Source organism: Phycodurus eques, chromosome 5, assembly GCF_024500275.1.
Source record: "Phycodurus eques isolate BA_2022a chromosome 5, UOR_Pequ_1.1, whole genome shotgun sequence".
Taxonomy (NCBI): Eukaryota; Metazoa; Chordata; class Actinopteri; order Syngnathiformes; family Syngnathidae; genus Phycodurus; species Phycodurus eques.
The window spans coordinates 8,811,212-8,955,390 of record NC_084529.1 but is presented as its reverse complement, the minus strand read 5'-3'; the positions used below and the strand labels follow the sequence as shown (position 1 = coordinate 8,955,390).

The following is a 144,179-nucleotide window of genomic DNA, read 5'->3' as shown; positions in this document are numbered from 1 at the left end:
CAGGGAGCAGAGATAGCGAGGGTGGTCAATGGAATGGAATACTTGTGGTCAATAATCCAGAGCAATGGTGAGTGTGATAAAGAAGTGAAAAAAATGGGTCCAACCAGATTGGAACGGGTGGAGGAAGGTGTCAGGTGTGTTATGTGACAGTCTCTGCTAGGATGAAGGGCAAAGTTTATAAGATAGTGGTGTGATGTACGAATTTGAGACAGTGGCACTGAAGAGACAACAGGAAGCAGAGCTAGAGGTGGCAGAAATGAAGATGTTGAAGTTCTCTCTGGGAGTGACCAGGTTGGATAGGATTAGAAATGAGCTCATCATAGGGACAGCCAATGTTCGATTTTTTGGAAACAAAGTTAGAGCAGACTTTGATGGTTTGGACAGGTCCAGAGGAGAGATAGTGAGTATATTGGTAGAAGGATGATGAGGATGGAGCTGCCAGGCAAGAGAGCTAGAGCAAGACCAAAGAAAAGGTTGATCGATGTATTAAGGTACGACATGAGGACAGTTGGTGTTGGAGAGGAGGATGCAGAAGGTAGGCTTACATGGAAAAGGATGACACGCTGTGGCGACCCCTAACGGGAAAAGCCGAAAGAAAAATATGTAGTTATAGTACCAAATAAGTGAACAGTTAAGAATAATAATAATAACAATAATAATAATAATAACAACAACTTTTATTTGCAATCCACTTTACATTTAAAAGGAATCGCAAAGTGCTATAGAGATTTTAAAAACAGTATAACAAGCATTCGGAGTTATAGAAACAGCACATTAGGGGTGAAAAGAATTCAAGCAGATTTAAAGCCTTCTTTATACGGCAACCGTGCTGACGTCACTGTGGCTATCCCGCGCACAGTTTGCCTTTATACTCGAGCGAGCGCAATCCACGTGCGCTGTTTTAAAAATGTGCCCCAGTTCTCCTGTTGCTGCGGCTGATATTGGCTAGGACACCACAGGGTGGAGTTTCCTCTGCCTTTTATGGCCAATTCTGGTAGCCGTTTTTACTTTCTGGAACAAGGAACAAAGCAACAACAATGGCAACCGTGGAACAGTGCCTGCTAGAACAAATGGACCTAGATGACTAGATGATGTGTTTAATTATATTGCAAAATTGATCAAGAAGGCGGCGGCGTAGGTGGTATGTGCGTCTGAGTACGTCATCACAGCATGTGCCTAAAACGGACTAAACATGAGAGATGATCTCCGTGGCATTCTGCATGTGGCGACAATTTGTGCTGCGTGTACGTCGAGTGTCGGATAGGGGCCCCACAGCGCAATGCGTCGGTCACGTGATGCAATGTGGGTGCTGCCACCCGCACAAGCGCGGGAGTTAAATACTCCTTAAAAGAGCTACAGAGACTTTAAAAACAACATTAAAAGCATTCATAATAACAGCAATTAGCTGGTAAGGGTAAAATCACACTTAGGAGCTTGGGGTTAAGAGTGCTGTTTTAAGTTAGTAAGCGTTTTCAAATAAAAAAGGACTCAAGGACTCAGGAAGGGAATTCCAAAGAAGTGTGAGTTATGACTGGAACCACTTGAGGATGGTGCCAGAGATTCCAACAAATGACTGGAGTCGTTGCAGGAGGATACGGACTCATGGCTGCTGACCAAGGTGAGCCTTCACTCCTTCAAGCTCTTAGACCTCGCCGCTGCTTTCGATGCAGTGGACCATCGTATCCTCCCTAACTTAAAACAGCACTCTTAACCCCAAGCTCCAATCCTTACGAGGTAACCCTCGTAACCCTCGAGATGGGTCGATAATTTGCTTGATATCCGGGTTATCCGACCCCGTTTTTTTCAGGTTGGGGCGAATATGGGCATTTTCTAGCAGCGAGGTAGCATGACCACTATGAAGAGAACTGTTTATTATGGCAGTGATGATTGGGCTAATGGCTGTGACATTTTCCTGAAGCAAGGCTCTAGGGAATCAGAATCAGAACCAGAATCAGCTTTATTGCCCAAGTATATTACAAGACATACAATGACTTTGTCTCCAGTAGTTGGAGCCACTTTAGTATGACAAAAAACAGCCACTATGACAAAATGGCATTGTGCAAATGATGCAGTCCTCAAGCAATTTAGAGCAATATAAAGTGATTAATAGTGCAATGATCTGGTGCAGTTATGATTGTCCAAATGTTGCAGAGTTCTGGCCAGTCGTAATCAACAACAGAATACAAATAGTGCAGTATGATGAAACAGTGAGTGCACGAATAATGTAGAAGTGTCCTAACAGAGATGTGCAAAATTGGCAGCATGTTACAATGAAATTGTCCACTGTCACCTGTTTAAGAGGTTGATGGAAAAAGCTGTTGGAATGTCTGCTGGTTTTAGTTTGCATTATTCGATAGTGCCAACCTGAGGGAAGGAGCTGGAATAGGTGGTGACCATGATGTGGAGGGTCCAAGAGGATTTTCAATGCCCTTGTCTTAGTATTGGCAGCGTCCAAGTCCTCAAGAGGGGGTAAGTCGCGATCGATAATTTTTTTCACATCTTTTGAAGGCACCATTAATGCTGAAAGGTACATACAGGGTTTGGAGAAACATATGCTGCCATCCAAGCTTTTTCATGGACACCCCTGCTTATTTCAGCAGGACAATGCCAAACCACATTCTGCATGTGTTACAACAGTGTGGCTTCGTAGTAAAAGAGTGCGGGTACTAGACTGGCCTGCCTCCAGTCCAGCCCTGTCTCCCATTAAAAATGTGTAATGCATTATGAAGCGTAAAATATGACAATGGAGACCCCGAACTGTTGAACAGCTGAAGCTGTCCATCAAGCAAGAATCGGAAAGAATTCCACCTACAAAGCTTCAACAATTAGTGTCCTTAGTTCCCAAACATTTATTGAATGTTGTTGTAAGAAAAGGTGATGTAACACAATAATAAACATGACCCCGTCCCAGCTTTTTTAGAACGTGCTGCAGCCATAAAATTCCAAGTTAATGATTTGCTAAAAACAATGAAGTTTATCAGTTTGAACATTAATTATCTTGTCTTGGCGGCACGGTGGACGACTGGTTAGAGCGTCTTCCTCACAGTTCTGAGGACCGGGGTTCAATCCCCGGCCCCGCCTGTGTGGAGTTTGCATATTCTCCCCGTGCCTGCTTGGGTTTTCTCCGGGCACTCCAGTTTCCTCCCACATTCCCAAAACATGCATGGTAGGTAAATTGACCACTCTAAATTGCCCGTAGGTGTGAATGTGAGTACGAATGGTGGTTTGTTTGTATGTGCCCTGCGATTGGCTGGCAACCAGTTCAGGGTGTACCCCGCCTCATGCCCGATGATAGCTGGGATAGGCTCCAGCACGCCGCGACCTTAGTGTGGAGAAGCAGCTCAGAAAATGGATGGATGGATATCTTGTCTTTGTAGTGTATTCAATTAAATATAGGTTGAACATGATTTGCAAATCATTGTATTCTGTTTTTATTTATGTTTAACACAACGTCCCAACTTCATTGGAATTGGGGTTGTAAAAGCTAGCCACGCGAGGATGTCAGGACAAGCGGTTATCATCAGTCATGAATACGTTCACTGCGTAGTACGTTGTTCTTTGCGCGGACAAATCACTCATTGTACGAGTTCGCAGTGCACTTCCCCATGAATCACTCATGGCAGAACAGTTCACTCCATATGTACTAGTAGGTTGCTCCTTAGCGGCGCGCAAACAAAGAAGTTCAAAAAACTAATCACTCTTGGCTAACAGTACATTCAGTTCCCTTCAGCACATTCAGTTCAATAGTACATTCAGCTTGTCCCTCCGCCGGCTGCGAAGTGCTGGCTGATGCTGGCTCCTCATTGGTCATTTGCCGAAGTGAGTGACAACGGCGTATCCCAGATCACATGGCAGTATGTTTAGTGAAGTCCTGCCCCCACCTGCATGCTGGCTGCTCTTTGGTCATTCGCTGAAGATTCAGAAGTGAGTGAAGGCTTCTTGATACTCGCGCAGGCGGCGACAGCGCTAATGTCACTGCGGCTATCCCGCGCACAGTTTGCCTTTATACTTGAGCGCAACTCATGCACGTTGTTTTGAAAATGTGCTGCACTTCTCCAAGTCGGGGGGTGTCGCTACAGCTGGTATTTGCTAGGACACCACATGGTGGAGTTTCCTCTGCATTTTATGGCCAATTCCGGAAGCCGTTTTTTACTTTTTGGAATGAAGGGAATATAGAATACTTTATATTCTAATATGTAATTCTAACTAGTTTGGAAGAGGATGTGTATTGCAGTATAATCAGAAAAGGGGGTAGGAGTTTTATTGCAGGAAAAAAAAAAACATCGGGGGGTATTTGAAGACAATAAGAAACAGATGTCAAGGAAGAAAGGAACTGCGGGAAGCAACTATAAACATTGAATGCAGGAATGTGGGCCGGAGTCTGCAGGCAACATCTGCAGGCGACACCTGGAGGCGACGTCTGGAGCCAGATCAGATGGTCATCATTCTGCCGAACAACGATGACGTCAGATTACGGACCAATCAGACGACAGCGATTCCATACTGGCCCGTTTGAAACATTGTATAAGTCTGGGGTAGAATCAGATAGTTTTTCATTGTTGTGAACGAAGTTCTTTCACGAAAACGAGCACGCTTGGAACCACGGGAGTAATAGGAGATTTTAAAACACAGGTTCCTTCAGATGGTGACCCTGATGTGATCCTGGAAGAACATTAGATAAAAAGACAGAGGAGCGGACAGGAATTCAGTTGGACTGCAAATCTCCCCGGTGCACCGAAATAAAAAAGGTGAGCAGAAGCCTGTTTGATTATATCACGAATTCTGCGCATTGGAAATTACGAAATTTGGGAGACTTGTGGTACAGTTGTTTTGTTGTCAATAGTTAATAAGACGTTGTGTTGTTAAAATTGCATAATTAAAAGTCAGGGTAACAAGGTACCTGACAGACCAGGATCAGAGAAAATCCTGGAAGTAGGGTAACAAGGTACCTACTAGACTGACTTGAAATCGGACGCGGTTTCAAATTGTAACTTTTCGCTAGACGGGGATTTTGGGACCCCCAAAAACCGATTTAGAAAAAGTTGAGTGTGCCACCAAAACTCGGGGTTGTGAATTGGACAGTCGAGTGTAGAGGTAATGAATGTAAGTTGTTTCATGTAACAGAGAGGTTATTCTGAAAGGGGGGGAAAAGAGGAAGGAAAAGTTGGATGCTGCAGGATGGAGAGAGAAAAGAGATTTGAATAAGAAAATAGAAGAGAATGAAAAAATGGAGGAGAAAAATGTATGAGATTTGTCTGGTGTGCCCTGCCATGGCAGCTGTTCAGCGGAAAAAAAGAGCGACAAATTCCCCCGCTAAATACAATTTACGGACCTTCCCGAAAACGGCCCCAGTGACGTCACATTGCTGCTCAAATGGCAGACCAATTGTAGAGTGGAAATAAAACTCCTATCAATTCCGCACAAGCCCGCATCCAAAAAGGTGGGTAAATATACAAAAATTGTCTTTAAAAGATTTTGAGTTTTTACAGAAACGACTGCCCGGACTGGCAACTGGCGGTGAAATGTGGATTCAAGCGCTGAAGAGGTTGATGGAAGGCATGAGCCTGGCGTGTGGTGACATAGTGAGATTGATACGCGCCTGTTGCATTTCGGTTCACCAATCGGATGATATTTTGACATGATTCCCGTCCTCTTCCCCAACAGTGCCGAAGCTTCCGGACTTCAAACCTCTCATGGATCCCAGTTCTCACTTCGAAAATTGTATAAGTATTTGGACAGATAAGACCGGGTCTCATCCCTCCCGTTTAAGGGAGGCAAATGTTATTTATAGAATAGTTTTACTTGACACCTTGCCAGTTGAAGTTAGGACTGAACTTTTAAAGACCCTGACCTCATGAAAGGGGGAGATAGCTTCTTTAATTGTCATGTGTCACACCATTTGAAACTTTTTTGTCGACAGACAACACAAATCATCAGATGAGGTAAAGGACATGCAGGAACAACTTTTGAAGCTACAATTGGCCCAGGCCCGTATAGTGGCCATTAAAAAATAAATAAATACAAAATAAAAATGGAAGCAGAAAAACAGATGTGGATGGCGCAGGGGTCAACGAGGAGACGAGGCGGGAGTCGTGACAGAGTACACCAACGGAGGCAGGGGAAGCCTTGCCGACCTCCAACGGACCAAGCCTGCTTCAATGGTGGTCAGTATGGACACTGACGATCGCCAATGTACTGTTTACCCAATGATTCAACAGCGACCTCCAGTGGAACCCGAAGAGGCCACACCTCAAAGAGGAGGCTACAAAGCTTCACGAGGGAGAGGTGGGCGCGGCCCGGCAACAGCATCCGCAGCAGGCTGCACAGTAACAAGAGCCATCTCGCCAGTACTACTGCGATGAAGACTGGTCCGAATGCCCAATGAGCCCGGCGCCAGGGGACGGAGGAAAGGCAGAGCCTCTTAACCCCGCTAAGGGAAGACGACCACCTGAATGAGCTTTGCAGGAGTGCCCATGAGTCTGCCGATTACGACACCATTAAAGACTGAAATTGCTGGACAGACACATGAACATCAGTTTGTCCTGATGAAAGGGAGGGACTCCAGTGAATCTGATGGGCAGAGATCTGCTTATCTAAACCAGGGCTACCATCCTTTGTAGCCCGGACGGACTGACGATACGGTTGCCCGATGGGACTGATGAACTGAGAGTGGAAAATTGTCCACTGCATGGAACATGGTACAACATGAACTTCCGGAAGCGACCGCTGCAGAAACCAAGGAGGGAGGAGGCGTCAACTCGGCCTTCCTGCGGTGGAAGCCCTGAATCGACTCTCTTGCCTCCTAAAGCCCTCCGATCGATCCCCTCCATCTCACACTGTACTATGATAAAAATGACGATTTGGTTTACAGAGAAGCTTTTGAGCCAATACAGGAGGAAAACTGGATGCTCAATAGTAAAGGTATTTACATAGGGAAGCAAGGTGTGGCAGCTGCCTCCACCTTGACGCCAGAGCAGAGTGAGTGGTTTATGATGAGTTTGACATCTTTTCCACACTTTTTCACTTGCACTTGCACTTGGTCATGAAGCCTGAGAACTGGGACCCATAGTAGGAAAATGCCATTTGGCAAATGATTGGCAACAAGATCAAATACCCAATGTGTTGTACTCTCCTAGTACTGAATGGTTTTGTATTCAAGGTACCATGGTGGACGGAGGGGTGTTGGAGCATGTGACTTTAGCGCGATTCCATGGTAGAGAGCTCTCGTACCACGAGGACGCCGCGCAGCTGTTGAGCTCGCTGCCGGACTCACTGTGGTCCGAGGGGTCTGTGTACATCCGTGACTCCGGTAACATTCGAGGTAGACCCGACTGCTTTTGTTAACGTGCCGTAGTATCCTTGTAAACAAGAGGCCGTAGAAGATATCGCGGAAACCCAAATTCTGAGATCCCAACGCTTTGGTCCATAAATTATGTTATGAAACCCTCCGCTCAAGCTGCAGAACTGCTGGCCATTTGCAGGGCACTGGAGGTATCTGAAAGTCAGAGTGTTACTATTTATTAATGGTGCTGAAAAAAGTAGCAGACTAATAAATGGATGCTGAAGGAAAATATGTTGTTAAACATGATCAGTTAATTGACTTTCTCCCTGCATTAACAGTTGATGTGGTGCGCGACCTCCAGGAGGCGGCGCCAGTCGAAGACAAGCGTAAGTGGCAAGAGAGAGGTGCTGAGTATGATGACAAGAAGAAGCTGTGCTTTGGCCCGAAAAGAGGACCTAGGAGACTGGTGTTACCTGCAGGAAAGTTCATGCGGTTAATGGTTGAGGAAGCACAGCTCTGACACATGAAAGTTATGTGTCAATGCTGAACAAGCTGCGCTTTTGGTGGCACCCTGATCTTCTGCGTAAGGTAAAAGATTTTTGTGTTTTTGTGATATATGTCAAGATGATGTTTTCCCTACAATGAAGAGGGAATTGCAACACACTGAGATGCCCGCATTTGTGATGTAGTAATGGACCGAACCGACAATGGTGGTCCCATTCCAAAGCATTAATGATTGTCGACACTTTTCTGGATGGCCCAAAGGCTATCCTTATGCAAAAGAAAACGTGCCGTCTGTCGACAAAGCACTGGTTAACCATTATATTCCGACGTATGAGTTTCCACGAGTAATCAGATCGGACAAGTGATTCTACTTGTCCCAAACATGTCCTGCGCAGGCCTCTTTTGAAAAAAAACGTGGACTAAGTGTGAATGGTATAAATATTCTATGCGATACGTTTTATAAATTGTGTACACAATATAAAGTAAACCTTAGAACTTCGATGAATAAAATTATATGACTATATATTTAAAAAGTTATAAAGCGCTTCAAAGGGTACCCATTATATTTATTAACTAAATAAATAAGGCATACATATTGTATGTATAAATAGGTATGCATATGATATTCTGGAAAATAAATTAAATAATAGATAAATTAAGACGTGTGCCTGGCGGATGTGCTCAAGCAAGAGTGGCATCGTGATTTTCTATTTCCGGGTCAGCAGAGCGGACCAGAGCGGCTCTGCGTGCCTGGGATAAAAGCCTGAAAACAGTACGGGAGGTTTTTTGGGGTAAGAAAACGCTTCGGAGTTTGAATAAATTACGTGCAAGTTGCTATCTGAGCTGGTTAATGGGATTTGATATATTGCTTAGAGTGTGGCGGCGCGGTGTAGGGCTGGTTGGAGCGTCTGCCTCGCAGTTCTGGGGACTGGGGTTCGGTCCCTGGCCCCGCCTGTGTGGAGTTTGCATGTTCTTAATGTGCCTGCGTGGGTTTTCTCTGGGCACTCCGGTTTTCTCCCACATCCCAAAAACATGCATGGTAGATAAATTGGAGACTCTAAATTCCCTGTAGGTGTGACTGTGAGTGTGAGTGGCTGTTTGTTTGTTGTTGTTTATTTTTTTACACAGGTCAACTAAAGACATCCTTACAATATTTAGTTGATACAGTTTAGTGACTATTAATACAGCATAGCGAATGCAACTCTTTTCATTCACAGAAGTGAAGGAAACGCCATATGCCAGAGGCGTCAAGTTGGGTTGCTACTTATGGTACATACGTCATGAGACTGTGCCTAATTTGCATCATGTACAAGGAGAATGTGTGGAGTACATGTTTTTGAGAATGGCTAATATGGTATGAGGATTAATCTGTTTGATTGTCTCCCCAGATTCAACACTAGAGTAGAGAGGACAAAGAGGATTTTTCCATCAGTCTGGCAAGTCAATTTTGAGGAGGTTTATTTATTTGCATTCTGTCTCCTAAGTCAGGATGATTACAACAATTTGTGGACAAGCGGAGAACTACTTTTTGAGCAAAAGGGTAATTGTGAAGCACCAAATACAAATTAAGTCTTATTGAGGAAATAGCAAACAGAATAATCTGGGATGTCCTTCTGAGACCCAGAGCTCTGAAATTCGCAGGGAAGGGGCACCAAATGGTTTATGACAGGACACAGGCGTCCTCAGCTGGGGGGGGGGAAGGGGGGGGGGGGACGGTTACCTTTACGACGAGCGTGTGTGAGTTTTACGAGTTTATGGTATTGCAAGGGCCAGGGAGATTTACAATAGGATCGTTTAATTTATGCAATGGATAGAAGCCTGGTCTGTAGTGGTTTAGGTGTTATGGTTCAACCAATAAGTGTGCTGTGTTCAGTTTTGTCTGTGTGGTGTATGTGAGAGGACATTCACTCCTGGGTCCAGATTAATGTTATTGTCTGTGAAGTCTCGCTTGTCATGTCATGTTAATTGTTTATGTTTTGTGTTTAATGTTTGTGTCGTCTTGGAGCAATACTGAGCTGGCTGACAGGAGTAATGAAGGATGTGATCACATGAATCAGAATCAGAATCAGAATCATCTTTATTTGCTAAGTATGTCCAAAACACACAAGGAATTTGTCTCCGGTAGTTGGAGCTGCTCTAGTACAATTTACAGTCAATTTACAGAACACTTTGGAGACATAAAGACATTGACAAAAAACAATTGTGCAAAAAGATGCAGAGTCCTCTAGCACTTAGAGCAGTTCGAATGACTAATATTGCAATAGTCCGGTGCAATGACCATTGTGCAAAGGGCGCTGAGACTTCAAGGAGTGTATGCGGTTTAAAGTGACGAGTAGTGGGAATTCCAATTGGCATCCAGGTCGGTGGGGTCTTCATCTTCTTCCCAAGCATTTCCGCCCACATTGAAGCCGCTGACCATACGGCGGAAACGGTTCAAGCTGCCCCACTAGTCACGCTCCCATGTGAAATCCGCCATTTGAGTGAGTTCCTGCTCAGAGAGGGGCTTAATCACTGTGGGAGCTATCATAGAGACCAATGCACAAGTGCCTGTCCATTCCCGGGCAGGAAGTCCCACAACAAACCATCTCCACACATCCACCACAAATCAGACCTCATTTTACTTAATCGGGCCGCATCATAATATTCAATGAAAAGCGTGAAATTACAAAAGTGTGGATCTAGGTGGCCCATTGATCGGGAAAGTTTGTTATTTGGGCCCAAAGTTACCTTCCTCTTATTTTGTGTGATACAGGGAAGAGAAGGGACCATATTGACATCATAGAGGGGAGCACCTTTCACCTTAGTCAGAGGATAAACCTGATCCCAGTGCTGGCACTCACCCTCCAGGTTGTCATTACTCATCAGCTGGTAGGCACAGGTCAATTTGAACTTAGTTGCAGCAGTATAATTCTCCTGGACCACAGGGTTTACAATCCAATTTAGGTTATTCATCGTAGCACAAACAAGACAGTCTTTTTGATAGATTTTGACTGCGTCCCTACCTTCCATAGTAATTTCCTTAAACCAATAATTACCTAGATTAATTCCTGCCGCCCGTCCCTTCGCCTTTTGTACCACATGACTGTTTACCGCTCCTTTGACCAAGTCATTATTCAGGTCATATCCTGTCACTTTAGAGGTTTGAAAAACCACTGGATCCTCATTTTTTGAAGCTGGTACTTTAGCAAATCTTCTCATTATCGGACTAGATGAACTTTCTTTAGGTCGTATCCAATTAATAATAATCTGTCCTAGTGGATCAGCCCCCGAGACATCTATACCCAAGGTCAAGACTGTAAAGGTAGCTACTGGTTTGCCCTACTCTCTCCACGGGGTGCTAGTTATATCACACAAGGTCAACAACACGCGATGTCGGTCCCTCGGGGTTAATGAGTGCATACTACCTCTTTCCAATTTGATCTTGTCCTTCCACCGCCAATTTCTGATCTTCGTCGGCTCCCAGTATCCCGGTTTCGAGTGGATAATCACTTGCCTCCAACTGTAACACAAATCCACCTGCTGGTTCGCTTTGACCCTATGGTTCACCGGATACCGGCCAGCTCCCCTATGTACTGTACTCAAAGCGCACAAGTAAATATCGTATCCCACCGGGTCGCCCCAGCGTGCACAATTTACCACCTTACACAATTCAAATTGGTATACCGTCCTTTCTCCCAATGTGTAGTTCAATTCCAAGGCCCCTGTTGGCTTCACGGCCCTCTTTGTTACTCTTTCTCCTTGTATTGAAGGCAATCCAAAATAGATTCCTGTAACTATAATCAGGGAGATCACCAGAGTCATGATTATAACCTTCTTTGACCAGACATCCAGGATGTACATATTTCCCCCTTCGTTAAAGGACTAATTTAATCCCAAAACACAACATACAGACACACTTACCCAAAAACGAAAGATATAGAACGAACAATACAACTACCACAACAACATCAACCCCCCCCAAAAAAAACAAAAAAACAGGTCGACCAGGTTAAAATAAAAAAAAAACGAATACCAGCGCCCAAAAAATCCAGCATACACAATACAGCAGACAGTCGCAAGAGGCACAATGTCTGTTTATTCCGCTACTGAGGTCTGTGCCGGGCGTGTTTGTGACACGTGGTACCACTTGTCCCCCTTTCCAAAGAGACGCACAGCGTGAGATGTCCGAGCCGACACCTCAAACGGACCAGTCCAGCGGGGTTCAGAACACTTCCTTTGGAGTACTTTCAAATACACGTGAGACGGAAGGGAGGGGTCACTGACGTTGGACGTCTGCAACAGAGGGATCTGAAACACAAAGTGAGGACACAAGAGATGACAGTTGCTCCCAGTAGGGCTTATAGCCCTTTGGTGGATCCATGTCCGTCTGGAGCAAAGCCGATTCTGGACCAGGCATCAAGCGGCCGGTCAGGAGTTCAAAAGGGGTGAACCCTGTCCGGCGGTTAATAGCTTGCCTGATGGTAAACAAAACAAGGGGAAGGGCTTGGAGCCAATTAAGCCCTGTGTGTGCACACATTTTAGCCAGCCTTTGTTTGACTGTTCGGTTCATCCTTTCCACATGGGCCTGGGACTGAGGATGGTAGACTGAGCCAAACTTGTGTTTAAGCCCGAGCATACCTTCCACCTTGGCCAACGAAGTGGCCGTAAAATGGGTACCATTGTCAGATCTGATTACTCGTGGAAACCCATGTGTCGGGATAAAATGGTTAACCAGCGCTTTGATAATGGAGGACGCGTCCTCTCTCGCACAAGGATAGGCTTCGGGCCATCCTGAAAAAGTGTCGACAATCATTAACAGGTACCTTTTTCCTTGGACTTTGAATAACATATCAGTAAAGTCCATAACCACTACATCATTTGGGCATTGGCCCATCTCAGTGTGTTGTAATTCCCTCTTTTTTGTAGGGGCAACACTGAAATTCTGGTATATATCACAAGAAACACAAAACTCTTTTACCTTACGTAGAAGATCAGGGTGCCACCAAAAGCGCAGCTTGTTCAGCATTGACACATAACTTTCATGTGTCGGGGCGTGTGCTTCCTCAATCATTAACCGCATGAACTTCCCTGCAGGTAATACCAGTCTCCTAGGTCCTCTTTTCGGGCCTAACCACAGCTTCTCCTTGTCATCATACTCAACACCTGCCTCTTGCCACTTACGCTTGTCTTCCTGCGGCGCCGCCTCTTGGAGGTCACGCACCACATCAACTGTCACTGCAGGGAGAATGTCAATCAACTGATCCTGTTTAACAACATAGTTACATTCAGCATCCTTTCGATAGCCTGCTACTTCTTTCGCCGCCGCATCCGCTGCGCCATTCCCCCGGGCTACCAGAGCGTCCGCTTTCGCATGTCCTGGACACTTGACCACAGCTACCTCCACTGGCCTATCAATAGCCTCACTCAGTCGTTGAATCAGCTCGGCGTGGGCCACTGGGTCACCAGTGGACGTAACAAAACCATGTCGCCTCCATGCAGCCAGATCAACAAACAAACACCCTACCACATACGCCGAATCAGAATAAATCGTAACACACTGATAACTCTAGTGCCCTGTAAATGGCCAGCAGTTCCGCAGCTTGAGCGGAGGGTTTCACAAATTCATTTGTGGACCACAACATTTTGAAGTCAGAATTTTGGTCTCCCGGGGTCAGGGCCTCCACGACGGCTGCCCCAGCATGTAACGGTCCCGAAGTCATTAGCTTAGCTTGTTGCCTTTTTTGGTCGTCTGCTGTCAAGTCTTTGTCTCTCGGAGGGGCAAGCTCCCCCTCCACATCCTCATCAAATTCAGAGTCAGACTCGTCACTATGTCTCGGTTCCCTCAAGCGGGAACCTCTCTTATTAATACTAGAAGTCAACTCTTCCTGCAACGTGGTTTGCCAAACCTGTCTGTCGGTCATTCGGGCGGAACCCCCCGTCGTGGCGATGTTGCCCGCTCCTTTGTCTGCAGGCTCGTCTCCTCTCGGGAAAGGTTCTTGCTGTCTCAAAGTTTGGCAGTTAGAATTTTGGTATTCTACTGTACCTTGTCGGTTAGCAGTCACTATTTCTTCCATGGTAGTACCCTGCTGTTGGGTCAATTCAGGTATTGCTGATGTTCCCAACAGATTCACTTCGCCTACTATTTGGTACACGGGTGCTTGTAGTGAGTGCTCAGGTTGCCATTTGTCAGATTGGTTAAGAGTAGTATAGGCCTGGGGGTGTCAATGGGAGCTTTACTTCCCCATTGTCTTGGTGTGTTATCTTAGCGGCTCGCTCTACCGGCAACACCGGATAGAGGGAAGTTACAGGGGGGCCGCTTCCCAAATGGTCCCTAATCGAATTTAGGGGGGCAATTTGATGCGCTTTCTCGCCCCGAACTGCTGCCGTTGCTGTGGACACCACACAAATCTCATGAATTTTTCTCCTCCATTCTTCATTCTCTTATTTTTTTATTCAAATTCATTTTCTCCATCCACCCTGCAGTGTCCAACTTCTCTTTCATTTCTTTTCCCTTCTGAATAACTACTTTTTCTTCCTTCCGAAACTCATCCGCTACATGAAACAAAGTACATTTCTGCCTTTCTACCTTATTTTCCTTTTTCCACATTATCCACACCTTTCTAAATTCTACTTGTTTCTTTTTATGCTTCTTCCTTTCAATGCCCGCTAACAACTGACTTTCTATTTCCTTTCGCAAATTCTCCAATGACTTTTGGTAATCACTCCGATACATATCACATTCATTACCTCGACACTCGTCTGTCCAATTCACAACCCTGAGTTTTGGTGGCACACTCATCTTATTCTAAATCGGTTTTTGGGGGTCCCAAAATCCCCAACGTCTACCGAAACGTTAGAATTTGAAACCGCGTCCGATTTCAAGTCAGTCTACGACGGGACAAGTAGGTACCTTGTTACCCTACTTCCAGAATTTTCTCTGATCCTGGTCTGTCAGGTCCTCTGTTACCCTGACGTCAGGTCCTCCGTTACCCTGACTTTTAATTATGCAATTTTAACAACACAACGTCTTATTAACTATTGACAACAAAACAACTGTACCACAAGTCTCCCAAATTTCGTAATTTCCAATGCGCAGAATTCGTGATATAATCAAACAGGCTTCTGCTCACCTTTTTTATTTCGGTGCACCGGGGAGATTTGCAGTCCAACTGAATTCCTGTCCGCTCCTCTGTCTTTTTATCCGATGTTCGTCCAGGATCACGTCGCGGTCACCATTTGAAGGAACCTGTGTTTTAATATCCCCTAATTTCCGTGGTTCTAAGCGTGTTCGTTTTCGTGAAAGAACGTCGTTCACAACAATGTATAAAAAACAACCAATTTATTCCTGACAGAGGAGTCTATACATTTTGCAGAGCTCTGGGTTCGTAACTACCCTATCTTATCCTTAGCAGATACAGTAGTAGAACAAAACTATCTGACTCTACCCCAGACTTATACAATGTTTCAAACAGGCCGGTGTGGAATCGCTGTCGTCTGATTGGTCCGTAATCTGACGTCATCGTTGTTTGGCCAAATGATGACTATATGATCTGGGTCCAGACGTCGCCTGTCGATGTCTCCTGCATACAATGTTTATAGTGGCTCCCCGCCGTTCCTTTCTTCTTTTGCCATCTGTCTCCAAATACCCCCTGATGGGGGCCACATACCCCCCGATGGGGGCCTTCCTGCAATATACTCCTATACTCCAATACACATTCTCTTCCAAACTAGTTAGAATTACATATTAGAATATAAAGCATTCTATATTCCCTTCAATCTTCTGTTGTTTGATGATGCGTCTCACATCCTGTTCATGGATGGTTAACGCAGAAGTCAGAGGTGTGGTTGTGGTCGCGGGTGCGGCCGAGTGGGTGTGTGGAGTGAAACTGTCCTTTTCAAATCTGCAATAGAAGGTATTCAAGTCGTTGGCTAGTGTGCTATTGTTCTCAGCTTGGGGGGGATCGTCGCTTGTAATTAGTCAGCGATTGGAATGCATGCCAGACTGATTTTGAGTCGTTCGCGCTAAACTGTTTTTCCAACTTTGCTGCATAGATCCTCTTTGCAATGTTAATTTCTTTAGTAAGCTGGTTTCTAGCTCGATTATACAGGGCCCTGTCCCCGCTCTGATATGCATCTTCCTTAGCTTGGCGAAGCTGCTTAAGTTTAGCAGTAAACCACGCCTTGTTGTTGTTGAATGTCCGAAATGATTTTGTTGGTACACAAACCTCTTCACAGAAACTGATATAGGATGTGACAGTGTCCGTATATTCATCCAGGCTGCCAGCTGAATTTTCAAAGACACTCCAGTCTGTGCAGTCTAAACAGCTTTGAAGTTCCATCTTGGCTTCATTGGTCCACTTTTTGACTGTTTTCACTGTAGGCTTCGCACATTTAAGTTCTTGCTTGTACGTCGGTATTAAGTGAATTAAGCAGTGATCAGACGAGCCCAGGGCTGCACGAGGTATAGCACGGTATGCGTTTTTTACCGTAGTGTAGCAGTGGTCTAAAGTATTATTTTCCCTGGTAGGACAGTCGATGTGCTGCTTGTATTTAGGGAGTTTGTGGTTGAGTTTAGCTTTGTTAAAGTCCCTGAGAATAATGAGGGGTGAGTCCGGGTGTTTTTTTTCAATTTCGTTGACTTGTTCGGCGAGCGTTAGAAATGCGGCGTTCGTGTTAGCTTGCGGTGTAATATAGACTCCAGCCAGTATAAACGATGCAAACTCACGTGGGGAGTAGAATGGTTTACATTTCAAAAACAGCGACTCCAAATGCGGGCTGCAGTGTGTGCTGAGCACCGTGACGTCCGTACACTTGAAAGAGACTTTAGACCTTTAGTTACCAAGGACAGTGTGACTGACGAGAATACAGTCTACAGACTGTTGAATGACTGATTTGTTGAAATAACATTATTTTACAGGATGCCCAGGAGGATGGAGCTTGATAGTGTTATTGTTGTATTGCAGGATGTTGGTGTGTTGACTTAATGCTGATTTTATGTGATTCTTGGTTTATTGACATTAACACTTTTGTGAGACAAATTAACAATTGGTTGGGGAATAATATCAAGGTTGGGTGACAATTGCCGACTTGTTCCTTCTCTGGAGTATGTATACAGGAATTCTGTAGTCCACCCCTTTGGCACGTGTATCTTTTGCAGAGTTGTGATTAATTTATATAAGGGTTTGTTTGCAGGTCTTGTCAGGGCCCTCTCCGACGGGGGAGACGACCTGCTTGTTTGTGTATGGTGTTGTGTGTGGAAACTGTGTTTTAGTGTTAAATTGGTCATTTAACATGGGGGGAAGTGTATACATCCTGTATGTCTGGCCGAAGAAGGTCATAAGCATGACTCTGGTGATCTCCCTGATTATAGTTCCAGGAATCTATTTTGGAATGCCTTCAAAACAAGAAGAAAGAGTAGTCAAGAGGGCCGTGAAACCAACAGGGGTCCTAGAATTAAACTACACATTGGGGGAAAGGATGCTGGAAGCAGGTAAATTTTACTGCTGCTACTAAATTCGAGTCGACTTAGGCCTACCAGCTAATGACGAATGACAACCTGGAGGGTGAGTGCCAGCACTGGGATCAGATTTATCCTCTGACTAAGGTGAAAGGTGCTCCCCTCTATGATGTCAATACGGTCCCTTCCCTACCCTGCATCACACAAAATAAGAGTAAGGTAACGTTGGGCCCAAATAAAAAACTTTCCTGATCAATTGGCCACCTGGATCCACAGTTTTGTAAATTCACACTTTTTATGGATTATTAGGATGCGGCCCGATTAAGTAAGATGAGGTCTGAGTTGTGGTGGATGTGTGGTGTTGTTCTGTTGTGGAACTTCCTGCCCGGGGAATGGACAGGCACTTGTGCATTGGTTTCTATGATAACCCCACTGTGATCAAGTCTCTCCCTCAGCAGGAGATCAACCATATGGCGGATTTCACCTGGGAGAGTGACTGATGTGGGGGGTGTTTTATTCATTTTCTCAGGAGTCTGGTCCTCAGGTTTGCTCTCAAGGCCTTTGAAGAGAACACGGCCTTTGAAGAGGCACTGCCAAGATCTGCAGCTGCCGCTAAAAGAGGACGGGGAGACAATAAGCGCGCTCGCTGCCTTGATCGACGCCTTTGTATCCCCTTCACAATTTTTTTTTCAATTTGCTGTGTTTAAATTAGGTTTTGTTGAGTATTGTCGTGAAATAGGCTGCACGTATAGGGGTTGTTGATCTTCTGATTATCAGCTCTGCAAATGTATAGACTCCTCTGTCAGGAATAAATTCCCTTCAGTCCCCCAAGTTGATCTTCTGATTATCAGAAGATCAACTTGGGGGATTGAAGGCGACATCTAGCATGCGACACCTGGAGGCGACGTCTGGAGCCAGATCAGATGGTCATCATTCTGCCGAACAATTATTACGTCAGATTACGGACCAATCAGACAACAGCGATTCCATACTGGCCCGTTTGAAACATTGTATAAGTTTGGGATAGAATCAGATAGTTTTAGTTCGACTACCTTATCTGCTAAGGATAAGATAGGGTAGTTACGAACCCAGAGCTCTGCAAATGTATAGACTCCTCTGTCAGGAATAAATTGGTTGGTTTTTATACATTGTTGTGAACGAAGTTCTTTCACGAAAACGAGCACACTTGGAACCACGGGAGTAATAGGAGATTTTAAAACACAGGTTCCTTCGGGAACAAGGAACAGAGAAACAATAATGGCAACCGTGGAACAGTACCTGTCAGAACAAATGGACCTTGATGACCAGATGATGATTCTATTGTAAATTCGATCAAGAAGGCGCCGGCGTAGGTGGTATGTGGGGCTGAGTAGCTGTGTACGTCATCACAGCATGTGACTAAAACAGACCAATCATGAGACATGATCTCCACGGCATTTTGCGCACGGCGACAATTTGTCGCAAGTGTCGCATAGGGCCACACTGCCCAATGTGTCGGTCACGTGATGCAATGCGAGCTCTGTCACCCGCCCAAACGCGGGAGTATAAAGAGGCCTTGACAGAGTGCTACAGCAGTTCCGTTACACTCCCAGCCGACTCGCTCATGGCAGCGGTCAAGCTTGAAGAACGAATCATTTCATAAACGGATTCAGCTCAGTACGTTTACTAAACACATTCATTATTTTGAACGAAACATTCGTGAATGAAAAAACACTAGTGTGTTTTGAGCTCCGTGACATTAGTACACCATTTGTCGTGGGTACATAAGCATACTCTGCCACTTTTCGTTTTCCTCTGTAGCTCCGTGTCGCGGTCCGCTCTGTGTAGTTGGAAGCCGGGCAGCAGTAGCAAAGCCAAGTCTCTGTGAAGCAGAGGGAGGCAGAACGAGCGAAGTCTTTCCTGGTCTTTGTGAGAGAAGCTCATCCTTTTTGTTAGGTAGAGAGCATAGATTTGCAAGGTGACGGAAGTGGCGTTCAAAATCCTTGCTGTGGCAGCCTGACCAGGACACCAGCTCGCTTTCCCCTATGTCATCTACACCTCCTCCTTGCACCATAGTACACTGAATATGGTGCTTAGTTTTAGAATAAGGACCTTTGGTAGGAAGCTCTATGAAAATAGGCTTATGGTCAGACACCCCTTGATCGTAGGCTTGTAGGTTTTTTATGGGGGTAGGTGCACCTAGGTGCATGTTGCCAGTTTTTACTTAATTGCTTTTCAACCTTCAACCGTACAATTATCCACCGAACAATCCAAGGTCACATTTGTCACTAACCTCCTCCGCGGTAAAGCAGCTAAATGGTCCACCTCGTTATGACACAACTCCTCCCCGGTACTTCAGTCATTTGATCCCTTTTCTGCCGAACTGAAAAAAGTCTTTGATCATTCCGTTCAGGGCTGAGAAGCCACTCGCCACCTTCTTACACACACTCAGGGTGTTAGTTCCGTAGCAGCTTATTCTGTCGAATTCAGGATACTTGCGGCTGAATGCGTGTGGGAAGATGGTGCTCTTATGGAGATTTTTCATAATGCTCGCTGCCCGGGATTAGCCCTCCTCGCTCGAGGATCTTATTGAAGTCGCCATTCACCTTCACAACCGACTGCGGGACAGAGCTTGAGAGAGGGGGGTTAGAGCACCGCGCTATCAGCACCTCACCCGCCTTCTGCTCCTACTACTGCCCGTTCATCACCACCCACTGCACCAGTTGAGCCCATGCAAACGTCAGCGTTGCCTCACCCAGCAGCTGTGCATTTATTGCAGTCAATCAGGTCACTTCCTTTCCACGTGCCCCTGCGACCAAAAGACTGGGCTCACCACTATCCGAGAGCACCGTGGTGAACCAAACCACCATTTCCTTTCGCTCTTCCTCCCGTATGACCGTCCCTGCTTGCATTCTAGGTTCCGATCACACCCAGAGTAGCCCTGATAGACTCAGGTGCAAACAATAACTTTATTCACGAAGGTATAGCACGTCATCTCCAAATCTCTCTCCAACAGTGCCGTTCACCTTGTTGATTTCCGTAAATCACCGGGATTTCCGTAAATCACCGGGAGTCATGACAAAAAGAGAGCTGTCTCTGTCTCTCTTTTTGTCATCTTTGTGGAGAAAAAAAGACACAACACCCGCCCCTACATAGACTCCCGTGGACTCAATGGCATCACCATTAAAAGCAAATCACCACTACCCCTCATCGATCCGTCATTTAAACCCCTCTGCGATGCGCAAATATTCATCAAATTGGACCAACAAAATACCTACCACCTCATCAGTATCCGAGAGGGGGATGAATGGAAGACCACTTTCAATACCCCTCTCGGACACTTTGAATATTTAGTCATCCCATTCGGATTAACCAACACCCCGCAGTCTTCCAAACCTTCATGAGTGACGGTCTCCGTGACGTTTTTGTTTACCTGGACGACATCCTCATTTCCTCCAGCGCCTCCTCGAAAACCGTCTGTACATCAAAACTGAAAAATGTTAATTCCACCTCTCTTCTGAACATTTTGTCGGCTACATCATAGCCAAAGATCAATTGCAAACCGACCCAGCCAAAATCCAAGCTATCATTGACTGGCCCATTCCCACCACCCGGAAAGAACTACAACACTTCCTCGGATTCACCAAATTCTACGCCGTTTCATCCGCAATTACATCAAGGTTGCAATTCCTCTCACTAGCCTCACATCCACCAGCGCTCCATTTCAGTGCACCCCGGCAGCATCCCAAGCTTTCGGCCAACTCAAAGCCCTGTTCACCAGTGTTCCCATCCTACCCCACTCCGACCCCTCCCTCCAGTTCATGGTGGAGGTTGACGCCTCGGACTCTGGGGCAGGGGCCGTCCTCTCGCAGCGGGACCCCACCTCGCAGAAACTTCATTCCTGTGCCTTTTTCCCCCGTCGTCTGTCCCCTGCCGAGAGGAATTATAACGTTGGCAAGAGAGCTGCTGGCCATTATTTGGGCATTGGAGGAATGGAGGCACTGGCTGGATGGGACTCCGGGGTGCCAAACACCTTAACCCCCGACAAGCTTGCTGGGCCCTCTTTCTGAGCCGATTTAATTTTAGCCTCTCCTTCCTACCTGGATCCCACAACAGCAAACCCAACGCCCTATCCCGCAAATACTCACCCACCTCCAGCCCTGCCAAACACGAACCTATCCTCCCTTCCTCCTGCTTCGTTGGTGCTGCCACATGGAAGATTGAACGGATAGTCAAACGCGCTCAAAAGTCTCACCCTCACCCCAAGACCGGACCTCAGAACCGTCTATTTGTACCTGATTCCGCACTCTGACATCCTTTAGTGGGCCCATAACTCCAAGCTCATGTGTCATCCCGGCATCACCCGCACTATTCACTTCATCCAGCAACATTTCTGGTGACCCAGCTTGGTCAAGGACACCCTGGAATCCGTTCAAGCCTGCTCCGTCTGCGAGCAGGGAAGGCTTCACAGCTGCCTCCAGCTGGTCCAGCTGCGCCCTTTACCCATCCTGAGCTGCCCTTGGTCCCACGATCGCTCATTACGGGCCTGCCCCCTTCTGAAGGTAACACAATTATTTTCACTATTGTCGATCGGTTTTCCAAATACGTCCATTACAGATCTCTCCCCAAGTTACCCTCTGCTTTTGAAACTGCTAACCTCCTTGTTCTTCGTGTCTTCAAACTCCATGGTATCCCCATTGACATCGTCTTGGTCTGAGGTCCCCAGTTCTCCTCCCTGGTTTGGAAGGAATTCTGTAAGGCGGTGGGCGCAGCAGCCAGCCTGTCTTCCGGGTACCACCCACAGATCAACGGTCAGACAGAGCGGGCAAATCAATCCCTGGAATCAGCCCTTTGCTGCGTTGCTGCACGCAATCCCCCACCTCCTGGAGCTCCTTCCTTCCTTGGATTGAGTTTGCCCACAACTCCCTCACCAGCTCAGCCACTGGTGTGTCTCCATTCATGGCCTGCTATGGTTTCCAACCTCCGTTATTTAAGGAACAAGAGCATGCGGTGGTGGTTCCCGCGGTGAGAGATCACTTAAAGGGACCAGTCCGTATGGAAGGACGCCAGGGCTGCCTTGGTCCGATTTGGCGAAAAAAACCAATGGCTCGCGGACCTTCATTGTTCCCCTGCGCCTGAGTAAAAGGTGGATCAAACGGTTCGGCTTTCCTCCTGTGACCTCTCCCTCCACATGGAATCCCGGAAACTCACTCCACGCTTGATCGGTTAGTTTTCCATCACTAAGATAATCAATCCCACGTCTGTCCAACTCCAGCTCCCGCAGTCTCTAAAAATTCATCCGACATTCCATGTGTCATTGCTCAAGCTTGTCTCTGTCTCTGATGCCAGGAGGCGTCCGTTGAGAGGGGGGTACTGTCATGAGCCACCCTGCAGTACCATGGTTGGAGCCTGGGTGGCGCCTTGCACCATCTTGCCCTCCCTCTCGTCCCCCTTCGCTCTCTCTCCTTCCAGCACCTTCCTCGGCCGCCCACCTGTCACCAATCAGCCCTCGTTACCACCTGCATGAAAGCCTGCCAGATGCCGGAAACTCTTGCCAGAGTATTACAGCTTCTCCAGCGGTACAACGGCTCCCCAGTCTCCACGTCAGCTGCACAATTCCTCGTCTCCTTTCTGACCTCCGTGTCTCTCCTTGTCCTCAGTTTTTCCTCCGTGTTCATCGCCAAGTGAATTACTACCGCCACTCCTTCAAGCCAGCTGCCTGCCCTCGTCACCGCAGTACATTTTCAAAACTGCGCGCATGGGTTGCGCTCGAGTATAAAGGCAAACTGCGCGTGGGGATAGCCGCAGTGACGTCAGGGCAGTCGCCGCCCGCGCGAGTATAAAGAAGCCTTAATTGACAAAACTAATAATAAGTCATTAATTTTCTAGGTTTATTCACAGAGAACCACAGCAGGCTATTCATACTCACTGTGAAATGCTCATTGGCCAACCCCATGAATTTATATCAGTGTCAGAGTGTGAGAACGTCCCTAGCCTGAATTCATGCATTCAACAAAAGTGAAAGTTCACCAAAGCAATTAGACTGTGTTGCAGACAAATATGAGAAGTAGCATGCCTCTGTCCCCATAATTGCAGTACTTGTGACACATAGCATGCTCATTATTTGCAGATTGGTCATGGGAGCTAAGAGCATCACATCACTGTTCCATCTTTGCCATTATAAGAGGACCCATTCTTCAATTCAAAAGGCATTCTGCTCTAATCTCATTGGAGTCTCATAATGTTCTATGGCCTTTTAGTGATGGGTTTGAAGCACCTGGCAGGTTGTTTAGAAGAGAGCTTGTAAATGTCTGTGGTTAAAATGGGCCATGGGGTTCAAACACAAGCCAACTGCTGCACAGGCAGAAGGGGCACCCATTTGGTTGTCAAGTTCAGTTTGCATTTTGGTTTCTCAATGGAGTGGGGATAGTGACACACTTCTTGCAACAACTATTTGCTATAGGTCTCCCACTCATGTTCTCTTCTGACGTTTAGGGAAAACTGCAGTGCATGTTTTGCAAGACAACACATTTACTGAAATCTCTGCAAGCCCTTTTTCAGAAACCACTTGTCAATATGAAGCACTATAGCGAATTGTTACTGTTTTATTCCGAGTTTTACATTCTGATTGTGTCCCACTAATTCTGCCAAGCAACAAGTTTACTTGTATACTGTATAAAGAATATAATCTGTCCAGGGACGCTTTTTTGCTTAAAAAAATAGTGGGAATAGAAAAAATATTAAGTCAGTGTCAAAAAGAGACATAATTCAGGCTTAATATTGACGTCCTGTGTAAAATCATTAGTTTGTTAAAAGGGAAAAATCACAGGTTTAACATAGAATCATCATTCACATATTTTCAAATAAATGTACTTTATATCAGGAAGCAGAGTGGTTCTGCTATACATACTATGTATATACTGTACTTGCAATTTGCATCGTAATAAATAAGAATATTGTATAACGTTAATTTATTTCTATAGTTGGATTAAATTTATACAGATTCAATAAACATGTAGGGACATACATTTTAGAAGGACAATTCCTACCTAATTTCTTGATCAAAATCGTTTTTTGATTGTTTCTTATTTAACATTCGATATTCTTGAGATGTTCGTTATCCCTTAGCTATAATCGTTAAAATTATAACAAAAAACAACAACAACAAAATCCTTTGAAGTATCTCACTGTGTGTTTTAAGTGTAATTTTCAAACCGTTTCGGTAATGTTTCCCACAAATTTTGAAAGAAGCTTCTTGCCAGTGACAGAGCCCACATTTATGGGCCGACATACTGTATTTTGGCCACGTTGACTGACGCATACCGTCACTGTTTTCAGCAAGACATCATCCGTACAGAAAGGCTGAGAGCGCTCAGGGCCACACAACAGAAATCAGAGAACTGATTTTGTTCTCAGAGCTTAACATTGAATTTCTAGACATAGACGTTTCCTTTCTCCTTTCTTTTATCTACTTTTTCTCCTCCGTGTGTATTATTATGCCAATAGCTATTCATTTTGAGGGCAGCGTCGTGCTTTTGATTACTTTAGAGGGGACTTTCTTTCCCTTTTGGAGTTTGAGTGAGCCAGGGGAAGCGAAATGTGGTGTCCCAAAAGGCCTTTATAAGCGTGAGTTGAGCTGTGAGTTGAGGGCAGAGACTGAGGGCTAGCTGAGGTGAAGAGACAGAAAGGTTAGCAAGAGGCTTGACGCTGAATGAAAAACGCAGTCGAATTTCTTAGGCTGAATACAAGGACGCCAGCGCAACTCTGCATGACTACCAGGTATTGAAGCAGACCACGCCACATAATTGGATTGAACACTGGCTACGGTATTTATGTCACTTCGTGTCTTGTCAATCCCATAACAGGCATAGCAACAGCGTGGGGATCTCCCATGGTGACGGAGCTTTGCCTTATTCAGATAGAATGGAGAGAAAAGAGCCAAGCCTCATTTAATTCACGTTTAATTCTCACTCAAAACATTTTAAGGGCTGACGTTATTTGCATAACAGGGAGAAGGGACTCTGCCTTTTCAGCGTCCCTGCGTGTGTGTGTGTGTGTGTGTGTGTGTGTGTGTGTGGGAGAGAACAGGAATAGTGTTGTAACTGAAAGTGTATAGCAGGCTTATATATGCATATGCTGAGGAACACGCTTTCTCACACAGCTCAGCAAACAGAGAGATTCTGTTGCAATACACTCATGCATGCTGCTGTTTATTTACTGATTCACATCACTGTTGTGATGGCATTTCAAGGAAGTGTTTCCCAGTCACAAAAGGTGTTGTTGAAAGGTATTATACCAAATTAAATATCTATATATATAGATATATATGGCCTGGCGGACGTCCGACTTCAGTATTTCTCTCTTGCAGTTCTTTTGGGATTTGTGTGTGTTTTGTTGTATTTGCCGCATGTTTCTTTTACTCTTGCTTTCTGTGATTGCAGCATTTTTTTTTCTTTTATGTGCTCATGTGTTTTTTGTCTTGTGTCATTCCTGCTATGCAATATGGCCGTTTGCAGCGCATTCGCCCCTGTCGGCCACTGTATAAATGCAACAGTCTGAGAACAGCATTCATCTTTCGTTTGAGACCTGCCATATATTCGTTTATTCAATAATTTCAGTCTATTGTCTTCGTTCCTGGTCCTAATTCTCTATTTAAAAAAAGAAATCAACCAGTAGATGATGATCAGCTGTATCCTCCCCAAACTGTCTCATCTGTCGCTGCATTTTCTTACATAGACATAGTGAGACAAACTTGATCAATGATGCCTAAGAATAGTATGCTGTATACAAGTTATATGTCATTTTACAGAAAAATGGCTAAAAATGTCATTCTTGGAGCGACCTAAAAGAATCACCAACGAGTGACACATACAAGCTTGACGGGTGGAGGATCAGTCAGATTAGGTCAGACAGAGGTTCGAAGTTCCACTCCCCAACAGAGCTGTATCAAAGCCTCAAAGCAAAAGTTTAGCCTTAAAAACTCTTCTTGTCTCATCAACTCACAACATTGTTCTCTTTTATGGTGAGTGCAATCTTGCGGCTGTATTTTGAGTATGTGAATGATACTTAATAATAACCCAACACATTTTTTGAATGGCTGGGATATCCCAGAACACCCAACAAGAAGGAAAATAAAACAAATTAATTAATTAATTTGAAAACGATTATTACCAAGAGGGCGGCACGGTGGCCGACTGGTTAGAGCGTCAGCCTCACAGTTCTGAGGACCCGGGTTTAATCCCCGGCCCCGCCTGTGTGGAGTTTGCATGTTCTCCCCGTGCCTGCGTGGGTTTTCTCCGGGCACTCCGGTTTCCTCCCACATTCCAAAAACATGCATGAATTGGAGACTCTAAATTGCCCGTAGGCATGACTGTGAGTGTGAATGGTTGTTTGTTCCTATGTGCCCTGCGATTGGCTGGCAACCAGTTCAGGGTGTACCCCGCCTCCTGCCCGATGACAGCTGGGATTGGCTCCAGCACGCCCGCGACCCTAGTGAGGAGAAGCGCCTCAGAAAATGAATGAATGAATGAATATTACCAAGAGGAAAACATGGAAACAGAAGTAATGCTAGTGCTTTGGACATCTGCCTCACAGTTCTGAGATTTTGGTTTCGAATCTCACCTCTGGCCTTCCTGTATGAAGTATATTTGTTCTCCCCGTTTTCACGCAGGTTTTCTCTGGGTGCGGCATCTTCCTCCCACATTCCTAAAACATGGATGTTAGATTAATTGAAGGGTCTAAATTGTCCTTAGTGTTTGTTTGCCTATGTTCGTCTGTTTGTCCTGTGATTGGTTGGGGACCAGTTTAGGGTGTACCCCGCCAAAGTCAGCTGGCATAGGCTCCATCACACCCGTGACCCTAATGAGGAAGAGAAAATGAATGGATGGTTGTTTACAATAATCAGTTTACTTCCTTTATGCTCTTAAAAGAGCATAATGGAAGACCATTCCATCAAATCCATTTTTTTTCTGTTTTATGCATAACATACAGTGGGTACGGAAAGTATTCAGACCCCCTTAAATTCTTCACTCTTTGTTATATTGCAGCCATTTTCTAAAGTCATTTAAGTTCATTTCCCCCCCTCATTAAAGTACACCCAGCACCCCATATTGACAGGGAAAAAACTGAATTGTTGACATTTTTGCAGATTTATTAAAAAGGAAAAACTGAAATATCATACAGCCATACGTATTCAGACCCTTTACTCAGTATTTAGTAGAAGCATCCTTATGAGCTAATACAGCCATGAGTCTTTTTGGGAATGATTTAACAAGTTTTTCACACTTGGATTTGGGGATCCTCTGCCATTCCTTGCAGATCCTCTCCAGTTCTGTCAGGTTGGATGGTGAACGTTGGTGGGCAGCCATTTTCAGGTCTTTCCAGAGATGCTCAATTGGGTTTAAGTCAGGGCTCTGGCTGGGCCATTCAAGAACAGTCACGGAGTTGTTCTGAAGCCACTCCTTCTCTCAACTTCTAGGCGAAAAAGACCAACTAAAATAGCTTCTAAAAGGCCATCCTGGGCATTTTCAGCCCAAGTTATCTTGCAAACCTGATAAAAGGACATCAAAGATTATAAATTAATAAAACATTTTTGATTGCATGGGACTTTTTAAGTGATAATCTCAATCAGTCAGTTGTAAAAATAGGATAGTCTAGTGATATATTACTTAAAAACCCAACTCAGTAAGATTTTAAAGCAACAAGGTTTGAAAAATATTGGATTATTTTATTTGTTGTATCACACCAGGGGAAGCTGTAACTTTTTTGTCTTTTCTTATCGATTTAATGTCATTCAAAACACACACTTAACCATTTAACTTGAGCTGATATTTTTATTTTATTCATAAACAGACAAAATCATGAAAATAAAAGCAATTATCCAGTGTTAGTTTTGACAGCAAATTTTGATTTAGTTTTGTGACTAAAATGTCATTTAATTCTTGTCATAGTTTTGTCATCAAAATTGATTTAGTTTTCGTCTAGTTTTAATTGACGAAAAACCATAAGATAGTGTATAAAAAAGGGTATATACAGTATGTAAACTTTCCTTTCAAATTCTGAAAACAATTACATTCACCTAGATTAGCCGTTCTCAAAGTGTGATACAAGTACCACTAGTGATATGCGGCTTCCCTCTAGTGGTACATGAAGAAATCACTGAATTAAATGAACACAATCTTGAAGTGCTTTAAACTTATTCTACCTCTTTTTTTTAAATCCAGCAGAGTACATTTGTAAATATATTAATATAGTTGTAATTAACTTAAATTCAATCCATCCATCCATCCATTTTCTGTACCGCTTCTCCTCACTAGGGTCGCGGGCATGTTGGAGCCTCTCCCAGCTATCTTTGGGCGAGAGGCAGGGTACACCCTGAACCGGTCGCCAGCCAATTGCAGGGGACATTTAAACAAACGAAAAAAAACCAAACCAGAGTACTCGGAGAAAACCCACGCAGGCACGGGGAGAAAAAGCAAACTCCACACAGACGGGGCCGGGAAATGAACCCCGGTCCTCAGATCTGTGAGGCAGATGTCCTAACCAGTCGGCCACAATGCCGCCAAATTAATTCATCCATCCATCCATTTTCTGAGCCGCTTCTCCTCACTAGGGTTACGGGCGTGCTGGAGCCTATCCCAGCTGTCATCGGGCAGGAGGCAAGGTACACCCTGAACTGGTTGCCAGCCAATCGCAGGGCACATATAAACAAACAACCATTCGCACTCACAGTCACACCTACGGGCAATTTAGAGTCTTCAATTCACACATGTTTTTGGGATGTGGGAAGAAACCGGAGTGCCCGGAGAAAACCCACGCAGGCACGGGGAGAACATGCAAACTCCACGCAGGCGGGGCCGGGGATTGAACCCCGGTCCTCAGAACTGTGAGGCTGACGCTCTAACCAGTCGGCCACCATGCCGCCCCGCCAAATTCAATACATTTAGAATGAATATTTTTGAATTTTTAAAGTATTTATTAATGTACAATTTTTATTTAAGTATGTGTGCAATATTTTTTTTACTGAATCATTTATGTACAGTTACAGTTTATTTTTTTCTGAATTTAAGCGGGGTTAAAGTTTATACCATCTATGCGTGTTACAGTGATTTACAATATTAAATACAGCTTGCAGGAATTGGGGCTGCCAAAGTTAAAGCATTAACTCAGGATTAATCACAAAATCATAGATAGATAAAGTATAGCTAATTATATGTTTATATATCTCTATGCCTGTCACTGATGGTGTAGTGGTACACTCGCCTAAATTCGGTGCGGCTAACCCATTTAACACACTTATACAAAGACAGGTAACTCCCATGTATACATGTTCCGGCCACAAAGAACTGTAGAATTCAATCAGCACCTGGTTTTATAAATTAGGCGTGGTTTGCGGCTACGTGACACTGTGTTGTTTCGCTTGAAACACTGAAACATGAGTGAGTTTCTTCCCTGGTCAGACCTGACTAGCCTGACATCCCACTCAGTGGCGGTGTGAATGTAAGTGCTAATGGTTGTCCGTGTCTATATGTGCCCTGCGACAGGCTGGCAACCAGTTCAGGGTGTAGTCCGCCTTTCGCCCGAAATCGGCTGGGATAGGCTCCACCGCTCCGTGACCCTAAAACAGGATAAGCGGTGCTGAGAATGGATGGATGGATGCATATCTCTATGGTCATGGCCTCTCGCGGCTGCTGGATTCAATCTCACAGTGGTTTACGTTACTTCCTTATCGCTTTGTTCTGATTGGTTCTCTTGTCAACTTCTCCCACCTCTTCAAACAAAATCAGGATCTCGTCTTTGGAGGCCATTAATGTCTCTTTTTTTTTTCTCACAGACAAAAATGCCAATACATTTCGACATCATCCTAGTCTCCGGAAATACATTTTTATTCAGTCATCGTCTTGTCTTCGTCAGAACAAAAAAGTTGTTGAGTATGATAGAAATTTTTCGGCAATAAAGTTAACATTGTTGGTGACAATGGCATGGTATTTCCAAACTGTTCTTAACTAGTTAGAACGTCAATGCTCCTTACAACACCTCAATCCCTAGGGGGCATATTTGCATGGTATCTGGGGGATTGCTTTTAAATGTTTGTATGTATTAACCATTTGTTCATTTATTTGAGCTCTGTGACTAATCTTGGGGCATTTAAGGTGCGGTGATGGAGATGCAATTTCTAGTTATGCACAGTGATACAGTTTGTGGTTCCTTCAGTCCAAATTCAAGGTTAACAAATGTAGAATCAGACAGACAGACAATCTAATCTCATTTTCACTGAAAGTCATCTTCTCTTTGTGCCTCTACGACTCTCTTTAAACCCAAACTTCCCTTCAGATACACCCACCCCCTCTCCACCCAAGGCTAATCCCTGGTTTAGCCTTTGATTTTAGACTTCAACTTTCTCCCTTCATCCCACCGTCTGCTTTAGCATGGAGAGAGGGCTGGGATAGAGTGACTAGTCAGTTTCCTGCTGCTTCTCTTTTCTTGATCTTTGTCGCCTTTCGGCCCTTTTAGCCTGCCTCTTTGCTCCTGGCAAGCGCACACACAAATCCATGCAGGCACACGTTATATATGCAGAGTCTTAACATGTATATGAGTGTGTGTGGTTTGATCTGGTTTCCTAGTGGACCCTTTTGTGTCTGGGCAGGAAACAGCTAATCCAGTCGGATCTAACCCAGTCAGGGGCCCGATGCTCTTATTATTATCATCATCTTGGTTTTGGCACCGCTTTTTTACCAAAGGAATAAATACAAATCCCATTTCTACAGGGTTTCTGTATCTGTTGAGAATAAAATACTACTAGTCACCCAATTTGATTAAGTTTGAAAGACTGTGGGATTTTGAACTTGAATTGAATGCTGTCAGCCGTCGGACTAAAGTACAGTAAGTAATAGAGTTAAGATAGAGCTATGGATTCTGTTTATTTAAAAATTGCAATGGTGCTTCAAATCACATGATAAAATGGACATAGATAGTTACAAGCAGAGGTGGGACCAAGTTTTTGCTTTCCAAGTCACAAGTAGGAGGCCAGTAGGGAGCACTATGTAAAAATACTGTATTAAATCAAAAAGAGGCGAAGAAGAAAAGGACACGAAGCTTCATGTTGAATAGATGCTAGCTGTATCCTGATCGGTAAATAAATTGAATACAAAAAGAAATACAAGACTGATTCTTGAGAACACTACACTGACTAAACCAGACTGTAATGAACAGCAAATCCAGACACAGCGCATGGCCAGCCCACTGTGAAACCTATTGTCCGTTCAGAAATTCACTCCAAGCGCGCACTTTACGCTCTGGAACATTCAGAAACTTAGATTGTTGTTGGAGTGTGCCGTTCGGTTATTCAGAGCGCTACAATCCGGGAGTGCTGGAGCGCTCTCTTGCCGCGCTGACTGGGGAGACAGAGCGGCAGGAGCGGCAGGCAGGACCAGATGTTTATAGGTAGAACTGACACGTTCAATATGGCGGCCGCACTGACATATCTCTGTCAATGGCCAACACGCTTCTTCGTAAATTCAAAGAACATGGAGCGCGCTCTACCTATCTGAACACTGCAATCTCAGAGCGCAGTGAGAATGTCAGATTGAATTTCAGAACGTACCCTTACTATTTGAGTGATCACTAACAAGTTAGCTGCTAATACTAACAAAAACAATTATACCTGACGTCAAACTGCTCAATTCCCACAGTGCAATGTGGATTTTTTTGTTTGTTTGCAATAATTAACGTCCATATTGTTACATTAGTTGTTGTCTTTTCTGTGTTCCACAAAGTGGAATGTGTACCTTAATTAACTGTCACATTTATTATTGATTTATGTTGCGCTGTGATTTTTAATGAAACCGTTACTTTAGGTAGTGTGGGATTGGTCAATTCCTCCACATGAACGTGCCCATCAGGACATTAACTGTTAAAAGAAAAATAAGCCTGAAGAAAGCTGTAGTGTTAACATTGTGGGACATTTCCACTTGAATGATATTCGTTAAGAACAGCAACTTTATGGTTACATCGCTCATAAATTCCTATAGACCAACAGTAAGTGGCAAGGAAAGCTATAGAGATAGATGCAGAGGATTTGATTATTAGTGCTTTGGTAAAAGTAGCAAGTCTTTTCAAGTCAATGGGCTCAAGTCCAAGTGAAGTGACGAGTCATTGCTGTTCAAGTCCAAGTCGAGTTGCAAGTCTTGTATCATTTTGTCAAGTTGAGTCTAAAGTCATCAGATTCATGACTCGAGTCCACACCTCTGGTTACAGGTATACAGGGTTTTGTGCTAGAGTATCACCAAACTATAGACAGCATTATTTATTAAGGTACAGTATTTCTGATTTGGCATGAAAATACTTTATGCTTCTAAAGAAAAGCTTCTGTTAATAGTCACATATTTGGACATGAACATATTTGGTATTTCAGAATTAAATAAGGTATACCTGGGCACTGCGACAAGGGCTCAAACCCCAAATGTTTTATGAAAAGCCTTAATTTTATTTTTGAAGAAAAACAAGAACGTCTCATGAGTGCAGAACCGTTGTCTAACAGAGTGGCTGCAACTGACAGCATAAAGTTACAATGTCTGCGTACTGTATAGGCTGCATGGGGCATGCCCTGAAGAAGAAGCATTTCCTTGTTAAGAGTGAAGGAAACGAAACATGAAGGATATCATGAAGTTTTTTCATTGAAGCAGGCACCACAACAATTGGGCTTGCAAATCTTATTTCAATGGTGATTGGCATTTCTCTGTGTCTTCTCTAGGTCAGAGGTCACCAACATGGTGCCTGCAGGCACCAGGCCGCCCCCAAAGACCATATGAGTAGCCCACGAACCAGTTGGAAAAATAGGTCACCAGTGATGGGACATTTTGATTTCTTAGAATGTTTTAAAAGTAATCATTTGAAAATGTAAACACTTGCAGAGAATTATAGTGAATAATTTTGTGCGACCTCCTCTGAGTTGCCGGTTGTTGGGGCGCTTTGGTGGGGCCGGCGTGTCCCATCCGGCGGGCTGCTCTCGGGTGGACTCCTGTGCTTGATCCCGCCTCTCGATTGATTGAGTGGGGTCCTCAGCCTCTGCGGTGCAGGCACAGCAATTTCAGGACACTTCTGTCAGTCATTGTGGATGCGAAACGGTGCCAATTCATTTGCATGTGTCCGCAGGCACACATCCCGGGACTTTTTCGCTGGGTGTGGGGCCACTCACTTATTGCGACAAATAACTCATGAATATGCGAATTGCTTGGGTATCCTCTCACTCACACTCTCATCCTATAGACTTTTATAATTTACATAGTCACTCCCACCACACTTCAGTTGTACAACCGGGTTCACGACCCTTGTCCTGAATGCTTCTTCTCCTGTTCTTGTCCTGCTCTATCTTGTCCTGTCCTTCCCTCATGGGGTGTAGCACTACTGCCCCATACAACACTCATATCTAATGTTTCGTTGATTTAGATATTTAATGATTTACTTTTCTCATCTTGTTTACAATTGGTGCTTTGTCTTTTGTCTTCGTTTCTCACTCCCTTCTAGAAACTTTGTTCTGTTTGACTGATCAACTCTGATTCTCAATAATTATCAATTATAATACTAAGAAACCAAAGTGGCAGCTTAAAAACTCCACTGTGACACAGTAAAACTGTTCCGGCATATAAGGGATATAGATCCTCCATTCTGCTTGAACTAACAGTGAAACAGGACAGAAAAAAACAAAAAAACAAAACAGAAAGCATATACAATAGGGGTGGAATGGTTTATGAAAACCATCCAAACCGTTCAGCTCGACTGTTTCGGTTTTGCATGTTTTCTGTTTGGCTAATAACACGCAGAACTCTTTTCTTTTCTTCTTCTTATTTACTAATGGGGCAAAGCAGTGTACACTCCACAGCAGAATGTAGAAAGCTAGCAAAGATGCTGGTGCGCATGGTTGCGGCGGCGCGTTATTGTGAATTCCACTGGAGTTCGAGGCAGGACACGTTATTACGTCATGCCCTTCTGGTGATCCAAAAGCCAATCATATTGCAGTGGAGTGGTTCCTGCCTAGAACTCCAGTGGGAATCATAGTGAAGCTATTGAGACCATCGTAAGCCACCAGGACAGTCTGTTTCTCTCCAATGCAAGATTTCCGCTGCATAAAACGAACAACAGGGAATTAGAACTCGCTGGAAATCACTATGTGCATGACTGCTGTGTTTTGATTACCACAGAAAGTTTGCTTCACCTGAGGATGCACGATGCTAGCATGCAGCTAGTTAGCCTTTAAAAAGTGGGAGGCATCTACCCGAACTGTTCATATTCCTGCACCCTTTACCTGATTTGCGTGTAAATACCCTCAAATGAAATGCAGTTAAAGCTTGTTTGTTTCATTTCACTGCGATTGGCTGGCAACCAGTTCAGGGTGTACCCCGCCTCCTGCCCGATGACAGCTGGGATAGGCTCCAGCACGCCCGCGACCCTAGTGAGGAGAAGCGGCTCAGAAAATGGATGGATGGATGTTTCATTTCAAATCCATTGTGGTGGGCGTGAGAGCCAAAACGATGAGAATTGTGACCATATCCTAATATTTATGACCTTGAGACTAATAATTGGCGGCACGGTGGGTGACTGGTTAGCACATCTGCCTCACAGTTCTGAGGACCCCGGGTTCAAATTCGGCCTCACCTGTGTGGAATTTGCCCTGCTTCTCGCCTGAAGATAGCTGGGATAGGCTCCAGCACGCCCGTGATCCTCGTGAGGATAATCGATACAGAAAATGAATGAATGAATGAAAATTTTTATAAAAAATCAGAATCATCTTTATTTGCCAAGTCTGTCAAAAACACACAAGGAATTTGTCTCTGGTAGTATGACAACATAAAAAACACAGTCACTGATTATCTGAGACAATATCGATTGTGCAAATGTTGCAGATGTTACTCAGGCACATGAGTGGCCAGTATTGGTCAACAACAGATATGCAAATAGTGCAGAGTGGTGAGACTACTACAGTGAGTGCACGAGTAATGTATAATTGGCCCCACAGAGATGTGAGAAGAATCTCAAGAAGAAATTGCCAGCATGTTGCAATCAAATTGTACGTTTGGGAGGGAAGAGGGAAGAAGCTGTTGGAATGTCTGCTTGTTTTAGTTTGCATTGTTCGGTAGCGCCTATCTGAGGGAAGGAGCGGGAAGAGCCGGTGACCGGGATGTGGCGGGTCCGAGAGGATTTTGAACGCTCTTGTCTTAGTTCTGGCAGCGTCCTCAAGGGTCGGTAGGGGGGTACCGAGGATTTTTCCAGCAGTCCTGATTGTCTGTTGCAGTCGGAGTTTGTCCTTTTTTTAATAATAATAATAATAGAGTTAATAATAATGCTATGAAGATACTTTCACTCTTCACTTTTTACCCAAGTATACAAGACATCATTGATTTTCCTAAGAGTCAACATGCACTGAACCGAAAAATGTGACCACAAAACCGAGATACGAACCAAACTATGGATTTTATGAACCGTTCCACCCCTAATACAGGTGTCCTTTACACAAGGAATACATTTTTCATTTTTCTGCTAATATTTGTTTTCCTCTCTGGGATAAATTGTCATCATGTGCAGGACACCAGTTGAGAAGCGATACGTTAACAGCTCAAGCGACTAATATGAATATCAGTTCCGGAAAAATAAAGTGTTTTCAATTCACAAGCAGAAAAGAACATCACTGGACAAATAATACCCATTATATTTCAATGCAGGTGCGAAATGAAGGTGTTATTCAAGGATGCACACAAAGAAATAAAAGTAGAAAGAACAATCCAAACCATTTTCATTTCCTGAAGAACTGTGTCAAGACATTCTCATATGGCAAATGTGTACAGACACGCATGCACACGCCCCACATTATGGTACGGTCATGGTGCCCAGCAGGACACCATTCATTTGACTTCCTACTTCAGCTTTGTTTGATAATTTCACAAGGACCAAAGTCAGCGGCTCACACCAAACATCCTGCACGTGCACGCAAACACACATTGACTGACACCCCGCAGAAGAAAGGAACAGCTAGGAAGGATATCCTCATTTCTTCCATATCAGGGCTCCTTTGAAAGCTTTGACTCTGAGCTGAATGAGAGGTTTCACTGAAGCCATTCACCTCAATGATCTGCTCTGATCCACTCACAATCGACCATATCTGTTATACATGGCTGGGCCTTTCAGAGCCGGCAACAAGGGAACAGGACAGGGGGAAAGAAAGAACTGGAGCAGGGAGAGAAAAGACAAAAAGGAAAGCAGAGCACAACTGACTAATTAATATCAATTTACGATGCACATTACCAGCACACGCTTTTTATAACACACACTAAGTGATTATTTAGCAACAAAAAAAAGGGGCGAGTGTGTCAAAGGGCAAATGTACAGTACAGTACAGAAATCACATTCAAACTCATGTTAAATGGGAGTGAGCACACACCTGCCTTCATTTAAAGTGCCTGTGATTCACCTCAAATAAAGTACAGCTGTTCTTTTTCTGACATTTTTTGTAGTCACATCTTACAGCACAAGGCATGGTCATCAGAGTGCTTCCACAGCATCAGAGGGATCTCGTTGTTCAAAGGTATCTTTGTGGATAAGGGTCCAAAAGAATTTCCAATGCATTAAATATGCCACGGAATACAGTGAAGACATTGATCGTTAAGGGGAGAAAATTTGATGAGAAGAAAAGTGGTCAAGGAGGCTATCAAGAGGCCAACAGCAACATTGAAGGGAATTTCTGGCAATTGCTGGCTGTTCAGTACATGTGACAACAATGTCCTGTCTTCTTCATACAGCTCGGCTATGTCAAGACTGAAGCCATGTCAAAACATCTAAACATGGCTACATTTTGCAAAAACACACTTTGAAATCTCCCAACAAAACGCAAGTGGGGATTTTTGCGTTTTGTTCCAATAAACCAAGGTTGAACTTAAGGAACATAATTCCATTCCAAAAGATATGCTTGGCGCAAACACAACTCTGCAGCATGGTGGAAGCAGCGTCATACTTTGGGGCTCTTTTTCTTCAGCTGGAACTGGGGCCTGAGTCAAGGCGGAGGCAACTCTGAACAGTCCCAAATAGCAGGCAGTACGCACACACACAAAAAATAGACTTCTGCTAGAAAGCAAAAAAAAAAAAAGCCTACAACAAACATCTCAACTTTATTTGGGGTTAATCAAAGGCACTTTAAATGGTGACTGGTGTGTGCTGACTCCCATTTTACATGAGTTTGAATGTGACTGGTAAATTCTGAACACAACCACATTTCGTAATTTTTTTTCATTTGAGTTGTACAGGTTATAGAGCAGCACGTTGGGCGTCTGGTTAGAGCGTCTGCCCCACAGTTCTGAGGACCGGGGTTCAATCCCCGGCCCCGCCTATGTGGATTTTGCATGTTCTCCCCGTGCCTGTATGGGTTTCTCCGGGCACTCCGGTTTCCTCCCACATCCCAAAAAAATGCATGCTAGGTTAATTGAAAACTAAATTGTCCGTAGGTGTGAATGTGAGTGACAGGTTGTTTGTTTATATGTGCCCTGCGATTGGCTGGCAACCAGTTCAGGGTGTACCCTGCCTCTCGCCCGAAATTAGCTGGGATAGGCTCCAGAACGCCCGTGACCCTGGTTAGGATAAGAGGTGTAGAAGATGGATGGATGTTCTTTTTCTCTTACCTCCATTCTTCGTAAACACTGATGCAAAATTCAAATGTACGATTGCTGCTGTTCGTTACTGCCACCTGTTCTGCTTCCAGGCAATTTTTTATGCTTCTCCATAAAATGAATTGAGTAAATATGTGGAAAATTGTTAGAAATGACACCATAGGTATAAATAAGTACCGAGGAATATCAGTTAAAAGAGCTATAAAGAGCTGACAAAAATTCAAATAGGACTCCTTGTTTGACCAGAAACATGTACGCAATGACGACCTAATAATTAATCATACAATCACATTTGTAAGCAATTGTTTGTTTGTTTGAAAAAAGGACAGTGCAAAATGTATATTACAAATACATATATTAAAATCCAGAAGATAATTTTGGTTTGCATAACACAAAGAACTAATTTGAAGAGTTGGCCATCATGCATTTTCGTCTTTATTTTATATATTTGCAAGTTATATCAGCTCCCTGTCTAGAGGCGAAAATGAAACATGTCTAGAAAAGAACACCGTGAAAATCGGAGGGGCTCGCTTATGTTCGACAGTCCGATTTACATGGAGGTTCTGCTTGTTGTCTATTTTGTCAGAATAAACGCAGCATCATTCGGAAGCATGAGCAGAGGAGATCACAAAGAGCCTGGCAGAAATCATTTTCAAATTTCAACTGTTTGTGACTTTTGCCAACTCAAAATGTATCAATTATGCTATGACCTTGATGTAATACATTATGTGTGTGTAATACCATGGAATTTACAGTACATTAAAAATGTTGTTTAAATGAATACATTTACTGGAATTGTAACTAATATACTGAATATAATATGTCTCGTAATCGACTGAATATTATTACCCTTTTGTGTTACCTGTGAAAAGAAGACCGTATGACACATCAAATCGATGATCTACTTTGGTGGAAAAACAACCAATCAGCATTCCCCTCTATGAGCGAATGTGCCCAAAAATACCTGACAGTGGTTGCAACATCAGTGCCAGCCGAGAGGATGTTTTCAAAAGCCGGGCAGTTAATAAGTCACAGAAGAAGCGCATTAAAAGCAAAAAAATAGAAACAATACCGTTCTTAAAAAAACACACATTTGTTCTGCACGGGGTTGCTTATTTTTCTAGAAAAGGCCACCTGTTTTTTTTTTCAAAAACAAAAGGAGTGCACAGAAGGGATATGTTTTAAAATTTTCGTATAGGAGTTTTTGAACAGTATTTTCAGTGATCACTTTGTGCACTTTGTTTATTTAAGATGGTTTGTTACTGTTCCATTGCATCTGGAAAAAACAATTATTATGATAATAAAGTATGTTCTATTTAACAATGAACTTTGTCCCAATTCTTTTCTGGGTTTTAAATATTTAATAATAATAAATGAAACATCACAAAAATACTCAAGGGTCATGAACAATTAATATTTAGCAATTTGATGAATCATCTAGTTTAGTTTTGGAAAAGTATCGGTATCGGCGATACTGGCTCTGTATTTACTTGGTATCGGATCGATACCAAAACGTGCAGTATTGCACACCACTAGCAGCTGCTACAACGATTGCTGATTGTGTCTTAGCATCTCCGCCTCTCCGACAACGTACTGCGTACCATGAAAATAAAAGCCTAAATGAAGCTTCTATTTTGAAGGTGGCCCCGGAGCGCTGTGATGGCGCTTAATGAAGCCTGAACCATGCGTTTGCCCCCCTGTTGGCTTGCTGACTGGGTTGCAGGCAATGAAAATGAAGCGCTCTTCGTATGCAGCAGTACCTACATTTTAAATGTAAACGTGTGTGCGCGTGTGCGCGTGCATGTGTGCGTTTGCGTGTGTGTGCACCTACCCACCAGGCATTCTTAATCCCTTTAATTGAGTGGAGATCATGAATTGCCCTCAAGTCTTCGCAGACTGCTCCACTTCACCATATGCGCGATAAATGCTGCTGCTGTAGGCAATTTCTCCTTCCCCATTCCTTCTCAAAGAAACCCAGACTCTCTTTTACTCCTTTTCTCTTGTCCGCTCACATCTTTTTTGTGTCAAGATAATTGTTGCTTTTCAGCTTGTAAAAGGTGCAGGGAACGAGGGCCAACCATACGTGCATGAGTATGTAGTCGTCTGCATTTGAGCCAAAGACTGACCAATTGCGTGCAAGTTTTGCTAAATATGTAGTTTAATGCATAACACAAAGAACTTATTTTGAAGAGTTGGCCATCGTCCATTTTCATCTTTAGTTTAGCTGTAGTTTGCCTTTTTGCACCATCACAATTGATTTGAAATAAAGCAACCGATATTCTTTTGCAGGGTAGACCAGCAGCCGATATATAAGGTTTCTCAAAAACATGACAATTACACACATTGTCAAATTTGTTTGATTCTGTTGAAACCAATTTACCAACATGCATAATGACAAGCCAGAAAGCTTCTGGGAGAATGTTCTTTGGAAAGATGTGGAAGAAAATGGAGCGTAAAAAAATAAATAAAAAAATAAAATAAAAATAAAAATAAAAATTATATATATATATATATATATATATATATATATATATATATATATATATATATATATATATATACACATATATATTTGAAAGTTATATCAGCTCCCTGTTTCGAGGTGAAAATGAAACATGCAAAGAAAAGAACACCGTGAAAATTGGACGGGCTCGCTTATGTTCTGGGGCTGTTATGCTGAATACAGCACAGGGTGTCTGGACCATGAGCAGGGTCCATTTTAAGACTTTTAAGGAATTCCGGGGCAATATGCGCGGCCCAGTGCCAGAAAGGTTGGTCTCAGCCACAGATCATCGGTTCCTTCAACAGGATAATGACCTAAAACAAACAACTGAGTCACCCAAGAATGGCTAGAAAGAAAATATTGGACTATTCCGAAGTGAACCCTTAATTAAATCATATTGAACGCCTAAGGAACGACTAGAAACATGCAGGCTGGAAAATGCACCTTTCAAACCCTGAGACAACTTCACAGGTATAGAAGTCACATTGAAAGTCACAGATTTCTTTTTTTAAATTTATTTATTATTATTGTTGCAGTGATTGCTTCAGAAGGTTGTGCAACAAATACTGTATTTTCACCCATGCCAGTTTCATTAGTTTTCTTTCTTTTTTTGTTTCAAAATAATTTTGTTGGACTTTTGTATTTATATTTCTAATTTACAGTACCCATATAAATTACAGTCTGTCAGTGACCAGTGTGGGTTTTCCTTTCTGTAACGGAAGGGTACCAACAATTTGGCCAACGTGTGTCACAAAGCGTTTCCATCGAGGAAATTCTCCAGCGTTCAAGCACCCATTGACCGTAAAGCAAAGCAGAAAAAAAGAAAACAAGTGGTACAGTTATAGCATTTATACCAAAAGAAAACTGGGGGATTTACCCAACGGTCACACTTGGGGTCTTGTTTTGATTGCATCTTTACTATCGCTCATACTGTAGAAGCCATGCCAAACCAGTACATGGACAGCTCCACCAGTTAAATGTTGGCTGATTCTTTTCAAGTGCTACTATTCAACTGCACTTTGAAATCCAACATTCATCCAGCTCTACCATCCATTCTCTTACTTTTCAGAGTTTGGGTCGAACATAAAAATGACATAAAGATACGTAAAGAGGAAGCCAATTTAATTAGAACAGCTCTCTCGCTCTCACTGTGTGTAATGGCTCTTATTGTAAGCGCTGTCAGGGCCACAAGGACCCTTAAAGGCAGGATTGGGGCATTCCTTATGCCACTCTGGCCAGAGGATGAAGGGATAAGAGGTGATCAAGAAAAAAAAAGTTGGGGTGGCAGTAGTGGAGCAAGACCAAAAGAAAGAGAGGCAGAGAGAGGGGTGTTTAGTCTTGGATTTTAATTAAAATCACCAGAGGAATTCTAAACAACTCTCTTCTTTCTTTCTGTGAGTGCACAGCTGAATGTGTTGGAAAACTTGTTGGGGCTACAATGGGAGAGGGATGAGAGAGCAGTTGATAGGAGTAGGTACTGAAAGCAAATGAGAGGTTGTTTATAGATGAAGTCATTGCAGTTTCTCGTTAATCAATTAACTCATTCAAAGCTAATGAAAAGACTCATTAACTTTAGGTTAAAGGCCATGGGAGGTTTTCGAAGGAAAATTGTTGCATAATTAGAGAAGTTCTACAAGTTACAAGAAAGTCAAAATTATTGTATAACCAATGTAATTATTTTATAACCTGCTTAGTAAAATGTAAAAACATTTTTTAGTGAAAATACTTTAAAGACCCTGTAAAGTTATTGCAGAGATGTGTTTGTGAATATACAGTATTATACAATGTTTGAATATTAGGCGGCACAGTGGCCGACTGCCTCACAGTTCTGGTTCAAAATCCGGCCTCCCCTGTGTGGAGTTTGCATGTTCTCCCCGTGCCTGCGTGGGTTTTCGCCAGGTACTCCGGTTTGCTCTCACATCCCAAAAAAATGCATGATAGGTTAATTGAAGAGTCTCAATTGTCCGTAGATTTGAATGTCAGTGCGAATGGTTGTTTGTTTACATGTTTACACCCGCAACTCTAGTTAGGAGAAGTGGCATACAAAATGGAAAGGAATGACAATAAATACTGTTAAATTAGTGAACAGACAATTTCTCACTGGACAGTTTTATTATTGTGAGCATAGCATGATCATTGCTGCAGCAATCACAGCGTTTTAGAGGCATCCATCCATCCATCCATTTTCTGAGCCGCTTCTCCTCACTAGGGTCGTGGGCGTGCTGAAGCCTATCCCAGCTGTCATCGGGCAGGAGGCGGGGTACACCCTGAATTGGTTGCCAACCAATCGCAGGGCACATAGAAACAAACAACCATTCTCACTCACAGTCATGCCTACGGGCAATTTAGAGTCTCCAATGAATGCATGTTTTTGGGATGTGGGAGAAAACCGGAGTGCCCGGAGAAAACCCACGCAGGCACGGGGAGAACATGCAAACTCCACACAGGCGGGGCCGGGGAATGAACCCAGGTCCTCAGAACTGTGAGGCTGATGCTCTAACCAGTCGGCCACCGTGCCCCAGTCGGCCACCGTGCCGTTTTAGCGGCATTGTATACGAATTTAAACCTGGATGGACAGGGATAGAAGTGCACAATAATATATGATTTGAAGATGTCTTTTTCACAGAAACGTGTGGGAAAACATACAAAAAATATTAAAGCTTACGGAGAAGGACTTGGCCAGCAAGAAAAAAAATGTTTTTTCGTGACACTGATATATTTATTTAACTCAGGTGCAGTCCATTACTTCTGATCATCCTTGAGATCGTTCTACACCTTCATTGGAGTCCGGCTGTGTTTGATTATACTGATTGTACTTGATGAGGAATGCCACACCCCTGTCTATATAAGACCTTGCAGCTCACAGTGCATGTCAGAGCAAATAAGAATCATGAGGTCAAAGGAACTGCCTGAAGAGGTTAGAGACAGAATTGTGGCAAGGCACAGATAGGGTAAAAGTTAAAAAAATAAAATAAAATTCTGCTGCATTTAGGGTTCCTAAGAGCACAGTGGCCTCCATAATCCTTAAATGGAAGACGTTTGGGACGACCAGAACCCTTCCTAGAGCTGGCTGTCCAGCCAAACTGAACAATTGGGGGAGAAGAGCCTTGGTGAGAGAGGTAAAGAAGAACCCAAAGATCACTGTGGCTGAGCTCCAGAGATGCAGTCGGGAGATGTGACAAAGTTCTAGAAAGTCAACCATTACTGCATATGTGGACACCCTTATGTTTGAATATGGTATTCTTTATGGACAATCCGTGATGAGCACAGAAGTCCAATAACAGAACACCGCTCGGGTTCTGATCGGGGGGTGGCATTCCTCCCAATCACGCCCTTCCAGGTCTCACTGTCATTGCCCACGTGAGCATTGAAGTCCCCAGCAGAACGATGGAGTCCCCAGGGGGAGCGCTCTCCAGCACACCTTGCAAGGACATAGAAAAGTGTGGGTACTTTGAACTGCTGTTTGGTGCATAGGCACAAACAACAGTCAGGACCCGTCCCCCCACCCGAAGGCGGAGGGAGGCTACCCTTTCGTCCACCGGGGTGAACCCCAACATACAGGCGCCGAGCCGGGGGCCAATAAGTATACCCCCACCTGCTCTGCGCCTGTCACCGTGGGCAACTCCAAGGTGGAAGAGAGTCCAACCCCTCTTGAGAGGACTGGTACCAGAACCCAAGCCGTGTGTGGAGGAGCCCGACTATATCTAGTCTGAACTTCTCCACCTCACACACCAGCTCGGGCTCCTTCCCTGCCAGAGAGGTGACATTCCACGCACCTAGAGCCAGTTTCTGTAGCCGGGGATTGGATTGCCAAGGTCCCTGCCTTCGGCCACCGCCCAGCTCACACTGCACCCGACCCCTATGGCCCCTCCCACAGGTGGTGAGCCCATGGGAAGGGGGACCCACGTTACCCTTTCGTGCTGTGCCCCATGGTGTCCCAGGCGCTTGCCTTCGAGCCCCACCTCCAGGCCTGGCTACAGAGGGGGGCCCCGGTGACCTGCGTCGGGGCAAGGGAAAACGTCTTCCTGAATTGTTTGTCATCATAGGGGTTTTTGGAGCCGTGCTTTGTCTGGTCCCTCACCTAGGACCTGTTTGCCATGGGTGACCCTGCCAGGGGCATAAAGCCACAGACAACTTAGCTCCTAGGATCATTGGGACACACAAACCCCTCCACCACGATAAGGTGACAGCTCAAGGAGGGGATCTGTATTTTGAAGAATTATTCTGAAGCTAAGCACTTTATTTGAACATGTAATACTTTCTTTTTATTTATTACTCTTATTTTGAAATTCACAGCCCTACTTTTATTTAGTAAATGAGAAAACACACAATTGTACTCATATGTTTGATTACCCAGGCAGAATTTGTAAGATGTGTACAATTCTTTAAAGAAAACATGAAGGACCAGGCAAAACACTTAATTTTATTTTAAAGGGATTCAAATTATACCGTAAAGCATTTCAGAAAAGCATGATCATTAAACAAAACATGACCATAAAGAAATTAATGATGGTTGTTGTTCAGTCATCAGTCGTATTTAAAAAAAAAACAATAGTTCATAAATTCTGCCAGGGTATGTAAATTTATGAGCAGAACTGTACATGCAGTATATGCAGTCATACGTACCCCTGTCATATTGGAATGAAAGTGTAGGCTACACCTTTTTCATAACCACTAGGTGGCAGTGGCATACTAGAATGAAAGTGTACACCTTTTTCATAACCTCTAGGTCAAATGCCAAAGTCAGGCACGGGGGCCAGATTTGGCCCACGATGTAATTATATTTGGCCCGCAAGACCATATCAAATGTGTATTAGAGCTGGCCTGCCAGTATATTGCACATGCGCCACAAATATTACAAATCCCAGAATGCTTTGCTAGTGTGTTGGCCCATCAGTCGAGACCAGCGAGCGCCCTTTCCCTTTCTGTTGCAGTTGTTAGCAACTATGCTACCAGTCTCCTCGAGCAAATTTACACTTACCCTTCCAAAAATGGCCCAAACGAAAGATGTAAAACGGTTAACTTCTAAGACAGGTGGGAGGCAGATTGTCTTTTCACTAAAATAAAAGACAGACCTGTTTGTCGTGTGCAGAGCAACCCGGCTGTAACAAATAATATAACGTAATTGAATTAATGTTTTTTTAATGCCCTTGATCAACTCCTCGGCCGTACTGTTAATAGTTTGAGGTTTGGATTTTTATTGAAGGACATTCTTATTTTTTTGGGTTTTGTTGTTGGCTATTGAAAAAAGATTTATATCACAAAGAAAGGTAGTTGGAGCTAGATAAATAGAAGATGGAGATACAGAAATTCATGCTATTTATTTAACTACAAAACAACAAACAAATACCACTGATGTCCCAAATTAGATTTCTCATGTTTGTAATATTAAAGTTTGTTTATTCCAGATTGCCAACTGGTTAGCAGATCTGCCTCACATTTCCTGGCCCCGCCTGTGTGGAGTTTGCATGTTCTCCCCGTGCCTGGGTGGGTTTTCTCCGGGCACTCCGGTTTCCTCCCACATCCCAAAAATATGTGTGGCAGGTTGATTGAAGACTCTAAATTGCCCGTAGGTGTGTATGTGAGTGCGAACGGTTGTTTGTTTGTATGTGCCCTACGATTGGGTGGCGACCGGTTCAGGCTGTACACCGCCTCCCGCCCGAAGATAGCTGGGATAGGCTCCAGCATGCCCGCGACCCTAGTGAGGATAAGCGGTAAAAAGTAAATGGATGGATGGATATTCCAGATTCAGTGTTCAAGCAAAATTTAAGTTTGTTGTCATATGCTAAACTTTAACACTACATTTCTGCAGAGAAGGGAAATATGCACATTGCAGTGATTTGTCATTAAATATTGAGTTTGGCCTGCGACGATGTCCCAATTTTTAATTTTGGCCCACCGTGAATTTGAGTTTGACACCCCTGCTCTAGGTGGTAGTGGCATAATGGAATTAAAGTGTACAGCTTTTTCATAAACTCTAGATGGCGGCATACATTTATAAAATGTGAAACTTTTTTTCCATTTTCCCTGATACCAATGTATAATGCGCACTATTGACTTTTGACAATTTTTGGAGGAAGCAAAATGTCCATTATACACTAGAAACTTGTTCACGTCTGTGAATCTTCAGACTATGGTGCACACAGTAAAATCTGCTCAGGTTAGGCTCCAAATGCATTCCCACTTCCCTCATTGTCAAACCATGCAAAAGAACATCTAAAATACAGAATTTTCCCTTTTCTAATACTGCACCTCCTCTCTTTCCTCTCTTATGCTTACTCTGTCTCTCTGATTGTCTCTATTCATAGTGAAACTTCAAAAACCGGTGCTCTTATATTGGTTTCTTCACATCATTAGCCACAAGTGTGATCAATTTTGAGTTGCTGTATTTACGTTGAGACACCTGTGCTTTATTTGAGTTGCTACTTGTGCTTACCATTATGCAACAAAAGTGCATCAGAGTTCAAACTATGTTTTGGTGGGTGAATATATATTGGCAAGTTGTGTCTATCTAGGTGAAAAGTGCACTTACTAAAAGAGTGACCAATTCAATAAGTAGGTTCAGGGCACTGAGGATTTGATTCAGACAATAGGCTTTTGTGTTTTAGCAATTGAGAAACACTGTATTAGTCTTCCCCAGTGAGAAATTACATTTGTGGGTGTGAGCATCCAGACCCTGGTTCAGTCAGAGACTATATAAAAGAGGCACTGAGGCATGCCGGACAATGTAGACCTACAGGGTTTTCTCTACCTGAGAGGACACACACGCACACACACACACGCACACACACGCACACACACGCACACACACACACACATGCACACACACACAGACCAAAGGCAAGTGCTGTCAAGTGCAGCTTAGAGAGGCTGTGAGTGGGGCAGTAACAATTGGCTCATGGGGTTACTGGGTGACCCCTAGGAGTCTATAATTCAGAATGGGGCTAGTTTATCATTCACACGCTCAGACCACCACACACACACACACACACACAAAGATTCACAAGGGGAAAAAAAGAGGAGTTCATTTAGAGGGAGTAGATGAAAGAAAAGATAGGAAGGACAGTGAAGAAGAAGAGAAGGGGGGGAAAATCCTTCTGTTAGCATATATCAGAATCAGTGTGAGCGAATCATACATAAGCAAGTTTGGAGACCAAAGGTCAGGCCTTTAGAGACCACAGTGTTTAAGACCCCAAATGACTCCTCTTTATAACATTTGACCTCTGACTTGATACTCCAGAAGTAGAACTTTGTCAATTCACAAATTGTATTAATATATTCAGTACACACTGTACATGTAGTACACAATTTTATAACTTCTATGCAGTGTGTGTTTTGTTTTACACATGTTTGGCTAATATTCTGTCTATTACCTTCATCAATAAACAAGCATTAAAATGAGGGGATATTCATTTTGAATTTTGCAGGGGATCAAATAATGATTTTCCCTTCTGTAGTTGATCTGCATATTGCTGATTTCCTTGTCTGCCTTGCACCTTAAGACAGTATTATACAGCATGATTACTGTGCTCACTACAATACATTTCACAGTGTTTCCTGCCCCGTTCGTCCAATAAGAAACTTTGTGATAATTCCGCGTGCTTAAAAAGCTGGCAGATTGAGAGAAATAATGGAATTGTCTTTACTTTCATTGGACATGATTTTATTCAAATTCAAATCATTAAAAAAACCCAAATCTTTAAAAGCACATTTGTTTAGACAAGTATCTTTAGTCAGACTCGATTGTTTTTGTTTTGTTTTCTTATTCCTCAAACATTCCAAAGACATGCATGTTAGGTTAACTGAAGACTAAATTGTCTTTAGGTTTGCAAATGGCAGTTGGGATAAATTCACTTGTGATCCTGAACAGGAATAGTCGTGGATGCCCTTCACCCTAATAAGGATAAGCCATATAGAAAATGGATGGATGGATAGATTTAATTGATTTTTATTCAATTTCTTGTATTAACTGTAAAAATGTAAAATATTACATCTCTGTATATTTTTGCATTGAAAAAAACAAAGGCATGGGGAGAACATGCAAACTCCACACAGGAGAGGCCAGGATTTGAACCCCAGTCCTCAGAGGCAGATGTGCTAAACAGTCAGCCTCCATGCCGCCGGTACAGGATGACCATTAATACTTTTAATAAATTAATAAATTATTTTGCATCTTTGGATTTCTACGCTCCTACTTGACATGATATTTTCTGCAATTTAAAAAAAAAAGTAAATTGTTTATTTTTTATTTTTCGTGTACTTTAAGTGCATTGAAAAGTTAAATGTAGCTCAGATTGCGAGGTTTATCACAGAATCCCATTAACTATATATTTGGGGGACAACGCATTAACTGCATAATGCCAACATATGGTTACTAGTGTATGTGCGTGTTTGCATTTGTGTTTGTGTGTCAGGAGATACCACACAGAGCTGTGACGAAAGGAGCAAAATACAGACATTTCACACACACATATACACACAGATACACACACACAGAGAAGTTTTTCAGCTCATTAGGCAGAGGGTTGCGTGTCAAATCAGGTTTTGTGTGGAGGCTGCAGGCTCATTATGATCTAATTTGCCTTTAGTGGTTATGCAGCTGGGCCGACAGGGAGAGCAAGGAGTTAGGGAATGGAAGTGGGAAAAGATGACACTGGAAGGTAGGAAGGGAGAGACAGAGAAGCAAAAGGATCAATTAGGATCTCTTTCGTAACATTTGATCAATAACAGTAAAGACAATTGTAAGGAAGAAAAAAAAGCAAATTTAGCATTTTATTAAGCCACTTTGAGAGGGAGTGGGAGACGCGTCCCAGTCGCCGGCTGGCAGTTTGGAGTGACGCCTTGGGAGAGCGAAAGCATGCTGTGACAATGCGAGAGATTGCGTGATTTCCGAAGATGAAAAACATGGCGGCGCCCCTAGCAGAGATTTGAAAAAGCAGCGATTACAAGATAACATTTCTCTTTTCACAAGTCTTTTTCCTTTTTCAACGGCGGATGTTCCTTTCATTCTTTTCTCTTTTCCTTCGCCAGCTTCGCTAGCAGCGGTAACTTGTGAAGAGCCTCGTGCCATCCGCGCAGCTACGGCAACGCCAACTCGTCTGTCATGGAGGATCCGACTCATCGCATTGAGCTGCCCCTGAAGAGGAAAAAAACTGATTCTTCCACTTCAACTGAGTATTTACTTGATTCGACAGATATACAGACGTCTCCTCCTCTCAATCAACAAGAAATTGTTAATTGCACTTGATTTGCCTTGCCAGGAGATTGCCGAACTCAGAAAGAGCTTGGAATTCACACAATAACAGGTCAAGGAGCTACGTTTAGATAATACTGCGCTCCGATTAAACATGATGTCAACGTCATCAGAACTACAAACTCTTAGACTGGAATATAAACTCATCAAAGAAACTACGCTGGACATTCAATCATGAAGCATACGCGACAATCTCATTTTCTCGGGCATTCCAGAAAATGCTCCGGCAGACCCCGCGGTGTAGATTAAAACGTTTATGATGTCCGCGCTCAAGATACAGTCGACAAGATTACTTTTCACTGTGTTCACCGATTAGGAGACCCTCGCCCAGGAAACCGACCACGTCCCATCATTCTAAAGTTTGAACACTTTCAGGAAAAAGGTTTTGTAAAATAAAAAGGTCGGTAGCTCAAAGGGACTTCGTTTGGAATGAATGATCACTTCCACAAGGAAATCAACGAGGCGTAAAATCTTGTACCCGTTGATGAAGAATCACCGCGACAAAGGCAAACGAGCGTAGCTAGTTGTCGATAAACTATATGCCGACGGCCTCGCCCGGCGTTGTCTCCTAGTCTTAGTAAAGCTCTGTTCGCTATCTGTCATCCATCGCTCCCACGCCGCTCGCAACTTCACTTTGAATGCCCTGTTTAGACCGATGTCCAGCGGTTGGAGTTCCTTCGTCAAGCCACCCGGAATGATGGCAAGCTCCCAGTTATTGCCCTCAGTTGAATGGTGACTGTAGAAACGCTTCTCCCGGCTGTTCTTTGCTCATTAATCCATTGCTCGAGTTGGTCTTCCAACTCGGGCCACCTCGCCTTGTTTCCGCAGAAACTCAGCTTCGTCTTCTTGACTTGGCGTAGCTCGTTTTCCTGCTTCCTCCACTTGCAAACCATGGATTCTTTGATCTTGAATTCTCTCGTGGCTGCTTGAGTCCCAAGTTCCTCCGCGTAACTGATAGCTTGCAGTTTAAACTGTGCTTCGTAAGCGTGTCTCTTCGTAGGTGCCATTTTCGGGTGTCCTTAGCCAAACCGATGTTGTTTTGCACAATGCACATACTAAATACCTACTGGGGGCGTGCCTTTAGTGTCCTCCTTCTCGCGCACCCTTCCCCCTTTAACGTCCGCATACTGTCCTCAATCACGTCCGCCTATCCTCTATATAAGCAGCGTGTCGGCAGGAAATGCTCCCAGTTAAGCGGAGCGCTCATCAAAGTCACACAACAACATTTACAGATTTTGGAACTCGGTGCACACATGAGAAGCGCCGCATTATAAGGCGCCCCGTCCATTTTGGAGAAAATTTAAGACTTTTAAGTGCGCCTTATGGTCGTGAAAATACAGTATACAGGCTACAATATTTAACAAGCTTTATACAATCGTCAATGTATACGCTCCAACTAAAGATGATACAGCCTTTTTTTTCACATGCTCTTTTCACACTTGTTAAACTTGTCAGTCAATTCTACAATTATCATGGGAGGTGATTTTAACCTTACGCTAAATCCCCTAATAGATCGCTCAAATCTCAAAAATAGCAATCAGCCACAATGCCCCAATATATTAGAGCAACATATAGATGACTTTGGTCGTGTTGACATATGGAGGCTGAAAAACAGAGAATACACATTTTTCTCGTCGGTTCACCGCTCATTCTCAAGAGGAGATTTTTTTTCTTTTAAACAATTCGGCAGCTCAAAGAATTACCCCCAAAATACAAACAATCATCATCAGCTACCATACACCAATTTATCTCAATATAAAAGTTTAATCAAGTGTGGGACCCCCACCAACATGGTGCTTCAAAATGTCCATATTGAAGGACCGGGATTTTGATTCTTTCGTGAGGAATGGGATACGTTTTTGAAATTCAACGACTCCCCGACCATATCCCCATATCTGTTGTGGGAAACCGGGAAAGCTGTATTGAGAGGTCGAATCATATCATACACTTCCTATAAAAAAAGAGAAGAACAAAAATTGGAAAATGGAATTGAGGAAAAAAATAAACACCTCACGGAAGAATATGCAAATAATCCGACAGATACGCTTAGACACCAACTTCAAAAGGCAAAACATCAATTAGACATCTTATCCAAAAGAACAGATTTTCTACAGCAACAGTTAAGATACACTACCCTTGAGTACAGTAATAAATCAGAAAAATGTAGGCACGGTGACCTGTTCGCTCGGTAGGCGGTGTAGGCACAGCAATTACAGGACACTTCTGTCAGTCTTTGTGCATGTAAAAAGGTGTCAATTCACTTGCATGTGTCCGCAGGCACACACCTCTAGGACTCTTTCGCTGGGTGTGGGCCACTCACAAATAACTCATGAATATGCTAATTGATTGTGTATCCCCTCACTCATACTCTCGTCCTATAGACTTTTATAATTTACATAGTCAATCCCACCCCACTTCAGTTGTACAGTTGTTCATGACCCTTGTCCTGCATGCTTCTTCTCCTGTCCTTGTCCTGTTCTATCTTGTCCTGTCCTTCCCTCACAGGGTGTGGCACTACAGCCCCATGTAACACTCATATTTAATGTTTCATTGTTGTAGATAATGTCATGACTTACTTTTCTCATCCTGTTTCCAATGAGTGCTTTGTCTTTTGTCTTCGTTTCTCTCTCCCCTCTAGAAACTTTGTTCTGTTCGACTCTGATTCTCAATAAACTTCAATTATAACACTAAGAAACCACAGCGGAAGCTTAAAAACTCCACTGTGACACAGTAAAACTGTTCTGGCATAAAAGTGATATAGATCTTCCATTCTGCTTGACCTAACCGAACCTAAAAAAAAAAAAAAAAATGTCACTTTGGTTTTACTGTATGTGTAAATCTCTCCCATGCTGAAACTGCCACGCTTAAAGTTCTATTTTAAAAAAAGTTATTGATGATTTTAAATTCTTGGAATTCATATTAAAGGCAATCCTTTCTGACAGAGCAAATGGCGGTGGCCGACTGTAATACACTTTTTGCAAAACAGTAAAGATAAATGTGTAACGGTAAAGACAAACAGCTTCGTAAAAATGCTGTGAGTTGCACAATTTACGTGTTGCCCTTCAAACTCGGCAGATACAAGCACATAAATGGCACAAACTACTCATTCAACTCATTCGGCTTTATACAATTGTAATAATGGTTAAGACATGCAATAGTTCCAACAATTTTACAAATTTATAAATATTCATTCATATCACAGGAATTTATTTGGCCTTCTGCTAGTGTGTAAATGTAAAATAGCTGCCTCAATCTGGCACTTCCGCTAAAGACAGCTTGACAAAGAAGAGCTGTTTGTAAAAAACAACAACAAAAAAGGAACTCCGAAGACACTAAGATGCAACTGTGTTAATTTTCATGGAAAAGGAAAATTAAGCAACAGGAGAAAAATTCTATATATCCAAAAATGTAATTAGCATCTTCAGAAAGCATGTTGCAAATCATTAAACTTAATTTCGAACACATAACAGTAAAGACATTTTGGCGTTAAAAGTCTGAAAAATATTGCTTTAGAATATTTTTTTTTCCTTAGAAACAATTATGACCTTTTGATGGATAATAACTGCCAATAATTCAAATACTTGCATCAGTAAAATTTATTGATTTTCAAAAGGAAATTCAGTAGGCCATGTCTTAACTCTTATTGATCAAATTATATGAAATTGAACCATATGATGGAGACAAATTGACTTTGGAACACACATCCATCAATCCATCCATTTTGTAAACCATTTAGTTATCCTGGATTGCGTGCATGGAGCTGGAGCCAATCCCAGGTGACTTCTGACAAAAGGCAGACCCTGGACTGGTTGCCAGTCAATCACAGGGTACATATAGAAACAGGCAACCACTGACGCTCATATTTACACCATCACTGAGTGGGATCTCAGGCTAGTCAGGTCTGACCAGGGAAGAAACTCACTCATTTTTCAGTGTTTCAAACGAAGCAACACAGTGTCACGCAGCCGCTAACCAGGCCTAATTTATAAAACTAGGTACTGATTGAATTCTACACTGTTCTTTGTGGCCGGAACATGTATACATGGGGGTTCCCTGTCTTTTTATAAGTGTGTTAAATGGTTTAAGGTGTAGTGTCCAGAAGCAGCAGTGTGTGTCCTGGCCATCGTGCAGGGATAAAGGCTTCCATATTGTGCTGGACATTCACCTCCAGTAGCCGGCCAGAGGGGGTGTCCAGCTGCCAATCAAACCGACCTGCAGCAACAATGGGAAAGAGTCACCCTGAGCCTACACGCAGGCACACGCGCATTAACACACACACACACAAACAGACGCACGTATGCATACACGCACACACTGAAAAAAAACTCTAAATTGCCGGTAGGTGTGACTGTGAGTGCGAATGGTTGTTTGTTTGTATGTGCCCTGCGATTGGCTGGCAACCAGTTCAGGGTGTACCCCGCCTCCTGCCCGATGATAGCAGGGATAGGCTCCAGCACACCCGCGACCCTAGTGAGGAGAAGCGGCTCAGAAAATGGATGGATGGATGGATGATTTAAACCCCTTTAAGAAATTCTTAGTACAATTGCATTCATGGCTGTGACTGTGTATTAACCTCCCTAAAAATCAAGGCTTTGCAATAATGCTTCAAAGAATAAAACAATTACAACATTATTCAAATATTTACTTAGCACTGACATTCCAACAATGCTTCATCTTACTTCTTCTTGTGTACACTATGTCTATTGTATATTAATATACATATGTACATATTATTTTGTATATTGGCGATTACCTTGATGCGTTGAAAGGACCCTATTGAAAATGATATGATGCATCGCAAGGGGCTATCCTTAAAATTAAAATAAATAAATAGTGGGTTCATACGTAGGTGGCGGCGTGACACATCGGCACAGTGGCCTCGGGTCATCGTTAATGTCGGACCCTGCCCACTGAAGACCCAGGTACCAAATGCACGGCCCGCCGCTGATCCTGTGTTTGTCTCAACAATTTCTTTGGCATTCCAGCAAGGCAACAGGCATCATCTCATCTTATTCACATGTCATTTTTGAAGGAATTGTAATTTTGAGGTACGTTGTTTAATTGAAAATAATCAAATTAAATGAAAGAATTAAGACCTCGGTCCCCAGTTGTCACTACCAGTGCAAAGTAAATAATCTATATGTCAGAGCGCAAAGTGTTGGAAGTGCTGCGGTGGATTCCCAGCAGCAGCACTCAGTGCACGGCCCTCCTTTAGTCCCATTTCCAAGGCCCTGCATTAATCTTTTGTAATAACACTCAAAGTCTTTCGCTTGTCCACGAGCTCTGCAATTGTGTTTATCTTTTCAAACGCTTTGAGAAGTCATTCACTGACAACCATTCACTGCAACTACCCTGCCACAATGCAGCCCCACTACAAATCACAGCCTCTTAATGACCCCATTCTTTTGATGCTGAATTTCAACCATTGGTAATTCTTGGCAAAGCTCTCGGCACATTTGATTAGAAGATTAGAAAAACACAAAATTGGTAGCGGAATTAAAAAAAAAAAAAATCAGCGGCTTCGCGAGGTGTTTATAGATTTCAATTGTGTCTGTGAACAGAGGGCAGGGTGTGTGGTCCAGGTCCTCAAGTGCTACTTCACATCTTTAGAAGGATTGGGTCGGCTTGGATCAGTAACAAAAAAGGAGCCCACATTTAAAATCCAACATAGTGATTTTTGAATGGCGCATGAGATGAGATCACGGATAAGGAATTCAATAGGGCCAGAACAAGCCACAATTATAAAAGTGATAAATCACTTCTGTCTAAATGTACAGTATCTGGTGAGCCACATCAACCTTCTTTTGGCTGTGCAGTATATCCCGTCAGTTCATCCTTCAGATTCAAAGAATGAATCATTGAGAACAGCCTTAACAACCAGTTACTACAAAGAAAAGTGTCAGTTTTTAAATACTGAAAATAAAAAAAAAATACTGAAAATTAAAATAAAATACTGAAAATTAAATACATCGTGAAATCATCTTTAAAATTATGCAAGGGTTCTTGAGGCGCAAAAAAAAGGTGCTGAGTGTAATGTAGTTGGTATAAAACTGCACAAGGCAAACTCTTAACTCTGTAACTATTTTTTTTCGAGCCAGAGTTGTAGTTAAAGTGCATGAGACAGAGGTTTTATTCCTAAAGAGCATATTTAATATTATTGAAAGACTCTGTAATATTCTGTAGTTTGAACATTAACACTGCGCTTAAACATAGGAAAAAAAAAAAACGACTTAAATAATGACTCCATTAAAATGTATTGCGCTATCAAGTTAAATAAAAATTTTACATAAATGTGTAAAAACCAACAGTTCTTAAAGATAAAAAGCAAATGTACAGTATTAAAAAATGAAATACAACTCAACTGTACTTAAAAAGTATACTGCACTTGAAAAGTAAAACATACGGTACTGGATTACAAAAAAAGTGTCAACAGGCTGTACGCATAGCTCCTAGCAAGTCAGATGGGATACAGTCCACTTTCTGGACAAAGCAGTCAATCATTTTGCAATGAGACCTGGCAGACTCTCTCCGACATCTGAAGAGAATAAGAAGTGAGCGTGTGTAGCAGTACCTGGTCTGTCTTCAAATAGTCATCGTTTCTCTCATGAAGGGGCAAAGTCCCAAGTTTGTAGTCATTTGCTGCCCCCCTTTGGTGGAAAATATCTATTATGATCAATTATTTTCTTACTTTTTAAACTGTATTAATGTATCTGTGATTCTTGTTTTGCCAGCCTATCTCAGTGAGACATTTATAAAGGACTCATTGAGATTAAAATCTAAACCTTCTTGCCATGAAGTCACAATACCACCTCTTATCTTGTTAAACAAAGGGAAAAGGAGAGAAAATATCTGAAAGAAAACTGTTTCAATTCCATCAATCTATTTTCTATAGCGCTTGTACTCATTAGGGTCGTGTGGGGGCCGGAGCGTCTCAGCTGATTTGGAGCAAGATGCGGTGCACCCTGGCTTGGGGGGCTTGTTTAAAAAAAAAAGACCAAACCAATGCCTTTCTTTTTCTTGAGTCAGAACCTTTTATTTTCAGTATACAGACCAGTGTATACCTGTCAAAAGTACTGTAAAAAAAAATGAGACCAAGATAAATTTTTTCAAAACTTTTTCCCATCGTTAATGTGACCTAGAACCTGTACAACTTAATTGAATAAAAACAAAGAAATCTTTTTGAGAGCGAACGTGAAAAGAATCAGCTAAGAAAATGTGGTTGCAGAAGTGTGCACACCTGGCGGTGTTCGGATGTGTTCAGATCAGATAATGACTTTCAAACAGTATGTATCACTTTTCTTGTGTATGCTGTTTAAAAAAAAAAAAAAAAAAACATTTGCATCAATTACAACAAAATATAAAAAAAAAATTTCAAAGGGCTTGCCATGCAGTCAACCAAATGTGACAAATGCAACATTGTTTAACCATCAATGATCAGAGGCTTGAGAACTTAAGCCAATGCAAGTACAGTACACGATAAACACTAACATACCCATTGTTTGACTTCATGAAATTGATTATTTTTATGTGTGGTAAGGTTTGGACAAGCACTGCAAATGAAAGCGTGACATTGTGCAGTTAAAATTGGATGTTTGTTGGTAAGAAGTATGTTGAGTACAGAAGTACAGTACGACTTAATACTTTTAACAGTGCATACCGACAAAGGAACTTCAAAGCTCAAGTTTGTCAGCCTTCCCACAGACATTCTTACGTATTAATTTCGGCAGTAGCTGTAAAATGCCAGTAGAGACAGTAGTGCTCTGCGATCATCTTGTTAACCCTCTAGTACGTCTGTCAGGCATTGTCAAGGTGAGTATTTACTCAAAGTTATATTCTACAAGAGTTAACTTCTCTTTGGACTTGTATGACAGTTGAGATTGTTAAAATGTCACTTAAAGGTCCCATTCTATAGTTTTTTCATCACTTATGATGTCCTTTCATCGCGTTTGCAAGATAATTTGGGTTGGAAATGCCCAGAATGTCCTTTGTCAAGCTATTATAGATGGTCAATAGAGACAGCTGGATTTCTCATTCGTATTTAATATGTCAATAAGTTTTGCTCTGATTGGAGTGCTGTTATTCCATAATTTAAATATGGAATACAGGTTTTCTTTGATTGGTCCTTGGTGCTATCACGGGATTGGAACACATTGTGTTTGTCTTTGGAAGTTCCATTGTATTCAAATGCCTGGATAAACAATGACTAAGACAGCATTTGGGCGGCACGGTGGATGACTGGTTAGAGCATCTGCCTTACAGTTCTGATGATGGCTTTCACTTTGGGACAGGCTATTATTCTGTACTGCCTTGAATGATATCCCTAATTTTTTGTGCGTCTGCCTGCACTCCTTCATTGTTCGGGTCAATCTTCAAAGCAGTCTGGTATTCTTGTAGTCCTGTGAAAACAGATGAGTTAATATCATAGATAGTCACATATGGGTGGTTTCTCAGGCAAAATCAACTGGTCCGAACGGTAAGTGGCTGTGTGGAGACACTTCCAGAGAGAGGAGTTCTTGGTTTACGACATACTGTACAGCATTTCGGAGTTATGGTCTCTGTTTTAATTTGGATTGTGTTTGTTTTCGTTTCATGTTTTCCTTGTGTCCCATGTTGCCTTGTGTGCTCATTGAGTTATTGTGTGTACCTGTTCTCGTCACTTGTGTCGACCAATCAGCTCCCTCCAGCCACTCATGTCTTGTCCAGGTGTTCCTCGTTGTCTCGTCAATTTATATGTATTTAGTTCCCTGGTTTCTTTCAGTCCTTGTTGGTTCATTGTCAAATGTTAATGTCATATGTCGAATGTCAGGAGTTATCATAGTCCATGTTTCCTTAGCCCCGTCATGTTCCTCTCTCCTTTGTTCCCTAGTGTTTCTTTGTTACTTTGTGGTTAGATTTTGGACTTGGTTAATTTAGGATTTACATTTTTCCATGGTCCTTGTTTTCCTTTGTTTGCTTTGTTTCCCTGCACTCCTGCCTTGCCTCCCTGCTTCCCTGCACTTGGGTCCTCAAAAACCTCCGTACGTGACAAATATTTCATCATGCAGCACAAGATTATACTGTTTTTCATTTGATTATTTTATATGTATGGCCTTGAAAGGTTTTTCCTACAAATATAATTAGGAATGATACTTTACTACAGTGAATGCCCGCATATTTGCAATCCGCCCTTCGCAAACACTCAAGATAAAGCAATAAAAGCATTACTTTGGCACCCTCTTGGGGCACGGTGCCACGAAACTATGTTGAAGTATGTTGAGGAGCTTCATTCAGACAACAGTAGGCTAGTGATTTCCCGCCATCTTGTGGCATTTTGATACCAAGGACCTATGTTGAAGTAAATGGCGAAGTTTCATTTGGACAAAAATAGTGCTTTGCCACCATCTTGTGGCATCTATAGGAAATTATAAACCTTTTTGAGAGGGGTCAAGTACTCGCAGATTTATGTTATTTGCTGCAGGACTCAGTTCCTATCCTCTACAAAAAGCAAGGGTTCACTGTACTGTGTTAGTGTAGGTCAGTCATGGTCCACCGTACATTCCAACTCAGAACTTTGTTATTAACTGAGAAACTCCTGTCGCCATGTTCCTCGACATTGCAACAACACATTTAGCAGCCTTTTAACTGATATTGATTTAAAAGTTCGGTTCTCAACAGAATTTAGTAGTGTTTTTATGATACACACATTGCCCTATTATTGATGGAAATAGATGTTCATGTTATTTTTTGTCTTGAAAAATCGTTTTTTTTTTTTCCATGGTAGGCTAGTGTCTTCAGCCACCGCCATTGAAGTGACTTGCTGTATGGTAAAAATAAAATAAAATAGTTGATACTGTAGTCTGTAAATTGTCAAGGTGCCAAAAAGATAGACCAGTTTGAACACTTTGCATACATTATCCTATCAAAGTCTGATGAAAAGAGTTGCTATTTAGTGGATTGTTAATGAAAACACTCAATATTTTCATAAACTGCACGCAAGTCAGACTCAGAGTGTGGTGCATTTCAGACCTTCCGCGTAGAGCTGGAGCTGGCAGAAAGCAGAGCCTCGACGCACATGAGCTCTGGCTCGGGCAGCTGCATTGGCAGAAACGGCTGGAGTCAGCAGTTCAAGAGCCTGCAGAGAATGATCTACTTCAGTCCACCATCACACTGCATAATCATAAAACCTGGATTGGATACAAAAATTAATCAGAGCCCCTTTTCAAACCTTACATGAGTCTAGCATGGTACTTGACTACAGGAGCCTGGACCTGCCTACTACTGTGCTGCTTTTCTTTCCAATATCAATAATTTATTTAACATAGAATGACGATCAGTGTGTGGTCTGTGATGGACTAGCAACCAGTCCAGGATATACACACCACTAACGGCCAGCTGGGATAGGCGCTGGTTACCTGTTATCCAAATGAGAACACGTGGTACAGAAAAAAGATCAACGCTGGCATTTTTCGGCCACCTCCATCATCCTCAGGTTAACGTCTTTTCATGTTATAGGTGGAGAATTATACTGTAGTATAGTAAGTATAGTATTCTCACAGTACATTACTATAATTATTTTACTCTGGCAGTGTAAGGTTTTATGACCAGTATCAACAAATCATATGTATAAATCTTACCGACTGTGCCTACTTTGCAGGCTATCTCAATCTGTCTGTGACTGGCAGTGCCAGTATTTAGTCTGAGCCCCCAATTGATTTTCCAACACGATGCTTCACGAGATGTGTCACTAAAAAGGGCTCTGCTGTACAACTTGTCATGAGGGGCTTATCTTTTAAACTAAGACTGATTTCAACCCAAAAAGTGTGAAAATATGCAGAAGCCATTCTTAATGGGGGTATTGAATGGCAAAGCATCCCATGCCAGTTGCATGAAAATCTACTGTATGTAAATCTTGCATATCACATGCGTTTAATTTGATACTTGCAGTACTCAGTATCTGTACTTGTGTTAGCTGTACCCACACACAGACATAATATAGATACATAGACCTCACCTTGAGCACTGAATTATAAGTCAACATTGCCAATATTTAGTGTCATGAACGGAACAGAGGATAGGACCCAAAAATGCACGACTCCAAAACAAATGGACAGTTTCCAAAAAGAGAGGTTTAATAGACGGGCATTGGTCGGTACATAGACAGGCAATCCAAGAAAGGCAACAGTATCCAAAAACATGAGGCAAAGAGGCAAGGTCGATAATCGGAACAGGGTCAAGTCTTACTATGAGTCTGTGACGTGGAAACAAGGAATGCTGGAACGCGACGACAAGGTACAACGAACTAGCAACGAGAGGGAATGAGACACGAGGTTAAATACAAGGGGTAATTAGGGTGAACGAGCCACAGGTGGTGAAGATGCTCACAGGAGCAGGTGTGTGTGAAACAGGAGGGAGGACAAAACCCGGAACACACACACATGACAATTTAGTGGGTACGGAAAGTTTTCAGACCCCCATAAATGTTTCACTCTTTGTTATATTGCAGCCATTTGTGGAAATTATTTAAGTTATGTTTTCCTCATTAATGTACACACAGCACCCTATATTGACAGAAAAAAAGTAATGATTGAAATTTTTACAGACTTATTAAAAAAGAAAAACTGAAATATCACACAGTATTCAGACCCTTTACTGTGACAATCTATTTAACTCGGGTGCTGTCCATTTCTTCTGATCATCCTTAAAATGGTTCTAACACCTTCATTGGAGTCCAGCTTTGTTTGATTATACTGATTGGACTTGATTAGGAAAGCCACACACGTGTCTATATTATTCCTTACAGCTCACAGTGCATGTCTGGGCAAATGAGAATCATGAGGTCAAAGGAACTGCCTGAAGAGCTCAGATACAGAATTGTGGCAAGGCACAGATCTGGCCAAGGTTCAAAAAACAATTCTGCTGCACTTAAGGTTCCTAAGAGCACAGTGGCCTCCATACTCCTTACATGGAAGACGTTTGGGACGACCAGAACCCTTCCTAGAGCTGGCCGTCCGGCCAAACTGCGCAATCGGGGGAGAAGAGCCTTGGTGAGAGAGGTAAAGAAGAACCCAAAGATCACTGTGGCTGAGCTCCAGAGATGCATTCGGGAGATGGGAGAAAGTTCCAGAAAGTCAACCATCACTGCAGCCCTCCACCAGTCGGGGCTTTATAGCAGAGTGGCCCGACGGGAAGCCTCTCCCCAGTGCAAGACACATGAAAGCCCGCATGGAGTTTGCTAAAAAAACACCTTAAGGACTCCAAGATGGTGAGAAATAAGATTCTCTGGACTGATGAGACCAAGATAGAACTTTTTGGCCTTAATTCTAAGCGGTATGTGTGGAGAAAATCAGGCACTGCCCATCACCTGTCCAATACAGTCCCAACAGTGAAGTATGGTGTTGGCAGCATCATGCTGTGGGGGTGTTGTTCAGCTGCAGGCACAGGACGACTGGTTGCAATTGAGGAAAAGATGAATGCGGCCAAGTACAGGGATATTCTGGAAGAAAACCTTCTCCAGAGTGCTTAGAACCTCAGACTGGGCCGAACGATCACCTTAAAAAAAGACAATGACCCTAAGTACACAGCTAAAATACCGAACTCCGTGACTGTTTTTGAACGGCCCAGACAGAACCCTGACTTAAACACAATTGAGCATCTCTGGAACAACTAGAAAATGGCTGTCCACCGTTCACCATGCAACCTGACAGAACTAGAGAGGATCTGCAAGGAGGAATGGCAGACGATCCCCAAATCCAGGTGTGAAAAACATGTGGCATCATTCCGCAAAAGGCTCATGGCTGTATAAGGGTGCTTCTACTAAATACTGAGCCAAGGGTATGAATACTAATGGCTGTGTGATATTTCAGTTTTTCCTTTTTAATGAATCTGCAAAAATTTCAACAATTCTGTTTTTATTTTCCTGTCAATATGGGGTGCTGTGTGAACATTAATGTGGAAAAAAAATGAACTTAAATGATTTTAGCAAATGGCTGCAATATAAAAAAAAGAGTGAAAAATTTAAGGGGTTCTGAAAACTTTCCGTACCCAATGTGTAGTATTGAATGTGGCAAGTTGGAACGATGGCAAAGATGCCTCATTCATTTGGTGCCAACTGTTTTACACTCAAAGTCTTGGAATTATGACTTGATTATATTGCATACCACCACCAAACAAAGAAATAAATTCCCCTGTTGTACACTATTGTACTCTGACTCTTGTTAGTTGCTTAGATAACTTTTCTCAAACTACAGATAAAGGGCTGCGAAAGCAGTACGAAGTGAAATCTTTTCTGCTAGTCCATCTGCAGTAATTGCCATTATTAGCAGTTAAATTTGATATAAATCATTTAATATTCAAATTATTAATCAAAATCAGCTAAATACAAACATTAGTGCTCTTTATAAAAAAATAACATAACTACATTTCAGGATCTGTTTATTATAGACATGGATTAAATACCTGTATTTACTATTATGCATCCATCCGTTTTCTATATTTCCACATTTATCATCACAGTAACATTATTACTTCCATTAAAGGGTCAATATATTTCCTTTTAACACAAAAAATAACTTCATTCATTTTCGGTACCGCTTATCCTGACTAGAAACACTTACTAAAAAAATTCTGATTTTCAAATGTAAACAGACAATATTGTTGATAATAAAAGCCACTGGAAACTTCACATTGAATACCGTAGATCGAATCTAAACTCTCCAAAAACATTTCTATTCTGGCTAAAACAAAACATTTTCTTAACCAGAAATCATTGCATAACCTGTACTGTTCTCTAGTGTGGCCTTATTTAAATAATTGTTCAGAAGTTTGGGGAAACACTTCCAAGAACTCAAGAAATTGCTGTTTATACTGCAAAAAAAAAAAACAGTCCATAATGTCGAATTTCTTCACCACACAAATGCATTGTTCCTGTACTCTTAAAAAAATTTTTTTTTTTGATCTTGTGGAATTTAAATTTGTCCAACCAATCTATAAAGCAAGACATAATCTGCTGCCGGGAACTGTCCAAAATGTTTGTTTGCTGAGAGTGGGTGGCTATAATTTAAGGGGCAATTGAATTTAAAGAGAAATTACTCACGAACGTCAAGGAAAATCTGTATGTGGGGTGAAATTTTGAAAATTTGGAACAGACTGAATACAGACTGCCGGCACGGTGGCCGACTGGTTAGAGCGTCTGCGTCACAGTTCTGGGGACTGGGTTTCAAATCCTGCATGGGTTTTCTCCGGGCACTCCGGTTTCCTCCCACATCCCAAAAACATGCGTGGTAGGTTAATTGAAGACTCGAAATTGCCCATAGGTGTGAATGTGAGTGCAAATGGTTGTTTTGTTTCTGTGTGCCCTGTGATTGGATGGCGACCAGTTCAGGGTGTACCCCGCCTCATGCCCGAAGATAGCTGGGTTTGGGTCCAGCACGCCCGCGACCCTAGTGAGGATAAGCGGTAAAGAAAATGGATGGATGGATGAATATGGACCTTCAACAATGTCCAAACATACACCAGTTCAAAAAGAAATAAAAAATACGTATTTTTAAGAAGAAGTGCTTGTTTAATGAGTTGTAGCAATACTGACTAGTATATTATGCATAAATATATACTGTATGTACACATATGGTTGGTGGATAGGAATGTGTATTGTATATTGTACTTTGGATAGAATGTTATATTGTATTATATGGTCGTAGTATCTGAAAGGGGTGGGAACAAATAAGTTTATGAGTCCTTTTCATCTAATTTGATCAATAATGTTAAAGACATGGCTGACTGAATTTCCTCTTGAAAATCAATTAATTTTACCAATATGAGTTTTTGAATTATTGGCAGTAGTTATGCATCAGAAGGCCATAATTGTTTGTAAGAAAAAAAATTCTAAAGGGACAATTTTAGTTGTCTGAAACAAAGTTTATTTTAATAAAATTATGGTGTTTAGGTGACTATTTTTGCTGCATTTAAAAAGGCCTGAATGTGATTTTAGTGTCTATTTTTTAATGGTCTTTCTACTAAAATCCCACCAAATTAGTGTCTGCTTTACAGCGTTCCAAATAGTCTGACCTGAGAGGAGTCCTCAATGGCTTTGTGAAAGTTCCGTAACTTGAGATGACATGCAGCCCTGTTTGAAAACAGAGCTGGGATCTTTCTATTGAGTCTGATAGCCAGGTTGTAGGCGTTCAAAGCGCTCAAGTAGTCTCCAGCTGCAAAACACTCGCTTAGGGGAAAGAAACAAAACCAAAAATGAGTGGTATCATTCAGCATGAATCTGGAGCCATTTAGTAATGATGATGAGAGCAACCTTCACTCACTTCCCTTTCTCTTTCAACCAGTCGGGATTCTTCTCCTCCTCCCTTAAGTACTTCAGCTCTTCAATATCTGCATTGATTACACGCCTGGCCTCGGCTTGTTTTTTCAGCCACTGTGGTACAAGTGTTGGGTGCAATTCTTTATTCTTTATTAGTCCTTGTTTTGCATTAATTGCTGGGCTTGTACATTATTACATCTGGACTCAAATGTTACCTCTTCTTCCTCCTCAACTCGCGACTCTCTGAGGGCTGTGGGGAAAACTCGAGGAGTGAAGGAGACCTCGATGTTTCCCGGAACTCTCGGTGCAGGAAGATCCTTCTGCTTTATCTTTCTCTCTACTTTGCTGACATTTCTTGTTTCTAAATGCATGAGTACAACTATGTACAGGGCTCAACATAAAAGAAAACACCTGAATATTGTAGTCAGAAAACCTTGAGGTTTCCTTTTACAATCAAAAGTTCTATGGCATATTACAACAAAATGCTCCCACAAATGTGGGCCATTGATAGCAAATTTGCCAACGTGCACACACAAAAATGTATATAAAAAAAATTATAATGTTCCATAAACATTCGAAAAAGAGCTCATATGTTCACTGGGAAATTGATAAAAAGCTTACTTTGCAAAGCAGGGAGCGTACTCATCAATGTTTAGCACTGTACTACTATTACTTTCGAAATGTACTTGGTTACAATTACAAGTTACCCTGTTGAACAGGTAATAGTAGTGTAACTATTTCAATTACTTTCTCAAATACAACTAATTGTGTTGTCTCCTCTAAAAAAAGTGTATTAAAACCATAGATTATGCTTTAATTAACATCATATTTGTTGTTTACACAAATAATAAACCTGATCTGTGCGTATGCACGGTTAGTGAATGAGGCCCAATCAAGGGGTGACAACTCATAAGACTTGTACCTTTTCCTCTTTTTGCAGACTTTTCTTTCCTTTTTTTGCAATAAAACCACACAAAGACAAGATTGATTCCTTACTAATTCTGTCAGAAAAAGACTTGCCAAAACATATTCTAAAAAAACAAGCTATTTAACGTTCAAACTGATAAACTATAGGTCTTTTATTTTTATTTTTTTCAAATAGTCACCCATTTTGAATTTGATGCCTGCAAAGGTGGGACAGGGGCATGTATACCACTGTGTTACATCACCTTTAATTTTATTAATATTATTCAATTATGTTTGGGAACTGAGGGCATTGATTGTTGAAGCTTTGTAGGTGGAATTCTTTCCCATTCTTGCTTGATGTACAGATTCAGTTGCTCAACAGTCCGAGGTCTCTGTTGTCGTGTTTTGGGCTTTGTAATGTGCCACACATTTCCAAGGGGAGACAGGTCTGGACTGCTGATAGTACTCGCACTCTCACTATGAAGCCACTCTGCTGAAAGACATGCAGAATATGGCTTGGCGTTGTCTTGCTGAAATACAGTGGGTACGGAAAGTATTCAGACCCCCTTAAATGTTTCACTCTTTGTTACATTGCAGCCATTTGCTAAAATGATTTAAAATATTTTTTTATTCATTACTGTACACAGAGCACCCCATATTGAAAAAAAAATATATATATCACACAGCCATAAGTATTAAGAGGCTTTGCTCAGTATTTAGTCGAAGCATCCTTTTGAGCTAATACAGCCATGAGTCTTTTTGGGAATGATGCAACAACTTTTTCACACCTGGATTTGGGGATCCTCTGCCATTCCTCCTTGCAGATCCTCACCAGTTCTGGTAGGTTGGATGGTGAAGGTTGGTGGACAGCCATTTTCAATTTCAATTCTCAATTGGGTGTAAGTCAGGGCTCTGGCGGGGCCATTCAAGAACAGTCACAGAGTTGTACTGAAGCCACTCCTTCGGTATTTTAGCTGTGTGCTTTGAGTCATTGTCTTGTTGGAGGGTGAACCTTCGGCCCAGTCTGTGGTCCGGAGCACTCTGGAGAAGGTTGTCGTCCAGGATAGCCCTGTACTTGGCCGCATTAATCTTTCCTTTCAGTCGTCCTGTCCCTGCAGCTAAAAAACACCCCCAGAGCATGATGCTGCCACCACCATGCTTCACTGTTGGGACTGTATTGGACAGGTGATGAACAGTGCCTGGTTTTCTCCACACACACCCCTTAGAATTAAGGCCAAAAAGTCCTTCAGGTGTTTTTTTAATTTTTTTTTATAGCAAACTCCATGCGGGCTTTCATGTCTTACACTGAGGAGAGGCTTCCGTTGGGCCACTGCCATAAAGCCCTGACTGGTCTAGGTCATGCAGTTTATGGTTGACTTTCGAGAACTTTCTTCCATCTCCTGACTGCATCTCTGGAGCTCAGCCACAGTGATCTTTGGGTTCTTCTTTACCTCTCTCACCAAGGCTCTTCTTCCCCGATTGGTCAGTTTGGCCAGATGGCCAGGTCTAGGAAGGGTTCTGGTTGCACCAAACGTCTTCCATGTAAGGATTATGGAGGCCACTGTGGTTTTAGGAACCTTAAGTGCAGCAGAATGTTTTTTGTAGACTTAGTCAGATGTGTGCCTTGCCACAATTCTGTCTCTGAGCTATTCAGGCAGTTCCTTGGACTTGTCATTTGCTCAGAGATGCACTATGAGCTGTAAGGTCTTATATAGACAGATGTGTGGCTTTCCTAATCAAGTCCAATCAGTATAATCAAACACAGCTAGACTCCAATGAAGGTGTAGAACCATCTCAAGGATGATCAGAAGAAATGGACAGCACCTGAGTTAAATATGAGTGTCACAACAAAGGGTCTGAATACTTATGGCAGTGTGATATTTCAGTTTTTCTTTTTTAATAAATCTGCAAAAAAATCTACAATTCCGTTTTTTTCCCTGTCAATATAGGGTTGTTTGTGTGCATTAATGATGACAAAAATACTTAAATGATTTTAGCATCCATTTCCTGAGCCGCTTATCCTCACAAGGGTCGCGGGAGTACTGGAGCCAATCCCAGCTATCATCGGGCAGGAGGCGGGGTGCACCCTGAACTGGTTGCCAGCCAATCACAGGGCACATATAAACAAACAACCATTCACACTCACATTCACACCTACGGGCAATTTAGAGTATTCAATAAACCTACCAAGCATGCTTTTGGGATGTGGGAGGAAACCGGAGTGCCCAGGGAAAACCCACGCAGGGACGGGGAGAACATGCAAACTCCACACAGGCGGGGTCGGGGATTGAACCCAAGACCTCAGAACTGTGAGGCAGTTGCTCTAACCAGTCGTCCACCGTGCCATGATTTTAGCAAATGGCTGCAATATAACGAAGAGCGAAAAATTACTTTCCATACCCACTGTAAGCAGGGACGTCCCTTAACAAGATGTTGCTTGGATGGCAGCATATGTTGCTCAAAAACCTCTATGTATCGTTCAACATTTATAGTGCCTTCACAGATGTGCAAGTTACCCATGCCATGGGCACTAACACACACCCATGCCATCACAGATGCTGGCTTTTCAAGTTTGTGCTGATAACAATCCCCATGGTCCTTTTTGTCCTTCTTGCCAGGAGGACAGAACGTCCATGATTTTCAAATACAATTTAAAATGTGGACTCGTGCGTTTCTTGGTGTTGATATATGGCTTTGCATGGTAGAGTTTTAACTTGCATTTGTAGATGTAGCGCTGAATTGTGTTAAATGACAATGGTTTTCTGAATTGTTTCTGAGCCTTTACTCAATGATGCTGGTTTAGAATGTTTTAATGCAGTGCTGCCTGAAAGATTGAAGGGTATTCAATGTTGGTTTTCAGCCTTGCCACTTAGGTGCAGATATTTCTCCAGATTCTCTGAATCTTTTGCTGATATTATGGACCATCAATGACGAAATCCCTAAATTCATTGCAATTGTACATTGAGAAATGTTGTTCTTAAACAATTGGACTACTTACTCATGCAGTTGTTCACAAAGTGGTGAACCTCACCCCATCCTTGCTTGTGAACAACTGAGTCTTTTGGGGATGCTCCTTTTATACCCATTCATGACACCCACCTGTTTCCAAGTAACCTGTTCACCTGGGGAATGTTCCAAACAGGTGTGTTTTGAGCATTCCTCAACTTTTCCAGGCTTTTGTTGCCCCTGTCCCAGCTTTTTGCAATGTGTTGCAAGCATCAAATTCAAAATGAGGGAATATTTGGAAAAAAATAATAACATTCATCAGTTTGAAAATCAAATGTTTTTGGAGTGAGTTAAATTTAATTTAGGTTGTAAAGGATTTGCAAACCATTGTATTCTGTTTTTATTTACATTTTACACAACTTCCTAACTGCATTGGCATTGGGGTTTGCAGTTACTCCCAAAACTGACTATAACATAAAGCATACGCAACATACCAACTGGATATTACTCACCAAATTTGACATTTATTCCACCTGACCCGCCATTCTCACAGTTCTGTTTCACAGCTTTTCCTTCTTTTGAATTATTGGTCTGACTTTGGAGTTTGAGTCGTGTTTCTTCCTCAGCTTTTTTGGTCTCCTTCAGATGCCATGCTTTGATTTCAACCGTGGTTCTCTCTCGTTCAGCATCCTTCATCTTCTGGATTCTTTCTTGTTCTTCACTTTCAATCTATCACCAGATAAACATGGTTATAAAGGACTGTGCCAAGACATCATTACTGTTTAATAAGAGTAAACTAGGACTGATACAGGAAAACAATTAAAAAATACAAAACCATTGTCCACCAAACTTTAGGTGCTTTTACAATGGCCATATAAACTGGCATTATGATTGCTTTTCCCGTTTTGCTGCTTTGCGTGTAAAATTGAAATGCAGGGTGAAGTCGACTCACGATTTTGTCACCTTCTGAGTCATAGTAGTATCTGATTTGTAACAGAATGTTGAAAGTGTGTGAGTGGTATGTGAAGTTTAACGCCCTCTTTATCTTGAGAGCAATTGTCACTATTACGCTGATGTTGCCATGAATCTAATTATTTGAATGTGTGAAGCTCTAACAGCTTAACGGTGTTAAATTATGGCTCTGCTCTGTCGTGAAAGTAGTGTGAAAGCGGCTTTTGTTGATGGGTGGCGCATGGGCAATTTTGGTGAGAGCTGGATGAAGGCGCATACAATGTTCCCCCGCTATTCACAGTGGGTGGGGACAAGAGCTCTGCCGCGAATAGCGAAAATCTGCAAATTCTTGACACGACAAGAGGGCGGTAAAACATTACTTTTCTCTAAATGAAACCCCTCATGTCACTTGAACATAGTTCCTCAGCACCAAGATGGCAGCAAAGTACAACTTTTGACTAAATGAAGCTCATCAACTCATTTCAACGTAGTTCCTTGGTAACACGATGCCACAAGATTGTGCCAAAACATTGCTTTGTTCTCGTCACTAGGCATACAATCAGTATGGAATCTAATGCCTCAGGGCCTCTTTGGTGACATCAATGAAGATAAAAATAACTAAATGTTATTTAAACAACTAAAGGGTTTCTTACATTCATCATTGTCTTCAGAGTATATTTCTTGTCATTATGCTTTTTTTCCGATCTGTTTTTGGCCTCCGCAGCAAGCTTTTCCTGCATTTTGGACAGAGCTCTCGCTCGGATCTCCCTTTTCGTTTCTTTATCATCTGAAATACAGTGCAGAGAGAAAATTTATATCACAAAATAAATGAGATGGTTTTCAAGTTATAGTCATATCGGAGAATTTGCAAATACATTTGACCTCCTAATCCTAAAATTGACCTGTTTTATTTAATAAATGCAAAATGAAAAAATAAAGTTGACTCGTTTCTTTTCTTCAATACATACACTGAACAAAAATACAGTATAAACACAAAACCTTTGTTTTTGCTCCCATTTTTCGTGAGCTGGACTCCAAGAACTAAAACTTATTCTACAACCCCAATTCCAATGAAGTTGGGACGTTGAGTTAAACATAAATAAAAACAGAATACAATGATCTGCAAATAATGTTTAACCTATGTTTAATTGGATACACTACAACGACAAGATATTAAATGTTCAAACTGATAAACTTGATATTTATAAGCAAATAATCATTAACTTAGAATTTTATGGTTGCAACACGTACCAAAAAAGCTGGGACAGGTGACAAAAAAGACTGAGAAAGTTGAGGAATGTTCATCAAACACCCGTTTGGAAAATCCCACAGGTGAACAGGCTAAATGGGAACAGGTGGGTGCCATGATTGGGTATAAAAGGAGCTTCCCTGAATTGCTCAGTCATTCCCAAGCAAAGAGGGGGCGAGGTTCACCTCTTTTTGAACAAGTGCGTGAGAAAATAGTCTACTAGTTTAAGGACAATGTTCCTCAACATACAATTGCAAGGACTTTAGGGATTTCATCATCTACGGTCCATGATATCAACAAAAGGTTCAGAGAATCTGGAGAAATCACTGCATGTAAGCGGCAAGGCCCAAAACCAACATTGAATGCCCGTGACCTTCGATCCCTCAGGCGGCACTGCATCAAAAACCGACATCAATGTGTAAAGGATATCACCACACGGGCTCAGCAACACTGTCAGTAAAAACAGTTTGGCGCTACAACCGTAAGTGCAACTTGAAACTCTACTATGCAAAGCAAAAGGCATTTATCAACCACACCCAGAAACATCTTCTCTGGGCCCGTCCGGGCTCATCTAAGATGGACTGATGGAAAGTGGAAAAGTGTTCTGTGATCCAACGAGTCCACATTTCAAATTGTTTTGGACGTCGTGTCCTCCTGGCCAAAGAGGAAAAGAACCATCCGGACTGTTATGGACACAAAGTTCAAAAGCCAGCATCTGTAATGGTATGGGGCTGTGTTAGTGCCAATGGCATGGGTAACTTACACATCTGTGAAGTCACCATTAATGCTGAAAGGTACATACAGGTTTTGGAGAAACATATGCTGCCATCCAAGCAATGTCTTTTTCATGGACGCCCCTGCTTATTTCAGCAAGACAATGCCAAACCACATTCTGCACGTTACAACAGCGTGACTTCGTAGTAAAAGAGTGCAGGTACTAGACTGGCCTGCCTGCACTCCAGACCTGTCTCTCATTGAAAATGTGTGGCACATTATGAAGCGCAAAATACGATGACAGAGACCCAAGACTGTTGAACAGCTGAAGCTGTACATCAAGCAAGAATGGGAAAGAATTCCACCTACAAAGCTTCAACAATTAATGTCCTCAGTACCCAAACGTTTTTTGAATGTTGTTAAAAGAAAAGGTGATGTAACACAGTGGTAAACATCACCCTGTCCCAGCTTTTTTGGAAAGGATAAGATAACTGTGTAAATAGGCCCTTTGTCCTTGACTCCCTTCCATTTTAGTGTAACTGTGCATTTGTTCTTGCATGGTCTTCCGAGATGGGGAGAGGCGCGAAGCAACTGCAAAATTCCTCCCTGACTGTCTCTCTCTGCAAAGATGTCATTAAAATGACAAAGAACAAGATTGTTTTCTGGTTTAATTCCAAAACAAAGCCTAGGAAACCAGGAAAATTTAAACGGTGAAAAAGATGCGTAAGCTATATATCAAAAATTCAACACGATATTATTATATCTTTGCATGTTTTCAGCACTAATCTTCAAACATATTTAATGTATTTAGGAACAAAACGAATATCTGCTTCGACCCTCTTTTAAAGAGAGCCTGCACGTGATTGGTCAGAGGTGGGGAGCTGCGGGAGCACACACAGCCAAGGTACGGTGGGGCAAAAAAAGTATCAGCCACCAAATGGGCAAGTTCTCCCACTTAAAAACGATCAGAGAGGCCTGTAATTTTCATCACACGTATACCTCACCTATGAGAGACAAAATGAGGAAAAAATGAGGAAAAAAATGAGGAAAAAAAAAATATCTGTCTCATTTTTAAAGAATTTATTCGCAAATTATGGTGGAAAATAAGTATTTGGTCAATAACAAAAGTTCATCTCAATACTTTGTTATATACCCTTTGTTGACAAATGTCAAACATTTTCTGTAAGTCTTCACAAGGTTTTCACACACTGTTGCTGGTATTTTGGCCCAATCCTCCATGCAGATCTCATCTAGAGCAGTGATGTTTTGGGGCTGTCGCTGGGCAACACAGATTTTCTATGGGGTTGAGATCTGGAGACTGGCTAGGCCACTCTATGACCTTGAAATGCTTTTTACAAAGCCACTCCTTCGTTGCCCGGGCGGTGTGTTTGGGATCGTCGTCATGTTTCATCTTCAATGCCCTTGCTGATGGAAGAAGGAGATTTTCACTCAAAATCTCACGATACATGGCCCCATTCATTCTTTCCTTTAGTCGATCAGTCGTCCTGGTCCCTTTGCAGAAAAACAGCCCCAAAGCATGATGTTTCCACCCCCATGCTTCACAGTAGGTTGTCATAGGTGTGTGTTCTGGTTGTTGTTTTCCCCCTATCTCGTACACACCTGCTCATGAGAGCATCTTCCCCACCTGTGCCTCGTTTACCCTAATTACCCCATGCATTTAACCTCCTGTCTCATTCTTTCTGGTCGCCAGTTCGTTGTACCTTGTTGTCACGTTCCAGCAGTCCTTGTTTCCACGTCAACGACTCAGAGTAAGACTAGACCCTGTTCTGATTATTGACCTTGCCTCTTTGCCTCACGTTTTTTGGATACTGTTGCCTTTTCGGATTGCCTGCCTGTGTACCGACCTCTGCTCGTATATTAAACCTCTCTTTTTTTAAACTGTCCATCTGTATTGGAGTTGTGCATTTTGGGTCCTGTCCTCTGTTCCATTCATGACATAGGTATGGTGTTCTTTGGATGCAACTCAGCATTCTTTCTTCTCCAAACACGACGAGTTGAGTTTTTATCAAAATGTTCTATTTTGGTTTCATTTACTATATGACATTCTCCTAATCCTCTTCTGCATCGTCCCAATGGTCTCCAGCAAACTTCAGACGGGCCTGGACATGTACTGGCTTAAGCAGGGGGACACGTCTGGCACTGCAGGATTTGAGTCCCTGGCGGCGTAGGGTATTAGTGATGGTAGCCTTTGTTACTTTGATCCCAGCTCTCTGCAGGTTATTTACTAGGTCCCCCTGTGTGGTTCTGGGATTTTTGCTCTCTGTTCTTGTGATCATTTTGACCCCACGGGGTGAGATCTTGCGTGGAGCCCCAGAGCGAGGGAGATTATCAGTGGTCTTGTATGTCTTCCATTTTCTAATAATTGCTCCCACAGTTGATTTCTTCACACCAGGCTGCCTACCTATTGCAGATTCAGTTTTCCCAGCCTGGTGCAGGTCTACAATTTTGTTTCTGGTGTCCTTTGACAGCTCTTTGGTTTTGGCCATAGTGAAGTTTGGAGTTTGACTGATTGAGGTTGTGTACAGCTGTCTTTTATATTGATAACGAGTTCAAACCGGTGCCATTAATACAGGTAATGAGTGGAGGACAGAGGCGACTCTTCAAGAAGAAGTTACAGGTCTGTGAAAGCCAGAAATCTTGCTTGTTTGTAGGTGACCAAATACTTGCCACTGGTAGGCAATAGGCGCAGCTGCTACTAAAGTATCAGGTACGCTTCCAGACCAGCGTGATTGCTCTGAAATTGCTAGCGAGTCCCTAAAAAGGCAGGAAGAGAGGCGGTCATATTCTGCCAACGAGGTGTGATGAACAACAATTTTTCTTCTTCCACCTCTTTTGTTTTTGTTTCCTTTTTGTGCATCTTTTTCTTTAACCAAACCTACCTCCTCGCCTCCTGACACACACCCAGATAGACCACTCCCAGAGACCAGCTGATCTACGTTCGTGAGGAGACACTGAAAGTGTTTGCATGCTTGTACAATATTAGTGCCTAATAACTCCGGGGAAATTACTAGCTTCACACAAAATCCCAACTTTGTCCTCTCCCTCTCCTAAACGCTTAAACGCTCACATTTTCAACTTTAGTCCAACACACGATGTTCTATTTCTCTTTTTGTACGCCTATTTTCTTTCTTTAGTTAGACCCCCTTTGTGTGTTTCCCTCTAGATCCCTTGTAGATGTCATTAAATATACCAAAAATTCCACTCTTGGTTTTGTTTTGTGTGTGTTCTGAGTTTAGTTAGCCTCTGTCTAGTTGATGAAATAGTCGATGCTGTGGTAACAATTTTCTCAGTATACCCAATCAACAAAAAAAAATCTGTTATCAGGGGTCAATTCAACCATAGGTTATTTTAGTTGGATAAAACAATTAGCAGCAAGAAATATATTAAGGGCGTTTTAGGTAGTCAACAACAACAAAAAATGGCACGTAGTTAACAATTTGGTAAAAAAAAAAAATATATATATATATAACTGTCACTTTAGCGTCACAAGCATAAATCACGGCTCAGTGGACAACGCATCTGACGACGAATCAGAAGATTATAGGTTTAACTCCTGGCTGACTCATTCTTATGTGATGAATAAAGTATCTATCTATCTAGTTCAGATACAGTACTACGTTACACTTTGTACCATATAAGGTCAAAAAGTATGACAATCAGTGAGACATGCAGTCTTACATGTGCTTATTGCCAAATGCTCCCACAGTTTGTTGGTCCTCTTTGACAAACTGATGACTGCGACGCCGTTTCCAATCTTTGCTGAGCTTTGGTCATCATCAACAAGCTCAGACGGGAACACTTCCAACAGAAATGGTGGGAAATGAACCTATTGAAAAATATTTGTTTAAATCAAAATAATATGATAAAATAGATATTACTTGAAAACAAACTATGGAAATCAAATGATTAATGGTTATATTTTCTAATAATAAATATTCAGTAACGGCATCTAATTTGCAGGACACAAATATATGAGGTTACATTTTTATTTTAAACTGCTAGATGATGGTTCTGTTTGGTCTTTTGTCTCTTTATCCAGATCGGATAACCCGTTTGCACATCAGTACCTCTGTCATTTGAAACGGTGTGGTTAGGACGGACGGTTTGATTCTTAAGAGCAGGTGATCAAATCCAGTATTTACGACCTCAATGTTTTTGGGTGAAGAATCATCATCAGAATAAAATCTTTCAATTTTAAGTCAACGTGTTGTTTTTTATTAAAGGTAACATGTAAAGATACTGCAAAAACGTTTCTTTAGGACATCTCAGCTTTCACCAGCAACTTTCAGGTCCAAGGTTCAAGGTCCAAGGTATTTTTATTGACAATTCTTCAATATGCATACGGAGGGTTGAAATTACGGTACTCAGTGTCATGTGTCCCATGTCAAACTCATGTGAGCCTTCTAATTCTGAGGTCATTGGTTCAAATCACAGCTCCAGCTGTGGACTTTGAATATTCTCCCTCACAGATATATCAGAATCATAGTTTATACTTACAGGCAGGATTTTTATTTTTTTTTATTATTTAAAAAAAATAAAGCTCACTCAGTTAATTGGTGCAATGCATAATAGTTTCAAATCGATGTAAGGTATGCGTGGATCAGTTAAGGGAAAAGCCATTGAGCTCTGTTTAGCTGAATGGAGTGAGTTACCTTCAGGTACTCGTCTGACGACACAATGTCCACCTTCTTGGCTCCTTTGAGAGGCACGCTTATGAAGACCGTTGACAGTGTCTGTGTCCACGTGTGGTCCGTCACGAGCAAAGGCATCTCGATCGGGGCCTGCGAGTACAATACAGTACACAGATTCAACATAAACACTGTCGTTGCACGGAAATGATGAGTTGATATTTCTGGTTATGTATTCGCAGTTGCTGTCGAAATCAAACTTTCAAGCCACGCTTAATTCACAATTCAAGACGACTTTGCAAGAGGCAAACGGAAATTGTACGACAGAGTCTCGTCGCTATGGAGACCACGGACTCCTATATGTTGCCTTCAAGTACGTCGGACACACGACTGTCGGGGGAAAATTAACGACGGCAGTTACAAGCGCGTTTTGTCGTATTTCACTGCTCGGATAGTTCAATGTCGAGCACAGCATTACTTGATAACATTTAGTCAACCTCCAGGGGTGACGTTATACGTCGAATATGACGGAATGCGGAACGCGAGTATGAAGTACATGAACCCTTGTCGAGTACGCTGTTGCTTGGAAGACATTTGGAATACAACAGCCAGGTTGTATGCGTGGTTATAGTACATTTCTATCCGAAAAGATAGAAAATCCAAACAAAACAGTATTTCATTGATCCCGTTTAGCGACGTACAGATTAATTTCCATCCCTTAAAGAAAATGAATTAACGTTAATAAAAAAGCTGTGAGGATAAAACCCTAGTGAGGATAACGCGGTACTGAAAATGAATGAATGAATGTTGACGTATACGTATAATATATAATTCATCCCATCTCATGAATTTATGTAATGTAACTTATAAATTCGTGCTCGAACATTTTGTTGTGGTTTTGATACTCAGCTTAGCTGCTGCTGAGCAACAGCTATGGTGTAAAAAGCATCGGTGTCAAATTCAAGGCCCGGGGCCAGATGCGGCCCGCCACATCCTTTTATGTGGCCCGTGAAAGCAAATCATGCTCGTGAACTTCCGTGATTTTTGCTAAGATCTGTAGCCAAATTCCAAATTCTCATAATAATAAACAATAATGATGAGATATTGCATTTTTCTGTTACCAAACCGTTCGTCTACAGTAACTTAAACAAACTATTACCCTTCAAAACTAGTTATCCCTCAATTTGCTGTGTAATGGTAATAATACGTTTTGGTGATGATAAACATTTATACGGTTTCACTGTTCTAACGGCCTTCTGAGGGGAATCATAACTACAATGTGGCCAGAGACAAAAAAAAAAAAGTTTGACACCCCTGGTGTAAAGAAATCATTGTCCCTCAGTTTGATGACTACTACACTACAATCTTATCGCTTGTATAATATCACTGAAAGAGCTGACACAATATGAACCTTTGCTTCAAGTTTATATTTTTACAGTCTTCACAAAGCAGTTTCCAAAGTGAGGTTGTGCACAACCTTGTGACAGGTGTAATTAGATGGAGATAAATCTTTAAAAAAATCACAATCTGCTGAACATCACTATTGTATTGGGGGAAAGCCAATCATTCATTTCCACTTGGTTGTATCTTTGTTGTTAGTTTGGAACAAAGAATATTGACCTCTGCTGTGTTTTATTGCATACGGGTTGATGTTCAAAAGATAAAAATGATTATTAACTCCACTATAGTGGAGTTCATTTTCCTGCCGCTTTATAGATTAGGAAACCATTAAATCATAACCCTTGAGAGACAAGAGATAGCGCTTATCCAATCATCTTTGTCTATCACTGATACAAACAAGCATTCAGGTGGACTGTGAGACATCGAAAAATATATAATCAGCACCTAAAAGTGAATGCCTTATCCTCCTAACAAGATAGACTTCATCCAATTTTTTTAAATTCAATAATTCTATTCTCAAAGAAAAGTACTGCAGGATATGTATCAAAGTGTATCCTTTAACTGCATTTGCAAACTGCACTTTTGACAAGGAGAATCACATGCAATAAACTGGCTTGTTAGATGAGCTATTGAGATATTCTACAAGTGCTTATTTTTGCAAAAGACGTCTCAATATTATTGGTACAATGTAATTTTATGTCATTTTTTAATTTTATGTCAATTTTTATGTCAAAACAAATAGCAAGAAGGAAAAAAATGACAAGCCACAAGATGCCCTTTTGTGTCTCACGCAACGTCTATTTAGTATTACGTCTTAAAAAAGAAAAGAAAAAGGTGACTGAACTGAGTTTTTCGGAACAGTCATGAACAGTAGTCACATGACAGTTGTTAAGGATAATAATGTAATGGAATGCAATGTAAATTTGCATTCTTTGTCACTAATATAATCCCAATTCCAATGAAGTTGGGACGTTGTGTTAAACATAAATAAAAACAGAATACAATGATTTGCAAATCATGTTCAACCTATATTTAATTGAATACACCATAAACACGAGATATTTAATGTTCAAACTGATCAACTTTTATTTATTTTTTTAGCAAATAATCATTAACTTAGAATTTTATGGCTGCAACCCGTTCCAAAAAAGCTGGGGCAGGTGGCAAAAAAGACTGAGAAAGTTGAGGAATGCTCATCATGTTTGGAACATCCCACAGGTGAACAGGCTAATTGGGAACAGGTGGGTGCCATAATTGGGTATAAAAGGAGCTTCCCTAAATTGCTCAGTCATTCACAAGCAAAGATGGGGATGAGGTTCACTTCTTTGTGAACAAGTGCGTGAGAAAATAGTCAAACAGTTTAAGGAGAATGTTCCTCAACCTACAATTCCAAGGAATTTAGGGATTTCATCATCTACAGTCCATAATATCATCAAAAGGTTCAGAAAATCTGGAGAAATCACTGCATGTAAGCGACAAGGCAGGAAAACCAGCATTGAATGGCCGTGACCTTCGATCCCTCAGGCAGCACTGCATCAAAAACCAACATCAATGTGAAAGGGATATCACCACATGGGCTCAGGAACACTTCAGAAAACCAATGACAGTAAATACAGTTCGGCACTACATCCGTAAGTGCAACTTGAAACTCTACTATGCAAAGCAAATGCCATCTATCAACAACACCCAGAAACGCCGCCGGCTTCTCTGGGCCCGAGCTCATCGAAGATGGACTGATGCAAAGTGGAAAAGTGTTCTGTGGTCCGACGAGTCCACATTTCAAATTGTTTTGGCAAATTGTGTCCTCCAGACCAAAGAGGAAAAGAACCATCCGGACTGTTATTGACGCAAAGTTCAAAAGCCAGCATCTGTACAACAAGGCGCTGTACATCAAGCAAGAATGGGAAAGAATTCCACCTCCAAAGCTTCAACAATTCAAAGTGTCCTCAGTTCCCAAACGTTTATTGAATGTTGTTAAAGGAAAAGGTGATGTAACACAGTGGTAAACATGAACCTGTCCCAGCTTTTTGGAATGTTTTGTAGCCATAAAGTTCGAAGTTAATGATTATTTGCTAAAAACCATAAAGTTTATCACTTTGAACATTAAATACCTTGTCTTTGTAGTGTATTTAATTAAATATTGGTTGAACATGATTTGCAAATCATTGTATTCTGTTTTTATTTACGTTTAACACAATGTCGCAACTTCATTGGAATTGGGGTTGTATATAATATATATTTTCATCCAAAATTTACTGTATGGGTGGCACGGTGGCCGACTGGTTAGAGCGTCAGCCTCACAGTTCTGAGGACCCGGGTTCAATCCCCTGCCCTGCCTGTGTGGAGTTTGCATGTTCTCCCCGTGCCTGTGTGGGTTTTCTCCGGGCACTCCGGTTTCCTCCCACATCCCAAAAACATGCATTAAATGGAGACTCATAATTGCCCGTAGGTGTGACTGTGAGTGCGAATGGTTGTTTTTTTGTATGTGCCCTGCGATTGGCTGGCAACCAGTTCAGTGTGTACCCTGCCTCCTGCCCGATGACAGCTGGGATAGGCTCCAGCACGCCCGCGACCCTAGTGAGGAGAAGCGGCTCAGAAAATGGATGGATGGATTTACTGTATGTCTGGGCCAAACTGTAATGATCATTTAAAAAGATTGTTATTTTTAAATGTCACAAACTGTTTTATCATCTTTATGTATTCGTATTTTTTTCTGAACTTTCAATTATGTATTCGTATTTTTTTCTGAACTTTCAATTTTCATTCTGAACTTTATAACTTGTACAAAAAGGTACATACAGTAAGAAGTTGCATCTTAGTAGTTGCTATGATAATGTTTTTAATGTATTTTTATTTACAGATGGATAAATCTTGAATTTATGTCTTAATCCTGATAGGTGACCCACATGAGATTCGGCTGTGCTGTCCGCAATACTTGTTGCTACTTACGAATTGCAATTCCTAAGTACAAACAAGTTTTGCAGATTGTTACTAATGGTCGTAGTAATGAAGTCCCCCTTTGGCGCCTGGTTGGTTGAGTTAAATGTCACTGTTAATGCATCACCTGCGAGAGTAAAAAGGGAGGAGAAATGCTGTGCTGGGCTACATATAAAAGTTGGTCTTTTCTCCTTTTATTGCATGCATTGCTTCAGAGTGCGTGCAGCTTCAGGCGGAGAAATGGGGAAAGGGTTCTTTATCAGTAAAGGGGTTGGGGTAGTTTGTATTATTCTTGGAGCTGGAGCTGTGGCCACTATAATAGCTTTGAGTGTTGTTTACTCCCAGGAAAAAGCTAAAAATGATAATCAAGTGTCCCCAACAAACGAAGGAAGTACATCCAAACCCCCTACCACGACAACTGCCCCGTCCAACAATCCTTGGGACAAATATCGACTTCCCAAGAGCCTGGTACCAGAAATCTATAATGTCTCACTGTGGCCTCGGCTTACTCCAGATCCAATGACTGGACTCTATATCTTTACAGGTAAAGTCTATATTTATCAATCTTCTCAATACTGTTCCTGTTGAATAGTACTCATTTTTATACAAGTGTCAATTTTCTTAGCCAACTGCTGTTCATTGTTGTGATTTTAAGTATGCATTTTCCACAGAGAATGTAGAGTTAAGTCCAACATTAACGAAAGGGATTTTTATTTGGGAAACAGACACATCCTTTAACTGCAGTAATGCAAAGTATTATTGCATTGCATCATATTACTTATAATGTAATACATGACTGTATCCAGGTAGGTAATCAGACTACAGTCATTTAATCAAACCAATAATAGCTACTTTGTAGGCAACAATGATTATAAACAAGCAATCTTCCATAGTTGATAACTTGCAGAGGCAGCAGCCCATCTATCTAGTAGCAATTTGCCATACAGACGGGTGACTTCTAACATATTGAGGAAAATGACTGGGACGTCATTGTTTGTCATACAATCCACAGTGAAGGTGCAGTAAATACAACCCCAATTCCAATGAAGTTGGGACATTGTGTTAAACATAAATTAAAAACAGAATACAATGATTTGCAAATCACGTTCGACCTATATTTAATTGAATACACTACAAAGACAAGATATTGAATGTTCAAACTGATCAACTTTATTGTTTTTAGCAAATAATCATTAACTTAGAATTTTATGGCTGCAACACATTCCCAAAAAGCTGGCACAGGTGGCAAAAAAGACTGAGAAAGTTGAGGAATGCTCATCAAACACCTGTTTGGAACATGCCACAGGTGAACAGGCTAATTGGGAACAGGTGGGTACCATGATTGGGTATAAAAGGAGCTTCCTTGATTTGTTTAAACACTTTATTGTTTTTAGTAAATAATCATTAACTTAGAATTTTATGGCTGGGACAGGGTCATGTTAACCACCTTTTATTTTAACAACATTCAATAAACGTTTGGGAACTGAGGACACTAATTGTTGAAGCTTTGTAGGTGGAATTCTTACCAACAACAGTCCGGGTTCTCCATTGTCGTATTTTACGCTTCATAATGCGCCACACATTTTCAATGGGAGACAGGTCTGGACTGCAGGCAGGCCAGTCTAGTACCCGCACTCTTATACTACGAAGCCACGCTGCTGTAACACGTGGAGAATGTGGTTTGGTATTGTCTTGCTGAAATCAGCAGGGGCGTCACTGAAAAAGACGTTGCTTGGATGGCAGCATATGTTTCTCCAAAACCTGTATGTACCTTTCAGCATGAATGATGCCTTCACAGATGTGTAAGTTACCCATGCAGTTGGCACAAACACAGCCCCATACCATCACAGATGCTGGCTTTTGAACTTTGCGTCCATGTTGTGGGAGGAAACCGGCGTACCCGGAGAAACTCCACACAAGCGGGGCCGGGATTTGAACCCCGGTCCTCAGAACCGTGAGGCAGATGTGCTAACCAGTTGGCCTGTGTTGGTATGTCAAGTGTGCACTAAGTTGCTCATTTAATGTGGCTTCAACTACACTGATAAGTTATTGGTTCATGTTAGCGGCACGGTGTTACGACTGGTTAGAGCGTCTGCCTCACAGTTCTGAGGACCGGGGTTCAATCCCTGGCCCCGCCTGTGTGGAGTTTGGATGGTCTCCCCGTGCCAGCGTGGGTTTTCTCCGGGCACTCCGGCTTCCTCCCACATCCCCAAAAACATGCATGGTAGGTTACTGGCACAATTCTAAATTGCCCGTAGGTGTGAATGTGAGTGTGAATGGTTGTTTGTTTGTATGTGCCCTGCGATTGGCTGGCAACCAGTTCAGGGTGTACCGTGCCTCCTGCCCAATGATAGCTGGGATAGGCTCCAGCACGCCCGCGACCCTAGTGAGGACAAGCGGCTCAGAAAATGGATGGATGGATGGTTCATGTCGATGGCATCATTCTGTAACCTGTGTGGCGTATATTACGTAGTAATGGGTTTGGTTAAGCTAATGCTAATGCTAATGTGTCCTCAGAACTGCGAGACCGATGTGCTAACCCACAGGTGTCAAACTCAAGGCCCGGGGGCCGAATCTGGCCCACCGAGTCATTTCATGTGGCCCGCGAAAGCAAAATATCTGTGTCAACTTCCATGATTCTTGCTCAAATTCTTATAAAATAATAACAATGAATAGTATCGTTAAGACATTGCAAGCATTTTCTGTTTACAGTAACTTTGAACAATAGTTGAACAAACTATTATCCTTGACTTCTGATTCCAAAATTAGGTATCCATCAATTTGTTGTGTGTATGTAATAATATTACATACACACAACAAATTGACTGTGAAGCCATATAAAACATTTATATGGTTTCACAGTCAACGGCCCTCTGAGAGAACCCGTCACTACAATGTGGCCTGCGACAAAAATGAGTTTGACACACCTGTGCTAACCAGTCGGTCACCGTGCTGCCCCAAGGTGGCCTATGTAACCTTAATTCTGAAAGAATCCATAAATTCTAGGATGAAGTTTTGAGACATGATATCCTTTATCGACTTAATTATGTCCGCTGTATTATTATGACACGCATTTTATGTGATTACATTTATTTAACATCGTTTTAGATCATAATTTTCATTTAGTCATCTTCCCCTTCTTTCCATCATATTACACTGAATGTCATTGTAGGTCATTCCAGTGTTGAGTTTACATGTGCTGAGGAGACGAATCTGATTCTTCTCCACTCCAATAAGCTGAACCACAGCAAATATGAGAATGACCAAATGGCACAGCTCATCGCGTTGGATAGCGGAACCAAAGCTCCCTCAATAGTATCGTCCTGGCTCAAGAAAGAGACTCAGTACCTGGTCCTTGAGTTGGACGGTAAATTGATGAAGGACCACCGGTACAGGCTTGAAACGAATTTCACTGGAGAGCTGGCTGATGACCTTGGAGGCTTCTATAGAAGTGAATACATGGAAGAGGGAGTGAAAAGGTATGTGCACCTGTTTCTATGAATGTGTATGAATTAAAGTGGAAAAAAACGCATGACACTTCAATAACCCTTCACGTGTGTAAGATAACAATTTGCTTCTCTGTTTTCTTATCTATACTACTCTTTATTGCACTTGACATGGTTGATAAAAATCAACTTCTCACCTGTCACTGCGGGAAATGTGAGCAGGAAATGTGGACAAAAGTATTCCCATTAGTTCTTTATGATTTTATGGGGGGAAAAAAATAATATAAATAAATAAATATATATATATATATATATATATATATTTTTTTTTTTTATTTATTTATTTTTTTTTACGATCCCCAGACCTAATGGAAGTGTAGAGATTCATATACAGTAGCCAACAAGTGTGCAGCTATCATAGGACAATTCCCACATTATGCGCCCATCGCAAGCACGCTGTGATTGACTGATCAGCTGAGAGTGTATTCCGCCTTTTGCCTGAAAACAGCTGAGATAAACTCCAGCCCCTGCTGTGACCCTGAGCAGGAGAAACATTACAGAAAATGGATAGATGGAATATCATTCCTCTCTAATACACTTGTTTACAAGTCGAGCTTTTTCAGAGAATGCAGTGAAATGATGAGTTTAATATGTGCTTTATTGTTCAGGATTGTTGCAACAACTCAGATGCAGCCAACAGATGCCAGGAAGGCCTTCCCTTGTTTTGATGAGCCAGCTATGAAAGCAGTTTTCCACATCACTCTGATACACGACCATAGGACTGTGGCACTCTCTAATGGCGAACAAAAAGGTTGAGACACACTGCAGTGATCTTTCATCCAGAATCTATTGTCTATTTATTTATAAAAAAAATTTGGGTGCCAATTGGTTACAATCTGTCATAATGTTTTCTGCAGAAACCAACAATGTCATCATTCATGGTCAGCCTCTACAAATGACAGTTTTTGAACCAACTGAGAAAATGTCCACCTATCTTTTGGCGTTTATTGTCAGTGACTTTTCCTACATAAACAACACCGTTAATAATGTCACGGTAAAGTATTAAATTCAGCAATTCCAAAAATTATATTTCTACTTTGATGTTTATTGTTGAGATTACTAAAGTATAATGATCTTCTAAATGTATTTTTTGCATTTTATTCAGTGGGTAACAATAATGTTCAAAATGAACAAAACACAGTGGAACCTTTTGAGATTCTTACAATGCATTCCAGGATGCTTTTTGACCTCCGATTTGGAAACATGGCAGAAATAAAAATAATCAGTTTCGGGGTCAAACTGTTGACAGGCGATGTTTACAAAAGTCACAGTTAAGCATTGTTAACAGTCATACCAAGTGTTCAAATACATTAAACAATGTTAACATTAAAAATAGTATATGGTGAGTACTTAGGTTCGTCCTTCTTTTGGAATACAAAAGAAAAACTTAAAGCCACACAGAGAATTAAACCCTTGATTGTCAGGGTTCCGGTGAAGGAGGACCCAAGTGTGGGAATGAAAGGGAACAAACAGTTTGAGATGATGGAATATTTATTCACACAATTGGTGGAATGGTTGTTTGGCATTCAATGTTTCAAACACAAATAGACTGAGTTGCTGGATGTTGAATATTGACAATTTGGCGCTCCGGTGGAGTACGAGGCCATTTTAAGGGCAGCTGATTGCAGATGGGATTCAGTTGCTGAGTGACTTCAACTCGCCACACTTGCAGGGACTCACACGCAGTGGGACAGTGACAGCAGACCTGACTATGCTTAACGAACCTGAGCAATAACAGAGTCTCATGTGACATGCGCACTCCCACACCGATAAATTTTGGTAAATGTTTGAATGATACAAAGTAAACTCAGGTTTACACTTTTTAAATATTTACAAAATGCAGTTTTTCTAGTATTATATTATTGAGGCTTGCATTCAAGTTAATTTGATGGATTTAACTTAATGTTATGTGTTTAATTTTGTGCGTTAGTTTATGTTCTCTGTTTTGTTGGTTTAGATCCGGATCTTTGCCCGCAAGAATGCTATTGAAGCTGGCCAAGGAATGTATGCACTTAACAAAACTGGCACAATCCTGAATTTTTTTGAGAGGTATTACAAATCCAGATACCCTCTGCCTAAGTCAGGTAAGTCAAATGCACAGTATTTACTTCAAAGGGTAAAGTTAAACAACCTATCAAGGAATTTTCTTCTTGGGCAGATGATTAAAGTATGTTACAGTTTTATATTTATGCAGAGGTGAAGGGCATTTGTCTTTCAAATCAAAATTTGGAATTTCCCCTCTACTTGGCAAGGGGGGTATAAACATAACTTGTAATCAGAATGAGCTATAAACAATGTAAATGAAGTGAAAAATAGTCACGTAAATCAGCATTTTTCTGAATTCCCCAACATGGCCTGCGGTTTTGATAACTTACAATCATAGGCTTTCAATCCCAAGCACAGCAGTTTTTCCAGACATAAATGTTTACTTTTGATAAACTGCTGTACAAGCACTGTAGACTCATTCAGCAACAGTTGTTGAAAGATACAAGACTTTTATCAGCTCATCACAGGTTTTATCTCGTGTTTGACTTTTATGACTCGAAGAGGAACCGCAATATAACTATATTATAAAATTATAAAAGTTATTAAAAAAATATAAAATAAAATTAAAGCGTTTAACAGGATCAAGTCATTCTATTGCAGACACTAACTATTTATTTTATTGTCCTCTTCCTGAATGCAGATCAGATAGCCCTGCCAGACTTTAACGCTGGAGCCATGGAGAACTGGGGTCTAATCACCTACAGAGAGACAGCTCTCCTCTATGATGAAGACTTCTCCTCCAACGGAAACAAGGAGAGGATTGCATCCATCATCAGTCATGAACTGGCTCACATGGTTAGTTTATATAGTGGTTAACATCACACCCTTTTCCAAACACTTAAGGTAGCAGTATGGCCGGAAAGGTCACCTTTTAAGCACGTGTGGTAGATGCAAGTGTGTGACAAATTAGGTGAAACCAATTATGAATAAAAAGAACAATCTGTAATTATGAAAGGATATTCTACAACCCCAATTCCAATGATTTGCAAATCATGTTCAACCTATATTTAATTGAATACACTACAAAAACAAGATATTTAATGTTCAAACTGATAAACCTGATTGTTTTTAACAAATAATCATGAATTTAGAATTTTATGGCTGCAACACGTTCCAAAAAAGCTGGGACAGGGTCATGTTTACCACTGTGTTACATCACCTTTTCTTTAAACACCATTCAATAAACGTTTGGGAACTGAAGACACTAATTGTTGAAGCTTTGTAGTTGGAATTATTTCCCATTCTTGCTTGATGTACAGCTTCAGCTGTTCAATAGTCCGGGGTCTCCGTTGTCATATTTTACGCTTCATAATGCGCCACACATTTTCAATTGGAGACAGGTCTGGACTGCAGGCAGGCCAGTCTAGTACCCGCACTCTTATACTACGAAGCCACGCTGTTGTAACACGTGCGGAATGTGGTTTGGCATTGTCCTGCTGAAATAAGCAGGGGCCTCCATGAAAAAGACATTGCTTGGATGGCAGCATATGTTTCTCCAAAACCTGAATGTACCTTTCAGCATTAATGGTGCCTTCACAGATGTGTAAGTTACCCATGCCATTGGCACTAACACGGCCCCATACCATCACAGATGCTGGCTTTTGAATTTTGCGTCCATAACAGACCGGATGGTTCTTTTCCTCTTTGGCCCGGAGGACACGACGTCCACAATTTCCAAAAACAAATTGAAATGTGGACTCGTCGGACCACAGAACACTTTTCCACTTTGCATCAGTCCATTTCACACCGTTTCACACCGTTTCTGGGTGTTGTTGATAAATGTCTTTTGCTTTGCATAGTAGAGTTTCAACTTGCACTTACGGATGTAGCGCCGAACTGTATTAACTGATATTGGTTTTCTGAAGTGTTCCTGAGCCCATGTTGTGATATCCTTTACCCATTGATGTTGGTTTTTGATGCAGTGCCGCCTGAGGGATCGAAGGTCACAGGCATTCAATGTTGGTTTTGGGCCTTGCCGCTTACATGCAGTGATTTCTCCAGATTCTCTGAATCTTTGGATAATATCTTTGACCATAGATGATGAAATCCCTAAATTCCTTGCAATTGTATGTTGAGGAACATTGTCCTTAAACTGCTCGACTATTTTCTTATTTTCTCACGCACTTGTTCACAAAGAGGTGAACCTCGCCCCATCTTTGCTTGTGAATGACTGAGCAATTCAAGGAAGCTCCTTTTATACCCAATCACCCACCTGTTCCCAATTAGCCTGTTCACCTGTGGGATGTTCCAAACAGGTGTTTGATGAGCATTCCTCAACTTTCTCAGTCTTTTTTGCCACCTGTCCCAGGTTTTTGGGAATGTGTTGCAGCCATAAAATTCTAAGTTAATGATTATTTGTTAAAAACAATAAAGTTGATCAGTTTGAATATTAAATATCTTGTCTTTGTAGTGTATTCAATTAAATACAGGTTGAACATGATTTTCAAATCATTGTATTCTGTTTTTATTTATGTTTAACACAACGTCCCAACTTCATTGCAATTGGGGTTGTATTTACAATCCATATGACATGCTACTTTTGCATACGTACTCTAGGATCGAGATGTACTCCAATCTGTTAGGGGTTCCGTTTCTTGCTCAACCTCTATCAGTTTTTTGCCAAAACACCCCATGGTGGATACATGAACCAGATCCAAATGAGTACACATTTTGTCCAAACGCCAAGTCCATCCATTCATCCGTCCATCCGTCTGTCTGTCCATCAATCTGTCCGTCCGTCCGTCTGTCTGTCCATCCATGTGTCCGTCCATCCATCCATCTACTTCTGCTTATCCAAGGTCAGCTTACAAGGGGCAGCAGCTTTCACAGAGAAGCCCAGACTTCCCTCTCGTCAGCCACTTCATCCAGCTCTTTTGGGGGGATCCAGAGCCGTTCCCAAGATGACCGCGAGACGTAGTCTCTCCTGCGTGTCCTGGGTTGTCACTTGGGAGGCATCCAGAGGGCATCCGAATGAAATGACTGAGCCACCTCATCTGTCTCCTCTTGATGTGGAGGAGCAGTGGCTTGACTCTGAGCCCTTCCCAGATAATCGAGATTCTTACCCTATATCAAAGGGAAGGCCCGGACACCCTGCGGCAGAAACTAATTTCAATCACTTGTATCCACTATCTTGTTCTTTTGGTCACAACCCACAGCTTGTGACCATAGGTTAGGGTCGGAACATAGATCAACCGGTAAATCAAGTGCTTCCACCAAGGAGCTTTTTAAACACCTCAGTGACCTCAACCCCAGAGATAAGAGAGCCCGCCTCAGTCTCCAGGCTGTGCGTTCTCATGGGAAGGCGTGTCGGTGGAATTGATGTCTTTCAAGTACATTGTATTCGGCCCACCGACTCACAACTTCACAACAACAACACAACTTCCCGAGTTGAGGTCAGCAGCTCCACTATCCACAGTGCACTGCTTCCCCCTTCTGAGACGCTAGATGGTGGACCAGAATTTCCTAAAGCCATATGGAAGTCGTTCTCCATGGCCTCACCAAACTCATCCCACGACCAAGTTTTTGCCTACCGGTACCCATCAGATGCCTCCAGAGTCCCACAGGCCAAAAAGGCCCGATAGGACTCCTTCTTCAGCTTGACAGCATCCCTTACTGGGGGTGTCCACCAACGAGTGGGGGAATTGCTGCCATGACAGGCACTGACCACCTTACCGACAAATCTCCAGTCAGTCACCTTAACAATGGCGGCGTAGAATAGGGACCACTCAGACTCAATGCCGTAGAATAGGGACCACTCAGACTCAATGCCCCCGCTGTCCCCAGGACATGGGCAAAAGTCTACCTCAGGTGGGAGTTGAAACTTTTTCTCATGGGAGACTCTGCCACACGTTCCCAGCTGACCCTCACAATACATTTGGGTCTGCCATGTCGGACCGGCATCTTCGCCATCATCGGAGCCAACACACCACCAGGTGGTGATCAGTTGACAACTCTGCCCCTCTCTTCAAGTGTCCAAGACATACGGGCTGCAGGTCTGATTACACAACCGCAAAGTCGATCGTTGAACTGCGGCCTCGGGTGTCCTGGTGCAACGTGCACATGTGGACACCGTTATATCTGAACATGGTGTTTGTTATGGACAATCTGTGACGAGCACAGAAGTCCAATAACAGAACACCACTCGGCTTCTGGTAAGGTCCCAATCACTTACTCCCAATCACACCCTTCCAGGTCTTAATGTCATTGCTCACGTGAGCATTGAATTCCCCCAGCAGAACGAGGGAGTCCCCAGCAGGAGCGCTCTTCAGCACCCCTTCCAAGGACTCCAAAAAGTGTGGGTACTCTGAACTGCTGTTTGGTGCATAGGCACAAATAACAGAGCAGAATTAATCTTGTTACTTCTGCCAGCAATCACAATACCAATAAACAACAGTGAGCGCATCCCCTTAGCAGCCATACAGCACATGCCCTTGCCATAACATCAACATTTAAATCTGCACTTCAAACACATCTTGTTTGGTTTCAAAAATCTATTATGGTGGTGTGTAAAGGCAAATCCTAATGAATCTATGCAACATATTTCTAGATTTGACTATAGATAGATCTTACAAGATTCCATGTGTGACATCATTAGTTTGTTAGTAGTAGTTTCCCCTTTATTTTTTCTTTTTGTGCTCTTTAGTGGTTCGGGAATCTGGTCACCCTGAGGTGGTGGAATGACTTGTGGCTGAATGAAGGTTTTGCCTCATATGTTGAGTACCTCGGAGCTCACGAAGCTGAACCTGACTGGAATGTGGTGAGTATTTGTATTCGTATTTTTTCATAATCTGTCTAATCTTGGATGATAATGAGTTTGATCAACTACTGATTAGTGACAGTAGTTTCTCATGTTTCAACAGAAAGATCTTATTGTGCTCAGTGACATGCACAGGGTGTTTGCCATTGACGGCTTGGCCTCATCTCACCCTTTGTCCTCAAAAGAAGAAGATATCCAGAAACCAGCACAAATCAGTGAGCTGTTTGACGCCATTTCATACAGCAAGGTGACCTCACACATCAGGCCTTTCTCACATACCTTTGTACTTTTAATATTTCTCCAACTGAAACAAATCAACATATTTTTATTTGGTAATCAGCAGATAAGCAGAATGTACACATTATTCGTGACTTTATTCCTTCATCTTTAGGGCGCATCTGTTTTGAGGATGTTGTCAGATTTCCTGACTGAGGAGGTCTTCACAATGGGCCTCAGGGTAAGGATAACTGGCTATGCTTACATGTTCTAAGTGCCTTTAAGAGCAAGTGCCGAATTAAGACAAGCATGACATGTAAAAAATAGAGTAATAAATACCACAATCACAAAAATTACAGCCAGTTTATTGGCTAAAGTTTATATATAACCACCAACTGGTCATTTTACCCCTCGTTTTCATCCAATTAACACATGCGGTATGAACAAGCTATTTAATGAATGGTCGTCAGTCCTGCATTGATGGTGCTGGTGAAAAATAATCACGTAAATCAGCATTATTCTGAACTCACCAACATGGCCTGCAGTTTTGATAACTTACAATCATATGCTTTAAATCCCAAGCACAGCAGTTCTTCCAGGCATATACATTTTTACTTTTGATAAACTGCTGTACAAGCACTGTAGACTCATTCAGCAACAGTTGTTGAAAGATACAAGACTTTTAGCAGCTCATCGCAGGTTTTATCTCATGTTTGACTTCTACGACTCGAAAAGGAACCGCAATATAACTTGTCATCAAATTATTGCATTAAATGCATCCCCTCAGCCAAAATGTGGCCCCTCACGGAGGATGAGGCCCAACGCTCAGTTCGTGCTCTGCTTTTAGGGAGCGGCGGCCCTGGGTACAATTGTCCATTTGCAACCCATCCCAAGTCAAAAAGATGGCGCGAGCAATTTTCTAAGAATAAAACTTCAAACTGATAACATTTACTATTATAGTAACACTCCATCACGACTTAGATATTTTTAGGCGGGGGGTCACAAGGCAACAGATGAGCAAGATGCCACGGGGATGTGCCTGCGAGTTTGCAATGAATGATTGACATCTCATTGATCACACCTTCTGTCTGATTGGTTGTTTTTCCTTTTTTTTTTTTTTGTATATCAAATTAGAGGCACAAGATGGGGTCAGAGTTTTTTTCCCCCACAGATCATATTTATCATGTACTACTGTCATGTCATAATGACTGTTTAAAAAAATATGACAAAAACTTTTTTTTGTTTGTTTTTTTTTTTGCTGGGGGGCGTGCAAACTTCCGCTTTAAAAGTAGATATTTCAATGTAAGTACGATGGTTTACCGAACTAAACCAATATAGCACTCTACAAAAATATGCTGGGTCGGAGATTAAAATAAACAATTCTAAGGTTGCCAGGAAAAAAGCATTCTAGACATTTAGAGTATTGATCCACTGTCTTTTACCTTTTCTCTGTTCATGTCCTTTTAGACTTACCTGGCGACATTTGCATTTGGAAATGCAGTTTATACAGACCTGTGGAACCATCTGGAAATGGCAAGTATTTTTTTATGTATCAAATATATTAATTGGAAAAAAAAAACGAGGACTTACCCTGTATCTAAAAATAGTGGCCTCCGCTCTACTCGGCGCAGTGTCCAAATTACTTGCCGTGTGTGTTGCCCATATAAACAAATACTTGGCTCCCCCTTAAGTCTAAGTCTTTTTCCCCGAAAGCTTGTTGTAATTTCCTTAACTATAATAAATTTGTTTCCAATATCTTGGCCTGGTTCATATGGGGGCAGTTGATTTTGTTAGTGTTGGCACCATGGGTGTGTAGCTCAGTCTAGCCAAGGTACATACTTTATTTCTTACATTAGGAAAATCCATCCATCCATCCATCTTCTACCGCTTATCCGAGGTCGGGTCGCGGGGGCAGTAACTTTAGCAGGGACGCCCAGACTTCCCTTTCCCCAGCCACTTCATCCATCTCTTCCAGGGGGATCCCGAGGCGTTTCCAGGCCAGCCGAAGGATGTAGTCTCTCCAGCGTGTCCTGGGTCGTCCCCGGGGTCTCCTCCCGGTGGGACGTGCCCGGAACACCTCACCGGGGAGGCGTCCGGGAGGCATCCGAATCAGATGCCCCAGCCACCTCATCTGGCTCCTCTCGATGTGAAGGAGCAACGGCTCTACTCTGAGATCCTCCCGGATGACAGAGCTTCTCACCCTATCTCTAAGGGAGAGCCCGGACACCCTGCGGAGGAAACTCATTTCGGCAGCTTGTATCCGGGATCTCGTTCTTTCGGTCCCGACCCACAGCTCGTGACGATAGGTGAGGGTAGGAACGTAGATCGACCGGTAAATCGAAAGCTTCGCCTTTCGGCTTAGCTCCTTCTTTACCACAACGGATCGATACAAAGTCCGCATCACTGCCAACGCTGCACCGATCCGCCTGTCGATCTTCCGTTCCATTCTTCCCTCACTCGTGAACAAGACCCCAAGATAATTGAACTCCTCCACCTGGGGCAGGATCTCATCCCCGACCTGGAGAGGGCACGCCACCCTTTTCCAATTGAGGACCATGGTCTCAGATTTGGAGGTGCTGATTCTCATCCCAGCCGCTTTACACTCGGCTGCGAACTGCTCCAATGAGAGTTGGAGGTCACGGCTTGATGAAGCCAACAGAACCACATCATCTGCAAAAAGCAGAGATGCAATACTGAGGCCACAAAACCGGACCCCCTCTATGCCTCGGCTGCGCCTAGAAATTCTGTCCATAAAAGTTAAGAACAGAATCGGTGACAAAGGGAAGCCTTGTATCTAACACCCCCCCCACAGGGCCACCCGAGGGACACGGTCGAACGCCTTCTCCAAGTCCACAAAACACATGTAGACTGGTTGGGCGAACTCCCATGCACCCTCGAGGACCCTGCCAAGGGTGTAGAGCTGGTCCACGGTTCCACGGCCAGGACGAAAACCACACTGCTCCTCCTGAATCTGGTATTCAACTTCCCGATGGACCCTCCTCTCCAGCACCCCTGAATAGACCTTACCAGGGAGGCTGAGGAGTGTGATCCCCCTGTAGTTGGAACACACCCTTCGGTCCCCCTTCTTAAAAAGGGGGACCACCACCCCAGTCTGCCAATCCAGAGGCACTGTCCCCGATGTCCACGCGATGTTGCAGAGGCGTGTCAACCAGTACAGCCCTACAACATCCAGAGCCTTGAGGAACTCCGGGCGAATCTCATCCACCTCTGGGGCCTTGCCACCTTTTTAACCACCTTGGCGACCTCAACCCCAGAGATAGGAGAACCCGCCTCAGAGAACCCAGACTCTGCTCCCTCATGGGAAGGCGTGTCAGTGGAATTGAGGAGGTCTTCGAAATATTCTCCCCACCGGCTCACAATGTCCCGAGTCGAGGTCAGCAGCGCCCCATCCCCACTATACACAGTGTTGATGGTGCACTGCTTTCCCTCCTGAGACGTCGGATGGTGGACCAGAATTTCCTCAAAGCCGTCCGGAAGTCTTTCTCCATGGCCTCACCGAACTCCTCCCATTCCCGAGTTTTTGCTTCAGCGACCACCAAAGCTGTATTCTGCTTGGCCAGCCGGTACCCATCAGCTGCCTCAGGAGTGCCACAGGCCAAAAAGGCCCGATAGGACTCCTTCTTCAGCTTGACGGCATCCCTCACCATTGGTGTCCACCAACGGGTTCGGGGATTGCCGCCACGACAGGCACCGACCACCTTACGGCCACAGCTCCGGTCGGCCGCCTCAGCAATGGAGGCACGGAACATGGTCCACTCGGACTCGATGTCCCCCGCCTCCCCCGGAACATGAGCAAAGTTCTGTCGGAGGTGGGTGTTGAAAGTCCTTCTGACAGGGGATTCCGCCAGACGTTCCCAGCAGACCCTCACAATACGTTTGGGCCTGCCACGTCGGACCGGCATCTTCCCCCACCATCGGAGCCAACTCACCACCAGGTGGTGATCAGTTGACAGCTCCGCCCCTCTCTTTACCCTAGTGTCCAAGACATGCGGCCGCAAGTCCGATGACACGACCACAAAGTCGATCATCGAACTGCGACCTTGGGTGTCCTGGTGCCAAGTGCACGTGTGGACACCCTTATGCTTGAACATGGTGTTCGTTATAGACACCATGGGGGACCCACGTTACCCTTTCGGGCTGTGCCCAGCTGGGCCCCATGGGTGCAGGCCCGGCCACCAGGCGCTCTCCTTCGATCCCCAACTCCAGGCCTGTCTCCAGAGGGGGGCCCCGGTGACCCGCGTCTGGCCAAGGGAAACCTGAGTCCATAATTTGTCTTCTGTTTGCCATGGGTGACCCTGCCAGGGGCATAAAGCCCCAGACAACTTAGCTCCTAGGATCATTGGGACACACAAACCCCTCCACCACGATAAGGTGACGGCTCAAGGAGGGGACATTAGGAAAATGTCACAGTAAACCAACAGACACAAATTTCACCAAAAGTATACATGTATGCTGACTGTATAAAATGATGAATCCACAGGTTAATTTCATGTTTCTGCCTATCAAATTGGACACATCCGCACGTAACATCTAATGATCTTTTACGGCACACTAATGCGCAGCAGCAGTGATTGGGAATCGATGGCGTAGCTGTTGGTAGATCAGACATCATACATCACAGCAACAGATGGTAATTTGTGAGTCAATTGAACAAAGAAGAAAACAATTCTGTCTCTGCAGGCTGTTGACAATGCTGGCCACGGTGATCTTCCTGAAACTGTTCATAACATCATGAACACATGGGTGCTGCAGATGGGCTTTCCCGTGGTGACAATCAATGCGACAAATGGAGTTATAACTCAAAAGCATTTCCTCCTGGATCCGGACTCTGAAGTTACTGTACCATCTCCTTTCAAGTATGAACTGTGTTCAGTTTGAAGTAGTTCAGGGAGGTCTTTTTCAACCAAATACAGACATAACAATCAACCGCTAAAACCTTCTTTCTGCAAGTGAATAACTTCAATTTGGTCTTAATACATAAATTCAGAATATTTTGTTAAAAATTAAAGAATAACAGACACAATTATATTTTAACAATACAAATTGGTTACAGAGCTTCTACTTACTGGGCTAATTAACTATAAAGAAAGACAAAATTATTTTAGTAGTGGTCCAACAAATTTGTATATGTAATTAATTGTCTTTTGCAGTTATGAATGGATTATACCCATCAGGTGGATGAAGACTGGAATCACCCAAAATCTACTATGGTTGCCTAAAAAAACAGGTAATATGTATTTGTAGTTTCAAACAAATTTTCATCCTGGGCCATATCAGCATTAGGTTTATAACTGCAAAATTATACAAAGATATAGCCTTATCATCTCCCTGCATAATTCCCCGTGCATTTTATTGCACCAGCAAATGAACTACTGTTGATAAAGTAAAGACATGCAGGTGAGTAGATATGCTGGTGTCCATCCATTGTACAATTTACAGATAAAATTGTATTTATCAATATAAGACTACATTATTATAGAAATAGTAGTCATCATGTCTCAATAAGCCATCAGGTGTGCAGTCCAAACAAATAAACAAATGCCTTTTCTCAAATGGATTCCTCCATTTTTCCTTCATGAGAAAAAATAACACATGGTGCCACGAGGCATCTGTAATTACCTTTACTGCAGTAACCTTCCCAGTCCTATATTCTCTACCCCGGCACATTAGCATAGCGCATATCTGCATGAGCTCCAAAAGTAGTATTGCAACATAGCAATAGGATGGCAAAGTGAATTCAACAAAGAAAAAAAGGAACGCAAATATTTTTAAATTCTCTCGCCATCCTAACCCCCAGTTCTTTGGTTTTCCTTCTATTCTTAGTATCGCACATTGCAAACCAAAGCTGGAGGTCTCGGGAAAAAGCATCAAAAGTCAGGAGATTTATAAATAGTCTACAAATAGTCACATGAATATCTCTGACAATGTCCATCAAAAGTAAATATCTGAGGAAAGACAGAATTTTTTTTTTTTTTTACAGATCTGTCAGCTCTCTTATAGGTGTTCAGTTGAAGTCTGTGAATGTATTGTCACCTACAGTATCAAGTTATGTCAAATGGCCTCTTCACACTGCCACTATCTTTATAAGCCTTGTGCATGTAGTGAAGGCTAACAAAAGTGACTAACGCATGTTCACTTTCTTTTCTAGATACAATAGACTCAATGAAGGTATCAGGGTCTGATTGGCTCTTGGCCAATCTTGATGTTGTGGGTTACTACAGAGTTAACTATGACCAAGGGAACTGGGAGAGGCTCCTGGAGGTTTTGAGCACCAGCCATTCTGTAAGACACTTTGTGACATCATCACTTTGTTTCTCTCCATATTTTGATGAGTTTTTGTCAAGCGATAAGACTTTTGTTATATTTTCCCCAAGGACATATCAGGGATCAACAGAGCTCAGTTAGTGGATGACGCCTTCAACTTGGCCAGGTACACATTCTTTGTAATGCGTGAATAACAAACATTCAGTTCCATTAAAAAAAAATTTAAAAAAAAAATCATCATCAAATTATCTGCTTGGAATTTAAAAGTAATATTTAAATGATTCATAATGAAATGATCATTTGAACAATTAGACCATTGGAGTTTGTAGCTTCTACTCTCTGGGGAAAAAAGCCATTAATTGTATGTATTATTATTATTGCTCTAAAGTTTCGGTGTGTGCAAAGTAATTTAATTACAATAAAGTAAATGAATTACACTAAGTTAGCACCCATTATTTGCCATGTTGTAATGTGGGTTTGACCTGACTGAAAAGTTAAATTTATGTCAGTGGCCAATCCTTGAATGGCCCCTAGAGGTCATTGTTTTACCTTTTGTCTGAAATGCTAGAGAATACTTTTGAAGGTATGCAGTACACAAGTATATCCAGTAAACGAACAAGTCATTTAAATCGACACATTGCTCCATCTTGTGATTGGATCGGTGATCAGTTATCGGGTTTTTAAACTCGCAGATCGGCGATCGGCCCCAAAAATCCTGATCGTGTAAAGCCTACTATATATATATGGCGGCACGGTGGCCGACTGGTTAGAGCGTCAGCCTCACAGTTCAATCCCCGGTCCCCGCCTGTGTGGAGTTTGCAAATTATACTATTGTTTTTACTTTGTTGTTTCTTTTATTATTAATGTGAGTGTTCAGCATATTTGCAAATACTGCTGTTGTGACAATCACATTTTCCAGACAAAATGATTAAAATATCAACCCACGCTGCCTGCATCAAAGTCAGGCGAATGCACCACTACAACGACACATACATAACATTTATATTTTTATGATATTTGATTTAAATTGAGGTTTTTCCTCTTTCAAGGTAGTGACTCCGCTGACCAGTTGGGCGGTGCCCCTAGCGCCCTTATTGAACCAGCTGCCACTGATACATGCATGCATACATACATAGAATTTAATCAAAGATAATTATAATGCAATGAGTGTTTATAATTAAAATTAACTTACTGCACTACACAGATAATGACTTACTAGAAAAATAGGCAATCCTACCTTTAGATGGATAAAAAAATAAATAAGCACACAGCAGCTTCTCATGTACACATCTGATGTTGTCATGTATTAAATATGCAGCTGAGATATGATATATATATATATATATATGCTCCCAATGCTTTTAATCCAAAAAGGGCAAAGATCATCCCCACGGTACTGGCTCTTAAAACCACCAAGTATCTGCATAAGGAGAGGGAATACATGCCCTGGGAGTCAGCCCTGAAGAACCTGGACTTCTTCTACCTCATGTTTGACCGTAGTGAGGTTTACGGTCCCATGCAGGTGAGCTTTCTTTGTTTCATAAGAATTGCAATAAATGCACTACATTGATTAAATGAGGAAGTAGTTGCCTTAGTAGCCCCTGAATAGACATTCAAGACAATTCTATGATTTGAACGTTGTGGGAAAAGGTTGGTGAAAGCCTCAAAGCAAGTCCCATAAAGGCATGGATAGATTACTTTGGCAAGGAGCGCCTTGACTGGCACTTTTGGATGAACCAACACAGAGATTCTGATCTAACACCAGTGCCCTCTGAATTCACATATTGAATGTTCTTCTGAATGAATTGCCAAATATTCCCACAGACACATTCCAGCATTTTGTAGAAAACTCCCCAGAGGAGTTTTAGCAGGAGCTGCCAGATTAAAGAACCAGATATTGCCAGATTTATGCCTAGATCAGACTACAGACTAATGCAGCCCTCTGGGGGGCACAAGCCAGTGCAAACTGTAGGCCGGTCCCAAGCCCGAATAAATGCAGACGGTTGCGTCAGGAAGGGCATCCGGCTTAAAACTTTGCCAAACAAATCCGAGTGTTCATCCAAAGAATTCCTCAGTCGTGGAATATAACAATGTCCGCCACCGGTGCCGTCAACCTGCAGGTGGAAATTCAGCTACTGTGGGTCGAAGAAGAAGAAGAGGTGGAAAGCGGGTTCTTCGGCAGAAAGAGAAGAGGAAAGCACAGAGCCTAGAACTGAATGTGGGGACTTTGAACTTTGGGTCTATGACAGGAAATTCTCGGGATTTGGTTGACATGATGATTAGGAGAAAGGTTGATATATTGTGTGTTCAGGAGACCAGGTGGAACGGCAGTAAGGCTATAAATTTAGAGGCAGGGTTTGAATTATTTTACCATGGTGTAGATGGGAAGAGAAAAGGAGTCGGGGTTATTTTAAAAGAAGAATTGGCTAAGAATGTCTTGGACGTGAAAAGAGTATCAGATCGAGTGATGAGGCTGAAACTTGAAATTGAGGGTGTTATGTATAATGTGATTATTGGCTATCCCCCACAGGTAGGATGTGACCTAGAGGTGAAAGAGAAATTCTGGAAGGAGCTAGACAAAGTAGTTCTGAGCATCCCAGACAGAGAGAGAGTCGTGATTGGTGCAGATTGTAATGGACATGTTGGTGAAGGAAACAGGGGTCATGAAGAAGTAATAGGTAAGTACGACATCCAGGAAAGGAACTTGGAGGGACAGATGGTGGTAGACTTTGCAAAAAGGATGCAAATGGCTGTAGTGAACACTTTTTTCCAGAAGAGACAGGAACATAGGGTGACCTACAAGAGCGGAGGTAGAAACACGCAGGTGGATTACATCTTGTGCAGACGATGTAATCTGAAGGAGGTTACTGACTGTAAGGTAGTGGTAGAGGAGAGTGTGGCTAGACAGCATAGGATGGTGGTGTGTAAGATGAATCTGGTGGTGGGGAGGAAATTAGGAAGACAAAGGCAGAGCATAGAACCATGTGGTGGAAGCTGAGACAGGACGGGTGTTGTGCAGCTTTTTGTGAAGAGGTGAGACAGGCTCTCGGTGGACAGGAGGCGCTTCCAGAAGACTGGACCACTGCAGCCAAGGTGATCAGAGAGGCAGGCAGGAGAGTACTTCGTGTATCTTCTGGCAGGAAACGAGAGAAGGAGACTTGGTGGTGGAACCTCACAGTACAGGAAATCATACAAGTAAAAAGGTTAGCTAAGAAGAAGTGGGACACTGAGAGGACCGAGGAGAGGCGAAAGGAATACATTGAGATGCGACATAGGTCAAAGGTAGAGGTGCCAAAGGCTAAACAAGAGGCATATGATGACATGTATGCCAGGTTGGACACTAAAGAAGGAGAAAAAGATCTATACAGGTTGGCCAGACAGAGGGATAGAGATGGGAAGGATGTGCAGCAGGTTAGAGTGATTAATGATACAGATGGAAATATGTTGACTGGTGCCAGTAGTTTGCTGGATAGATGGAAAGAATACTTTGAGGAGTTGATGAATGAGGAAAATGAGAGAGAAGGGAGAGTAGAAGAGACAAGTGTGGTGGACCAGGAAGTGGCAATGATTAGTAAGGGGGATGAAAAATGGAAAGGCAGTTGGTCCTGATGACATTCCTGCGGAGGTATGGAAGCATCTAGGAGAGGTGGCTGTGGAGTTTTTGACCAGCTTGTTCAATAGAATTCTAGCGTGTGAGAAGATGCCTGAGGAATGGAAGAAAAGTGTGCTGGTGCCCATTTTTAAGAACAAGGGTGATGTGCAGAGCTGTGGGAACTATAGAGGAATAAAGTTGATGAGCCACACAATGAAGTTATCAGAAAGAGTATTGGAGGCTAGACTCAGGACAGAAGTGAGTATTTGCGAGCAACACTATGGTTTCATGCCTAGAAAGCGTACCACAGATGCATTATTTGCCTTCAGGATGTTGATCGAAAAGTACAGAGAAGGTCAGAAGGAGCTACATTGTGTCTTTGTAGATCTAGAGAAAGCCTATGACGAGTACCCAGAGAGGAACTGTGGTACTGCATGCGGATGTCTGGAGTGGCAGAGAAGTATGTTAGAATAATACAGGACATGTACGAGGGCAGCAAAACAGTGGTAAGGTGTGCTGTAGGTGTAACAGACAAATTTAAGGTGGAGGTGGGACTGCATCAGGGATCAGCCCTGAACCCCTTCCTGTTTGCAGTAGTGATGGATAGGCTGACAGATGAGCAGATGACATTGTGATCTGCAGTGAAAGCAGGGAGCAGATGGAGGAACAGTTAGAAAGATGGAGGCGTGCACTGGAAAGCAGATGAATGAAGATTAGCCGAAGTAAGACAGAATATATGTGCATGAATGAGAGGGGTGGTGGGAGAAGAGCGAGGCTACAGGGAGAAGAGATAGCAAGGGTGGAGGACTTTAAATACTTGGGGTCAACCGTCCAGAGCAATGGTGAGTGTGGTCAGGAAGTGAAGAAATGGGTCCAAGCAGGTTGGAACGGGTGGAGGAAGGTGTCAGGTGTGTTATGTGACAGAAGAGTCACCACTGCTAGGACGAAGGGCAAAGTTTATAAAACAGTGGTGAGGCCAGCCATGATGTACGGATTAGAGACAGTGGCACTGAAGAGACAACAGGAAGCAGAGCTCGAGGTGGCGGAAATGAAGATGTTGAGGTTCGCTCTCTGCGTGGCCAGGTTGGATATAATTAGAAATGAGCTCATCAGAGGGACAGCCAAGGTTTGATGTTTTGGAGACAAAGTTAGAGAGAGCAGACTTCGATGGTTTGGACACGTCAAGAGGGGAAATAGTGAGTATATTGGTAGAAAGTTGATGAGGATGGAGCTGCCAGGCAAGAGAGGTAGAGGAAAACCAAAGAGAAGGATGTCGTGAGGGAAGACATGAGGGCAGTTGGTGTTCGAGAGGAGGATGCAGGAAATAGGCTTACATGGAAAAGGTTGACGCGCTGTGGCGACCTCTAAAGGGACAAGCCGAAAGGAAAAGAAGAAGAAGACTACAAGATTTTAGCCCCAATATTTTCCTGATTGGCTTTCCCAGATCGGGCATGACATATTTTTTCGGGAACGACAAAACTTCTTGTAGTGTGACATAATCAATGGCCAAAATGAAAAGTCTAGCATGTTTGATTTTTGGGATATTTTCCATGCAGTGTGAAATATCAAGAACTCTCGACAGTGCACCTGGACGTCAAACAATAGGATTGCGTATTGTGACCGGCGCCTCGGCTCCCGTGCTCGCCGTTGTCAGCATACTTGGTCACCGTTGTCAACATTTATTCATACGCACAAACCAATGTTTACTGAAGCTTTAGAGCATGATTCAACAGAACGCCGGCATGTTTACGTGCAAACGTTAGTGCTCGCACTAGCTTGTTAGGCTACGTAATGTTTTGTTGTCGGATTGCGAGCCGTATTATATCAAATGTACAATACGTGATGATACCTCAAGCATTCCTTGAATGGATAGCCCAGAACGTCATCTCCTGAGCACCCGATGACACCGCACTCCCCCCGCCCCTTTTTTTTTACCCCACAACATTGAAGCAGCGATCCATTATTTGACAATTTGTCACCATGGTAACGGTTGTATCCAGTTGCGGTGAAGTTTTCTGGTCCCGCTCCCCGATGATGTTTGACTTGACAAGATAAAGCCCAGTGATCCTAAAAGACGGGATACACTGATGTCACTGATATCACATTGTGTAGTGTTGCCATTGTCTGACCAAGATACGTCAGGATTTAAAGGCAGCAGTTTGACATACACGCCGTGCCATTGTGAAAGACCAAATTTGTCTTGTAGTCTGATCCAGGCATTATGTGTATTGTTTATGTGCATGTACTATATGCACATCCCAATGTTATGTTCTCTTTGCTCCTCAATTATTCAAGCTTCTTGTTTGTTTTAGGATTATTTAAAGAACCAGGTCATCCCACTGTTTAACCATTACAAAGACATCACTAAAAACTGGACAGAAGTACCAGATGGACACATGGACCAGTGAGTAAAGATTGAAGCAAAGATTTGCTTTTGCACCTGGAACCAAAGATTTAATCTGTCACCTTGGGTATTAGACGAGACAAATGACACATGCAGTAAATCATGGCACTGTCATGGCATTATTTAAAATTTCATTACGCTATCGCCGGCCATGCCGATGTGCATATATCATCAAATATCCCATTTTCAATCATAGTTTATGTTATTATCCATGCTCACAAGTGCCCAGCATACAGAATGCATTTCTGATCATTTTACCCACCACACTTACAATAGCAATGCATTCTTTACCTGTTCTTCCTAACTTTGGATTGCCATGCAGGTACAATCAGGTGAATGCCATCAGTCAGGCTTGCAGAATAGGCCATCAGGAATGTCAAGAACAGACCAAGACCTGGTTCAAGCAATGGATGGATGAGAAGAAAAACCCGTAAGTGAATAGCGATGTGTCCATTTTATCTTCTTATTGTGCAGTTATTGCTGTTTCTGGTTTACTAAAACATCATCTGTCTCCAGAATACACCCCAATCTACGTTCCACTGTGTACTGCAATGCCATCGCAGCAGGGGGTGCGAAAGAGTGGGAGTTTGCTTGGTCTGAATTTAAAATCGCTACTATTGCTACTGAAGCTGAAAAACTCCGCGCTGCTCTGGCCTGCACAAAGCAGCCTTGGCTCCTAAATAGGTATGCTCAGCCCACGTCACTATTATTGGACTTTATACAGCACAGAGTGACAAGTTTCTTAAACAATGCAAATGAATGGTGTGGGGTCTCCTCAGGTACCTGGAGTACACTTTGGATCCCAACATGATCCGAAAGCAGGATGCTACCTCCACCATTGTCTACATTGCCAACAATGTGATTGGACAGTCTCTGGCTTGGGACTTTGTCAGGGCTCGTTGGTCATACATTTTTACCCAGTGAGTATAGTACTTATTCATTCCTTGTTTTGACAAATAAAATCTGCTCATCATTGCAACCACATCAGTTTACAGTATAAAAGTTGAAAGGTACTGAAATGAGCTTCACAGCTTTTTGTACAGCTACTACATTATATGGTATGTCGGGTAAGTTATTTACATGACATTTAACTACAACACCGTAAAGCAATAAAACGGTCTCACAAACACAGTTCATATGCATGTGACACATAAAAAGTGAATAGCAGCTTTACAGCCAAGCTCATTGTGAGACTTGTTGTAATTCAAACTCTGCTGCACTGTTGCTCTTTGGGCGAGTGCAGCATGTTCAAGTTATAAAAACAATCCAGTGCTTTAAAAACAACATGCTGGAAATTATTTTTCAACTTTTGAGCCCTTTAGACAATATGACTTTTGTGAACTTTGTATTTATAGCAATATATTTCATTTATAATACATATTTCAGGATCCCCCCGCCAATATAATTGCTGGGTTTTAGTGCCTCACAGGCTCATGGGGTGTGCAGGGTCCATTCTATGATTCACTTACTTTACGGATATGGTACCTAACCCAGCAAACAGATAACAAAAAATATAAGATGTTTAAAAACTTATAGTTCATGATGGAGTCTTAAAATGAATATTAGGGCTTCATTGAAAAGAGAAAAAAAATACTACAAGACTACATGTATTTGTGGTTGTTGTTTTTTTTTTAGTTAACATTTCTGGTTGATGACGCCACATACTTTGCTCAGTGTCCTTGTTTTTTTCTCGAGAACAGACCCAAGCAAAATTCACTTTCAAGTCCTTTTTATTAAAAAAAAAAAAAAAAAACTGTTTTGAAGTACATACTAGATTTTTTACTCCTTACTCCTTAAATAATAGAAAACATATTCCTTTCCATAGATATTTCCTTCTACTATTACTATTAGCGTTTGATTGATATAGTGGACGAAGTTAAAACTATGCACTAACAATATTATGTTTGTCTTTCCTCACTCATAGATATGGAGGTGGATCGTTTTCCTTCTCCAACCTCATCAACGGAGTCACCAAGCGGTTTTCCAGTGATTTTGAGCTTCAACAGGTTCGATTTTCTACACTATTATCTACTGTTTTATCAAAGTGCTCAAACAGTCTAGTTATTTTACCAGTTGTAGGGTATCATTCCTTACTGTAGCATAATAACATAGACACATCCCTAATATCTCTGACATAATTGCACGAGTGAGTCACCACTCAATCTTATCAAGTTGTAGCTTAACATAAGAGATGCTCTAATAATCATTTCTGTTAGTCTTGATCACATTATAATTTCTTTGTTTCTGTGGTAAACAATCAGTCCTGTAAAAGAAACTAGGTCACACATTATTCTGCTCAACATTGCTTTATAAGCAATACCATATTTTTTTTTGCCATTGCAGCTAAAGCGGTTCAAAGAAGATCATTCCGGGGTTGGTTTTGGCTCCGGGACCCTGGCAGTGGATCAGTCCATCGAGAGAACCATCGCCAACATGAAGTGGATCGCAGAAAACAAGAACAGTGTTCTAGAATGGTTCAAAGAGGAAGCAAAACCTTTATGACGCCTTAACTTTCCATTAACTAGAACAAAGTCTATTGTTTTAGCAAACTAAATGTTAGTTCTATCTGCTTGACATATGTATAGAATTCTTTGGTATTTGAATCCCCTTGAAAATATAATCCTAATTTAAGATTTGTTTTGCCTTATCTGTCAGTCAAAAATAATATCCATCCATCCATTTTCTGAGCCGCTTCTTCTCACTAGGGTCGCGGGCGTGCTGGAGCCTATCCCAGCTGTCATCGGGCAGGTGGCGGGGTACACCCTGAACTGGTTGCCAGCCAATCACAGGGCACATAGGAACAAACAACCATTCGCACTCACAGTCATGCCTATGGGCAATTTAGAGTCTCCAATTCATGCATGTTTTTTAGGATGCGGGAGGAAACCGGAGTGCCCGGAGAAAACCCACGGAGTGCCCGGAGAACATGCAAACTCCACGCAGGCGGGGCCGGGGATTGAACCTGGGTCCTCAGAACTGTGAGGCAGACGCGCTAACCAGTCGTCCACCGTGCCGCTCAAAAATAATATTTCCATTGTAAATATTTCGATACTTTCTTTTGAAAGGACAATTTTGCAATATGATTTATTTCAGATCATTCAGAATTTGATTATCCTCATTCATGATTTTGAATTTAAAAAAATAAACGTGTATATACTTGCTGGAGGGTTTTGTCAGTCAAGGATCAAATGATAATAATTTTTTTTAAGTTCTTTGATTACCATTTCACATAGTCTAATTCCATTATTAATTTTATTGTATTCAACATGTAATAAAGCTTTACCGTTTTCCTCCCACATCCCAAAAACATGCATGGTAGGTTGATTGAAGACTCTAAATTGCCTTTAAGTGTGAATGTGTGCGCGAATGGTTGTTTGTTTCTATGTGCCCTACGATTGGCTGGCAACCAGTTGAGGGTGTACCCCGCCTCTCGCCCGAAGATAGCTGGGATAGGCTCCAGCATTCCCGCGACCCTAGTGAGGAGAAGCAGAAAGAAAATGGATGGATGGATGGATTGTTTTATCAAAGTTTTTGCCATCAACATTCTTCAATAAATGTGTGTATGCTGTATTTACTCATTTTGCCATAGTTTGTTTGTCAAACTACTACTACATACAGAAATATTCTATTTGAAACAAACAGACAAAAAAAAGTATCAATTTTTGGAGCTATGTAGAATTTATAGAGATTTTGTATTAATAAAGGAAAAACTTCATTCTAAGGAACGACAATTATGGGTTTTGCTGTAAAAAAAAAAAAAAAAAAACTCAAGGTTTTAGCACATTTACAGCGCACCATCAATAATGATCTTTATGTTGGTCAACATATCGTAGTTAACAACTAGTGAATATACTGTATGTCATAGTACTGTATTAATAGTGCATTGAGCTGGATGCTAATAATGTCTTTAATATTATTATTTAACCCGCAAAATAAACCCATTAATAAAGTTTACCACGAATGTTGCATCCTAATTTTCCTTAGTGGTTAAAAAAAGACATGGACTTTAACAATGCTCGCAGTAATGTTTATTTGAAACTTGTTTATCAGGGGGATGGCTATAGACTGTGAAATATGGTCACTGTGTTTGCATTTTATATGACGGCGTGGGAACATGTACTGGATATAGTTAAAGATAATATTGTAAACGACGTATCACTCCCTAGAGTCGATGGTTATCAGCTGTATAGCTCACTCCTCTGTCCTAATACATCATCCTTTGACTTGCAAACAGTGAGGGGACTGAATTAAGGGGGAACAAGGGAGTATAACTGTAGAGTGCTGACTACACTTGTTTTTCTTATTTTATATTTGAGGCCCTGGAAAGTAAGCATGATTTGGCTAAAATAGCATTTTGTTTTAAATACATTGTGACTGGACAAGTAGAGGAATTAGGTGTTTTGGTGTTTTTGGCCTGTGAGCCTTCTCTTTGTGTTGTTTATTAGGCGATGGAGAAAAGACGTCGGGTCAGCAAGTTGTGCATTCTTTGTGTCTTCTTAACCCTTGTCTCTGTAGCAACCATTATCACGCTGTGGACTATTGCCCTGACCAGAGGAGATGAAGGGGATGATGTCGTCTCTCCTTGGGACAGGTACAATTGGTCTCATGAGACGTTCAGTGATATTGATAGGAGATTATTTGTATTATTATTATTATTTTGTAATTACCTTTCCTGTAGACTGACTTGATTGATTAGTCAGGTCACACGGTCACTCTTTTATATAGCTCCTCTTTTAGGATAAAAATTTTTTTACCATGTTCCTACATTGTCAATAGCTTTGCTGTAAAATACACACACACACACGCATGTACACACAACCCAAAACACCACTTCCTTATTAATTAAGCTCTGCACAGAATACTAAAAATTAGCTTTAGCCCATATATTTATTTTTGTGTGTATTTGTTATAATTTCACCAGTTGTATTTTTAAACACTGATATGAGGAGCAAAAAAAAAAATCAAATATTTAAGAAAGTTTCAAATGAACACATTTGCAATGTAAACAAATTAAATGACATAATATAATGTACCATGCTGTTTTGTAGCTGTAAAAAAAAAAGGATCCTGACTGACTATATTGACTTAACACAGGCTCATCACATCAAAAACTTTGGTCTGTTTGGTCTAAATTCAAAATCCACTTAGAAGCAGCATATTGAACTTGTTACTTAATCCATATACTGTACGGTACAATGTTTTGTAAGCTTGCATGGGCATCTAGCTGTGTCACCTATCTTGAGAAGACTGTGGTAATCCATAAAACATTTTTGAGAATGATGAATTTTATTAAGAGATTGTGAGGATAAGCGGTACTGAAAATGGATGGATGGATGGATTGCGTGCGATTGCCCCCCCAAGAAAGTACAACATTTTATTGCTCTTTAATGTAAAGACAGGATATACTGTATGTGTATATGTATAAATACTGAATGCCCATCTGACTAAATACTTGCATAGACTTTTGAAGTTTTACTTTGTTAACAGAGATTCTCTCATACAACATTTAACCCTCTGGAACAATATAATTATAGTGTGCTTGCTTGACCCACCCGTTATTGCTAAGCAACTACAAAGAAAATCAGCATGTGACTAAATATTTAGGGAGAGGAGTCGATTTAATGACATCTGTGAAACACATGGCATAAGTGGTTTGACATTTATGTCCAAATTAATATTTTTCAGTCATGAAGGTAAACTTACTCCATCATAAGGTTTATGATGATTGTGTAAAGACCAAAGTACATTGTTTTAAATTTGTTCTGTACATCAGTTTGGATATCTGTGAGCTGCGAAATTGGTTGATATAGCAAGCATAAAAGTACACCATATCACCTGTAGGGCTTAATAAATTTGAAATGCAGCCATGGGGTAAGTAAATGGATGGGGAGAAGGGATGAATAGATGAAAGGAAGGAGCGAGGGAGGAAGGAAAAGGATGGATGCTGAAGATGAATGTTTTCCATTCAGTATTTTAAAGCATTCTCAGGCCTATGTTGAAAGAAGTTGAAAGAGGCTCGTGGTATTGGTATATAACATCCTGAAATATACATTAATTTATTCATTTGTCAAAAATGTAACTACCTCCCCATAGCGATCCTGAAAAGAAAAGTGCCTCAACTTACCCCAGTCTCCCTACGTTTGCAAAAATAGCATTCCCTCATCCTTTGAAATTGTATTGAAATATAACAAGTTGTTAATAAAATGGATGGACGGATGGAATCCTCTGTATCTCTGTGTTTTATCTCCTCAGGTATCGTCTCCCCACTTCTCTGGTCCCTCTCTCCTACAACATTACCCTGTGGCCTCATCTAACACCTGACCCCGACTCTGGTCTCTACCTCTTCACAGGTGAGTTGCTCTGCACAATATCTATATGCACTGTTGTTTACAGTTTGCTTGATATTCTTGATATTCATATGCTGCTTTGCTACATGTGAATATCAAGAATTCGAACATAACAACTAATTTACTAATTCTCCTGTAAGTGTGAAAAATGGGTTGAATGTGATCTAGCATTTTAGTTTTTTTTTAATTCCCTTGGAGCGGATTTGATTTTTATTTCAATATTGTCCCACAATTGCATTTTATGTAGATTTGTATGTCATGTCTTGTCGATTGTGTTAAATTCTCAGTTTTAGGCCAGTTTCTCATGCTGTCATGTCTGTTTTTATTTTGTAGTAATTGTTACCGTCTCATTTCAGAAGCTTTACACGGTGCCCTCGTGTCTCCTCTTTATGATTGTCTCCACCAATGTCCCATTCCTCTGTATATAAGTAGTCTGTGTCTACCCCCGTCCTTTCTGAGATAGTCTTGCCTCCTGCCGTGTCCTATAACCAGCAATTATAGTAAGACTGACTGATTTTCTGTTTCCAAGAGTCCATGGTCTTGTTTCTAATGCATCCTAAGTTACTTTTGCCTCCAGTTTTACTAAGACCTTTTGTTGCCACTTTTTTGCTCCGAGTTTTTCAAGCTTTGCTGTGATTTTTCTTGTTACTCGAGATCAGAGGTGGGTAGAGTAGCCAAATATTGTACTCAAGTAAGAATACTGTTACTTTACTTTAGAATAATATGACTCAGGGTAAAAAGTAAAAAGTAGTCCTCAAAATAATTACTTGCATAAGAGTAAGAAAGTACTCTGTGAGTACTGAGTAACTAGTGAGTAACTTCCGATTTATTTTTATTTTATTTTGAACACGCCCTGTTCAGCTGCATGGCCATGCTGAATGATGGATCTGTATGCCTTTTATGCTGGAACAGTTTTGCTGTGGAACGGGAGTTTGAAATACTGATGGATTTAATTTTAAAACCAGAACATGAACTTCAAATAAAATAAAAATAACTAAATAAAATATGAATGTGCAAATTCTGATATTGCTGCACAACATTACATAAACTAAAACACAATAAATCAAATCTTTATACAAAGCTGCTGTGGCTATAAAAAGTATACACAGCCCTTTTCAAATGCCAGATTTTTGAGTTGTAAAACCAAAACAAACACATTAATGTAACCTAGAATTTGTTCAACTCAACTGATTTATTTTTGTATCTTTTTGAGTGGGGAGGTAAAAATAAACAACTGAAATAAACTTCAATGTGACTGACTTGGAATTGACGTTTAACTTGCTACCTTCTTGGGCAGGTCACCATTGCAAAAGAGATGTTCTGTTTTAACTGGTCTTTTACCTGCCTGTCTTTACGTTGCATGTTAAAGCTGTAGTTTTTTTGTAGTCTGTAATGTAAACACGAATCGCGCGGGGCTGTCACGACTTTGATTGGCACGTGAAGACCAATAGAAAACTTTGTGTGCGGACGTGTGACTTTCTTGTCATTTGAATTGTGAACTTGAGGCAAACATCACTGTGGTAATCACGGCACCCGATGCGGAAGTCGAAAACAAAAGTCGAAATAGATCGTGCACGCAAATTATTGAAAAATTAAAGTAGCGAGCGGCATGTAGATTATTATAACGGAGTAAAAGTACAATTTCTTCTTAACATAAATACTCGAGTAAAAGTAAAATGTATGCTTCATTAAAAATACTCTGAGAAGTACAATTTATTCAAAATGTTACTTGAGTAAATGTAACGCATTCCTACTCACTTCTGCTCCACAGTGTGTTTCCTGCGTTTCAGTGGACTTTTGTTTGTACTTTAGAGATCCCTGTTGAGTATTCAATCAATCTTTTATTTTTTTAAACTTGAGGTTCATGCTTTTGGTTCCTTTTTTGCCTTCTTGTCATTAATATGTACTGTAGATGGTGCGTGGTATGTACTTTTGAGGACTATTGTAGTTGGCATTGTAGCAATCATTGTTCTAGTTATGACTAAAGCTTTTTAATAATTGCAATAAATTTAGCATCTAACTTGACAACACAGATATTTTTGTTCCCTCTCGATGCCTTTTAGAACAAAAATTGTCCACCTTAGTTGAATTTAGATATGTGTATAGGCAGGCCTACTACCTCCTGTATAGTAAATTTTAAGACTTTTCATCACAATCATCTCAACTAAAGCTTTTAGTCAATACTCGTGTTAACCATCATTTACTAAAATGTTTCATGTACTCTATTTTCTTTTCCATCAGGTACTTCTACTGTGATGTTTGAGTGCACAACAGAAACCGATCTGGTCCTGATCCACTCGAACAAGCTCAACTACACTTTGCTGGAAAACAAAGACATTGCCCTGCTTCTTGCTTCAGGTGCATTCACATACACATCGACATCGAATTCAGATACACATCGACATGCCAACACACACTGACGCAGGGAGATTATATCATGTGACTTAAAGATACAATATTTCAATTATTGTGGACTTACACATTTCGAGAACCCCCCCACAATAAATTAACACGCAATTAACACGTCTCATTCATCTACTGTAGATGCATCTTAGGCAAACTCAAAACTCTGTCTTCAAAACTGTTTAAGTCAAACAGGTTCTACTGTTGACTACATAGTCACTAACCCAAAGCAACCCTTACTACAATATTGATGAAATATTCTCATCTCACTTTCCTGTGCCTCTGGATAGGCTGTTAGGGTGGTCGGGCCAATACTCCTCAGTGTGTCGTAGGAACTCAGGACTTTGGTGCTAACGGTGTGGTCGACACAGCTTCTTCACGGTCTTGCCTCGTGTGTATCATATCATACCTCCAGTTGCTCACGTCAGTAAGGTTCTGGATCACTGCCGCTTGTGTGCCCACAAAAACTTTATAGTGGCAAGGTTCAGATCTGATCCAGTGAAGAACAGTTGTGGAGTCTGATCAAAGAATGACGTTATTAATGGGCAAAGTGAGCTCAGTTTGAAGGACACCTGCTAGTGTGCCACCAGTGAGTGCAGCACTAAGCTCTAGCCATGGCATGGATAGTTATTTCTTTGGCACCACATGGGATCTAGCTAGGACAAAGGAAACATGGACTTCCCGCTGTTCATCTTATGTCTGTGAGTATGCAACAGACCCATATGCTCTTTCAGAAGCATGACAAAAGATGTGAAGATCTTTGTTTGATGTAGAATGGTCAGCAGATGCAGGTGCATAACAGCTGGGGATTTCCATTTGAATGAGGCCAGGAATCTCTTGCTCCCCGGCCAGCCATCTGTCCCGAAGGCTCTGTGGCTGGATCCGATCATCCCAGCCTAGTTGCTCCTTCCAGAGATACTGAACCAGAATCTTGGCTCTTCTGGTGAAAAGGATAGTAAAGTGGATCATATTGACAGGCTAGTACCTTGTAGACGTTCCTCAACGTGGGGTTCAGTTCTCTCCACAGATCTATGTTTTGTACTTGAGGACGTCACGGAGACAATCCCAACGTATCCTAAGAGTTCGCCACTGAAAGTCCATGCTAAATTAGGACAGCCATAGTTCACTGCTCTGAGATCTGACGTCGGATGGAAGATCCTCAATGACCACTGGAACGTTGCTAGCCCACTGACGTATCTCAAAGCCACCAGTGTGGAGCAGCTGGCACAGACCGTTGACAACATTCTTTGCTTCATCCTTTGAATTGGTGCTGCTGACCCAGTTATCCACATAAAATGACAGCTTGACACAATCAACAAGATCATTGTTGGATTTACTTGTGTCCTGTACATGTTGCTGCAGGGCGTAGATGGCACAGCAAGAGCTGCATGTAGTGCCAAATGGCAGAACTTGCCATTCATAGATCTTCGGGTCTCCAGTCCTCTTCATATCCTGCCAGATGAAGCGTAGACCTGATCTATCATTTGGCAAAAGGTGAATTTGGTGGAACATACCTTTAATGTCACCGCTTACTCCAACTGGATATTGCCTGAACCGAATAATGACTCCTAGTAGTGATGGAACTAGATCAGGTCCAGGAAGTAGGTGGTCATTGAGGGACTTCCCTTCATACTGTAAAGAGCAGTTAAAGACAATCCTATCCTTGTTGTTGTGTCGCACCATATGGTAAGATATAAACCAGATTTCTGGGGTTTATTTGGCTACCTTGGGTGGTACCACTGCCACATAGCCCATGTTCTCCAACTTTCGGATCTCCTGGCAGTATAACTTGGCATGGTGCAGGTCTTCGGTGAGTCGCCTCTTGGACTTGGCAACATTGCCTCCATGGGAGCTTGAAAGGCAGTGGACTGGGCTCGACGAAGCAACGGTGTTGCATATCGCAGTATTCCGTCTACAGGAACCCTGATTGTGTATATTCAGAGAGGGTCTAAGGTTTGCTGATCTTGAGTCTATCGGGTTATCTGTTTCTTGCTCGTATAAGGTAGCACAAATTCAAATTGGCACAAATTCATGGTGCCAAATTCGCTCAACATTCCGGTAGAGGTCACAGGGTGGTGAGCCTATTGCAGTGAACAGGCAGTGTTGTTCAGATGCAGGTACTTCATCAGAACAGGTGGGACCTTGAAGTGACCAGCCAAGATTTGTGTGGACTGGGATGGGTCCTCCAGGTGGCCCTGAATGGACTAGCTCTATGGGTGCCAAGAGACGTGGCATGTCAGATTCGATAAAGAGTAGTGGTTGAGCATGGTCAAAAGCAGACAAGGATAAGTTGCAGAGGTGTTTATATCTTTGTTGGCGTGTCGTCACTGGATAGGTATATTCTGGGAGAGTTAGATTCTCAGAAGTGAATGCCTGATGTATGTGATATTTCTCCTGGGACTTGGACAGCACCAGGAGCTGCAGGACCTTTTGGTGAACTGTTCTGAGGGTGAGTGTCTTAGGCTCTGAGGTGAGGGTGAAGCCTTTCACAGCTTGCAGCAAGATGATGCTTCGCTCTGAGCGATCGTCCAATACTGCGTAATTCTCCAATGCTCTGTCTCCATTACGAAGAAAGACCTTCACCACTTTCAGGATGACCTTGGGGGATCTGTTTCGCCGATCCAAGTACACCTTTCTAGTAGGAGCACTCACCAGGAGCACACTCTTCTGGATTTGCTGGACAGCTTCATGGAGTGTGGTCAGATGCCGGTTTTTGCGAGTATTACAAGGTCGCTTGAGGGTGCAAACTTTAGGCTTGTGAAATGGTCCGCACTTCCAACACCACTGTCCCGCTGTCAACCACCTAACGATCTGGTCTGTGTTCAATTTCTTGAAGTCTGTATTCAGGAAATTCTCTGTATTCTCACATTGGAGACAGCATGGTTTAGGTTTGGAAGTGGATTTCCGGTGTGCAGTCCTACCTTTGGGGCCTTAGTCTTTACTGACAGTGAGGAAGAATGTTGTTGATTTCACCTTTGGCTTATTGAAATAGCATTCATTGTTCTTTCTTTACTGGCTTGGGAGCTTCATGATTATAGAGAGTTGCAGCTGTCCATTGTGCCGACAATCCCCAAATCTGTTGGTGGACTCCAATGGGTGAGGAATGACAGCAAGGTGAAGAAGGAGCCCTATAGAGCCTTTTTGGCCAGTGAGACTCCAGGGGCAGCTGATGGCTACAGACAGGCCAAGCAGAATGCAGCTTTGATGATTGCTTAGGCAAAAACTCAGGCATGGGAGGAGTTACGTGAGGCAACGGAGAGCCGGGCTCTCCATTAGAGATAGGGTGAGAAGCTTGTTCATTCGGGAGGGTCTCGGAGTAGAGCTGCTGCTCCTCTGCATCAAGAGAAGCCAGATGAGGTGGCTTGGGTATCTTGACACCTCCCTGGTGAGGTGTTCCGGGAAAGTCCTACTGGGATGAGGTCCCCCAGGATAACCCAAGACACGCTGGAGAGACTATGTCTCCCGTTTGGCCTGGGAACACCTTGGGATCCCCCCGAAAGAGCTGGACAAAGTGGCTGGGGAGAAGGAACTTTGGGCTTCCCTGCTCGAGCTGCTGCCCCTGTGACCCGACCCCGGATCAGCAAAAGAAAATGGATGATATGATGGATGGTTTTCTACAAGGGCGTGGTGCAGCATATGGTTAGTGCCTCTGCCTCACAGTCAAAAGGATATGGATTCGAATCTTGGCTCAGGCCTCTCTGAGTGGAGGTTTGATATTCTACTTATGCTTGCCACATTGAATGTTGGGTTAATTGGAATTTCATCGGTGTGGATGAGTGTGCAAGATTTTTTTGTCTATATGTGTGTGATGTGATTTGGCAACCAGTCCAAGGCATACTTTGCCACCTTCTCGCTTAAAGTCAGCTAGTATAGGCCCACCTGTGATCCTGAGCATGAAAAGTAATGGAAATGAATGGTTTCAACAAGTGCATATCTCAACTTTTAGATGCATATTTCCATTCAGGCGATGGTTTTGTTCCCAGCATTACGTCCACCTGGCTGCAGCCAAAGACACAGTACCTGGTGGTCCAGCTAAATGGCAGATTAAGTCAAGGAGAGACATATCTTCTGCACACTGAATTCACTGGAGAGCTGGCTGATGACTTAGCTGGCCTTTACAGAAGTGAATATGTAGAAGATGGAGCCAGAAGGTACAGTAAGATCTATTGTATATTTCCATATTTTAAGATTTGTTTTGAGTGAGGTAAGGTCAGCTGCTCAGAATGATGACAACTTGTTCACAGGATTGTTGCTACCTCTCAGATGCATCCAACTCATGCAAGGAAAACCTTCCCTTGTTTCGATGAACCAGCTATGAAAGCTGTTTTCTACATAACACTCATCCACTCACCTGAAACTGTAGCGCTGTCCAATGGCCATGAAACAGGTTAGTTTCAACTGCAGCATTTATTCATAGAGTAAATAGGGGATCTGCCTCCTTTGTTTTACACTTACGAACAGTTTCAAATCCTTAATTCTTCTCTCAAAATGTGTTCAATGTAAATTAGTCACTGCTCATCTACCTACCGACGGTATTACTACATGAGGTTTACAGAAATGTAATCTGTAAATTAAAATCATAATCCAACAAGAAAAACATTTAAAATCATTACGCAAAATATATTGCTGTGATTTTAAAGTAAGCACAGACAGTACTCAGGTATTTATTTATGGCATAGTGAGGTTGGAGGATGAAACTACAACATGGCTACTAGGGTGAAGTATGAAGTGAATGTGTTTCCAATTGATTTTTAAACATCTGTTGACCACCCCCACACAATCTGTTTTGTTTGTGTTAATTTCAGATGCTGTTAACACCACTATTGATGGAGTAGCTGTGACAAGGACCACATTTGAGCCAACTAAAAAAATGTCAACTTATTTATTGGCCATTGTCATCTCAGACTACATCCATCTCAATTCGACACAAGGCAATATCTTGGTAATATTTGATTAGTGGCAGTAGATTGTTCTATAGGCGGCACGGTGGATGACTTGTTAGCACATCCCCTTCACAGTTCAGGGATTGTGGGTTTAAATCCAGGCTCTGGCCTTCCTGTGTCATTTGCATGTTTTTCCTATGCCTGCGTGGTTTTCGCTCACATTTGAAAAACATGCATAGTAAGTTCATTGAACACTCTAAATTGTCCATTGGTGTGAATGGTAGTTTTTTTATTTGTATTATTTTTTTTTTATGTGCCCTGTGATTGGCTGGCTACCATTCTATGGTGCACCCCGCCTCTCGCCCAAATTCAGCTGGAATAGGCAAGCACACCCACGACCCTAGTGCGGATAAGCAGTGTAGCAAATGGATGGATGGATGGATCACCTTTGAGAAAAACAGATTACATTTAAATTCATTCTTGGGTTTTGCTACTCTTGAATATACTATTCTGCTGAATGGAAGTACTGTATAACTCCATGCTCTTAAAAAGTGAATTTAAAACATATTTGTTATTTTCACCACTTTATGAAACTTACGTTACGATTAATGCATGCAATACAAACATGGGTGTGTTTTCAGATACGTATCTGGGCTCGAAGGAAGGCCATGGAGCAAGGACACGGAAACTACGCTCTCAGTGTGACAGGACCCATACTGAACTTTCTTCAATGCTATTGCAACATCTCCTATCCTCTGAGGAAGTTGGGTCAGACCTGTACAATAAGCCTTGCTCCGATTTTAATACAGAAAATAATGATACTGTACTGAATTTAATCATTGAATCAGATACATGCTTTTCAGTGCTTTATTTATGAATCATTTGAGGAAGCCTGCAAAGACCATACAATAAATAATTTCTCTCCTGTGCTCTCATTTCACAGATCAAATTGCTCTGCCAGACTTTTATTTTGGGGCGATGGAGAATTGGGGTTTGGTGACATACAGAGAAACCAAACTGCTGTACATCCCTTTGACCTCCACCAGTCAAAATAAAGAGTCCACAGCCACCATCATTGCTCATGAACTAGCTCACATGGTTTGGTGATTATTGTCACACTTAAAACAAGTCCTTCAAATGACTGATAAACTAAAAGTGTTCTGTGATGTCATTCTCTGATGCAGTGGTTTGGTAATCTAGTAACCCTGAGGTGGTGGAATGAGGTGTGGCTCAATGAGGGCTTTGCTTCATATGTGTCTTATCTGGCAGCGGACTCTGTTGAGCCCACATGGGGCTTGGTAAGAACCTCATTTCAGTTTTTATCTTAAGTGTTTTGAAGCAATTTAAGCAATATATTTTCACTATTTCCCTATGTTTGCGGCTTCTCTTCTCTTCTTTTCTTAGTAGTACATGCCAACATCTGTCTTGTTTCATTCTCACACTATTGCAAATATTGGGCACCATTCACAAAAAATAAGTTGTTGAGGTTTTTCAAGATGTTACAGTTCCACTTGTGCATTGACAGTGTTACTCTTTTGAGTCATGTACAGTGCTTGTGCATAGTTGTATTACTTTACTCAAAAAATCTGTATTGTGAACACCAGAAATTGATCACACATCACTGTTTCTTTGTTCCAGAAAGATCAGATCGTTCTCAGTGACATCCACAGAGTGTTTGCAGTTGATGCCTTGACCTCTTCTCATCCTTTGTCTTCTAAAGAAGACAGTATTGTACTGCCAGAGCAGATCAGTCAGCAGTTTGATATCGTCTCATACAGCAAGGTTTAACACAAACACACACACACACACACACACACACATTGGTTTTCATGTGGTTCGAGGACCAATTTTATTCTCATTACTTGGAAGTGGCAAGGGGCTGGGTCCTCACCGCTGCCATAGCTGCGGTGCAGGCAGGTCGTCCGGCGGGTTATCTGTTGGGCGTCTGGCCACAGGAGAAAGCTACAGTTTGGCGCACGTGACGCGAGGGCAGGAACATATGCTGGATGGGTCCGGGATGCAGTGGTATGTGGCAGCGACTCTGGATGTCCCTGCCCGTCAGGCACTTCCCGTGGTCAGCTTCCGTTACTAAAATAAGAGTACTATTCACTGAAGTTGCATTGAATATAACTTTTATGGACATCAGTTTCACACAAGTGGCACGGCAACTGACTGGTTAGCACGTCTGCCTCACAGTTCTGAGACCTGGGTTCAAATCCGGCCTCCCCTATGCAGACTTTGCATGTTGCGTTGGTTTAATTGAAGACTCTAAATTGCCCGTAGGTGTGAATGTGAGTGCGAATGGTTGTTTGTTTATATGTGCCCTGCGATTGGATGGCGACCAGTTCAGGGTGTACCCCGCCGCTTGCCCAGAGTCAGCTGGGATAGGCTCCAGCATGACCGCGACCGTAGTGAGGATAAGCGGTACGGAAAATGAATGAATGAATTCACACTATTCACATAGCATTATACTTTTTTGGGCCATAGGACAGTTGTAGAATTGAACATTTATTCAATCCCGGGCCTTCAGAGTTTTTGGTTCAGTCCTTAAACTATTCTCACAGTCATGCTTTGCGAGTACGATGGAAGAAGTGATGAAACACCTTTTTTACTGCCTGCGCCTGTGAATATTCTGTTGCTCCAGGCTTTCCTTTACTGAAAGGGATTACTCTTCATCTAATGGTAGTGGATTGCATGTCTTCTTCACTATTGTCCGTAACTATTTCTCTGGAAGCAATCAAGGTACATCTTATTAATGTGACCAAACTACTTGAACTCAGTTCATCCTGGGATGTGGTTAAATCATGTAACTGTGGAGAATCTTGAGCGAAAGCGTCTTTCATCTGAAAGGGGAAAATAAATCCCCTAAATAAATCACCTGACCCTACCATAGAAAATTGGATGCATGTTGCATCTGGAGATTAGAAGATAGGTTATATTGATTGGTGCTTACCTTGTGTATCACTGTTCAGTCTTTCCAAAATATTTATATACTGTTGCCTTAGCTAGCATGCACGTCGTCACTGCTGATGAAATGTGTCTTCGTAATGGCTCAGGTGTTGCCTAATCAACACTGGTAATCAGCCACATTTGGAAGGGCTTTGTGTGTGTAATGACTCTAATGCAGGTGGAGCCCAAACTTTATAGGAATGTTCATCTTAATTTAAAAGGGTTTCCCTTACTGTGCACCTAATTTTTGGTCCTTGTACCACAAAAGCTCCCCGTGACGTGACTTTGGAAACCGATCCATTGCCCCAAAATGTGATGAATATACACATGAACACAACGCTATTAGTGTTATTTGATATTGTGCTGCTTGGGTACTATGGTTTATAACTGATTGACTGCTATTAGTTGTGTGTTTTCTTATTAATGTCCTCTATTTCTCTCTGTTTCCTCAGGGTGCAGCAGTCTTGAGAATGTTGTCTGGTTTCCTATCAGAGCCTGTCTTTGTCCAAGGACTCAGTGTATGTGTCTTTGCGCAAACAAATGTCTATTATTTTTCTTCAGTTCTGCTTAAGCATTTTCTATTGCTAAAGAATAATCTACAATATTGTCTAGAGCCCCTCCCACCCCACCCTCACCCCGCCCCAGCCCCCCAACTAAAGCCAAATATAATGCAGCAGCACAATACGCTTTTTTTTCTTCTTCTCCAGAAATACCTCAGCAACTTTGCCTACAGTAACACAGTAGGAAATGACCTGTGGGAAAATTTACAAAGGGTAATCATTTTACTTCCATTCCTTTTTTTCTCTTACTTCCAGAGCCTATATTAAAGATTGTATTAAATCTACTGTAGCATGCTATTCAGTATTGCTACTGTAATTGATTAATTTTCTTTTTAATGTTCAATTCCCAAATAGAGTTGTTTTCAAGTAAAAGGCAATGTTTTCAAAATGCACGTCAGAATGTATGGCTTGTATGAGTAATAGTGTGAAAGTGCATGTAAAATTACAAACAAATACCTCTGAGTGTAATTTTATGTTTATTTCTGCAAAAATATCTGTATCTGTATCATATGACATAGGTTGTGGTTAAAAAAAAAACAACTTCTTATGAGACGTGAACACAAATAAATATAGAACAATTTTATCATTATTTTACAGATTCTTAAAAAAATCTGATATAGTCTTAGTGTTACACTAAGAATGCCAATGTCAAATTGTCAATAGGCGGTGGAAGCCAACAATGTTTATCTTCCTCATCGAGTTCATGACATCATGAATCGTTGGGTACTTCAGAGGGGCTTCCCTGTCGTTACCATCGATACTGCCACAGGAAAAGTATCTCAGAAGCACTTCTTGCTGGACACTGACTCCAAAGTCTCAGTGGGATCACCATTTGAGTATGCAACTACACTTTTCTATGACAGTAAGTGCACACATAGTGTTTGACTACTGTATATGTCACTAATTCTTTTATGCTATCCAATTTGTTTCGATATTGAATTCTACAGCTATGAGTGGCTGATTCCAATTCGATGGATGAAGTCTGGTGAGGTCCAAAGAGATATCTGGTGGCTGATGGAAAAAACAGGTATGGGACTAAAGGATAATTAATTAATTAATGCCACACTAATAAAGAAATTACCGTAATTTGGAAAGTCTGAAGAATAATAAAGAGGGATCTCGTTTGATGTGTGTCCTGCGTCTGAGACACACAAAAATTAGCAGGGATGCATAAAGTATGCTCAATCTGCTTTTTAGGATGCAGAGCTATGGCTTAGTACTCCGACTTGGCGCTGGAAAAACGGCGTATGATTTATTTATTTTTTTGACGAGACAGGATTATTTGTCCACATATGCGCTCTAATTTCTGAATGAAAATAATGAGGGTGCATACAGGTGCTCAGTCATTTGAGGAAGAAAAAAACATTTCCATGACTTGAAAGCACACACATGAAACCCATTGAGGTCTCTAAACTAATCAGAGATAGTGAAGGGTGGGGACCCTCTGTCTGATCGGCCGCGTCCATGCTTGTGTGCGTGTGGGTGTGCGTGTATGTGTGTGTGCGTTTGCGCAAGTGTACTTTTCTCGCGTATACGAATAAAAATGTTCTGACGGCGAGCCCGCAGTTGCACAGTTAATGGAATTAATAGAATTAGTTCCACCGCGATGATGTGGGAACATTTTGGATTCAAGCCAGAATAACGCGGCCATCCCGCTAACACTAACGAGCTGTTATGTTGAATTTGCATGAAGTTGCAGCAAAGACAAGACAACTTAAAACCCCAAAGTAACAAAATCCATTTTAAACATAACCGTCCCACCCAATGTTTTCAGTTGGGAACAAAAAAAAACAAGCTGGGACATTTCCCATTTGCTGTCAGCTTGTTATTATGGAACCCTTTGCCCAACAATGCAAATAAAAGCATGACAGCGTATATGGTGCACGTATGACCACATTCTATACAATATAGTGTTACTCACTATTGTAAGAGATGTAGCCATTGAACATGCTGACAAACCAGTGTTTAAAAAAAGGCTGTGGACTTTTGAAAAGTACTACAAATCTTGAATATAAACAGGTTGCTTTGGTCTACTTGTGTTATTTATGTTGCTACTTGGCACTTTTTCTTAACAAACTGCAAACTTGATTGGCAGTACATTGCCTGTTCAGGCATTCATGACTGTTTATACCTCTGTGCTAAATATTTAATATTTGTTGAAGTGCAATTTTTGTGAACAAAGCCCAAGTCTGTTTTATGTATATTTTAATCTAAGTTATATATTCTATTCTATTCTATTCTATTCTATTCTATATATATATATTGCTGTTTTTATATTCCATATATTCATGGTGGATGACTGGTTAGCACATCTGCCTCACAGTTCTGAGGACTCGGGTTCAAATCCGGCCCTGTCTGTGTGGAGTTTGCATGTTCTCCCCATACCTGCATGGGTTTTCTCCGGGTACTCCGGTTTCCTCCCACGTTCCAAAAACATTCATGGTAGGTTAATTGAAAACTGTAAATTGTCCGTAGGTATGAATATGAGTGTGACTGGTTGTTTGTCTATATTGTATGTGCCCTGCGATTGGCTGGCAATCAGTTCAGGGTGTACCCCACCTTTCGCCCAGCATCAGATGGAATAGGCTCCAGCACACCCGCGACCCTAGTGAGGATTAGCGATCAAGAAAATGAATGGAGGGATGGATATTCCGTGATGATAAATTGCAGGTAGTCATGGTTCCTGAGTTGGGCGTCATTGTTTCCAAGACATGTACATCCTGGGACTCACATAGAATAAAACTTAGGAGTGACTGTAACTAGATATTTTAGGTCACATCTGGAGAAATCTGCCGAAAACCAAAATTGAATGCCACTGTCCTTCAAGCCCTCCGGAGGCACAACATCGTTGTGTAAAGGATATTGCCACTTGGGCTTTGGAAAACCATTGTGAATTAACACATTTCATTGCTACAGCTACAAATGCAAGTTAAAACTATACCATGCAAAGAGAAAGCCATATATCTACAACACTCAGAAACACTGCCAACCTCTCTGGGTCCGAGCTTATGTGAGAAGGACTGGCGCAAAGTGGAAAAGTGTCCTGTGGTCTGACAAGTTTGCATTTCAAATTTTTGGGGGAAATCATGGACGTCATGGACGAAATGACCATCTGGCTAGTTATCAGTCCAAAATTCAAAAGCCAGCATATTTGATGGTATGGGGTTGTGTTTGTGCCCATGGCATGACACAGTTGAAACTAGAAACTATATACAATTTTAAAAAATTCTCACTGTCTGACATGAAATGAGACGAAACCTTTCCTGTTTTATGTAAATTAGGATTACCAAAATTGTTTCTGTTTGCTAAATTATTTTTTTAGGCAATTTTTCATTACTTTCTTCCAAGTCAGATGCCACAAGCTTCTCACAAAAGTTGGCAGAAAGTTTGGCCGATGGACCTGGTGTAACTGAGCCAAATTATTTTTCTTGTCTGCCCATGAATTGTCAATAGGATTGTAATCAGGCTTTGCGATGGCAACTCCAAAACCTGATGTTGTTATCCTTTAGACACTTTGTAATCAGTTCGGCAGTATGCGTCGGGTCATTGCTCATTTGGAAGACCCAATTGCGCCCAAGCTTCAACTTGCTGGCTGTCTTGAGATCTTGCTTCTGTATTTCCACATTATGTTCTTTCCTCATGATATCTATTTTGTGTGCACCAGTCCCTCCTGCAATAAGCAACCCCACAACATTATGTTGCCACGCCCATATTTCAAAGTTGGGATGGTGTTCTTAGGCTTGCAAGCGTCCCTCTTTTTCCTCCAAATGTAGCAGGGCTCAATATTGCCAAACAATTAAATTTTTCACCAGACCACAGGACATGTCTCCAAAAATTAAGGTCTTTGTCCCTGTGTGCATTTCCAAATTGTAATATGGCTATTTGATGTTTCTTTTGGCGTGATGGCGTCTTCCTGGCAGAGTCGCCTTTCAGCCTATGTCGGTACAGTACTTGTTTAACTTTTTTTCTTGGGTTGATATGCACATTTAGGAGCAAAGCACATTCATTACTGGGCCACAGACCCTGTCTCCTTCCTGAACGGTATGATGGCTGGACATTCCCATGGTGTTTATACTTATACATAGTAATCATACTGTATGTAAATTTGCGACTTTGAAGTAATAAAATAAATATTCATTCATCATTCATTCATTTTCCGTTCCGCTTATCCTCACGCGGGTCACGGGCGAACTGCAGCCAGTCGGTCACTTTGCTGCTATCCATCCATCCATCCATTTTCTACCGCTTATCCGGGTCGGGTCGCAGTAGCTTTAGCAGGGACGCCCAGACTTCCCTCTCCCCAGCCACTTCATCCAGCTCTTCCAGGGGGATCCCGAGGCGTTCCCAGGCCAGCCGAAGGACGTTGCTGTTAATGAAAAAAAAAAAGAAAATCCTACACTCATTACTCTGGCATTTAGCAAATATAAACAGTTTTGATCATCTTTATTGACCTAAAACATGAAAGGTTTTGTCTGATTTCATGTCAGACAATGATTAAAAAAGTGTATTTTTGTATCGTGTATGTAAACATCAACAATATAAATTTATGTCCGAGGTCTTTCAGAAAAGTTCCAGGACTGGTCTCAGAAAAGATAGATTTCAAATCTAAAATACAAACTACAAGTCTTCCCGTTTCGAAGCAATCCCCCTGAAGGTTAACACATTTTCCCAGCCTTCTCTGCCACGGCTTCATGAACTCCTCGAAGGATTATTCTGGGATCCTTCGCAGTTCCGTCTTTTAAGCTATTTTGATGTCATCCAAGTCTTCAAATCAGGTCCCCTTGATGGCCCCCTTGAGTTTGTGAAATGGGAAAAAAATCACAGGGCCAGGTCAGTTGAGTAGGGAGGTTGCTCCAGCACAATGTTCTTCTCTGCCAGGAACTGTTGGATGCTCAGGGTATTGTGAGAAGGTGCGTTGTCATGAGTTGTCCTGCCACAAATCTCGACAATTCTCTTTCACTGAATGTAACGAACGCTACAGGATCTCTTTGTAGATGAGCCAGTTAATCGTCTGGCCCACATTGACCGGGAAAACTCATAGTTTGTAGTTTGGGTTTGAAATGTATCGCTTGTGACATGATGACATGTATGCCAGGTTGGACACTAAAGAAGGAGATAAATATCTATTCAAGTTGGCCAGACAGAGGGATAGAGATGGGAAGGATGTGGAGCAGATTAGGGTGATTAAGGATAGGGATGAAAATGTGGTGACTGGTGCCAGTAGTGTGCTGGATAGATGAAAAGACTACTTTGAAGAGTTGATGAATGAGGAAAATGAGAGAGAATAAAGAGTAGAAGAGGCAACTGTGGTGGACCAGGAAGTGGCAATGATTAGTAAGGGGGAAGTTAGAAACACACTAAAGAAGATGATAAAAGGAAAGGTAGGTGGTCCTGATGACATACCTGTGGAGGTATGGAAGCATCGAGGAGAGGTGGGTGTGGAGTTTTTGACCATGTTGTTTAACAGAATTCTAGCGGGTGAGAAGATGCCTGAGGAATGGAGGAAAAGTGTGCTGGTGCCTATTTTTAAGAACAAGGGTTATGTGCAGAGCTGTGGGAACTATAGAGGAATAAAGTTGATGAGCCACACGATGAAGTTATGGGAAAGAGTAGTGGAGGCTAGACTCAGGACAGAAATGAGTATTTGCGAGCAACAGTATGGTTTCATCTGGAGGTGGGGCTCGAAGGCGAGCACCTGGTGGCCTTCACCCATGGGGCCCGGCCTGGCACAGCCCGAAAGGGTAACGTGGGTCCCCCTTACCCTGGGCTCACCACCTGTGGGAGGAGCCATACTGGTCGGGTGCAGTGCGAGCTGGGCGGTGGCCGAACGCGGGGACCTTGGAGATCTGATCCCCGACTACAGAAGCTGGCTCTAGGGACGTGGAATGTCACCTCTCTAGCAGGGAAGGAGTGGTCGGTGTGTGAGGTCGAGAAGTTCCGACGAGATATAGTCGGACTCGCCTCCACGCACAGCTTGGGTTCTGGTACCAGTCCTCTCGAGAGGAGCTGGACTCTCTTCCATTCTGGAGTTGCCCACGATGAGAGGCGCCGAGCAGGTGTGGGTATACTTATTGCTCCCCGGCTCAGCCCCTGTACGTTGGGGTTCACCCCGGTGGACGAGAGGGTAGCCTCCCTCCGCCTTCGGGTGGGGGTCCGGGTCCTGACTTTTGTTTGTGCCTATGCACCAAACAGCAGTACAGAGTACCACCCTTTTTGGAGTCCTTAGAGGCGGTGCTGCACCATCAACACTGTGTATAGTGGGGATAGCGCGCTGTTGACCTCGACTCGGGATGTTGTGAGCCGGTGGGGAGAATACTTCAAAGACCTCCTTAATTCCACCGACACGCCTTCCCATGAGGGAGCAGAGTCTGAGTTCTCTGAGGCGAGCTCTCCTATCTCTGGGGTTGAGGTCACCGAGATGGTTAAAAAGCTCCTCGGTGGCAAGGCCCCGGGGGTGGATGAGATTCGCCCGGAGTTTCTCAAGGCTCTGGATGTTGTAGGGCTGTCCTGGTTGTGTGAGAGGGTGTGTTCCAACTACAGGGGGACCTGTGGGTCGTGACGAAAGTACAAGATCCCGGATACAAACGGCCAAAATGAGTTTCCTCCGCAGGGTGTCCGGGCTCTCCCTTAGAGAGAGGGTGAGAAGCTCGGTCATCCGGGAGGATCTCAGAGTAGAGCCGCTGCTCCTCCACATCGAGAGGAGCCAGATGAGGTGGCCGGGGCATTTGATGCCTCCCGGACGCCTCCCTGGTGAGGTGTTACGGGCACGTCCCACCGGGAGGAGACCTCGGGGACGACCCAGGACACGCTGGAGAGACTACATCCTTCGGCTGGCCTGGGAACGCCTCGGGATCCCCCCGGAAGAGCTGGATGAAGTGGCTGGTGAGAGGGAAGTCTGGGCGTCCCTGCTAAAGCTACTGCCCCCGCGACCCGACCTCGGATAAGCGATAGAAAATGGATGGATGGAGTATGGTTTCATGCCTTGAAAGAGTACCACAGATGCATTATTTGCCTAGAGGATGTTGATAGAGACTTACAGAGAAGGTCAGAGGGAACTGCATTGTGTCTTTGTAGAGCTAGAGAAAGCCTATGACAGAGCACCTAAAGAGGAACTGTGATACTGCATGCAGGAGTCTGGAATGGCAAAGAAGTATGTTAGAATAATACAGGACAGCACATCTTCCTCACAGTTCTGGGGACCGGGGTTCAAATAACGGTCCCGCCTGTGTGGAGTTTGCATGTTATGCCCCGTGCCTGGGTGGGTTTTCTCCAGGCACTACGGTTTCCTCCCACATCCCCAAAACATGCATGGTAGGTTGATTAAAGACTCTAAATTGCCCGTAGGTATGAATGTGAGTGCGAATGGTTGTTTGTTTTTAAGTGCCGTGCGATTGGCTGGCGACCGGACCCCGCCTCCCGCTCGAAGATAGCTGGGATAGGCTCCAGCAGCCCGTGACCTGAGTGAGGATAAGCGGTAAAGAAAATGGATGGATGGATGGATGGATGAGGGCAGCAGAACCGTGGTGAGATGTACTGTTGGTGTGACAGAGGAGTTTAAGGTGGAGGTGGGACTGGGATCAGCCCTGAGCCCCTTCCTGTTTGCAGTGATGAGGGATAGGCTGACAGATGAGGTTAGACTGGAATCCCCATGGGTAATGATGTTTGTAGATAACATTGTGACGCAGGGAGCAGGTGGAGGAACAGTTAGAAAGGTGGAGACATGCCCTGGAAAGGAGAGCAATGAAGATGAACCGAAATAGGACATAATATATGTGCATGAATGAGAGGGGTGGAGGGGGAAGAGTGAGGCTACAGGGAGAAGAGATAGCGAGGGTGGAGGACTTTAAATACTTGGTTTCAACGGTCCAGAGCAATGGTGAGTGTGGTAAGGAAGTGAAGAAATGGGTCCAAGCAGGTTGTATGGGAGAGGAAGGTGTCAGCTGTATTATGTGACAGAAGAGTCTCTGCTAGTATGAAGGGCAAAGTTTATAAAACAGTGCCGAGACCAGTCAGGATGTATGGATTAGTGACAGTGGCAATGAAGAGACAACAGGAAGAAAAGCTGGAGGTGGTGGAAATGAAGATGTTGAGGTTCTCTTTAGAAATTAGCTGGTTGGATAGGATTAGAAATGAACTCACCAGAGGGACAGCTAATGTTAGATGTTTTGGAGGTGAAGTTAGAGAGAGCAGACTTCAATGGTTTGGACACGCCCAGAGGAGAGAGAGTGAGTATATTGGTAGAATGATGATGAGGATGGAGCTGCCAGGACCAAAGAGCTAGAGGAAGCCCAAAGAGAAGGTTGATAGATGTAGTAAGGGAAGACATGAGGGCAGTTGGTATTAGAGAGGAGAATGCAGGAGATAGGCTTACATGGAAAAGAATGACACACTGTGGCGACCCCTAACGGGACAAGCCGAAAGGAGAAGAAGAAGAAGAAATAGAAGTCCTGGAATATTTCTGAGACCTCGTATATCATGTACAGTATATTCTCCCCTGCCTTCTCCTCTATAGCTATGAACTTGGAGATGAGGAGTGGCGGCTTGTGGATTCTTGCCAATGTCAACGTCACAGGTTATTATCGAGTAAATTATGATCTAGGAAACTGGGAAAGACTCCTGGCTCAGCTTATCGGAGATCATCAGGTACCATATTTCAACACTAAATTATTAGTGTTATAGTTTTTGTCTTATATTATTGCTAGCACTTTTTATTCCTAGAGTGAATAAAATGGCTAACATTTTATGTATATGTCTGTGTCCACATTAAATTCTCCTGTACAGCTTATTCCACTAACAAACAGAGCCCAGCTTGTGGATGATGCCTTCAATCTGGCCAGGTAGATCACTCAAGGGTGTATGTGATTTTCCTCTCCATTTCAAACCTTTTACACTTAATTTGTTATAAGCTATTACAAATATTCTGTTTTCTTTAATTCTATTCAGTCCACCATTGACGTTTAAGGCAAGCATTCACTATTTCCCAACAAGACAAAACAAACACACACTAAAAACCATGCCAAAACCAAGATCAGCAATCTAAAACTGCAAGCCCGAATAGGAAAAAAGTTGGGAAGAAGATTCACTATTTCCCAACCCGGTGGTGGATGGTATAGTCCAGAGACAAGTAAAATCTAAGCATATCTGTTCACTTTTCAGGGCTCACGTGGTTTCTGCCTCACTTGCTCTGAGAACCACATCTTATTTGTATGCTGAGACTGATTACATTCCCTGGCAGACTGCTCTAAATAACCTTCACTATTATTACCTTATGTTGGACCAAACTGAGGTCTATCACCCTATGCAGGTATGCAAATAGTAACTTTTAAACAAAACTCGGACATATTGTCATGTTTGTTCGACCCTGATGTCATGGAAAGCAAAGTTTATGGCCTGTACTTGACTCATCTGTCTGGAATACTTCCAGGAATACATGAAGAAGTTAGTAACTCCTCTCTACTTGTATTTCAAAAAGATGACAGACTGGATCCAAGTTCCACAGAGACACACGGACCAGTGAGTATATCACGTGGATTCAAGCATATTGTGGCGAGACGCTTATCTGAAAATTCACTTGAAAAAACAGCACAAAAGATGGCAAGACATAGGCCTTTATTTTGCCTCCCACAGTGCCTTTCACTAGTGATAGGTCATACTGTGTTGAGGCTTCGGAGTATGTGTCAAGTATCTATGAGGGATTTAGGAACACATTTGTGTCAATGACATTGCTGTTGACATCTGAAAACAAATTTTTCCTAATTTGTTGGTTGCCTTGAGTTGTAGGAAATTGTATTTGATAATTATTGGCTCCTATAAAGCTATCAAGGAAGAGTTTTTTTCCCACCCATGTGCAGTGGTTATACACCACCAGTCTCCAACTAATTAGCTTAAATCTAACTGTTTTATTGTGTGTTTCATTGTATTGCCTGGGATTTCTCTGTCTGATATCTTCATCACAAATGCAGACATGCTTCAATGTAAAAAACATAACTGCCGCGAACAAACGCAACACATCTCCCCCAGGACTCCTTAGCTGCCCAACAAGGAGCCTGACGTAAAAGTTACTTACTGCGACAAGTAACTCATTATACATCGCTTGTGTATCCCCTCACTTTTACTCTCGTTTTGTAGACTTATAATTTACATAATTAATCCCACCACACTTCAGTTGTACAGCCAGGTTCACGACCCTTGTCCTGCATGCTTCTTCTCCTGTCCTTGTCCTGTTCTATCTTGTCCTGTCCTTCCCTCACAGGGTGTAGGAGTACAGCCCCATGCCACACTCATATTTAATGTTTCATTGTTGTAGATAATGTAATGATTTACTTCTCTCATTCTGTTTATAATTAGTGCTTTGTCTTTTGTCTTTGTTTCTCTCTCCCTTCTAGAAACTTTGTTTTGTTCTGTTCGAGTGATCAAGTCTGATTCTCAATAAACCTCAATTATAATACTAAGAAACCACAGCGGAAGCTTAAAAACTCCACTGTGAAACAGTAAATCTTCCGGCATAAACGGGATACAGATTTTCCATTCTGCTTGACCTAACAGCCGAACAGGACAAGAAAATAAATAACAAATACATATCATAAACCGTCCCACTTTTTGTTACGTTACTTAGCTGTACTAAAACATTCACAATCACATAATTTTTATTTTTAATCCTCCCAAACCAGTCTATGAAACTTCATGTTTGACCAGCTAGTGAAACTGTGACATTAGTTTACCTGTCTTTGGGAGTTTTGTAGTGACGGATTAAGTTCAACGTCATTGTTGTTGCGAGTTGCAAGCACAGTTGCCATCTTCTTTTTGCAGACTTCATTGACAACAACGACTTTAATCAAAATTGTATTATCTTTGGAGCTCCTTCCATCGTTGTTCATTGCAGGTGGCTAGGTCGCACTGGCAACTGTGCAACAATGCAGACTGTCTTGCCAGGTTGGCGCGAATGACCCCCCAACAACATTTCTTTCTTTCAAAAAAAGTCAAATTGTCTTTATTAAAATGCAGATTTCCAACTCTAAACGAGATGACTTGTCAAGTCATGTAGTTCAAGTCAAAATCAAGTCTCTTGGCAACCAAGTCTAAAGTCAAGTCTTTCTGAAGTATTTGGCAAGCAAGTCGCATGTCATAAAACTGGGAACTCGAGTTGACCTAGTCAAGTCATTTGACTCAAGTCCCCCCATTTCTGGTAAGATTTATGTGGTTGCATGTTTGACTTCTGTGCCTCAAAAAGCTTAATTTTTCAAGAAATCACTTCCACACAAAAGAAGAAATGGCCAGATAGCTCCTGCCAATATACTGTACAGTACCTCTAAGTCACACCATATGCATGGTAACTGTGGAGAACAATCTAACTTCATACTGACAGCCATGTTGATGGGGACTGTTACTCTTAGGTAGACTGAACGGACCAATAATGCATCAATCTAAATGGCCATGTTGTTTCTTTCCTGCAGGTACAATCAGGTGAATGCCATCACAATGGCTTGCAAGACTGGAATAACACAGTGCCAAAACCTGACCACTGCATGGTTCAAGCAATGGATGGACAAACCTCAGCATAATTTGTGTGTTCTACAAAATATTATTGAATTTTGTTTAAATGAACAAACCTACCAAACTTTTATTTTTATCTTAACAGGATCCAGCCACACCTGCGGGATGCAGTATACTGCAGTGCCATTGCGTCCGGTGACAAGGCAGAGTGGGAGTTTGGCTGGACCCAGTTCAAGAATGCCTCTGTAGCCAGCGAAGCCAGTAAACTCATGTCTGCCCTAGCCTGTACCAGCAACACACAACTGCTGGAAAGGTGAGTGCATACTATTCATTCCTGCTTTCAATACAAATTATGTCAATTTTTAATCGCTTTTTTGATGGCTTTATTTCTTGGTTCCACAGATATCTGTCATACACTTTAAAGCCAGCTATGATTCGTAAGCAGGATGCCTCTATAGTCATTGGGTCTGTAGCCAGCAACAGATTGGGTCAGGAACTAGCGTGGGACTTTATTAAACTGCATTGGGACTACATGATCACTCAGTAAGTATTACACAGTAATGTACTGTATGTTTGTGGTAAATGGATGGGAACCAATGGGTGTGCACTTAATTTCTTTCCATATTCCAAAAACATGCATAGTAGGTTTCTTGAAAACTAAATTATCCTTAGATGTGAATGTGAGCATGCCCGAGAGCAGGCCTTGAACATGCTGTCGGGATTATGTCTCGCAGCTGGCATGGGCACCCTCCTGACTAAGAGGAAAAAAGGTGGCGCTGAAGCTGTATCTGTTTAACGTGTTTTCTGTTTCTAGATATGGTGTGGGATCCTTCAATTTTGCCTCGATAATCCATGGAGTCACAGGAAGATTTTCTACATCTGCCCAGCTACAACAGGTCTTTCAACGTTCAGAACATCCATCCATCCATTTTCTTCCGCTTATCCAAGGTCGGGTCGCGGGGGCAGTAGCTTTAGCAGGGAAGTCCAGGCTTCCCTCTCCCCAGCCACTTCATCCAACTTTTCCGGCGGAATCTCGCGGCATTGCCAGACCAGCTGGGAGACATAGTCTCTCCAGCGTGTCCTGGGTCGTCCCCGGCATCTCCTCCTGGTGAGACATGCCTGGAACACCTCACCAGGGAGGTGTACAGGAGCCATTCTAATCAGATGCCCGAGTCACCTCATCTGGCTCCTCTCAATGTGGAGGAACAGCGGCTCTAGTCAAAACCCCTCCCGGATGAGCGAGTTTCTCACTCTATTTCTAAGGGAGAGCCAGGGCACCCTGCGGAGGAAACTCATTTCGGACGTTTGTATCCGGGATCTTGTTCAAGATCCGAGCGGTGAGGGTAGGAGCGCAGCTTGACCGGTAAATTAAGAGCTTCACCTTTCGGTTTAGCTCCTTCACCACAACGGACCGATACAAAGTCCGCATTACTGCAGACGCTGCACTGCTCCACTTGTCGATCTGCCGTTCCATTCTTCCCTCACTTGTGAACAAGACCCCAAGATACTTAAACTCCTACACTATGGCAGGATCTCATCCCTGACCTGGCCTCATCCTGACCTTTTCCGACTGAGGACCATGGTCTCAGATTTGGACATGCTGATTTTCATTCCAACCGCTTCACACTCGGCTGCGAACCGCTTCACTGAGAGTTGAAGATCATGGCTTGATGAAACCAACAGAACAAAATGTGACAAAGGGCAGCCTTGGCGGAGTCCAACCCTCACCGGAAACGAATCCAACTTACTGCCGGCAATGTGGACCAAACTCTGATACTGGTCGTACAGGAACTGAACAGCCCATATCAGGGGGTTCGGTACCCCATACTCCTGAAGCACCCCCCCATAAGACTCCCCAAGGGACAAGGTCGAATGCCGTATTCAAGTCCACAAAACACGTCGACTGGTTTGGCGAACTCCCATGCACCCTTGAGGACCCTGCCGAGGGCGTAGCGCTGGTACACTGTTCCACGGCCAGGATGAAAACCACACTGCTTCTCGTGAATCTGAGATTGGACTTCGCGACAGACCCTCCTCTCCAGCACCTCTAAAAAGACCTTACCAGGGAGGTTGAGGAGTGTGACCTCCCTGTAGTGGGAACACACCCTCCGGTCGTCCTTCTTAAAAAGAGGGACCACCACTCCAATCTGCAAATTCATCAGCACTGTCCCTGATGTCCCCACGATTTTGCAGAGGACAGCCCCACAACATCCAGAGCCTTTAGCAACTCCGGGCGAATCACATCCACTCCCCGGGGGGGCCATGCCACCAAGGAGCTTTGTAACCACCTCGGCGACCTCAATCCCAGAGATAGGAGAGCCCGCCTCAGAGATCCCAGACTCTGCTTCCTCATGGTAAGGCATGTCGGTCGAATTGAGGAGCTCTTTGAAGTATTCTCCCCACCGACTCACAACGAGCAAAGCTGCGCCCCATCCCCACGATACACAGTGTTGATGGTGCACTGCTTCCCGCTCCTGAGAAGCCATCCAGAAGTCGTTCTCCATGGCCTCACCAAACTACTCCCACGGCCAAGTTTTGGCCTCTGTGACCAACAAAGCTGTATTCTGCTTGGCTGCTTGCTTACCCATCAGCTGCCTCAGGAGTCCCACAGGCCAAAAAGGCCCAATCAGACCCCTTTTACAGCTTGACGGCATCCCTCACTGCTAGTGCCCACCACTTTGGGGGTTGCCGCAACGACAGGCACCATCTTACGGCCACAGATCAGGTCGGCTGGTTGAGCAATGGAGGCATGCAACATGGTCCACTCGGACTCAATGTCCCCCGCCTCCTCTGGGATGTGGGTGAAGTTCTGCTGGAGGTGGGAGTTGAAACTCCTTCTGACAGGGGATTCTGCCAGATGTACCCAGCAGACCCTCACAATACGTTTGGGCCTGCGAGATCGGGCCGGCATCTTCCCCCACCATCGGAGCCAATACACCACCAGGTGGTGATAAGTTGACAGCTCGTGCATCTCTTCACCCGAGTGTCCAAGACATGTGGCCGCAAAACCGATGAAACAACCACAAAGTTGATCATCGAACTGCCCAAGGGTGTCCTGGTGGCAAGTGCACGTGTGGACACCCTTATGGTTGAACATGGTGTTCATTTTGGACAATCCGTGATGAGCACAGAAGTCCAATAAAAGAATACAGCTCGGGTTCTGATCGGTGGGGCAGTTCCTCCCAATCACGCCATTCCAGGTCTCACTGTCATTGCCCACGTGAGCGTTGAAGTCCCACAGCGCACCCCCTCCAAGGACTCCAAAAAGGGTGGGTACTCTGAACTGCTGTTTGGTGCATAGGCACAAACAACAGTCAGGACCCATCCCTCCACCCGAAAGCGGAGGGAGGCTAGCCTCTCGTTCACCTGGGTGAGCCCCAATGTACAGGCGCCGAGCCTGGGGCAGTAAGTATACACACACCTGCTCTGCGCCTCTCACCTTGGGCAACTCCAGAGTGGAAGAGAGTCCAACCCCTTTCAACAGAACTGGTACTAGAGCTCAAGCGGTGTGTGGAGGCGAGCCCAACTATATCCGAACAGCTCGTGTTCGGATCGCCACCCAGCTCGGACTGCAATGGGGTCAGGTACACAGGTGGTGAGCCCATGGGAAGATGTGGTGAGCCCATGGGAAGATGTTTAGAACAGTTAAATATTTTTATCCATGTGTGTCTGTGTGCGTGTGTCTGAACTATTCCACATGTTTCCTCTGGCAGCTAGAAGATTTTATGACTGAGCACCAAGCAGCAGGCTTTGGTTCAGCAACTCTGGCGTTGGAGCAGGCTGTGGAGAGGACCAGAGCCAATATCAAATGGCGACAGCAGAACAAACAAGAGATCCTCGACTGGTTCACCAGCCAGACAAACCAATGAAGTGTCAGAATTAAGTGGTTATACACCATACGTACTATATAAACATGGGGGAAAAACAAATGTATCACACATACTGTAGGTGACATACAGTGTACTGTACAATACCGTGAATAAACAATTGTTCATAAGTAAGAGTACTTCGACTCTTTCTTTCTTGAAGGTTCTGATGTTCAAAAATGAACAATTACAAACAGAGAAGGAAGACATCCTAATCATTTAGGTACATACAATATACAATTGGCGGCACAATCAGTGAATGGTTATCACACAAGCCTTACTGTTCTGAGGTTGTGAGTTCGAACCTAGCCTCTGGCCCCCCTTGCGTCGGTTTTCTCCGGCTTCCGCCCACATTCCAAAAACATGCATGTTAGGTAGATTGAGAACAGTCAGTGTATATGAAGTGAGTGTGATTGTTTGTTTGATTGACTGGCTGGTCCAGGGCATACCCCGCCTCTCACCCACAGTCAGTTGGGATAGGCTCCAACTCACCCTCGACCCTAATAAACGGTATTGAAAATGGTTGAACATACAGTAATCATCAGAGTGTATTTCCAATTCACAGTGGAGAATTAATTCTTGCACATTACCGTGGATGTGCCGAATGTTAGGCCAAGTTTTAAAGCAGCCAGCTCACTTGATGGCATCGCCATCAGATCAAATCAAGCCAAGTTTATTTGTATAGCCCTTAATCTCAAGAGAAATGTGTGTACTGTACAATACTTTGACAGGATGCAAAGTTACCATCTGCAAATGAGCAACACTGTTTTTCTTATTTAGATTATTTTAAATCTTTTTTTTATCTTTATCTCACTGTTAGTGACTTAAATAGAAAAATGGAGCCTGAAAAGGCTACACTACAGGGAGTGACAATAAGTCATTTAGGGGGGCATTGCTGTCTCTCTTTATATCGGCAATATAAATGTTTTGTTGCACATGTACTACCCATGCTGACGTTCCACAGTCTGTCGAATATATTTAATGAATTTGTGTGAGTGAGTGAGTGTGAAATTATTTAGTCTTTCTGATCAGCCATAAATGTGCAATAAAAAATGCTCCGGTGGAGCCCCAAAAGTACCGTGCCCCATTGACAGGTGGCAGCGCTGGGCTTCATCGGCACATTGTGTAGTAGAAGATACATGGTACTCTTCTGCTAAAATTAGTTGAAAAGTGCATCACAGTAACCATTACAGTTTGTTTCGACAAAATGGAAGATTAAAAATAAAATATTTTTCAAAACTGGATTTTCATTTGAAACAGGAGGTAATAAAGAGAGGAAGACCAACTCCGCAGCTAAAATATATGCTTCAGACAAGTGGGAGAACGAAAGTAACCCGCTTGTTAACCAGTTAAGGCAAATGAGAGGATTAAATGTCTCGTTTAAAACTCCAACCTGGAGGCAAGTTTGGGTGCATTTTCTATTCAGGCTCCAGTACTCTGGAATGGCCTACCGGCGGATATTAGCGCTGATGCCTCAGTAGAAATGTTTCAATCCCAATTTAAGACTACACTTTGGCATTTAGTTAAAGAAAACATAGGCCTGTTTCACTGCCACTTTGTCCTATCTTCTCCCCTCCTCTCCTGCTCAGAGAGGGGACTAAGTGACGATGAACGAATCTGAGGCCGTTGCTGTATGGATTCTGCACTGACCAACTGGGACAAGATCTGAGGTGGACCCTTTCCCTGGAGTCGTTGCTATTGAGGATTGTGCTCACAACCGACCGGGCCAGGTCCTTAGGCAGAACCACTTTCCTGAAGGCATCTACCTGCAGCGTTTTATCTCTTTTAAATTGACTTTTATGCCATCTTAATTACCATTTTGCAGCACCAGACTATGTGATAAAAGTTGCCCACTTGACATCTATTGCACCCTAGTCATCCTGGAAGAAGAATTGCCCCCATCCATGGTCCGTTCTCAAGGTTTCTTTTTTTCTCCAAATGGGGTTTTGAGTTTTTCCTTGCTTTATTGGGGGTTTAGAGTTGGTGATGTCGTCAATCATTGCCGACTGTGGGCCTGTGAAGCCTTTTGAGACCATTTTGTGATTAAGGGTGATGCAAATAAACTTGACTTCAGTGTCTTTGACAGCTCACAGACTTTGACAACGGACAGTCTGAGCTGGGATTCTAACCACCGACCCTTCGGTCAGTGGACAACCCACTCTACCAACTCGAAAAGAGTGGTATATGGTTGCGCTACAATCACTATCTTTTCTGCTTTCCATGCCTTTAATTTTCAAATTCATACTATTTTCATATCAGACAACTTCTCAGCTTTTTGGCCCAGAAGGAACTAATGCTAACTGTTCCTGAGCTGATAAAGTTAGTTGGTGATCACTTTAACAGCTATAAAAGCATCTGTAAAGATGTCACTCTCCACATTGAAAAGAGTAAAACATAGAGTCGGATAAGGACCGATACAGGATGACGCTACTCCTTGGCGATCATCTCCATTGAAGACAGACTTTTGGAAATGAAAGAAAAGGATTATTTTTATGACAGAGTGACAGAGGTATTCTTGGATAAGGATAAGCACATGGACGTACAAAAAAATGTAAGACCATACGTTATTTTAATTTATAAAACAAAACAAAACAAAAAAACAGACTATCAAAAAAAAAACTATAAATTTGACCTGATAGGGTAGGTGTATTCAACTAAAATTTAGAAAGGTTCAGATCGAGAACATTTCTAAAGGCAAAGGTCTGGAAGATCATCTAGTATCTATTTTTTGTGATATTTATTGAAGGAGGTGAGTTATTGTATCGCAACATCTGTTTGTAATCAATAGGCGACCAGACCGGAAACCAGCACAGATGTGCCAGCACCCGGCCCGGCGTCCACCACACCATACCTGCTGCCAGTCCCTCTGAATGTGATATGAGTGCGTCCAATGTGCGGAGTATGTACAGTGTGAGTCTTGTTTTTTTGTCCTCTTCGTCTGTTAGGTCAGGCAGAATGGAGGATCTGTATCCCTTTTATACCGGAACAGTTTTATTGTGTCACAGTGGAGTTTTAAGATCTCGCTGTGTTTTCTTAGTATTATAATGGATATTTATTGATAGAGTTGATCAGTCGAACAGAACAAAGTTTCAAAAGGGGAGTGAGAAACGAAGACAAAATACAAAGCACTAAATGTAAACAATGTGAAAAAAGTAAATCATGACATATCTAAAACAATGAAACATTAGATATGAGTGTTGTATGGGTCAGTAGTGCTACATGTTGTGAGGGAAGGACAGGACAAGATAGAACAGGACAAGGACAGGAGAAGAAGCATGCAGGACAAGGGTCGTGAACCCGGCTGTCCAACTGAAGTGTGGTGGGAGTGACTATGTAAATTATAAAAGTCTGTAGGACGAGAGAGTGAGTGAGGGGATACCCAAGCAATTCGCATCTTCATGAGTTATTTGTCGCAATAAGTGAGTGGCCCCACACCCAGCGAAAAAAGTCCTGGGTGTGTGCCTGCGGACACATGCAAATGAATTGACACCGTTTCGCATGCATAATGACTGACAGAAGTGTCCTGTAATTGGGGTGCCTGCACCGCGGAGGCTGAGGACCCCACTCAATCAATCGAGAGGCAGGATCGGGCCCAGGAGTCCAACCAAGAGCAGCCCGGCGGATGGGACACGTCCCACACCAAAGGACCCAGGGTGGTCCACCGGCCCAACTGAGGCGCTCCGACAACCAGCCACCCGGATGATGCCACAGTGACCCAATGCCACACCTCCCTCACCGCCGCACTTGCCCCAACAAAACCCCCCACCCACCCCCAGTAGAGCCAGACGACCCCCCCCCGCAACCTGCAGGGCCAACGATGCAGGCAGTCCCCGCCCAGCCCAGGGGAAGGAGGGTGTCCCTTGTTTGTTGGAAAGGACGGTGGATAGGGGCACCCGACAAAGGAACGATAAGGGGGGGAACCAATGGAGCAGCCACGGGTCATGAGACGGGAGCCCCAATGTCAAACAGTCATCCAGCCCGGCGGGCCCGCCATGAAGCTTAGTGAGAACCCCCCCCCCCCCCCCCCCCCCCCTTTTCTAATTCCTCTTTGTATAGTGAAACTTTGGGATGTGACCCCATTTGGGGTGACAGTTGCTTTGGGTGAGTTGTATAACGTTGCGATCCAGTGAATATACGGTATGAATCATCGAAGCCAAATTTGTGCATTACATCAAAAAGAAAAGACCAGCTAACTTTCTCAAATGCTTTTTTTGCATCTAGTGACAAGACAATAGTTTTTAGATTAATACGCTGAGACATAATTATTAGATTAATCAATCACCTGACCTTGTTGGTGGAGCTCCGTCCTTTAATGAAACCTGTTTGGTCAGAATGTATTCATGGGAGAATTTTTTCCTAGTCTCTTGGCTAAACCCTTAGATATGATTTTTATGTCCGTATTAATTAGTGACAGCGGTCGGTAATTAGCTGGATGAGTTGGGTCTTTCCCTGGTTTCAGTAGTAATTTTATTGCGGTTGTATTCATATGGATTCTAAATGCAGCCCTATGGGGGGCACAAGCCAGTGCAAACTGTAGGCCAGTCCCAAGCCCGGATAAATGCAGAGGGTTGCATCAGGAAGGGCATCCGGCTTAAAACTTTGCCAAACAAATATGAGCGTTCATCCAAAGAATTCCATACCGGATCGGTCGTGGCCCAGGTTAACAACGTCCGCCACCGGCGCTGTCAACCTGCAGGGCGCCGTTGGAAATTCAGCTACTGTGAGTCAAAGACAAATAGGTGGAAAGCGGGTTCTTTGGTAGACGGAAGAGGAAAGCACAGAACCTAGAACTGAATGTGGGGACTTTGGATTTTGAGACTGACAGGAAAAGCTCTGGAGTTGGTTGACATGATGATTAGGAGAAAGGTTGATATATTGTGTGTCCAGGAGACCAGGTGGAAAGCCAGTAAGGCTAGAAGTTTAGGGGCAGGGTTTAAATTATTTTACTATGGTGTAGTGGGAAGAGAAATGGAGTCGGGGTATTTTAAAAGAAGAGTTGGCTAAGAATGTCTTGGACGTGAAAAGAGTATCAGATCGAGTGATGAGGCTGAAACTTGAAATTGAAGGTGTTATGTATAATGTGATAATTGGCTATCCCCCACAGGTAGGATGTGACCGAGAGGTGAAAGATAAATTCTGGAAGGCGCTAGACAAAGTAGTTCTGAGCATCCCAGACAGAGAGAGAGTCGTAATTGGTGCAGATTGTAATGGACATGTTGGTGAAGGAAACAGGGGTGATGAAGAAGTGATGGGTAAGTATGGCATCCATGAAAGGAACTCGGAGGGACAGATGGTGGTAGACTTCACAACAAGGATGCAAATGGCTGGAGTGAACACTTTTTTCCAGAAGAGGCACGAACATAGGGTGACCTACAAGAGCGTAGGTAGAAGCACGCAGGTGGATTACATCTTGTGCAGATGTAATCTGAAGGAGGTTACCGATGTCACGGGTGTGTGTTCCGGTTTTTGTCTTCCCCCTGATTTACACACACCTGCTCCTGAGAGCATCTTCACCACCTGTGCCTCATTCACCCTAATTACCCCTTGTATTTAACCTCGTGTCTTATTCTCTCTTATCGCCAGTTCATTGTACCTTGTCGTCGCGTTCGAGCATTCCTTGTTTCCACGTCACAGACTCACAGTAAGACTAGACCCTGTTCCGATTATCGACCTCGCCTTCTTGCCTCATTTTTTTTGGATACTGTTGCCTTTTTTGGATTGCCTGCCTGTGGACCGACCTATGCCCATATATTAAACCTCTCTTTTTGGAAACTGTCCATTTGTTTTGGAGTCGTGCAGTTTTGGGTCCTATCCTCTGTTCCGTTCATGACAGAACGAACTGGCCATAACATGGACCCAGCAGACTCAGACCCGGTGCGCAAAGCCCTTTAAGCGCAGGGTCAACGCCTCTCAAAGCAGGATGAGCAGCTTGCTGCCCTCCACCTTCATCTAGAGGGACTGTCAAGGCATCAGGACAATATGATAAGACAGGTGGCCTCGCAGTTTGAACTTCTAATGAAAATTATTCAAGAGAAGGAACTAGTTGGCACAACACCCGATACCGCCACGGTACCAACATTTCCATGTGAAGCAGTCACCATGCAGCCACCTGCCACCTCCGCTGCTGTCTGCCCACAGCTCTCTCGACCGGAGAGGTTCTCTGGAGATTCTGGGAACATTAAGTCGTTCATCACTCAGTGCGAACTCCACTTTGAGCTGCAGGCAGCTGCCTTCCCCACCGAGCGGGCAAAGATCGCTTTCGTCATTTCCCACCTGACTGGTCGTGCCGAGGCGTGGGCTTCTGCTGAATGGAGCCGCAATTCCACCGCGTGTCATTTGTGGGCTTTTTTCGTAAAGACTATGGAGCAAATGTTTTAATTTTCCACACCAGATCGTGAGGCAGCTCGAGCCCTTGTCACCTTACAACAAGGCAAGCGCGGGGTGTCAGATTACGCGATTGAGTTTCGCATTCTAGCAGCTGAGAGTCAGTGGAATAATCGGGCGCTACTCGATGCCTTTTTTCAAGGACTATCCCCCGCCGTCAAGGATCATTTAGTCATGCTCGACCTGCCGACGGACTTGGACACTCTCATCGCTCTCGCCGTAAAAATCGACAAGAGGCTTTTGGATCGCGAGCTGGGTGGAGACCGGCGGAGGGCTGCGTCACCGCGCACTTGGAGGACGAGCCTCGGTGACCAGCCAAACCAAGGCAGATCCCCTGTTTCCGGTCTCAACCCACTGGCTCACGTCCCCACGGATGAACCCATGCAACTGGGCAGGTTCCGTCTCTCCCCTGAGGAACGTCAACGGCGGCTGAGGGAAGGGCGGTGCTTCGACTGCGGTCAGTTGGGTCATTCCGCGAGCAACTGTCACATCAAAGTTGCCGGTGCTGGTAGCAAGGGCACGGGAGAGGTGAGTCTGAATTTCATGAAGGAAGACCCTACACGGGTTCTTCCTAAAGTGACACTATGCTCTCCTGATCAAGAAATTCATACACCTGTATTTATTGACTCTGGTTCTGACGCAAACTTACTTAACTCCCTCGTCGTTAGACGTATGCACCTTAGAACCTTTCAAATAAAACGCCACAGCAACACCTATGCTGCAGACGGCAGTTTAATGGGCAAGATCACTCACCGCACCCAAACACTCACAATGACATTTCCCGATTCTCACTCGGAACGCATTAGTTTTCATGTTTTTGACACCATGAATCATGACCTTATTTGAGGGAACCCATGGTTGAAATTACATAACCCCCACATTGACTGGTCCCCTGGGCAGGTTATGTCATGGGGCAGCAATTGCGCCCGGAACTGTTTCAAGCCGCCATGTGATGTTCAGGGCCATGTTTCCTCCGACAATCCACAGACCCCATCTGGGGATCCTGATTTATCTCAAGTGCCCACCTGTTACCAGCATATTAAAGACATTTTTTCCAAGTCCAAGGCCAAATCCCTTCCACCCCACAGACCTTATGACTGTGGTGTTGACTTGCTGCCTGGAACCACACCCCCACGAGGGAGGTTGTTCTCTCTTTCACAAGGCCATGAAGGAGTACGTGGAAGAATCACTGGCAGTCGGGATCATTCGCCCATCTTCATCCCCTGCGGGAGCAGGATTTTTCTTTGTGGACAAAAAGGACAAGACCCTGCGACCCTGTATCAATTACCGGGGTCTCAACGAGATAACTGTAAAAAACAAGTACCCTCTCCCTCTCATCTCCACCGCCTTTGGGTTCCTGGAGGGAGCCAAGATTTTCACCAAACTGGACTTAAAAAATGCGTATCTTCTAGTCAGGATAAGGGAGGGGGATGAATGGAAAACAGCATTCAACACAACAACGGGACATGATGAGTATTTGGTAATGCCTTTTGGACTTACTAACGCTCCAGCTGTTTTCCAAAACCTTGTCAATGATGTCCTGCGTGACATGTTGAATGTGTATGTTTTTGTCTATTTGGACGACATTTTGATATTCTCCCCGGATGAGGAGACTCACATTATTCATGTCCGCTCTGTATTGCAGCAGTTACTGCAGAATCAACGATATGTCAAGGCTGAGAAATGTGAGTTCCACAAGACGTCCGTTTCTTTTCTGGGTTTCGTCCTGGCTCAAGGTGAAGTCAAAATGGACCCTTGCAAAGGGTGCCGTTATTAATTGGCCCACTCCCACGTCACGCAAAGATGTACAAAGGTTCTTAGGGTTCGCAAACTTCTACAGAA

At 42.7% G+C, this 144,179-nt stretch overlaps 3 protein-coding genes across 3 annotated transcripts; 2 read left to right on the top strand and 1 right to left on the bottom strand.

The window, feature by feature from the left end:
- Positions 1–57,885: 57,885 nt before the first annotated feature.
- On the bottom strand, positions 57,886–76,450 carry dnaaf4 (dynein axonemal assembly factor 4). The gene is made up of 9 exons (XM_061677363.1): positions 76,334–76,450; positions 75,360–75,507; positions 70,351–70,484; positions 69,259–69,475; positions 65,110–65,255; positions 64,899–65,008; positions 64,651–64,804; positions 59,614–59,719; positions 57,886–58,004 (listed from the first exon to the last, which is right to left on the bottom strand). The coding sequence occupies exons 1-9, from the start codon at positions 76,448–76,450 to the stop codon at positions 57,901–57,903; spliced, it is 1,236 nt and encodes a 411-aa protein (XP_061533347.1). The 3' UTR covers positions 57,886–57,900.
- Positions 76,451–80,887: 4,437 nt separating this feature from the next.
- Positions 80,888–105,954, top strand: anpepb.1 (alanyl (membrane) aminopeptidase b, tandem duplicate 1). The gene is made up of 21 exons (XM_061676505.1): positions 80,888–81,191; positions 83,820–84,126; positions 84,762–84,904; positions 85,011–85,147; positions 86,111–86,237; positions 86,840–86,994; positions 90,842–90,955; positions 91,059–91,202; positions 91,347–91,412; positions 92,639–92,704; positions 95,873–96,048; positions 96,343–96,419; positions 97,341–97,474; positions 97,567–97,622; positions 98,831–98,978; positions 103,361–103,452; positions 103,775–103,882; positions 103,969–104,136; positions 104,232–104,372; positions 105,377–105,458; positions 105,796–105,954. The coding sequence occupies exons 1-21, from the start codon at positions 80,888–80,890 to the stop codon at positions 105,952–105,954; spliced, it is 2,904 nt and encodes a 967-aa protein (XP_061532489.1).
- Positions 105,955–107,900: 1,946 nt separating this feature from the next.
- On the top strand, positions 107,901–136,050 carry LOC133402604 (aminopeptidase N). The gene is made up of 23 exons (XM_061676526.1): positions 107,901–108,043; positions 109,705–109,802; positions 112,041–112,157; positions 116,167–116,353; positions 116,447–116,589; positions 117,008–117,144; positions 117,727–117,853; positions 118,029–118,183; positions 118,270–118,383; positions 118,724–118,867; positions 120,487–120,552; positions 120,742–120,807; positions 121,258–121,430; positions 121,542–121,621; positions 129,107–129,237; positions 129,376–129,431; positions 129,751–129,898; positions 130,019–130,107; positions 132,048–132,158; positions 132,233–132,400; positions 132,490–132,630; positions 132,902–132,983; positions 135,801–136,050. The coding sequence occupies exons 1-23, from the start codon at positions 107,901–107,903 to the stop codon at positions 135,954–135,956; spliced, it is 2,832 nt and encodes a 943-aa protein (XP_061532510.1). The 3' UTR covers positions 135,957–136,050.
- Positions 136,051–144,179: the final 8,129 nt, after the last annotated feature.

Bases quoted from the DNA above. Each gene is read 5' to 3' on its own strand.
- LOC133402604 (XM_061676526.1), top strand. From the start codon at position 107,901: ATGGAGAAAAGACGTCGGGTCAGCAAGTTGTGCATTCTTTGTGTCTTC. The intron at 116,354-116,446 runs GTACAGTAAGAT...ACTTGTTCACAG, and splicing joins GTAGAAGATGGAGCCAGAAG to GATTGTTGCTACCTCTCAGA. The intron at 116,590-117,007 runs GTTAGTTTCAAC...TGTTAATTTCAG, and splicing joins GTCCAATGGCCATGAAACAG to ATGCTGTTAACACCACTATT.
- anpepb.1 (XM_061676505.1), top strand. From the start codon at position 80,888: ATGGGGAAAGGGTTCTTTATCAGTAAAGGGGTTGGGGTAGTTTGTATT. The intron at 91,203-91,346 runs GTGACCTCACAC...CTTCATCTTTAG, and splicing joins ACGCCATTTCATACAGCAAG to GGCGCATCTGTTTTGAGGAT. The intron at 104,373-105,376 runs GTGAGTATAGTA...CCTCACTCATAG, and splicing joins TGGTCATACATTTTTACCCA to ATATGGAGGTGGATCGTTTT.
- dnaaf4 (XM_061677363.1), bottom strand. From the start codon at position 76,450: ATGCCTTTGCTCGTGACGGACCACACGTGGACACAGACACTGTCAACG. The intron at 69,476-70,350 runs GTAAGAAACCCT...ATCTGGTGATAG, and splicing joins CTCTGAAGACAATGATGAAT to ATTGAAAGTGAAGAACAAGA. The intron at 58,005-59,613 runs GTCTGAAATGCA...CTGTTTTCACAG, and splicing joins GCTCCAGCTCTACGCGGAAG to GACTACAAGAATACCAGACT.